Genomic DNA, 141,952 nt, shown 5'->3' on the forward strand with positions numbered 1-141,952 from the left:
AAAAAGTCACTAGTGCCTCAATCAAATCGTTCTGTGGTTTAACTTTCATAATATCTGTGAGGGCTCCTAGGTGCTTGGTGATCCATTTCTGACCATTTTTCCCCAAGTCATACCACCACATCTGAAGCTGAAGTGAAGCTTCGTCTACAACCTTCAAATGTGCGTTCTGAACAATGCTCATTTTGTACCTGTGGGTGGTTAAGGTAAGGGTTGACGCTAGTTCAAAAGACAAAACCAATGCACTCTTTTTGTAAAATAATATTTTGTAAATAACCTAATTTAAAAAATAAAAATAAAAAATAAAAAATAAAGTCAAAGAGAGGGTGGCTATTTTTGCAACTATGTCCCTTCATACTTCTAAGGAAAACTTTAGGACCAAATGGAAGGACATTATGGTAAAAGTGATGCCAATTGACAGACACGTCCGTTCTTGCTAGTACAGCCCTTCGACAATTTTAAAGATGTTCTAAGGCTATTCTGACAGAAACGGCTCGGGATTAACCGAAGTTGGGTCGGCTTATTTGGACAAAACAAAAGAAAACACTAGACACATTTCTTTCTTTTGGTTATTTTTCAAAAATGGGGCCGAACCCTATGAAGTTTGCCAACGTATCTCACATCCGGTGAGAATCAGACCCGCGTAGTTCGTAAATATTTCAGGAATGGGATGACACCTTATTTTTTTTTTGGGAAAATTTCAATCTTATTTTGTAATAATCATTTTGGGGTAAACTTTTGACAAGATTTTTGGATTTTCAAATACCGAATTTTTTATTTAAAAAAAAACAGGTAAATTTTCTCTCTTTTTTTCTTCCTTCTGGTTTTCTCTCAATTCTTATTTTTATTTTTTAGAAGCCAATCAACATGAACAAACCGAATCAAACATAATGTATATGTAGCACATAAGATGCATCAGGATAGTCTTGTAATTTTCAGGTACACCTGTCCTAGACGGACCCAACCCCTGTGTTGAGTCCCCAAAGTCAAATGCACATGATGCAAACAAACGTTCCTACTAGGGATCCAGCATGAGGATATGTTATTGTAGGCTTAAAATCCTGGGCGGAGTGTTTTAGACCTGGCTTACCCAAGCGACAGCTCGAGCTGAAGTGGGGGCAACGTACAGGGAGCACGAAAGTCTACCCGGCCTAGTTACTAATCCAGCCTCGTTCTATTTGGTATGACCTCTAACAGAAAAGTGGGCCACGCGCACGTGTGCCCCATAAATTTAAAAGACTCAAAATGGAGGCGTAAGAAGGCAGTTTATATAGTTCAAATAATATCAAAGCGGTAAATGATCGGCAATTAGCACATTAGGCCCACAAACACAGTAATATCAACAATCAAGAAAGCCAAGTATAGATCATATTAAAAGCTCGAATTCTGAACCCTGAACCAGAGGTTCTGGGTTCTTATCCCCAGCAGAGTCGCCAGAGCTGTCATACCTCTTTTTACCCTAAAATGATATATGTGTTATGGATTATTGTGGGTTAAAGAGTTTTTCCAATTAAAGTGACAAATTTGAGTAGGGATTATTTTATTTACAGAGTCGCCACTTGGAATTGATTTTTTGGGTGTTCCAAGTCACCATTTATTTGAATCCCTAGTCAAAGAAAGGTTTGACTCTATTATTATTGGTCTGCGAAAATAAAGTCCGGGTAAGGAATTCTGTTGACCGGGGAGAAGGTGTAAGGCATTCCCCTAGTCCCGTGGTTCTAGCACGGTCGCTTTATTGACTACATTTGGCTTATATTATTTTTGGATAACCTCTGCTTTATTAGTTCTCATATTTTACCTATGTCCGCTTTTATTGCTTGATTAGATTTATGAAAATTATCTTGAAATAAGTCACACGTACGTGTACTCATTTTTGTTTGGCGTCAAGAATCATGTCACGCATACGTGTACACAATCAATAACACATTTATTATTATTCGAAGTTGATTGGTCAAGTCATGTGAACACGCACTTGTATTATTTTCCTAAACTAATTTGAAATTATTGTAAGACCAAGAGTTTATGGATAGGAAATTATTTGAAAGTCGGGAAATATATTAGTTATTTAAAGTATTGAAAAGTCATCCACACTTAGAAATATTTACAACTTACTACTCTATCTTTGAAATTAGGAAATATTTATCCATTATGGAAGAATGAGCTAATTATTAGTCTAGTGACAAAATTATTGAGCCTGACAGATTTATACTCAATCCAACCCATGTCTAATTCTTTCTTTCCTATTAAATATGGTAACTTATTTCTGGTTCACTTACTTGAACTCTAACGCATGGCCCATTAATATGGCAAAATCTTCATTTTTAATTCTAAATAGCAAATCTCATTAAGATGAAATCCTATTCAAATAATCTGTTGACAAATCGCTTGAAATATGTAAAAAGAAGCTACAACATGATAATGTGTATAAATAAACCAACACAAAAAATTATCACATGAACCTCTATAAGAACATCACACAAAACAATGAAATAATTAACAAAGGGAGGATAAACAATGAACCTTTAAGCAAAAAATTTCCTTTAGAACTTGATTAATACAAAAAAAATTCTGAGTCAAGCAAATACACCAAACCAAGGAAAAATCGGCAGATGAGCAAAAAATCTAGCGACGAACCTTCTCAAATTCGAGCCCGGACCGAAACTCGACTGTACCTCGTGAGGCTGCTGGTTTTTGGCGTGAGAGAGGTGACTATCAATGAAGCTTCACAAGGTGTTTTTAGGCTTGAATTTGAGGCATTTTTGGGTCTTAAACAGGGTGATGAATTGCTTGAATTTTCGAAAAAAATAATGAAACGAGAAGAAATTCACTTGGCGTAGAAGAAGAATTTTTTTTTCCTCTCAATTCTCTCCTCTATTATTTTCTTCCTCCTCCTTTTTTCTCCTTACATTTCTCTTCTATTTATAGGAAAAAAATTCAGAATTTTTTCAGATTTATTTTTTTTTTTTTATTCTTTTATTTTTTAATTAAAAAAAAATCCCACTTCCCATTTTTCTTCTTTTTTAAAAAAAATAATTTTTCACTTTCCTTTAATTTTATTATTTAATTTTCCACTTTTTTTACTTTACTTTTTTTTTATTTTTCACTTATTTTACTTTTCTTTTTTTTAATTTCCACTTATTTTATTTTCTTTTTTTAAATTTCCACTTTCTTTTACTTTTTTTTAAAACAAAATTTCAGCTACCTTTACTTTTATTTTTTAATTTCATCTTTATTTTACTTTTCATTTTTTAAAATTTTCACATTCTTTTACTTTTATTGTTTTAATTTTCCACTTTCTTTTACTTTTTTTTAAAAAACAATTTCCACCTACTTTTACTTTTAATTTTTAATTCCATACTTTTAAATTTTCTATTATTTTATTCCCATCCGAAAATTAAAAAAAATATTTATTTTTTTCATTTTTTTTGTTAAATTTATTTTATTTTAAAATAAAGATAAAAAATAAAAATATTACTAATAGTAATAATTTGGCCTTTTAAATTATTTTTAATTCTTACCGTATATTTAAAAAAAATGTAACAAAACTAAAAATATATATACATTAAATTTCTAAAAGTATTTACATAGTAAAAGGTGGTAAAAATTCAAATATAGTCAAAAATTAGGTGCTCACAGGCGGGACCCCTGAACTCAAGAAAAACTAGAGATTGAAAATTTAAGGAAACTAACAATTGACCCTATTATCTAGGCAGGACCCCTGAACTTTAAGAAAAACTAAAGACTAAAAACTTAAGGAAACTAAAAACTGACCCTATTTTCCAGGAGGGCCCCCTAAACTTTAAGAAAAACTAAAGACTAATAATTTAAGAAAATTAAAAACTGACCCTATTCTCTAGGTGGGATCCCTGAACTTAAGGAAAACTAAAGATTAACAACTTAAGAAAATTAAAATTGACCCTATTCTCCAGGCGGGACCCCTGAACTTTAAGAAAAACTAAAGAGTAATAATTTAAGAAAACTAAAATTGACCCTATTCTCCAGGCAGGACCCCTGAACTCAAGGAAAGCTAAAGATTAACAACTTAAGAAAGCTAAAATTGACCCTATTCTCTAGGCGGGACCCCTGAACTTTAAGAAAAACTAAAGAGTAACAACTCAAAAAAAACTAAAATTGACCCTTTTTTTCTCTTCATCCAGACTTCTTCTTCTTTTTTTTAATTGTCCTAGGAGAAAATTCATCACACTAGGTTTTTTTTTATATTATCTTAGGAGAAAGATTCATCAGACTAAGATTTCTATCCTAGGAGAAAATTCATCAGACTAGATTTTCTTATCTTAGGAGAAAGATTTATCAGACTAAGACGTCTATCCTAGGAGAAAGTTCATCAGACTAGGTTTTCTAATTTATTATCTTAGGAGAAAGATTCATCAGACTAAGATTTCTATCCTAGGAGAAAATTCATCAGACTAGGTTTCCTTATCTTAGGAGAAAGATTCATCAGACTAAGACTTTGTATCCTAGGAGAAAATTCATCACACTAGGTTGTTTTATCTTAGGAGAAAGATTCATCAGACTAAGACGTTTATCCTAGGAGAAAATTTATCATACTATTTTTTTTTTTAATCTTAGGAGAAAGATTCATCAGACTAAGACTTCTATCCTAGGAGAAAGATTCATCAGACTAGGTTTTCTTATCTTAGGAGAAAAATTCATCAGACTAAGACTTCTATCCTAGGATAAAGATTCATCAGACTAGGTTCTTTTATCTTAGGAGAAAGATTCATCAGACTAAGACGTTTATTCTAGGAGAAAGATTCATCAGACTAGGTTTTCTTATCTTAGGAGAAAAATTTATCAGACTAAGATTCTTATTGGGAGGAAAATCCATCAGACTAGAATGTATTACCCTAGGAGGAAAAATGTGAAGAGCAATGGCAAGATTTTATGCACACTAGCAAGACAAATAAAGGCAAAGATTTGAGAAACTTCCCTTTGTCAGCTCTTTTTTTTCCTCTTCTTTTTCTCTTTTTTTTCTCTCTTTTGTTTTTGAACCACTATCCTTGCACTGCTTTGTTCCTGTTTCAAACAAAGAAAATTTTGTCAGTTTTGAAAGTGGTGATCGGTTTGTGGCCTTGATGTCTTTGGCTGCTTGGCTTTATGATCATCCAACTTTGGAAGATCGACTGTATTGGTAGTTGGTCGTACTGCTGGGAGATACTATTGTTGATTTTAAGGGACCTTTACTTTCTGTATCAATCCTGATTGTTTCGATCCCAATGTCATTGATGTTTTGTGGCTCAATCAGCCTTATCCCAACTGGAGATCTTTGCATAGGTGACCTTTTCGGATATCTTGAATGACTTCCTGCTTTTAAGCAATTTGTCTGTCAGAGAGAATCACAAGTTATCTTTGCTTGCGCCAAGTAGGCTGACAAGAGTTTTTTGGGGGGATCCTTTGCATGAATCCTCAAGGCATGTTGACAGTAACAACTAAGAGTGGTGGCCAAATTTACTTTGTGCAACTGAAAAGCTGGTAGCAGATTTTGAAATCTTTTCTTGCTTGTTTTGACAAGGGCGGACTCAGAGTGAAGGACACAATGATGCAAAGAACAATATTAACAAGAAATGCCCGTATCGGGAAGGATAGAAGGAAGAGTTTTTTTTTCAATAACTAGCCTTAATGATCATGACATGCATTTTGGACTCAACGACCTGATCTATCAAACTGATCTAATCTTTCCTTTTACCATTCCTATGACCTTTGAAGTCGGGCTTGTTCGTGTCAATCATTTGCATCAGATTCATGACTCACTTTCGACTAGTGGTGCCACGAGGGATTTTTACTAACAAGTCTCTCTCATTTATTTATCTCTACTTACTGTCGCCTTACAGTGCCCGTGAGGGTTTTCACTAGTAAGACTCTCTCATTTTTCTTTTTCTTTTTCTCTGTTGCTTTCTTGAGCAACTTGACAGTGTTTGTCGCGCGAGAACCGTTGCTCATTGTATGCGTCTCTTGGCATTCTTGAAGGAATATCGGGAGGTCTTTATTTGGAAGGATTTTGGATAGGGTTGGAAAGAAGGGACGTCATGAAGGCCCAAGTAGACTCAAAATAAGGGGGTTGTAGACTTACAACTCTTGGAATCGACTCTTTCAAAAGTGAAATAAAAATTTTGCCTCTAATTCAGATACTGGGGATTTTTGGATTTATTTTTACTCTTATTTGGTTAGACTGAACCGTGTAAGGCTGCCTACGTATCCTTTTTTTGAAGGAATCGGGTCAAACGTAGTTCAAACATCTGACCTAACTATTTTTTTTCGTCTTTTTTTTTTTGTCTTTCTTTTTTTTCTCTTTTTTTTCATTTTTTCTTTCTTTCTTTTTGTTTTCAAAACAAGTTGCCCCAACTTTTATTTTCTGGGGGCATGAACTTTGACTGTTCTTTTTTTTTTTTGAACTTTCTAAGAGTTGCCCCAGTTTGTACCCTTGGGGCATGGACTTTTCTATTCAGCATTTTTTAATTTTTTTTTTTTAACTTTTAACTCTAAACTTGATTCCAAAAGAGGGTGGTCAAAGAAATAACACATGCTCAAAAGGGGTAGCGAAGTATATAAAGTGTTTGGATAGCAGAAAAAGGGCCTCCTAGCCTCGAGAATGCCAATCACGGTATCCTTCCGTGATCACAACATTGATGAACATGTCTGTCTTCTTGGTGTATCATGGTCGAAAGACACTTTCTATCCATTAATGTCAAACTTTCCACCAAACTTCAATTGATTCTTCCTCAAACCCGAGCTTCACAATGATTTGAAGGTAAAGATCATTAACCTCCACGAGTATGACTATTCTAATTTCACATGAATTTTACTCGAGCTTAACTCCAAAGTATTTCGACTCTTTATTCGTCCTCAAAAGTGTCTTTTTCTCAGTTATCCAATTCAAAAATAAATCAGTTTTCTAGGATCTGGCCAAAAATTTCGCATGCATGTCATGTCACTAGAACTAGCACGAAAAGGATTAAGCACAGAATGACACAAAGGGACAGAATAACACAAACGGACAAACTGTATTTCATTAAATAAAGGACGGAAGGATTTGACAATAAGACAAACAAACTGAAATCTGGGTTACAACCCTGGATAACCCAGATAACAGAAAAGATGACAAAACAAGCTATCAAGACTCCTCCGTGTCTAAAAGAGGAGTGACTTTCCAGTTGTTAAGCGACATCTTAGCCACAAATTTGCACATCAGTACTACTACAACATTCAACCATTTTGATTGCTTTGGATTCAACACTCAAATTTTGACTTTTGATCAAACTGCTCCCTATATTGGCTATCGGATTTTAGGACTAACAGCATGGGAACTTTCACAGTAACTAATTTGCCAAAAGACTTGGACGAATTCTCATGTATCCCTATCATCAAACCATCCCGAGCAGCGCATGTCCTATTGCTTAAACCTGGTAAAGTCAACCAATATTTGCCTCCCTTTTACCACCAACTTGTCTGCTTGCCTTTCTGTGACCTTAGTTAGATTATAAATAGTGGTTCTTGTTCCTTCGGTCAAGAAGATGCTTTTATTTCTGAGGGATCCTGGACTCGCCATTGCAAACCAACAAACCGATCACTTTTAACCAGGTTTTATTTCAAAACAACAAATATGTTAGAATGAACACTTTTTTTTTTCCTTTCTTTCTTTTTTCTTTTTTTTTTTGCACTTATTTTTTTAAATCAATCGATCGAACCTGATGTGGGTTGTCTATGTATCATGTGGGAACATGAATCAGATCTTGCATAGTTCGGGAAGACCAAGAATAAAGAAAATAAACTAACTCTTTTTTCTTTTCTTTTTTCAATTTTGAATTTTTTTATAAAAAAAATCCGAAAGAAATACTTATAAAGAAAAAGGAAAATATTTTTGGATTTTAATTTGTTTATTTTTTTTTTAAGAATTTTTGAAAAGAAAGACTTCTAAAGAAGAAAGAAAATATTTTTTTTTGAATTTCGACTCTTTTTTTTCTGGAATTTCTAAAAAAGAACTTCTAAAGAAGAAAGAAATATTTTTGGATTTTTGGACTTTTATTTTGAATTTATGAAAGAAATACTTATAAAGAAAAAAAAAAGAAAATATTTTTGAATCTTGAATTTTTTTTCAATTTTCGAAAGAAGAATGAAAATATTTTTGGATTTTGAGAAGAAATTAAAAAGGAAATGTTTTTATATTTTTTTAAAAATTGGGGTCTAAAAAAACACTTTTAAAGAAGGAAGTAAAGGAATATATTTTTGGAGTTTTTGAAAATTGTGGGCCGGAACCGATGAGGTTTGCCTACGTATCTCACATCCGGTGAGAATCAGACCCCGCGTAGTTCTGCCTGTTTTGACGGAATAGAGGAAACATGACTTTCTGAAAATATTGGCTTATTTTCTTTCTTTTCTTTTTTTTTTTCAAAATTTCGGCAGAGTTTCGAAATTTTTCAAATACCTACCTCTCATTCTTTTTTTTTTTCTTTTTTTGATTTTTTTCCCCTAATCTAGAAGCCAGTCAACATGCCAGCCGAAACAAACAGATGCTCAAGTAGCATATAAGATGTATCAGGATAGTCTTTTAATTTAGGGTACACCTGTCCTAGAGGAACCCAACCCCTGTGTTGAGTCCCCAAAGTCAAATGCACATGATGCAAACAAACGTTCCTACTAGGGATCCGGCATGAGGCTATGTTATTCTAGGTTTAAACCTGGGGGTGTGTTCTAGACATGGCTTGCCCAAGCGGACAGCTCGAGCCGAGGTGGGGGCAATGTATCGGGAGCACGAAAGTCTACCCGGTCTAATTGCTGATCCAGCCTCGTTCTATTTCGTACGACCTCTACCAGAAAAGTGGGCCACGCGTACGTATGCACCATATTTTTAGAAGACTCAGAAGGGAGGCGTAAGAAGACATTTAAATACAGTTCAAATAATATCAAAGCGGTAAATGAGCGGCAATTAGCACATTAGGCTCATAAACACAATAATATCACAAACAATAAAGCCAAGTACAGATTACATTACAAGCTCGAATTCTGAACTCTGAACCAGAGATTCTGGGTTCAGTCCCCAGCAGAGTCGCCAGAGTTGTCATACCTCCTTTTTTCCGAGGGAATAGGGGAGTTTTTCCAATTAAAGTGGTATTATTCGAAATGAGATTATTTATTTAATTAGAGTCGCCACTTGGAATATTTGTTACGGTGTCTGGATTGTCTGGCCAAAGTCGCGCGAACGTGTACCTTGACCTTTAATTTGAAAAATCTTAATTATGTCACGCGGACGTGTACAGAATCACGATAATTGATTTATTAATAAGCGCCTAAAGAATACTAGCGATCTTCATGAATTATTTTCCTAAACTAGTTTGAGATTATTGTAAAGTCGTAATTTATGGAAAAAATATTATTGTGGGAAAAGATGTATAATTGTTGATAATTTTAACAACATGCTAACTTGTGTGTTTGGTCTACTACATGCCAGCGTTCGATACTTATTTATTAGAATGAAAGAAGCATGGTCCACCTCACTCATGTCAGGCCCAATAAATGGCCTAATTTCCTTCGGATTTCAACTAAACCCCACAGTCCATTAATAATCAAACTCAAACCACTCCAATTAGCTTTATCCAAACCCCACAGCCTATTAACGTTACAATCAGCTTAAAACCTCAAGACTCTAAAATCTCACAACCTTTTAATTTAACAAGCAAATACATGGCTCATTATTACTAATCCCCATATTATTCAGTTAAACTTTGCAATTTCCATTATTAACGAAAAAATGCAGTAAACGAACATGAGACAACATCAAGCGGAAATGATGAACCAAACATAAGATACTCAAAAATAATTTAACTAAAGGCAGATGAAATACACAAAGCAAAAAGGAAAATATCTACAAGAAACTAAACAGAGAAACAAATCAAGCATTTAATTAAAGAGATACCAATTAAAGCAAATTTAACATCATTGAAATACTAGATGTAGAAACAGTTCTTTGTATGTGCCTCAAACCCAACTTATTCAACAAAAAACTCTAAGCAAAGTTTTGTACAGAAACGATGACTGTTCAGCTAGCAAAGACCAAAACCGACAATAATTCCGGAGCCAAAAACGCGAACAGAACTTCGACTAACAGAAGCGCCGCGGCTCCGGGACCTCGAACGCGACCTCCAAATTTTAGCGGATCTCATGGCTGTTTTTCGCTGATTTTTGGGAGGTTTTCAGGGCTGTAAGTTGGTGGTTTGAGGCTGTAAATTTGATGCATTTTAATGGAGGAAAACAGAGGTCCTTGGATGGAGGAAGAAAGGATCTGTTAATGGCTAAAGCCAAGGGAAGGAAGATCAAATTTATGGGTTATAACTCATGAAGAATAAGAGAAGGCAGCAGCCCTAATTTTGTTCCTTTCTTTTTCAAATCTCTTTTTCCTCTCCTTTTTTTTTTTTCAGCTCTCCTCGTGTGTGTTTTATATAGCTGAATGGAAGTGCCAATGTGTGTGTGCCTTTTGTGTGTGTATTTGCCTTGGATGCCACTTCCAAAGAATAACAATATTGTGCATGTGGTGTGTAGTGTAAATTGCCAAGAAAGTGAGTGTGTGGCAGTTAGTTACTAGAGATAAAATGGAATCTTTTGGCATTTGGTAATTCTTCATTGGCTCTCTTTTTTTTCTTTTTTCTTTTTATAAAAAAAAATCTAAAATTAAAAATACTACACTAATATTAAAATTTAAAAAATATAAGAAATTATTAAGGAAAAAGTTATAAAATTGCTAGTCTTACCAAAATTAGAAGAAAAAAACATATTTTTTGTGAATTTCTTTTTTTTTTTGTAAATAAAACACAACTATTATCTAAAATGAGATTCTTTTTGTATGATTTTTAATTTTATCACATAAACCTACTAAAAAGTGAAATAAAGGCTAAAATATCAAGAATAAACTTAACAAATATTTAAACACTTAGGTGATAAAAAATTTAAAGAATGGTCAAAAATTAGGTGATCACATTGACTAAATATCTCTACAGCTTCTATAAAATTCTACTTCAATTCAATAACTTCTTGACATGTACGTGACTGTAAAAAAAGAGAAGGCTACAATTTCTTAAACATAAGGCACAAAGTTTAATACGGGTAGCACTTGCAACCATAGCCGACATTGCTCATATTCATGTATAAAGTATGTGTTGTTAAAGCACAGTAGGCTCACCGTTAATTAGTTTTGAGCATACATTTTTCTTCTTCAAAATTTGTGTAACTCGTTGCACGTTCGGTAAGGATCTTCAGTAAAGATTGTTATAGCCTTGTGAGCAGATTGTGTTGATCTGGAATAATGATTATTGATATACATGCAAATTGGCTCGATTTTATTTTATTTTTTTAATCGGATGTCCCTAAGGGACGCTCGAGGAGCACTGTTGTAAAACATTTCTTTTTCCTCATAGAATAGATTATCACTTTGATATTTAAGCGGGATAAAACGTATGAATATGATACATCTAATGTAAATGGTTGGACCCATGTTCCCCCGTGAACGGTGCCATGTCCACACTTTTGTTCTCCGCTTCTGCTTCCAGTTACAACATTCCATCATCTCCACATCGAATCACTATCCTCGTACACTACACGAAACGTAAGCCACTCCGAAACCATTTCATTGTCGTTTCACTGTCCGCCACTTCCTCAAATAAAGATGTCTGGCGAAAGACAGCAGCAACAACAACGCCGTTATCACTTAAAACGCCGCCGTTTTCCTCTCCCCACCACCGACCGTACCGCCGGAGACAGCAATCGTTGCACCTGGACCACAGCGTTGACATGGATGATTTGTTGTTATCCATTGGACAGACGACTAACGAGCACGAACTGTTTGCTTTAATGTCGCCTTACCAAAATCGAAATCTTTCAATGCGTTTCATGGTCACGCTCCTCTCACGTGAGTTTGACTGGCAGCGGTCGTTAGCTTTGCTTGATTGGATCAACGAAGTAGCTCTTTACACTCCGTCTGTGTTCGCGTACAATGTTGCATTGCGTAATGTACTACGGGCAAAGAAGTGGCGGCTTGCGTACGGGCTGTTTGATGAAATGCGTCAAAGAGCTTTGTCACCTGATAGGTACACTTATTCTACTCTCATTACCCATTTTGGCAAAGAGGGGTTGTTTGATGATGCTTTATCTTGGCTTCAGAAGATGGAACAGGATCATGTTTCGGGTGATCTTGTTCTGTACAGTAATTTGATTGAGTTGTCAAGAAAGCTGTGTGATTATTCCAAGGCAATTTCGATTTTTTCAAGACTGAAAACATCAGGGATTACTCCTGATCTTGTTGCTTACAATACCATGATTAATGTGTTTGGAAAAGCAAAGCTATTTCGCGAAGCTCGATTGTTGGTCAAAGAGATGATGTCAGCAGGTGTTATGCCTGACACAGTGAGTTACTCAACTCTCTTGACTATGTATGTTGAGAACCAAAAGTTTTTGGAGGCTCTATCCGTATTTTCGGAGATGAATGAGGTGAAATGCCCCCTTGATCTCACAACTTGTAATATTATGATTGATGTCTATGGACAACTTGATATGGCCAAGGAAGCAGATAGGTTGTTTTGGAGTATGAGGAAAATGGGAATTGAACCAAATGTGGTCAGCTACAATACTCTTCTTAGGGTTTATGGTGAGGCTGAGCTTTTCGGGGAAGCTATACATCTGTTTCGGCTGATGCAGAGGAAAAGTATTGAACAAAATGTTGTCACTTACAACACCATGATTAAAATTTATGGAAAGACACTGGAGCATGAGAAAGCTAACAATCTTATTCAAGAAATGCAGAACAGAGGAATTGAGCCCAATGCCATTACCTACTCGACCATAATATCAATATGGGGTAAAGTTGGAAAACTAGATCGAGCAGCTATGTTATTCCAGAAGCTGCGGAGTTCTGGAGTTGAAATTGATCAGGTTCTGTACCAGACTATGATTGTAGCATATGAGAGAGCTGGTTTGGTTGCACATGCTAAACGTTTGTTGCATGAGTTGAAGCGCCCTGACAATATTCCTAGAGAAACTGCAATAACGATTCTTGCTAGATCTGGACGAATAGAAGAAGCTACATGGGTGTTCAGACAAGCTTTTGATGCTGGAGAATTGAAAGATATTGCAGTTTTTGAGTGTATGATAGATTTGTATTCCAGAAATAGGAAGTACACTAATCTCATTGAGGTATTTGAGAAGATGAGAGGAGCAGGATATTTTCCAAATTCTAATGTGATTGCTCTAGTCCTTAATGCTTATGGGAAGTTGCGAGAGTTTGAAAAGGCAGACATGGTATATAAAGAGATGCAGGAAGAGGGATGTGTTTTCTCGGACGAAGTTCACTTTCAAATGCTAAGTCTTTATGGTGCTCGAAAGAATTTTGAGATGGTTGAGACACTGTATGAGAAGCTGGACTCTAATCCTAATGTTAACAAGAAAGAGTTGCATCTTGTTGTTGCTGGCATTTATGAAAAAGCAAACAGAGTGAATGATGCATCTCGAATTGTTAATCGCATGACTTACAGAGGAACTATGGGATCTTAACCCGACATGATGCAATTGTAACCGCTGTAGATATTTTTATATATTGATTTTTGCAATATGATTTACTGTGTTTGTAACGATATGCATTAAGATACTATTGTGACTGTTTAAGAGTGATCAGATCAGATAACAGTGCCATCACAAAATTTATTTTGTAATTCCCCGCAAATATATAAAGTAGTTAATGTCAGATCTAATGTAGCATAATATTATAGAGAAAGTATATCTTTCCCTAGAACAAAATTAAAAATCTCAAAGATATACTAGTACGATAAAACAAAGTATTAAAAAGATGTTTAAAGAATCATGTGGGGCCTCTTTTTCGTCTGTTTGAGCTAACCAGTTCCAAGTCCCTTAGGGGTGGACAGTTGGATCTTCTTTTATCCTAGAAAATTATATTTGAATTTTTCAAATTAGGATAAGAAAACAGATTCAATTGGCAGTAAATATAGGCAATGCTTATCTCCATGTACTATACTATATAATTAAGAAAAGAGACAGAAACACAAGCAAAATATTGAATGAGTCAATCTTAATTCATAGGTCTAAAATCTGAATCTTTCACACACAGTTTAACAATTGGAACAACCATAAACATTAATTAAAGGAAACAAAACAAAAAATTCTTTGGTGTCAACAAAAGATTACTTATCATCGACCAGAGTACTATTGAAAAGGGTTAGACTCTCAAAGTCTCGAGAGACTTCTTGCTGTTCTTGAATCCCAAATCTAAGTACATGATTGGAAGTTGGATATGCCAATGAATTATGTTTATCAAAATCAGGATATGTGATTCCTTGACTGGATTCACTATCACTAGAGGAGAATGGGGCCGTCTTGATCCCATTACCAACAGAATTAGTTTCACTAGACGAAAGTCCTAAATGTTGTTGCCTATAGATAGCAAGCTGAGTGTATACATACTCGCGTTCTTGTAAGGCAAGCTGTAACTGTTGGCGAAGATAAAGAATACACTCAACACAACCATAGACGGGGAACTTCTCCCTCATATCGGACTCGAAAATGATGGATTTCATGGCATCTGCCTTTTGATCGTCACCATCCAATTGCTCGAGTGTTTTCACTATGTTACGGACCCCGAAAAGACGATGTGCATTTTGAAATTTCTTGGGCTGATCTGCTGGGAAATAAGAAGCTAACACACATTGTTGAGAGCATTTTCTTCTTTGGTATTTGCATGCAGCGCAAGCTGGCCGGCTAGTCCCACCTTTTGTCATTCGATCTCCAAAATTAGTCGAGAGAGTGATTAACTCTTGACCCAGATATTCGGTATCATTTATCTATGTATATCGAGATTTTGAAATGGACTAAAGAAGTATAAACTTATTCCCTTGTTGTTGAAGTAGGGAGGATGAAAATGAAAGTGAAGGTGGCAGCTATAGGGAGCTATATGATGACGAGAAATTGCAAAAGTTAAACACACTTTGAATTAGTTGGGATTACGTTTAGCAAGACCAAGTAAATATTTTGAAATCCGCTTCTTAAGGAAGTTTGGTATTTGAACTTTAAACAGAAAATCTAGGTGTCACACATACGTACATTTAGCACGGAAAATGGTGTATCCTGCACCATATTAGACTGCCAATGGTGCGATAGCCCTAATGGATTAATTATATCTAATTGTTGAGTAATTCTTGAGTTAATCATTAAAATTGTATGCATGAAGTTTGCTGATTAGAATATAATTTGATAAATTAGAATTCTACGTGACTAGTCTTTGCAACTGATTATGAACTGATTTGCCGTGTGGAAGCAAAGAGCCTCAAAGTATTTGACTGTTTCAGAGAAACTGAAAGGAAAACGTATGTATTTGAAAGTTAGTTTATTGGATTGGATATATACCTTCTTCTAATCATGGAATTCAGTGACCACTTATCTTTCTAAATTTTACTGTGGTACTTTTCACCGTACGAATAGTAAGACTGTTATAGAAACTTAGCTTGAAAGGGGGCCAGATTCATTAATTTTAAGAATACATTGTTTCCTCGGATTATCCCGTAAAATTTGAATTACACTCTTCTAATTCTTTTGAAAAACGATTTTTAACCTTAGTAAATGAGTAGATTCATGTAATAGTAGGACTTCTATTATCTTTTCTCTTTTCGTCTATTGTTTTAATTGTTCCTCAGATGATAATCATTGGTTGCACTGCTCATTATTGACAAACTATGAAGCAAAATTACAAATAATCGACCATAATTTGACCTCTGATTTTGGTAAACATAATTTGGATTTCTAATACATAGTACTGACTGTGAATTTTGAATTAAAATGCAATCACAGGCATGATTCCTTATAATTCCGTAACGTTGATTTGGTCTACGAAAACTTTCAGCAAACGGCATGGTCTTTTGTTTTTTCTTCTTCTTTTTTTCAAATTTTATACCACAACAATCTAGCTAAAAAACCCCAATTGGAGTATTGTTTTTTTCTAAGTTGAAAAGTCAAATTTACGAGGGATACATGTACCGAGCCTAATGCATCCAAAAAAAAAAAAAAAATTTAATTTCTGAAGTCAACCCTTCCAAGTCGTCGATTTGAACTGGCTCAATAGTACGTATTTTCAATATTAGAGAGCAGAGCCCTTTAAATCTAACTGACCACAAGAATTAGATAAGCACCAAACGGACATTGCTTTTAAAATACAGGAAAGTAAGAGAAATTGACAATGGAGTTCTTCAACAGAGCTAAAGTTATTAGGCTCAAAGGCCATTTGGGCAAGTACCTCGTCGCCGATGATGACGAACAAACCGTCCGACAAAGCCGTAACGGTTCATCAAAAAAGGCACGTTGGACAGTTGAAATGGTGGCAGACAATCCTCACCTCATTCGTCTCAAGAGTTGCCACGAGCGTTACCTCTCGGCTTCTAACGACGCTTTCCTTCTTGGAATGACTGGTAAAAGAGTATTCCAAGTACCAAATAGTGTAACAGATGGTTCAATAGAATGGGAGCCAATAAAAGAAGGATATCAAGTAAAGTTAAGGACAAAGGGAGGGAAATTCTTGAGGGCAAATGGAGCAACACCTCCTTGGAGAAATTCTATAACTCATGATTTACCTCATAGAACTGCAACCCAAGATTGGGTATTATGGGATGTGGATGTAATTGATATATCAGTAACGGACTCTGAATCTTTACAGAGTTATCCTTCATCTCTATCGAGCTTCTCTTCTTTTGGCGATGATGATTTTACAGATTATTCAAACACTCGTCGCACTGTTTCGTCAATTAACAGTTGTACATCCATTGCATCTGATCGTTCTTCACATCCAAGTTCAACACAGGTAATGAATTAAGACTCTCTAGCATATATTACAAGTGTGACATTTTTGCATTTTTCGAATTGGTTGTTAAAATTTCTGACTTCGTCATTGTCTTTGACATTGTTGCTTTGACCTGTGAATGTAGAATGGGATGGAATTTTTTGAAAGAGCTAAAGCAGTAAGACTTCAAAGCCACTTGGGGAAATACTTAGTGGCGGACGAAGATGAACAAACTGTTCGACAGAGCCGAAATGGCTCGTCGAACAGGGCACGTTGGATAGTGGAATTAGTTGCAGGAAAAAGTCACGTAATTCGCCTAAAAAGTTGCCATGGTTTATACCTAGCAGCAACTGAGCAGGCATTTCTTCTAGGAATGACGGGTAAAAAAGTACTTCAAACTGTTGCAACAAATAATATGGATGGTTCTACTGAATGGGAGCCAATAAGAGAAGGATTTCAAGTAAAGCTTAGAACAAAGGAAGGAAAATATTTGAGGGCAAATGGAGCTACACCACCTTGGAGAAATTCTATAACACATGATGTTCCAAATAGGACAGCTACCCAAGATTGGGTTTTGTGGGGAGTAGAAGTTGTGGATATTACTATTTCAGATACTACTGATATTAATTCAGTGTCAAGTTGTTTATCGCCTGCATCAAGTTTTAATTCTGTTCTCGATGATTATACGACTTCTTCTGATATTGGATCCCCAAATGCAGTAACCTACCAATCCCAAAGGTCTGAGAACGCACACGTGAAACAGGTACGAAATAAGTGAAATTAGTAACCTAAAAAATATGTCAATAACATGCTACAATAGTCTAAACTACGCCAATAATGTAATTACTGTTTATGTTACTTCATAAGTTAAATCATGTTCTAAATAACAAAACGGCAAATATTGGTTTCTCCTCCATCAAAAACGTTAAAGCGTTTGCTCTAGTGAAACTTGATTTTTCATCTTATTTTTGGTTAGGAATGAGGAGAAACATCTTTAGCATCTCAAAGTTTGTTTCTTTTCGTTTGGTACGCGGACTAAATTATCTCGGGGGATTATCATCCCAGGACTAATTTATACCACTCATGAGAGATGAGATAAAATAATCATAAGTTTATTGGGATAAGGTGGAATAAGATGGGATATCCTGAATTAAGTTTGGGATAAAATTTATACTCGATCCCACCCTATCCTTCGTACCAAACGACCCCTTATTCTTCTTCTGCTAGAATGAGTGGTTGGTTGCCTTGTGCTGTGAGTTCTAGCACCCCACTAGGCCATGTACTGGTCAACAACCCAATTAGGTAAAGTCAATATGCAAGGCTGGAATATTTCATTTTGACCCTGTGTTGTTTAATTGTACTAATTTAAATATGTTTATGGAATCTTCAAATAGTCAAACGAAAAAAAAAAGATCATCAATAGTCAAAACCATTAAAAACAATCGAGGTCGTTGCGTCAAAAGTGATAGATCAATCGGGACTTTTAAAGTGACTAGAGTGGATTAAAAAAAAAATTAACTTTTCTACTATGAAATTAGAAACGTTACTAATCTTTTTCTTCAAGTTACTAATTTTGTCTCATTATGCTTTCAATTTACTTTCGAGTGACTTGTTATTGTGAATTTTTACAAAACAGTATAGTAGAAAGAAAAAGACAGCTTCACAAGAGCCAATGTACAGCGTAAACTCCTTTCAACCTGATTTCCATATCACATATGACATTCCTTTAATAACCGTTAATGCATACCTTTAGCTTCCTTTTTCAGCATCTCCTGTTTCTTCATCAATTATTCAGATCTTTCTTCCCTATCCATCCACATGGATCATTCTCTGTAAATACTCAAAGAGTCTGATCCAGGTGGATTTCTAGATTAAAAAAATCAGTTTTTTAAAACAGTGTTTGATCATTGCAATTGCATGATTTTTCCAGTCTTTGCAGAATTCTGGGATGGAATTCTTTCAGAAAGCCAAATCCATTAGGCTAAAGAGCCACCATGATAAATTCTTATTAGCTGATCCCGATCAAGAAACCGTGTACCAAGATCGCCATGGAACTTCCAGGAATGCAAAATGGACAATTGAATTCCCTGAAGAAATCGAAAATGTCATCCGATTAAAGAGTTGTTATGGCAAATATCTAACAGCCACAGATGATCAAGTCCTTCTAGGTGTCACAGGTAGAAAAGTTGTTCAGAGTTTGCCTAGAAAATTGGATTCTTCAGTTGAGTGGGAACCAATAAAAGATGGATTCCTCCTGAAGCTTAAAACGAGATATGGGAATTATTTACGCGCAAATAGTGGATTACCCCCTTGGCGAAATTCAATTACACATGATATACCTCATAGACATCAAGATTGGATCTTATGGGAAGTGGATATTATTGAAATACTGCCCGAATTACCAGAAAAATATTCAGAATCAGAATCATTGGATGATTATTCCAGCTCTTCTTTTCATCTTACAACCCCCAAGTATTCCAGGAGTGAGGTTAGTTTTAGTTTTGTCTCAAAAGTTAGTGCCTTTTTCTTGCAGAGTGTTATTAATATTATTGAACTTGCAGTCAAGAGATGCATTTGATACTTCCCCGGTAAAGGCTGAAGGTCGACTAATATATTACCATGTGGCGGATGAAAATGGAAATGCAAATGATGCAGTGGAAGGACCATCTTTTCACTTCAAAGGGCATGGAGTAGAGGAACTGACTCAAAAGTTGGAGGAAATAACAGGGCTGGAGAATATTACTGTCTGTTCGCGCAACAAGTTCAATGGGAATCTATATCCTCTTCGGTTAGCATTGCCTCCAAACAATGCGAATATGCATGTTGTGGTAGTGCCTGAATCATCCAAAAGTTAGCAGAATTCACCATCTCCTTGAGAAAGAAGCTGTATATTTCCCTTTTTCGTTTCTCATGTCTCAAGCTGGAAAGTTATCCCAATGTCCTAGATACATTTTTCTTCACTGCTATTTTCCTAGAGGCAGTTGCAATGTTACTTGGTTTTTTAATTCATGAGCGCAAGTCTATACAAGCCCTTTTATAAAAGGGTGAAAATTATTTACATCCCCCAAGTTTACTCTAAAAATCAAATACATCCTCCAATTTTGAACAATTGTCATTTTCATCCTTTCGTCCTACACAATGTCTTTTTTACCCTTGACATTTTCAACTCTCCATATATATTATACCTTTTTTATATTATTTAGATATTTTTTAATGCAGGTATTTATTCATAAGTTAAAAATACTATATCTTATTTATATAATTTAATCTAAGTTCACTAACATTATAAATAAAATAATTATATTATGAATTTATTACAAATTTATTGCTATTGCTAGTTTTTTAATATTATTATTATTATTTTAATATTATGTATATTAAAATGCATATAATGTATGTTGGTGTGTGCGTGTGATTTTAAGTTTCACTATTTATTATTATCTATGGTGAATATAAATTTTTGAGTTTTGATTGTTATTATTAGATTTTTTTAAAATTATAATTAAATTTCATGTAAAGTTTAAATTGATAATTTTTGCAAATTTAATTATAAAATTTACCTCTATTTTACGCCCATTATTTTTTTATTACCTGCATTGTATAATTTATAAAATTTTCACTCTCTTTTATTCTCAGTTTTGTAAATAAATTTTTGATTGCTATTAATAAAATTACTTATATGAGTAAATTATTTATTATAATTTTTTTATTTTTCTCATTTATTTCACTATTGAACATCATTAACTTATATGCTTGACTACTACTTCTCACTCTTTTTGGTTGCGAAAAAGTTTTTAAAATTTTTCTATAGGTAAGTCGATAATATAAATTAAAATAAAAAATATAATTATATTAAAGAATAAAAATAAGAGATAAAAATTGTAGAGGGTAGAATAGGTATTTTAAGAAGTCATCTGTGAGAACAAAGCAATTGTTGAAAAGGCAAAAGGAAGACTCTAGAAGTGTAGGTGCTAAATCTGAGTTGGAAAGATATATTGGTGAAGGACAAGAGCAGTTGTCTAATGATTCTAATGACTTTAAGATCTTAGATTGGTGGAAAATTAATGCGCCTCGATTTCCTATTCTATCCGAGCTAGCTCGTGATGTGTTAGCCATTCCAATTTCAAGTGTTGCATCAGAATGTGCATTTAGCACCGGTGGCCGCATTCTTGATTCATTTAGGAGTTCATTGACTCCTCGGTTGGTGCAAAGTCTTGTTTGTGTTCAAGATTGGTTTAGATGTGAGGATACTCCTATTAATGTTGAAGAAGATTTGGAGTTTCTTGAGCAAATTGAACTTGGTAAGATTTTGCGTTATATGAGTGTTTTATTAAAAATTAGTTTACTTTGTAAGTTTAATTGACACACTTTATCAAATTATATTTAGATATGGCAACGAGCGGAAGAGAAACTTGCATTGTTGAAAGAGATAATAGCATTGTTGATGCATAGTTTGAACAAGTGGTAAGTTTAAAGATTTGCTTGTTTTATGATATTATTTTGTTATTTATAATTAAAAATATTTTATTAACTTGTGAAATTTTCTAATTTTTTTTTGTAGGTTCAACTATGCCTCGTGGTCCTAAAGCTAGATCGCCTATTTGGGAACATTTTGAGCTAGTTAAAGTAAATGAAGAATCCCGTAAAGCAAAGTGCCTTCATTGTGGTCGAGTTTATAATTATCATCCAAAGTATTATGGCACTTATGGCTTAGTGAAGCATATTAAGAAGTGTCTTATGCCTCATCCAGTGATTCGTATTTAAGGCTTTAAGTATCATTTTCTAGACTTACTTTGTGGTTTGTGGCTTGTGACTAGTTTGCCACTGTTTTGTTGTTTGGTGATGGTATTTCTAGACTTATTTTGGACTTTGGTAGCTGCTAGATTTGCCACTGTGTTAAACTATTTTGGACTAGTTTGCCACTGCTGGACTGTGCGGTATTTTGCTACTTAGGTGTTCTGTTTGCACTGATGCCACTGAAGGCCTCCCTGCTCTCTGTGTGCTTGTTCTCTATAGTCTATTCTCGGTTTCATTTATAGTGTTGTTTCAAATTAGAGTGTTATTGTCAGCAAAACTTGTGTTAGACTGCCGTCTGCCACTGTCTTTCTCTGTTGCTGGGCTGGACGAACAACTAAATGACAATTTGCTGGGTTGTCTTTCTCAAAAGTCAAAATGACAATTTGCCGTTGGGCTGGACGAAAAACAAATAAATTCCAGCCTTGTTTATTGATGTTCCTACAAACCGTAAATACTTGTTGTTCCTATAACCGTTTAAAACAGAAAAAATAAACCGGAAATAACCGAATCGAACTTTGAAAAAACTGCACTGAACCGTAAATACTTTGGTTTGATTTGGTTATTACTATTACAAAACCGATAAATCGAACCGTACTTTCATAATAACCGAACCGACCGACGCCCACCCCTAAATATGAGCAGTAGAATGATAATTGTTGAAAGTTGAAGGATGAGTTTGATTTTTAAAACAAACTTGGGGGATGTAAATGATTTTCACCCTTTTATAAAAGGGTTTTCGGAGCGGAAGTACTAATATAAAACGGTAGATGCATTTCTCGTCGATGAATGTTACTCTTTTGGCCATAAATTTTTTAATTTTGATGGCTCTCCTTTATTTGGAGATCAAACTAACATTTCCTCACTTTTCCCTGCGATTGCAGTTCTTCTAATATCTTTTGCTTCCTTTTTTAACCTTGTTATCTATAAAATTCTCTAATAACTTGGAAAACTCTCAGAACATTTTAGACAATGCTAAATGTAGTAAACGTAGTCAATAAGCACACTAAACGTTAACCTTCAAAAGTCAAAATAGAATTCCATGTGAATTTCAAACCACTATAAAAGATTTACACTTTGCAAAAGGTGCTCCCAATTGCTCTTAACAGAAGTAAAGAAAATTAGCGTCTTTTAGTCAAGTCATGAACCTTGTCCTGCCTAACAATGCCCGCTTATGAGCTGTCTAAGCAATGTCCGCCTCCAAGTGAGAGCCAGCCTTGCCAATAACAGCTTTCAATTATGGAAGTGGTGCATGTCCATGGCAGAAAAGTGCACCAATACGCGCCAACTCAAAGCCATCCACGCCATTTACATTACTCTTGGTCTTCACCGCAACACTTACGCCGTAAGCAAGCTCCTCGATTTTTCTGCCCTTTCAAATTCCGCCGACCTTTCCTATGCCTCACGAATCTTCGCGCAGGTTCGAACTCCCAATACTTTCCTTTACAATATTCTCATTAGGGCTTACTCTCGCAGCTCACAACCCCAATTTTCCCTTCATTACTTCAATATTATGTTACAAACCAATAACGCTGCGGCTCCTGATAGTTTTACGTTTCCGTTTCTTCTCATCGCTTGCGCTAATGGTCCTTTGGAAGTAGAGGGAAAGCAAATGCACAGTTGGGTAGTTAAGAATTCTTTTTCCGTGTCAGATGCACATGTACAGACAGCATTAATTCGGTTCTACACCAACTGCAAAGCATTGGATTATGCACGCAAGATGTTCGATGAAATTACTGACATTGATGTTATTCAATGTAATGTTTTAATGAGTGGGCACCTTCAATGCGGACTAGCCAAGGAGGCATTGAGTATTTTCCAAGATATGCTGGGGCATGGAGTTAGTGCGGATGAGTATTGTGTGACCACAGCACTTGCGGCCTGTGCTCATTTAGGTGCTCTTGAGCAAGGGAAATGGATTCATGAGCATGTTATGAAGAGAGAATGGGTTGAATCTGATGTTTTTATCGGCTCTGCTCTTGTTGATATGTACGCTAAGTGTGGGTGTATTCACATTGCTTCTGAGGTATTCGACAGCATGCCTACGAGAAACAGGCATTCGTGGGCAACAATGATTCGTGGGTTCGCGGTCCATGGTCGTCCTGAGCTAGCAATAAGCTGTTTGGAGAGGATGCAAGTGGTCGATGGACTTAAGCCTGATGGTATTGTCATTCTTGCAGTTTTAGCAGCGTGTGCACATGCAGGGCTTCAGAAAGAAGGCCAGCTTTTGTTGGATAAGATGGAATCATTATATGATATTGCACCGGAACATGAACACTTCAGTTGTGTAGTGGACTTGTTATGCAGGGCTGGAAAATTGGATGACGCACTTAAGCTCATTAGAAGGATGCCAATGAAACCGCGGGCCTCAGTTTGGGGCGCGTTATTGAGTGGTTGCCGAAAGCACAACAATGTTAGTCTTGGAGAACTTGCCGTTAAAGAGATTTTGTTGGTAGAAGATGGCAATGAAGCTGAAGAAGATTCTGCTTATGTTCAGTTATCCAATATATATTTGGCAGCTCGACAATGTGATGATGCACGTCGAATCAGGAGGATGATTGGTGACAAAGGGTTCAGGAAGACCCCTGGGTACAGTGCAATTGAGATTGATGGGATGGTTAATGAGTTTGTAGCTGGAGATGTCTCCCATTCATGTTTAACTAACATACATGAGGTGCTTGACTTGATATATCTGGATCCTGATTTCAACAACCTAATATAGCATGAGCAAGCTTGCTTGTGTGTCACAACTCATATCACTGAGTATAAGACAGCATGTTGTTGTAAGGGGCATTCAACTATTATTTAGAGATCAACTGGTCTGCAACTATGTTTTCTAGATGGAAGCAGACTTTAAGGCCTGCAGCACCCTTTCAAGCTAAACTTGCCATGTTTTGTACCCTCAGCACCATGAGATCCTGCTACAGCCCCTGCTATTTGACCAGCCTCTTGTGTTTCTCAAATTCGAGCAAAGGCATGAATTTGACAGTGTACTGCTGTCCAGCAGTTGTTTTCCCATGCTATATTCTTGAGGGAAAAGTCCACGTACCAATGGAAAGTGTGGAACTTGGGGCAAGTATACAAGTGTGGATTGTGATAAACTTCTAATGAAATTCGTGCTGCACTAATCAGTCTACTATTTATCAACCCAAATTTGCATGGTACTAGCCTCATTAATTACTTATCTAGATGAAAAGGTGACACCAATTTAGGAAATGCTGCTTTTTTCTCAAAAAAATTATGCATTTACATGATAGGAAAGTACCATGGGCGTCCATAATTTTCAATTTTACATCTTAAGAAATTCATTAGTTTAATCGGGTCTTGCTCTACTTTTCTCATTCTGAGAAAACAAAGGACCTATTTAAGGTCACAGCTGGACCGCTGGAGGTGTCGACTAACATAGGCCAATTCATGTTTCGAAATTGTCTGATTACTTTTAAGCAGAAAAGAACTGTTTGCTTCTATAAGATTTTCTGTCTTTGGATTGAGCATATTTAATTGACTGGAATTGCCATCTAAAATTGACTCGCTCATAGATCTGATGTGATGGTCAACTCATACTTTTTTTTCAATTATTTTGCTTTTGACTATTAACTGGATATACGGAACTATTAACTGGGATATCATTAGCCTACGTAATTGGAAACATCACAATTGGACCGGAATGTTCCATCAATATCAAACCCCATTCCTACTTGGTTTCTCTCTATGGTATGTGCTGGAATATTATGAATTGCAGACAGCGTAAACCTTTGTGGTCCCGAATAATCACACCATGTTAGAAATCCCATTTTCCGTTGACCATTTATGACATTGAATCAATCAAATAGAATAAATTTTAGTAATAGAAAAAGACCATTGAATTTAACTTTTCCCTTGCAACCTATCGAAAGACTTGAAATGACTATACAATAAGTATTTTCCCATGAAACATTCTCTACTTATAGTTATGATAATTATTACACCTAATCGTGACTATCATGCGCATTGTTGTGTCGAATATGGAACGGTTTAACTGATATCCGCTTATATTTAAAGAAAATAACTTTCTAAACTAATTACGACTTGAATTGAAATAATTTTACAAAGGATTTCAGGTATTCTATTTTATTGGTCTAATAATGTGAAAAAGAATTATGTGAGTAAAACGAATATTCGGTATCATCATAACTTATAAGATGATCTTCCCTTATATATGGAGGACCCTATCAAAAAGTTCCATCATTTTCAAAGAATAAACCTGTAAAGTTTGCTAAGGCATTGAACCACTTATCCATACTCCTGATAACTTTTGGCATGAGGTGCTGTTTGTTTGGGGAGAGAAGTGATGGCCCTTCATTGCCTCTACGAGTCCCATTTTTTCCTTATTCATACGTCATTCCCATTTAAAAAATAAAGTAACTCTTCAAAATTTCTAAATGCACCTCAACCAAAAAAAATTAAAATTGAAATTAGTGAATAAAAATATCCCAAATATACAGAAAAGAAGAAGTGAAGATCCCTCCCAGCCAAAAAACATACCACGCCTAGATCACGTGCATAAAATTGCATATTAACAAAATGACAAATTATAAGCCTCGAGTTGATCGCCTACTCTTTTTTTTTTTTTTAATAAAATACGAACATGATAGACAAAAAGACATTGTACCTTTATAACTTACAGTGACAGAGGGATAAAGCAGCCACTAATCTTTATAGATTAGTATCTCCTAAACCTTTCCACGTCCCCTTTCCAGTGTCTTTAACTTTCTAATGTATATTCCAGAATCCAATACTACCCCACAATATTGACCCCTCCTATTGGATTTGTTATATCTAACGGTCCACATAATAAATACCATAGTAACTACTACATTAGTAGCAATAAATAATGTACTTCTTTTTCTTGGTGGCGGTTTGAAGCAGCCTTTTTCTCTCTGTTCTCGTGACTCCGTGTATTTGTACCTTAATGCCTTCGCAAGATTTTCAAGATTTTGCATGTACTTCGGATATTTCGGGTCTTCACTCATTATTTTTCTCCTTTTCCTTTATCCACACGAGATTCTTGAATCTGTGGGTATATCTTTACTTGTTTCGGACTCTTTTTCCTATTTTCATGAAAGAAAAAGGACTCTTTACGAAATAATGTAAATACATACACGTGTATTAAATCTGTTTGTTTCTTGAGCTTTGGCAGTGAAAAGAGAGAATGAGAAGTGGGGTTGAGAAAAGTTCAAATCTTGGAGCTTTTAGTCAGCCAGAGAGAAAGAAAGTGAAAGAGAAAGAGAAGAAAAAGAAGATGATGAAGAAAGTGGAAGAGGACAGTGTTGTTGAGAAGAAGATTACAGTTGGTGTTTGTGTAATGGAAAAGAAGGTGAAATGCGGCCCCGAGGTTCTGTTCTATTGTTTTGATTGGTTGCAATTGCAGAGCATGCACCAACAATACTAGTGCTGTACTTACTTTTTATTAGCTTACCAGCAATTATTAACCCCCCGCTGATTCTTTTCAATTGTTTGATCAAATTTAGGTCTTCTCAGCTCCAATGGGACAGATCCTTGAAAGACTTCAATCATTTGGTGAATTTGAGGTATTCAATCATTTGCTAAATTAGCCAACTAACTTTCATTTTTGTAATATTGGGTCTCCTGAAAAGTACTTTTCCTGGTAATAATTTTTAAGTATTCATCTTATCCAAGATTCAGCATTTTTCTTATGATATTGGCTCTCCTAAAAAGTACTTTTCTTGGAAATATATCACTCAAAGTATGGTGATACTCCATTGATCAAGTGGCGAACTGACTTTGCAGAGTGCATTTCTAGTTTGTTGTTAAAAGTGTATTATCTTTCTGACTAGGACTTTATACTTGCAGGTTATGTACTTTGGTGACAAAGTTATTCTGGAGGATCCAATTGAGAGGTACAATCCTGGAAACAACGTTGACATACCATTGCTACTTCGTATTCTATAATCTCTCTCTTTGTTGAACTGAGTTTTACATCTTTTCCCTGAGAAATTGTGTTTGTAATAAGGTATTTTTGATGGCTTACACATCTTGTTAGCCTTAAGTTTGACGTTTTGTCTTCCTTCCGCACTATATACTATGCGCCATGTTAATTTAGTGGATTATGTCATGGTTGCAGCTGGCCGATATGCGATTGCTTGATTGCCTTCTACTCCAGTGGATATCCTTTGGAGAAAGCAGAAGCATATGCTTCATTGAGAAAGTAAGTTTCATCCACCCTTTTCCGTATGTAGTTTCAGTGTTCAGGCATGCTCACTTTTGTGTTATTCTGCATCCTCTGAATATCTATTTTAAATGATCTATGACTGGCATCACCAGAGTAACTGCTAGCACGAGATATTGTAGGAGTCCTGGAAATTTTATTTTCTTTTGAAAAACTTAGGTAAAGTTGAGGATTTTCTTTATCACACTTGCAACATTGGTGTTGTGGCTTCTTCTCTGATTATTAATAGTCCAGCCCATGTCTATGGCCGTATAAAATCACAAGACTTGTCTGTCTGAACATAAAAAAACAAGGTTAAGGTTTTTTATGTCATAAATGATTGTCAAATCCTATCTTATTAATCTTTTGGTTTCTCAAGTGTGATAACATGTATTATGCTCTGGTGTAAAATCTGTTGTTTGTGATTGATTCTTTTGGCAAGCTATAAATGATTGGCGGGCAGATTTGAAGCATTCATTAGGAGTTTAGGGATAGTAGAAAATGCATGATAGAGTTTATCAAAAAGATAATGCAAGATTTAAAAAAAAAATCGTGAGACTTTTGCTTTTGGTTTGTGTCGTAATTGACTAATTTCTTTTGCAAAGACGTTTCTTAAGTTGCTACTTGATCATCAAACTTGAAATTTTGATATTTGTAATGATGACAACAACTGTAAGGTCATATTATTTTTGTCTAGACAAGGTCCCAAGACCAAGAAGATCTGATACTGTTGAGTTGTGAAGCTCCAAGGTTAAATATCTGTCTTGGAATGATGAGAATTTTCCATCTTAATAGAACCTTCTTTTTGAAAAGTAAAAAAATAACCTCTTGTTTTTCCCCTGTAAATGTTGGAAAGAAATATTTAACACACTTATATAAACTTTGGCATCACTGTGGACAACTTATGATCATCAATTATCTCCTCTGTCTTAGGCCTTTCCTTGTAAATGAATTGGAACCGCAATACCTTCTTCACGATCGGAGGAAAGTATACGAGGTATGTATTAGTTCTTGGTTATTTCTGCCGTTCAGGGGAAGCGGAAAAGTGCATGAGTTTTTTTTTTTTTTTTTTTTGATAAGGAGAATTCTGTGGCTAATTTCTTTTGTCTAGATCTATGATTGGATTGGCAATACTTTGAAACAAAATTTTCCTCACCTAAATATGTACAAAGATTCAAAAGAAATGTATTGTCTTCTATACACTATAAGAGTCAATGCGTATGCTGATATTGTTAGAAAAGGTTATACCATCATATCTGTCTGAATATTCTGCAAAAGTAGGAATCAGGCTTAATTCGACATATGTTTCCAAGTATTGCCAATCCCATTGTTCTCGCTTCAAGTTGTTGAGCTCTCCACTTTAGTCTACATGTGAAAAAGCTGCTTTTAAATAGTTAATTGCGTCGGCAACTCTACCCTGGTGGGGGCGCATTTTTTTTTATCTAACCTTCTATAAGTTATGCTACTCCTTGCATTTTCCCTTTTCCTTGAAAACGAAAATGATTTTGACATCTTCCTTTCTGTTTTAATCGTGAGATTTCAGCGTCTTGAGATGTATGGAATCCCTGTGCCAAGGTATGCTTGCGTTCACAGAGAAGTACCGCACCAACATTTGGATTATTTTGTTGAAGACGATGACTTTGTTGAGGTTCATGGGAATCGCTTTTGGAAACCTTTTGTGGAAAAGCCTGTTAATGGTCAGTCTCTCTTTCTATGCATGATCAGTTTTTTATATTTTTGCACTAGAACGAAAATGTATGTGTTTGGCAGCTTGCCAATTAGATGAAAAGATAGGACTCATATTCTCAGAGTACCTTGATAAATAACCACTTTGGTGGTATTATAATAGTTGGACAAACAATGATGCCTCTTGATTAAGATTTCATACTTATTAGGTTGTTGTTGGTAACATGCAGTTTTAAAGTTCTGTTTGGTTATTTCAAAGAGTTGTTATTTCCCTTGCATATGAATACTGCAATTAGTATTTAGTACTGTAGACTTTTTGAACCATGGAATTGTTGTCAATGCTGTCTGCTTGTGAATATGGTGAACTTGTGATATTGTAAAAATACCACTCAGGAAGGGAAAAATCAACCTCTTATTTGCTTTTATGTAGCTGATGACCACAGGATAATGATTTACTATCCTAGTTCAGCTGGCGGGGGAATGAAGGAATTGTTTCGAAAGGTAACATATTACTTAAAAAGAAAAATTGGAATTGCTTTCTTGATTAGATTTTGATTTGACCAGCGTCCTTTGCGTCTCTGCTTCTTATTTCTTTTAAGAGCCCTTGTATTTACCCCACCCCCCCACCCCCCAATTTTTTTTTAATTCCTTTTGATAAGCAAAATATTTTATTAAATAGTAAGAACTAAACACTAAGGTAGTACAGCACAGGGATATGTGGTAGGCGCGCACCATGTCTGGCATTTAATTGGAGAAAGGGTAGAGGGAGGGTCCTTTATCCACTGGCTATTGAAGCTGGAAACAACAGATTTGCCGGCTATCAAAAAAGACTATCCTCTTCGTATACATCAGAAAATTCAACCAGAATGCTAAATTCCTAAGACATTTATGTTTCAAAATTTGGATAGCAGTAGATTTGCCTACGAAGCAGACTGGAATGGCTTCCAAATCTTGATAAGTTTCTTTTTGACCTTAAAACCAGTTTGGCACAACAAGAGTTCTTTTGCAATCCTCGCCATTACTCGTTGCACCCCAAAAATGATTTCAAACAAAATCCACAGTGAATTGCCATTTGTCATTGCAGAAAAAGATGTTTAATGTCATTCATCTCTCTTTCCCACGTGTTAGAATATGTAATTTCGATTAATGTAATTTGACTTCTTTTCCTTCAGGTTGGTAACCGCTCAAGTGAGTTCCATCCAGAGGTTAGAAGGGTGAGACGTGAAGGATCCTACATATATGAGGAATTCATGCCCACAGGAGGAACAGACGTTAAGGTTTGTAACATTGTACTTCAGTATTGTTGCATGAATGATTTTGCTTTAATTGGCTATCGAATTTAATTTGTTTGTCTGGTCTATTATGAAAAGATATACTTGAAAAACACCTATCTGGCTCGAGGTCTTCCTCTTTTTCCGTTAATTCGGATCTACCAGTTGATTTATCGTATGGTATGGTAAAAGCATACTAATAACTTAGGGCATAAGTCACTTTATGGCTGGTGTATGGATTTGATTTGGTGAGAAGAAACTATAAATATGTTCAAACATTTGCATATACATCATAGGACTTTATGAACTAACTAAAAATTTCATTTTCATATATGAACATGTGCATATTGTGCATGATTATCTAAGCTATATGTCCTTCTCATTCACTTATCAAATAAAATTTTCTTCTGTTTCGCTTTATTACCGGGATCCTTCAAAAATATCGTGGGGTGTGTGTTGGATCCTTCAAAAGTTAATTCATTTTTGGAGCATCCGACATGGGTGTGGCGTCATTTTTGGAGGATCCGACAAACATAGCTTTTTCGAGCTCTTTCATTAAGGGAGCGGGGGGAAAGGAGGCTGAGAGAATTTATTTTTGCATGTACATGAGTGCAGTTCAACTCTCATCCCCTCAAAAATAAAAGAAGAGGTGTAAGTTACATACCTTAGATATATCTTATATATTTATCCTAAGCAACTCTCATAACAGGTCGTAGCTTCCTGAATTTACTACTTGGTTTAAGCCTGTCAAGTGTCTTTGTTAGGTAGGAGTAACCATGCACATGTTTTTGCATTGTGTCAAAAATTTTGTAGCTTATCCCATGATTTGAGTTTTCTTCTTATATTTACATAGGTGTATACAGTTGGTCCAGATTACGCACATGCAGAGGCAAGGAAATCTCCTGTTGTTGATGGTGTTGTAATGAGAAATACTGATGGGAAAGAAGTAAGTTATTTCTTCAACATAACTCTCTATTTTTTCCTATTCTCTAATTTGGAGGCCTGTTGCCAAATAACAAAGAAAAGAACAGGAAAGGAAAGTATCATCTACTTTACCCATTGGATTTTATCCATTCTCTTGCGCTATGTGAGAGACGCACTTATATCCCCCCTAAAGATCCTTTAAAATTAAGAACTTAACAAAGTGATGAGAGATGGTCACTTTAGTGGTAGAGTTCCTCTAGTCCAACTATAATGCTTGGGGTTTGAGTTAAAACCCCTGTTGCCTTGGGAGGAGATAAGTGTGGTTCGGGGTTTGGGCAAAAAAAAAGGAGTATCAAAGTAGTGAGCTTCTCTTCCTCTCATACGGAAATTTTGGGGGTCCAGTGTTATCCTATGAGCATTTAGATTAAACTGTGTGAAATAGTCAGTACAATCACTTTATGTGGCTATAGAAACTTATTTGCAATATATTGAAAGTTGCTTCATTTTGCAGGTTCGATATCCTGTTCTACTTACCCCTACAGAGAAGCAAATGGCCAGAGAAGTTTGCATAGCCTTTAGGCAAGCAGTAAGTCACCTAAGTCTATTACATGTCAACACATATTGGTGTACGATGTTGTTATACTTTAACAAGCATGGTGGAAACTGCTGCAGTTATTTTGAGTAGGTTGACCGTCCAGTGTCCTCTATCTCACAGTCAATTAAAAGTCGACTTTCTTGGCCTCTAATATCTCGTTGCCTGTGCATGATAGTCCAACTGCAGAAGATAGAATACACCGATGTCCTCGTAACCTATATTTATTAGATATGATTCTGTAATGTATGTTCAACTAGATTTATGGCTTTCTATTCCTTTCTCTGCCAAATAAACATGGTTTATCTTTTATATCGGGGTTTGGAGATACATGGAGATCCCAAGACTGAAGCATATACGCTGGCTAATGTTCCCCTTTTTCTCTTTGATGGTGTTGACTAAATTTATCTTCGTTTTCTCCATGTGCACTGAGAAAACAAACCAATGAAATTACCCTTCCTTTCATTTCAGGTTTGTGGCTTCGATCTATTGCGCAGTGACGGGCGTTCATATGTTTGTGATGTGAATGGCTGGAGCTTTGTAAAGAACTCTTACAAGTAAGTTTCTTCATCTTCCCCAAAAATCAATTAGATGAGACATATAGTCCAATCTAATCAGTGTTTTAAGCTTTCCTCTTATCAGTTTCATAATTAAGGTAGTCTTAAAGACAACAAAGGTCTGTAGGTGTGTCAATATGATGAATAAGGATGTTCAAAGGGTACCAAGTAGACCTAAACTCACGTTGAAGAAGTCATCTCAAAAGACCTACATATGTAAATCTAACGAAACACAATGGAAGCGAAAGACTCATATAAGATTATACATGGAAAAAGACAGGGGTTTCGGTTGACCAGTTCTAGAATGCATCCACCGATGAAAGTCATTATCCCAGTGAGTATTGCCTCTTCTACTTTTGTGCAAAGTGATGTAAGGACCCCTAGCATATGTAGTACCAGTAATGACCAGCACTGTAAGGAAGAATGAAAGTCAGCAGGAAAAAAAGGTAAAAAAGGAAATACTTGAACCTAAAATTTGTGAAAAAGTGAACATGTCAATACCAATAGGTTCACTTGTAGGTTTTTTCTTAAAACAATATTTTTTGGGATTAATAACCTTAATTGACTTAAGATGCATGCCTCTTTTTCCCTCCCTTCCCCTGCCCAATATCTGTTCCATCTAGGTAGAATGCTTTTACAAAGAAACTTAGAGAACAATTATCTTTTATCGGTGAACATCTTCTTTTTTTTTGAAAATGTAATGAAAATTTTATTAAAGAATAGCACCCAGAGAGTGCAATGGAAAAGTATTACAACCCCAACTGTATGCATGTTACTACACTAGCGACATTTGATTCATGTTGTATTATTCAAAAACTCGAATTTATCGAAAAAGTAAAAGAATTACTAGAACTTGTTGTTCAACTTTCTATCATTTTTTATTGTTAGGTTGTATCATGCTTGTTTGGGACCTTCATTTGTACTGCATGTATTTTGGGTTTATAGAATTTTTCTTGCCTTTTTAGTGTCACTGCTGTTGGTGTATCATCATAATATATCCTTACTGCATCATTAAATCTGTTGTGTAATCACAATAGTAGCAGCTATATGACTGGTAGTATCGTCAGTTTGTGCATCATTGGATTGGTCCTAAAGATAGTTCTTGCAACGATGCTTGAGTAAAGGTACTATGACGATGCTGCTTGTGTGTTGAGGAAGATGCTTCTAGACGCAAAAGCTCCACATCTTTCATCGACTATCCCACCAACTTTACCATGGAAAGTCAATGAACCTGTTCAGCCTTCTGAGGGGTTAACACGTCAAGGAAGTGGGCTCGGCACATTTGGACAATCAGAGGAGCTACGATGTGTAGTTGCAATTATTCGGCAGTAAGACATACTTCTTATGCATATTACCCTTGCAGTTTAGAATCTTTTTTCTCCTTTACTTAACCATTATCAACTGGAACAGTGGTGATAGAACTCCAAAGCAGAAAGTGAAGTTGAAGGTTACGGAGGAAAAACTCTTAAATTTGATGTTAAAGTACAATGGCGGTAAACCTAGATCTGAGGTGCTTCTTTGCTTTCATGATACAATTGCTTTTTTCTATCCTTCTCAACGTTTTAGATGATCAATATTGTTCTTTTGCTTTTAAATCTTGCGCAGACAAAGCTTAAAAGTGCTGTGCAATTGCAAGATCTTTTGGATGCCACCAGAGCGCTGGTACCACGTTCTAGGTAAGTGAGACTCTGATACTTAAAGAGTCATGTATAATCACATTGATTTCTTTATCTCATATTTGATTTTTGTAGCTTCATACCTCTCAAACAAAGATAATGTTCTTTATGCTCCGATAAATCTTTATGCTCTAATAACTTACATCATTTGATTTTGCGTTTTTTCAACCTATTTAGTTCGTGATTGCTGTGAGACTTGGGGGGGGGGGGGGACTTTATTTCTCCAAATAGTGCCTCTTAAGGAATTTTTCAGGATAGCTACTCTAACCAGCAGAGGGAGGGAGAGAGATAATCTTAACTCTAGTTTTAATCTTGTGCCTAATCAAACTAGAAATCTATGTTTTGGGCAGCGGGATAGATACATTACTGTTTGCATGGCCGTGAACATGGCGGGATGTGTGCTTTTCATCCTGTTACTTAAATGCATTATGCTGTATAGTTTCTACCATTTCCAACATCGTATATCTATGTACCACAGATGGATATCTGCGATCGCTTGTAATGTTTTCCTTATGTAGAACAGCTTTCCTAGTTGTTAATCAAGCCTATCATTGTCCATGTCGCTCTGACTCCCTTAGGCGAAAAGACCTCTACTTTTATTGATGGACCTGTTGATGGACCTCTACTTTTTAGTTGTTAATCCCTTGCTATCGCTCCTCTGAACTTTGCTACTTTACTATGGATTTCTAAAGTTGAATGAAACTCAATATTTCACTTGCACTTTAAAGACAGCTACATGTTCTTTATCTATAAAAAATAGTAGTTTTCAAATTATATGTTCTTATTGTGCTCAATCCGTTCCTTATACTGATCTTTAGTGCTTCATAATTTCTGGAAGTCAATTTTCTAAAACTACAGAGGTTAAGTTAGATATGTTTTTCTGTAGACTAGGTAGAGAGAAGGTGGTCACTCTTGTATATGTGGTACATGATGCATACAATATAATAACTGATCCAATTTATTCAATTTTGTCCTGACTCACTTCTAGTTTTCTTGTCTTATCGGTGATGTTGTAATGTGCTAATAAAGCTAAAAGAATGTCATTTGCTGATGGAATTTGTGTTGAAGCAAAAATGGTTTTCTTGCTCATTCTTGTTGTGTAGGCCTGGTCGGGAAAGTGATAGTGAAGCTGAAGACATTGAGCATGCTGAGAAACTTCGTCAAGTAAAAGCTGTTCTTGAGGAGGTCAATACTATTTGCTTGAACTATACATCTGGCAATATGCAATATCAATTGGTATAGGAGAAAATATTAGAAAATATACATGTTCGCATTGATTTTGTGACCATCTCTAAATAGGCTTTAAATGGAAGCTGGTGCAGTTAATACTTTTCTTCTTTCAATTTTCTCAGTTCTTATTGATTATTAAGATGTTAATCTGAATTGCAGGGGGGACATTTTTCTGGCATTTATAGAAAGGTTCAGTTAAAGCCGCTAAAGTGGGCTAAAGTTGCCAAGTCAAATGGTGAAGGTGAAGAAGAACGACCTGTTGAAGCTCTTATGGTTCTAAAATATGGAGGTGTTCTCACTCATGCTGGCAGAAAACAGGTTCTATTATGCCTAATTATGATTTATTATATCGTGATCTAGCTCGGCCTGTTGAAGTGAATATTTTCCTTGTGTCATGGATCAAAACCTTTCTTTCTTGCTTTGATGAAATTTCTTGGCAGGCTGAAGAGCTTGGAAGATACTTCCGGAATAACTTGTATCCAGGTTGGCTGGTGCCCTTATCTTTCATTTAACTTCCAAAAGTTTTCTCCAAAATCAGATCTTCCTTTTGCATCATCTATTGCCAAATGAGGTTTAAGAAAGTTTCAGATAAACTACTTTCAGATGAAGCATCTAGAATTTAACAGTATTAGAAAAGTTTATTTTGCATAATCTTTGAAAATGGTGTATCAAAGCTTTGCAGCTACCCGGTTCCTATTTGATCAAATTGGGTATTAGGGGGTGGGTGGTAGGCTCAGTGCTTCTGCCTCTTAATCTCCATCTGGTTTGAACCACAGGTGAAGGTACAGGCCTCCTTCGCCTCCATAGTACATACCGCCATGATCTAAAAATATACAGCTCCGATGAGGGCCGTGTGCAGGTTAGTTCCTTACTTTTGCTCAATAATTACTTAGTAATCTTAGTATCTGAGTTTTTATCCATTTGTTTTCAATTTTTTTTCCTGGTTGGTTTGTCAATTTTTCTCATACATGTCCTGGGCTATTTGTTTTGTCCTCTGATGTTGAGTTTGCATTATGCATGTTATGTCGGCAGATGTCTGCCGCTGCATTCGCCAAAGGTCTACTTGACTTGGAAGGACAATTGACACCAATCCTGGTTTGTGTGTTGTTATAAGGGTATGCTTCTTGAGTTGGATTCTTACAACTGAGACGATTGAAGTATGTGTTTTCTTCTTCACTTGAAGGTGTCGCTGGTTAGCAAGGATTCTTCTATGCTTGATGGACTTGACAATGCCAGTATCGAAATGGAAGACGCTAAGGTTTTCTTTTCCTTACACTGTGTTCAAATCTACAAGCACATAGTTATCTTGCCATTTTCGGACACCTAGCTCAATCAGATAGGTCTATCTGTGGATGGTCTTAGTATTCTTTAGAACTTAGTATTCTTTATAATGACTAGGCTCAGTGTCTCTATCCATTATACTGTTAACATTGAAGGACAAGGCATGTGCTGCAACTTTGTTGCTTTTTCATGTTGTTGTTTGGTTGTTATTTGAAGTGTATGAGAACCTTTGAAATTATATGGTCTAACACCATAAGGAAGTATTTTTTGGTGGATGCTGTTATGCAAAACAAAGAATACAGTAATTCCATTGCACGGGTATGTTTGGCAATTACTTGAAGCATTAAAAAGTTTAGATCACTGTAACAGTTGAGTTAAATCCTGTTTACAAAGGTAGGATCTTTCAACTTACAAAAATGCTTTTATCATTCTGCTGTTAAAATACCTCTTCCCTTGTTCTCTTTAGGCAAGGTTGAATGGCATAATTACTTCTGGAACAAGGACACTTCATAACAATGGATCATCAGAGAAACCTTGGATGGTTGATGGGGCAGGACTCCCTCCTAATGCATCTGAACTTCTGCCCAAATTGGTAAAGTATTAATGTGTATCTCCTGTTGAATCAATCTTCTGGTAAAAATCATTTTGAAGTTCATGATTCATCTTCTGATGCTAGTCGAATATTTATCTTTTTACCCCCTTATTCTACTTTCTTTTCCTTGTCAGTGGAATCCTTTGTTCTGAATCCTTGATGTCACTCAACTAATACTGCAAGCATTTAAATTTTGTTCTTTGGTGCTTTTCCTTCTCTTATGTTGCTTTGTGTATTTCTATATTTTTATTCTGATTTAATCTGTGTCTTGCAATCAGGTGAAATATACTAAGAAGGTGACAGAGCAAGTGAGGCTTCTCGCTAAGGATGAGGATGAAGAACTTGCAGAGACAAGCCCATATGATGTAATTCCACCTTATGATCAGGCTAAAGCGCTTGGTAAAACAAATATTGATGTTGATCGTATTGCTGCGGGTTTACCTTGTGGTAGCGAGGGATTTCTACTAATGTTTGCAAGATGGAGAAAACTAGAAAGGGATTTATATAATGAACGGAAAGAGTAAGTTTTGCTAACTTAATCAATTTTTTTTTTTTAGCTTGAACATATGCTTGCTGCGTCTTGGACCTTTGGTGCCCAGATGCTAATTTGTTGGGATTGTTCTCCTGCCAATCTTCACCAATCTGCTCATTGTGGATTAAAATGGTTTCCTTGTTGGTGTTTTCCCTAACACTCTATATTTAAATACAGCCGTTTTGATATCACACAAATTCCAGATGTTTATGACTCGTGCAAGTAAGTGAACTCTATAACATTCTTAGCATATTTGGTTAATGAAGAATATTTCCTCTCTTTTTTTTATCAACATGCCGCATTGACACTAAAAGAGCATGCTCAAGCTTCTGGTTTTTGTCTGTTATGTCCTTGACTTTATGTTCTTTTGAACTTTTTTCTTTTGTTTACAGGTATGATCTTTTGCACAATTCACATCTGAATCTAGGGGGGTTGGATGAACTCTTTATGGTTGCTCAGGTACAATGAGGATCAACTACAAACATGAGTAGCTTCTTAGAAAAAGAACCGATAACTCCAAAACCATTGCTCGCTTGCCCCCCTCCCACCCCACCGCACAAAAAAGGGGAAAAAATGACTCCAGAACAAGATAAAAGTCTGGTATCATATTACTAATCTTAATTTTCTCTGTAGCAACACTTGTATATGGCATTGCTGCTTTTCCGGGTCTTTAGGTTACGAGTCTGCTTTTCTGGGCTTTTCAAATTCTAAAAGAAAGTATGATTGTTTTTGAGTTTCAGCTACTTGCAGATGGTGTTATTCCAAATGAATACGGGATAAATCCAAAGCAGAAGTTAAAGATTGGATCAAAGGTAAACATCTTACATTCAGAGCAATGTCCATTTCTCGGTGTTTTCCTTTATCTGTAGTAGAAAGATTTCATGTGTTCTTTCTTTCTACCTATTGTTGGATAGACAGTAACATATAACATTTTGTACCACCTACTCACTGCTATTGGCACTCTTAGATTTCGCAACTTAATTTGAATGGGGTAGTCTATAGTTATTAAAGAAGTCTGGGCAAGTTGTGTTGTGCATAAGAGTTCCTGGTATATCTATTGGGTATCTTTAGGAGCTTGGCAGTTGGACCTCCACATCTTGTCAAATATTAATGTCCACTGAAGCTAGAATTGGTTCACCAGCTTTCACAGTTTCTTGTCTCTTATCACTGGTCTGCAGTAAGGAATTGAGACAACAACAATCCAGTATAATCTCACTAGTGGGGTCTGGGGAGGGTAGTGTGTACGCAGACCTTACCCCTACCCCTGGGGTAGAGAGGCTGTTTCCAATAGACCCTCGGCTCCTCCCTCCAAGAACTCCCCACCTTGCTCTTGGGGTGACTCGAACTCACAACTTCTTGGTTGGAAGTGGAGGGTGCTCACCAGTAGAGCAACACACTCTTGTCAAAATGCCGTTTGACATGCTGGTTTGAGTTTGACTTTGCTGAAAAATAAGATTGATATAGTTCTTCTCCATTGCTGTTGGTCAAGGTGTGCTTAAGGAAGGCAGTGAAAATCAATCATTTTACCTAGCTAGAGTTGTAGTTGCACTATAATGTTATGAGTCAATGAACAGTCAACAGGTTTGATTGACTGGTGGTAAAGTAAATTAAAGCCTGCTTCTAACAAATTAGAAGCTTATGCGTGTATTGGAGGAAGAGTAGTTTGTGTATTGCTTCTTGTCCACTACAATAACCATCACTTTGGCAACCATTACGTACAGAATTTGAGGTCGCACATTAACTTATCTTGGATCCACCGCTATTTTTAACCAGAATGCGATGAAAGAAGGGTTGTGTAATATGTTTGCATTTATATGACATCTTGTTATATAGTGCAGGCTTATATAGATATCAATGCATAATTTATGAGTTGTTCATTCAGATTGCTCGCCGCTTGTTGGGTAAAATTATGATTGATCTAAGGAATACCCGTGAAGAAGCTCTAAGTGTGGCTGAGTTGAAAGGTTGTCAAGACAATCATTTGGCAGTGAATAAGACAACAAAGGAAGATACAGAGCACCATACCAAGCCTCACACTCGGAATGAAGAGTCTAGAAGAACTAGCTTCAATAGTGAGAGATCCATGGATCAAGATGATGATGATGACAAAGAGACTAAGTACCGCTTAGATCCAAAGTATGTGGTCCCTTGTGTTCCCTTAATTAGATGTTCAACAAACTTGTATTTCCCACTGTTATTTTTGTTTTTATCTAGAAATGTCTCTGTAAATCAAGATAAGAATGCAGAAATACTTTTTTGTATTATATTTGATTATTTTGTGCTTTACCTTTTCAGGTATGCAAATGTCAGAACTCCTGAAAGACATGTGCGAACACGCCTGTACTTTACATCAGTAAGTGAAAACTTGTAATTGAATTGTGTTGTAATTCTACTGTATTTTCAAGCTGCTGTTCGTACTTTTGGCCCAAGGGAACTTTCTGGCTGACACGAGAGCAGCATCTTGAAGATCAAAATTAATAAATAAATAAATATGTAGCTTATAATTTTGGTTGAGATGGTTCACGTAACTTAATTATTGTAAAAACTAGTTAGCAAAGATCAAACTCTGAATCAAATTTTATTTATCAAACATGGATGGTTAATCCAAATCTTGGAGTTTATAAACAGTTTATGTGTGAATGAGAATAATCTATCACATCAAAGAATTTTCTCAGTTTTCTTCAGCTGACTCATTCTGTCATAGATAACTATTTAATATGCCTGTGATGTGGTATTTCTCTCTTTGAACTTATTAACTCTACTTATTTTATATGATTAGATTTTGTTTAGACACTGTAGTGTCATGAACCTTTTGTTTACTGTTATTTTCTCTATTTAGATTTTTCTCTTTTTCCCCCTCTTCTCTTCTCCAAATTCTAGTTTACCAATTGTTTGACTTGACAGGAGTCGCATATTCATTCTTTGATGAATGTTCTTCGTTATTGTAATCTGGATGAGTCTCTTCAAGAAGAGGCCAGCCTTGTCTGCGACAATGCTTTGGATCGCTTGTTCAATACCAAGGAGCTGGATTACATGAGTTATATTGTACTGAGGATGTTCGAGAACACAGAGGTTTGTACATTCGTTTATACTACTGAAGCACAAAAAAAAATGAAAAGGCAGGATAAGTTGTGAATCAGTATTTTGGTGTACCTTAAATATATGGAAGCTACTTTCTGTTTTTCTTTGGGTGTTTTGGAGAATTGGGTGGGAAAGAGAACTAGGCAGACTCAACACAGCCATAACTCTGCACCTTTCTCTTATGTTTTTGCAAGCAAAGAGGTTATCTTAAATGTGATAGTGTTCTAAAGAACAGAAATCATATAGTAATCCCCTCGTTTTTTTATTTGTAAGTAAAAAAGATGTGTTATTTTCGAATATTTTGAGCATCACTGAACTTCACCAGAAACTTTCCCAATAGAACCGACTCCTCAACGCCCCTGTCCCCCACCCCATATCCCTGGGGAAAAGTCAGGTATGATTCTGACATTTTTGGACTTTGCATATGAATCGATGACAGCAATGTTAGCGGAGTATCGTATATTCCAGAAGATTTTAGGTCTGAAGTTCCTACTTAAACTCTTTGGTTTGAAGACACAGTGTCTGGGATGAACACTTGATTAGCCTTGTAGCAACATGTGATGTAATAGTGTTTTTGTCTGATGCGGAACTCCTGATAGATGTCTGCCGGATTCATATTGTATCCATTTGGTGCAGGTGGCTTTGGAAGACCCTAAAAGGTTCCGCATAGAGATGGCCTTTAGCCGTGGTGCTGATCTATCGCCACTGGAGGTAGTATGTTTTTCTATTTCACGAAATGTAATTGAAAATTTGATCTTTACAATAAATCTCTGACTGCTATAACCACCAATAATGCCATCTCATTTTGGTGAATGCCTATGCTAAGCTGTGTTAGAAATGAGAAACTCCGGCTTTATTTTTGTTCCATGTTTTTGTAGAAAAATGATGAGATAGCTGCTTCATGGCATCAAGAGCACACATTGCCAATAATGGGTCCTGAAAGGCTTCAAGAAATTGGTTCATATCTTACATTGGAAAACATGGAAAATATGATTCGTCCTTTTGCCATGCCGGCTGAAGATTTCCCACCACCATCAACTCCTCAAGGATTCTCAGGCTACTTCTCGAAAAGTGCATCCGTTCTAGAGCGCCTGGTAAAAATTTGGCCATTCCACAAACATGGGAACACTAACGGGAAGTAGTGCAATTTCTTCCCTGTTGGATGGTTCTGCTCTCAAACTGAGGTTTGGAGATTATTTTCTCTAAGTGCTTTGTCACAATCAAATCAAGAATCAGTAACAGCTGAAGAATTCCAGAAGAGAAGCTATAATGTCGATTATCGTTCTTTTAGATGTGCTTTTTCCTTCTCTCTCTCTCTCTCTCTCTCTCTCTCTCTCTCTCTCTCTCTCTCTTCTCTTCTTCCATCATTCATTCTTGTAGATAGCAGAAAATTTTGCAGTGACCTTTAGCTCCGGCGGGAAGCTCACAGCCTACATTTATAACAGAGTGAGCCTAAAATGTAAATGTGCTCTGCTATGAATTCTTGTTTGCTAGTTAATCTTATAAGTCTTTTGTTTCTTGCTTAGTTATGACTATTCTCGTTCTACTGATATTCGTGTGATGATGCGTTGATAAGAAGCAGGAAGTTCCTGAATAATTGTTATCGTCCGACCAAATATGAGATCCTATTATTGAATCTTTCTCCCAAAAACTTTTCTCCAGTTAACCGCAGTGATGAATATAACTTGTCTAAAGTTGGTAATAAAGCATTATATTGGATTGAATATAAGAATCGTCATTTTGACTTTTCAATAACAAGTGACATCGTCAAATAGCCATGGACTGGTGGATGAGAGCGATACTATAAAGAGTTAAATGTGAATTTACTATATCTTGTGTCGGTTTGACCTTTACATGACCAATGACATGCCGAAAATCCGGCGGTGGGGGTGTGAGTGACAGTGAGGACGGAGAAAATTGCTTTGAATATGTCACTACACCCTTTACGTCAGTCTCATGTCACTTCTGCAAAATTGCCATTCGGAATTCATTGTTATAGACTCAAAAGATAAAAGAGAAAAACTAAAAGAAAACAGCGACACAATGGTGAAGAATGATAGTAGTTCACTCTTTTCTCATTTCGCATATTTAATGTCATTTACTGATTCTCTTTTCAGCTATATTTTGAATTTTGTTTATGCAATAACGAAGAAAAATGGTCGGGGTATAATATAATTGTATGTATAGCAATTTCCCGAAAATTACAGAACGACACATGAAAAGCGCCGAAAGAGATTCAAAGTGGGAAACGTACAAAAAGACTACCATACGATCATTGGCGAAAACTAGTAAAAAGGGCTAAAGGGGAAATAAGAAAGCCATTAATTTGCCTATTTATGACTGATTGAGCTTTTAAGTTTCATTTAGTCACTGATAATGCCAACGCCTCCAACTTCTGAAGCCTTTCACGAAGTTTTACATTTTCAGCCATGATAATTCCAAGATCTTGCCAACGTTGCTTTGATACCAGTTGTTACAGGGTCGATTTGTTTCGTATTGACACTGCACGGCCATGGGCGGATTTATATGGACCCAAGCGATATCACGGGATACCGCTTACTAGCCTGATGGTTATTAACTCTTGGAATTGAGTGAGAGGTTAGGTGTTCGAACTCCCATAGCGGCAACCAATTCTTTTTGACTCTTTCACTTAATTTAAAAACATGGACTGCTATTGTCAAAAGCATGGGATCCACTTAAAAACTATTTGACCCAATACCCATTGTACAAGAAATCATTAACCCTTTTGACATGGGATTAAAACCCTTTCCTTCAAAATAAAAAGAAATATTGAGTTGCCCACTTTTCAAACTCCAAAGAAGCGGTGGAAGTAAATTATTCCAGGTTAGTAATAAATCTCTCTCTCTCGAGATGATTACTTTTGCTAACTGATTTTGTTTTTCCTTTTTATTTGTTTATGAACAAAACTATGAATTTGTGATGTTAATTTTGAATTTATGATTAATTTTTGTTGGGTGTCTTTACTGATTTTGGAGGTTAATGAAATTTTGGGTTATTGCCTTATTGAAGACGAACAATTTTATAGTTATAATAAACTTATTTAGGGTTTATCTAAAGATTAAAGTAGGTACTTGAATTTTTTATTCAGATTAAATTACAATGAAGAGGAACTTTCCTACAACTTCCAAAGTTCCAAAATCAAGTTCAACATCTCAAGATTTATCTAACTTGGAAGAAAGAGCTAATGAGTTGGTACAACATCAACAAAGCGAAAGAGTTAATTTAAGCTCCTTAGAGGTTGATCCAGGGGAAAGATTAGCAATTCGAAAATATCACCCAAATGACCATGATGCAATAAGAAGAAAGTATCTTCAAAGAGGTCCTTTCCAACCTCGAGAGCACAAATTTCCTCAAAGAATTTTTTATGGTAAATTGCGTCTCTTTAATCCTCAATGGTTTGATGAGTATGATCGATTGGAATATAGCATAACAAAAGATGCAGCTTTTTGCGTATATTGTTATTTATTTCAAGATGAATGCATCAATCAAGGGGGAGGAGATGTATTTTCAAGTGTAGGATTTACAAGTTGGAACAAGAAGGATAGATTTGATACGCATATTGGTAGACCAAATAGTATTCATAATCAGTCAAGAAGGAAAGGTGATGATTTGATGAGACAAAAACAATCTATTTAAAGTGTACTTGCGAAACAATCTGATCAACAAAAGTTAGAATATAGGACTCGTTTAGAGGCTATGATTGATGTGATAAGATATCTTTTGCACCAAGGATTATCATTTCGAGGGCATCGTGAAGATGAATCATCTTTTAATAGAGGTAACTATATTGAACTTCTTAGATAGTATATTAAAAGATGTGATCGTGTTGCTGATGCATTTAAAAGAGCTCCAAAACATAATCAATTGACTTCTCCATATATTCAGAAGAATATTATTATTACATGTAAGATGGAAACAATTAAGTGTATCATTGAGGATTTAAATAGTGATCACTTTTCCATATTAGTTGATGAATCTCGTGATGTATCATGTAAGGAGCAAATGGCTATTGTTTTGCGGTATGTTGATAGAAGGGGAAGTGTGATGGAGTGATTTATTGGTATTGTTCATGTTCGGTGCTTTGTCTCTAAAGAAGGAAATTGTTGGTTTACTTGCTCAACACTCTTTAAGTCCATCTTCTATACGTGGACAATGTTATGATAGAGCAAGCAATATGCAGGGTGACTTAAATGGGCTTAAAAGCTTAATGCAAAAAGAAAGTAGAGGTGTTCATTCTATTCATTGTTTTGCTCATCAACTCCAACTAACTCTTGTTGTGGTTTCTAGAAGATGTGATGAAGTGCAAGAACTTTTATTAGTTGTTTATGATATATAAAATATGGTGGGATCTTCTTTCAAGCGTAGAGATGAACTTCGTGAATCCCAAGCGGAAGAAATTGAAGAAGCATTACGTAAAGGTGAGCTTGAAACTGTGAGGGGGTTAAATCAAGAATTAGGTCTTGGTAGGGCTGGTGATACTCGATGGGGATCTCACTACAAATCCTTTAACAATTTTATTCTTATGTTTGGCCCTATCACTGATGTACTTGATGCTATTGATGTTAATGCACGTTTTGAAGAAAAGTGTAAGGCGAACGGATATGTTAAAGCATGTTTAACATTTGAGATTGCCTTCATGTTGTATTTTATGCGTACTGTTTTAGCAATTACAAATGGGCTTAATGTTGCCTTTCAAAAGAATGAGCAAGATATTGCAAATGTTGTGATACTTGTTAGAGTGGCAAAGGATCGGTTGCAACTACTGAAAGAGGACGGTTGGGCTTCACTTATTGATGAAGTATCTAAGTTTTGTATCAAATATGATATATTGATACCTAACTTTGATGAGCCTTATATGATCCTTGGAAGATCACGTCGTAGAGTTGCAGAGTACTACTCTATTTTACATCACTATCGTGTTGTAGTGTTTTGTAAAACTATTGATTGACAATTTTATCGCTTTGATGAGGTGTGAATTGCTTCTTGGAGTTGCTTGCTTGAACCCGGTTAACTCTTTTTCAAGTTTTGACATTGAAAAGATATTAAGATTGGCTGAGCTATATCCTGATGATTTTGATAAATATTCTATAGTTGACCTTCGTTTTAAGCTTGAGAATTACATTGTTGATGTTCGGGATCATGACAAAAGGTTTTCTGATTTTACGGGACTTGGTAATCTTTCCAAGAAACTAGTAGAAACAAAGAAGCATGGGACTTATCCTCTTATGTTCTGGCTAGTGAAATTTGCTTTACTTTTGCCGGTTGCTACGGCTACGGTTGAAAGAGCTTTCTGTGTTGTTTGGTGCCTTATATAGAAAAAGATGTATTTAGTAATATTTCTAATGAGGCTATTATGGATACATTTCAAAACAAGAATTAGAATTTATTTACTCGTTTATTCACTCTTTAAATAGTGAAACCGCTTGCCAAAAATTCTGCTTATGCCACCGTGCACGGCAGTCACACAACAATGACCCAGCCCTCTTTCTTTTTCCCTCACGTTTTGGCCTCTAACACTTAGATTATGACAGCATAAAGAAATCAGACAAGGCACACAGCTTACAGGAATTTCATGCATTTATGTAAAGCTCATGTTCAGGATTAAACTATAAATAAGACCATTCCAAACACAAACTTAGAAACATTGTTTTCAATTTCTTTTTTGGGTGGGGAGGGAGAATGATAAAACACGCACACACACACGCACAGAAAATTGAGCATGAAAAACTGGAAAAGACTTCAAAGAGATCCACCATAGTCAAATCTCATCAGTATTACGTTACATCACAATACGGTAGAGACAAAGTAGAAATGATGCTTTTCTTTTTCTGTTAACTTATTGGATATGAAATGTAGCTCGATAATTACTAGGCAGCAAATTTAGGAGCTTCTCTGTGCTTGAGAATCTTCTTCTCGAGCTCATCTTTCTTAGCCCCAACCACTCTCTCTACTTCTTTTCCTTGCTTCAGCAGCAAAAATGTTGGCATAGCTTGCACTCCAAACTCTTTTGCTACATCCTATTTATTTTAAACACCAAAGAAACAAAATCAATCACTTCAATCATAGCTGGATCTAAAATTTTAAATCAATTTCTATTGTGCCATAATAATATGTATATTGTTAATTATATTTCAGATTTCACGTACTGAGAGCTCATCGACGTCAATTTTGACGAAGTCAACGTCGGTATACTTGGCAGACATGGCGTTAACAACCGGCTCCATCATCTTGCAGGGCCCACACCATGTAGCCGCAAAATCCACTACTATCTGGCAATTAGGTTAATCGATCGAAATCAGATCTCTCGAAATTAAACCCTAAAATTTTGCATAGCGAATAGATAACAGAGTGATACCAGTTTATTTAATTGCTTTGAGGAATTGAAGTGAAGTTGCCACCGATTGGAAGAATGAAAAGCAATCACACGCGACGGTTCTGACGACGATCCTGATTCTGCCTCTGCCGCTTCTGCCGCGCCTCCGCCGAGCAAACTTGAAAGATACGACCCCATCGGATTCTTCACTCACTCTCTCTCTCTCTCTCTCTCTCCTTACGCACAAAGTAATCAAAATAGGGAAGAAACTACTGAGCCAGTAACAATAGCGCTGCTTTTATATTACGCGCGGCTGCTATTGTCAATTGGATTTTTGCTTTAGCTTAGTTGTCACAATGCTATTGGTGTCTCTTAAAACTTAGGAGTCCTTGCTTTCTCCAAGTTGTAACGACTATTTAAAATCCGACTAAATTGAGGAAGTATCACATTTCCGGGAGATTTGACACTTTATGTTTATATAAAGTGGATCTATTATGACTCGCGTAAATATAATGCATTCAAAAATATTATTTTTGTTAAGTGGTCTAATAAAGTACAAATATAAATTCATTATCCATGATTAAGTGATAGAAGCATGTAGTCAAACACGTTCACACATTTATTAATTTGGTGTAGACACCCGATGAGATCTTGAATGATTTTAGTTTAGGTCTATTACATCTAAATCACCTAAAGTGTTTTATTATGTCATAAATAAAGTTTACAATCACCTTAAAGCTCTTTCCTTAACAAAAGAACTCTCTAATGATTTTTTCAAAATCGGAGAGGCATAAAGTGTTAGAAATTATCTTTGGTACGTTGTTGGAAATATATTGATTCCTTGAAAGTATAGTAATTACTGAAGACTATTAATACTAATTAAACTGTCAGGCCAAGAGAAAAGAAGAACAAGAACTTTAAAAAAAAAAACTTTTTAAATACATATATCAGGCCATTGTCAAAGGGGAAGTTAGTGGTAACTTGGATTCAAAACTATGCGTAAAAACGCTACACAAAGTTGTCTTTAAAGTGCAAAACAGCAAAATATCCTACGAAGGAACTATTCTCATATAATTATTTTGGGAAGCTTTGCCTGTGAAAAATCGACCAGATACTAGTACTAGTAAAACAAAGGAGAGACGTTATACTGGTAAACACGCAAATATGATCCTTATGATTTTATTCCTGCTGCATACAGTTAGCTCAAGCCTCTGAGCTCGCTTCTAAAAGCTTTTAATAAATAAACCAGTCCCACGAAGATCTTTTTCGATCTTTTAGCTTCGGCTGAACTTGCAGGACCAATAGCTTAACAACTTGATGTAGGATCTGCATTCTTCAGTAGCCCAAAATCTCTCCACGGTTGAGAATCGAGAGTACAGAAGAAACAAAGACATTATATGAAAAGACTAGACATTCTCTCCTTCGGAAATAAAGGAAAAGAGACATTGCACGAAAACATGATAAAACTATTATCACCACCCCATTTCTTCCTAGCCTTTCTCCCAGCTATACACATAATTCAGAAAATTCATAAGGCCAATTCCACTTGTCCCCTAAACTAAGGGGATTTGGCCATTTTACCAGTACGATGTCAAAGCCCATTTGGGAGATTCTTCATTGAAATGGAACAGGTGCTCCTTGCTTCTTATTCACAATAGCCATTGCTAAATATCTGGTGCCCATTCCAATAGGAGCCTGCTCCTCAGGACCCTCCCAGAATGGAGCCTCGCCTTCACCCACCAAACGCCAATAACCTGTTCTTAAAGAATCAGCTTGTTCATCTGTGCAGTTCTCCAGCAATGCCTCAACTCGAAAATTGATTCCAAGTGAACCAAGAAACTGAGACTGAGTCATTGGGCCATGCACAGACACATCATCTGCAAAGTTGATCATTTGAACAATTAAATTAAAATTGCACTTTTACCACTAAAACTTTAGCTTGAGAATATAGAATACAACTGTATGCCACTAGAGTTAAGAAGATTCTGGTGCAACCTACCTGAAGCTTCCTCTGCAGAGTGCCTGATGGCAGCAAAGTCAACATAAGCACTAAGATCAGCAGTTCCAGGATTATCCAGTATATTGACAAATTCATGTTTCCGGATAGCCTGTATGATAGATAGAGAATAAGCAATGTGATCAACAGACTCTAATGCTTAATCATGATAGAAAACAAAATTTCCTCTATTACCAAAATCACATACAAGTAAAAGTAACTGCTCATATTTCATGTCATAGAATAAGATTAGTTCCCTCTTCCCCTAATTGCATATTCATAGTTTTGACTTTAAACGGTTACTAACATAAGAGTTCAAAAGTTGTAGATGCATAATGTTTACCAGGATACTTGTATTCCATATACCATGTTATTACTACGGGATAGTTTAGATGGAGCGTCATAGACAGTAAGGATTTCATATAAATTGAGGCGTAGTTGTTGTTGTTGTGTAATGCATGATAACACAAAAAGGGAAGTGAAATTCAATTTGGATGGAAAACTAAATCTTAAGAAAAAATAGTCTGTTTTCCTCTTAAGCTGAAACATAACATTGAATTTGAAAGGTGGACAACTTAGGATCTTTGATACACTAGCATTTATTAGACAATATGCACCATAGAACTTTTTGCTATTGATCACCTAGTAATCTAACAAGAAAAAATATCGACCCTATGTCTGGCCCAATCCGAGATTGAGCATAGAGAAATAGAGATGGCACTTTCTCAACCAGTTTCTTGGTCCAACCACAGTTCCCACTTTCTATGCAAATGGAAGCAAAGGCAAAAGCAAATGGATTGAGCTAGCCAAAAAAAGGAAGCAGGAAAGAGTACTTTTAGTATTGCAACTGACCTGAAGGCTGTCTGAGACTATTCCATTTAGCCCATAATCAATAATGAGAGCCCCACCACCATCTGAGCCAATTCTTTTAGCAATTTCTAGAGTCAAATCCATTGCTTTGGGGCATAACTCAACTTGTTCAAGCTTGGCTATTTCTTCATTCTCAGCCCATTTGAAGCGCTTCAGAAGATATAGAGTTGTAGGGGTAGGCTGTGCAGATAAAACAAACTGAAACCTATCCAGCAAAGTACAACAAGAAGTTACAGACAGCCAATACTACAAGAAATTAATGTACGGATAGCCAAATGATAGACTAGGTTGGAACCTTACATTGAATTTTCAGAAACATCAACCATTTTCTCACACCAGCCTCGAGATGCTCTCTGCATGTATATAAAGAAATCAAGCTGATGCTCGCAACACCACAATACATGCTAAGCCAGATAGAAAATAGATCCTTAATTTATACTTCCATAGGCACAAAATTAAGATCCTAAAGAGCCACCTATCAAATTTTCCACACTGTAATTGTAAAACCATTTCCAGGATATAGGGAAATCAAGCCGATGCTCACTATACTAATAATACGTGCTAAGCTTGATAGACAAGATATTTCATTTAAATTTCCTTTTGTTTTCTTTTTTTTTTTTTTGGGGGGGGGGGGGGGGTAATTCGGATAGACACAAAACTAAGACTAAAGAATATTCCTAACATATTTTCAATTCCAGAATATTCTTAAGTTGTTTTGTAGTTTGAAACCATATCAAATTTTCCACTTTGTAAATGTAATTCCATCTCCAGGATATTCTCTGGTGGTTTCATAGTTTAGATAATAGATGAAAATAGATAATTTGCAGCAAAAAATCAACTGGGAACTGTTGAGTAAAAATGGATTAGCAAATCATATTAACCAATAAAATGGAGGTTATAAACGAACCTGAAATTGATGAACAGGTAACGCATCATAAAATTCATGGGCAATGATGATTGTAGGTACTGAGAAGTCAAGGGAAAGACAATGTAAGTAGAAACCTATATATAGATGATAATACAATTTTCCATGAAGCTTCAAGATCAAATAGAACAAAACAATAGTATGTCTATATGAGTTCACGAACTGGTTTACACTTTACAAAACAAGTAATCGATTAAGTTGCAGGTAATAATTTCTTACCTCCTGCCGGGACCTGCTCCAAGGTGGCATGCCATGATACACTGGTCCCAGTCAACCTGCTAATTATCTGTTCCTCCGCATCTCCATCTGCGTCATTCTTGTTTATACACTTCAAGTTCTGATATTGGAGCTTCCGTAGAGTAGGACTACATTCAACCATGTGTATCTGCAAAGAGTCTGTGAAGTTCCTAAATTTCGATGAACCCTGTGGTTCAGAAATCAACAAGTGCAGTTTAGGCATATCAAAATTAGATTAATACTCTATGAAACAACGTAAGAACTTTAGAATATGCAAGTTGGAGAGGTGGAGATCTATGGGACTGTACTCGTAGAAGATCAGCGATAAGAGTTCCTCGTCCTGGTCCCAGCTCAACAAGATTTAATTTTTTTGGCTGCCCCATTTGCTCCCAAAGACACATCGCCCAAACACCAACCATCTAAAGAAAAAGAAAAAATCAGAAAATCAAACAAAACTGTGGCGGTAAATTTGCCTATTCTTTTGTTTTTAGAAGTCAACCAATGATGAATGAAGAAAACCAAGAAGAACAACCCAGTGTAACTAAATTACCTCTCCAAACATCTGGCTAACTTCAGGAGAGGTAATAAAATCACCTTCTGTGCCAAACACATCGCGATTGATATAGAACCCTGCCTTCGGGTTAGTCAAAACTTCCTCCATATATTCAGCAACTGATATAGGCCCGCCTCTGAACTGAAAACTTAACCAGCTTGAGATACAGAACCTCACTATCACCAAAAAACCAAAATATACAGACATCGCCAAGTTTCTCAAATCACCATTGCATATCTGAATTTGCATTTAGATTAATGATCTTTTACAAATTGTAATATATTTTCAACAGTTTTTAACCAGCAAAAGAATGATTTCCACCAGAGATTACATGTTATTCGCGTACCAAACAGGGATTATGGCCAATATTCCGAGTCAGACTTGTTTAGGATTGAAGTGTAGCTATTAATTGATGCATTATACCAAACAGGGACTAAACCTGATTGAGACATCATAAAAGTCTAGAAAAAGGAAGAGAAATCATAAATCTTCGTTAAGCTAAACTACTCGCTAAAATTGATCCTGAATGGCATAACACCAGCTTGGTGTGTCATCAATGAAATGATTTTTTATTTATCAAAAAACAATAAAAAGCACAAAAGGCAAATGCATATCAAAAGACATGCTCAAGTCGGGAGGGGGTAATTTCAAACCTTGATGACGCTCTTAAGATGCTTAACAAGCTCGGAATCCGAAGACGGTTCATGTGAATGCTCTGCAAGTTTTACAAGGCAATTATCAAATTATCAAAAACTAAAACTCCAGTAGAGGAACAGTACAAAGAGTTGGAAATACTTTACGCATTGAAAGACAAATTACCAGGAGGATTATATAAGCCGGAGCGGTCGATGGAGATTGCTGCAGAGGGGACCGTGGGACTAGCTTCCGTGTCCTCCAAGTGTTCGACAGAAGTACTATTAGGAGATTGGGAGGTTAATGGAGGAGAAGAAGAAAATTGACGACACCATGAGAGTGAGGCAGAAGTACCAAACAGCGAACGACGCTGAGTTGAAGCCTGAGACAGTAATCTCCTTAACATTTCGATTTTGGACGAGCTCCACTGTTGCAAGCCGGACAGGCTCTGCCGCTTTGAATCTTGTACAAATCTCGAGTCTCTGAGGGGCCGTTTTAATAAACAAAAATAAAACGGGCAGGAACCTCCCGTAACACCAAGGGGATGTAGCTCAGATGGTAGAGCGCTCGCTTAGCATGCGAGAGGTACGGGGATCGATACCCCGCATCTCCATTTTTCTGATAACATTTTTTCCTTCTCTTTTCCTTAGTTTGATTGGAAAAAAAAAGGTTAGCACTCTTGTAAGGACCATTATTCCACTTGAATAAGGATTTTTAACTTCAATTAAATTCAAAATAGTTGACAAAATAAGGGCATATTGTAATCTTGATTTTGTCATCAATTCCTCAAAATGAGTAAATTCCTTGGATTGTCACCCGGGATCATTCTATTAAAGTCACTTTTCTTTCTTTTATGATAACAAAGTCACCTAAGTATTGCATTTTGACTAAGAAAATAAATACTATACATTTTGATATGCCATGTCATATTAAAACTCTATTTTTTCAATGATAAAATTTATTTAACCCATGACCCGTCTAACCCCTCCAAAGGTGTATCGTATGATTACTGAATAATTATATAGATATTATTATTTGCTCTTTTTTAATTTATTCAAATATTTTGAACTATTCTGCTTACCTCCTCCTCATGTCGCCTCCCGCCATATCTTTGTTATTTGTTTTAATAGTTCTTATTTTCATGGTTTTGGGGTTCTTATACTATTAAAATTATTAATTTTCTTAGTTTATAGTTCTATTCTATTCTATTCTATTATTATTAATATTATTTGTAAGGATTAGTTTTTATATATATATATATATATATATATATATATATATATTAAAGCAAGAATGTTCTACACTAAATGTTGAACGACCAAAATATCCCTAAAATATTGATCGACTTTTATACCCTTTAGTATTTAAATTATCTCTTTAACACTAATGTCCAAAAAAGTAAAAGTATTTGAATTCTTGTAGAGTCCAAGTCTTTTAAAAATCAAAACCATCGGTTGATATCTTGATACTCCAAATGATCCGTTGGTCATTCAAACAAGGAGTCTAACTGGCTCTCCAATTTGCTTTAGGATGCAAATCCTATTTGGTCCGATTTTCCGATTATGCAAACTTCATAGTTTTAGTAGGAGATGACCTAGAGATTTAAGATTAAGTTTAGTAGGTCATTGAATCCCGCACGATAAGAGCAGATGACTCTGTCTGAAAGATCATAATCTTTGGTCTTTGCCGAATTTGAACTCTCGTCATTACTAAGAGAAGCTTTGAAAGGATATCACATTATATTGATGTTTTGGTCGTGCAACTTTCTCCACGACAAAAGCACTCCTTCGAACTCTGACATCAAAGCGGTATACGGTCGAAATAGATTTCAGCCTTGACATGTCCGATCGAGTTTGAAGGGTGATGTATCGAAGTAAGATCCCGAAGGGGGACGAACTAACCTCGAACCCGGGGAGGCCGGTCCGTGTCGAAATCGATATCATAATCAAACTTGAATAAGAATCGAACCATGATGCAGGGTAGACCTACCGTGCTGATAATCCAGAGACCAACTAACATTGATCTGGAATCAATTCGAGGGCTCGAACCAAGATCACAAGTTCGAGCCGAAATCAAGCTCAAACCAAAATCGAGGATTCTAAGCAAGATCGAGCTCGCAGACAAAAGCCGTTGCAATCCCACTAGAGAGAATCTTGGCAGAAATTATGGAAAAACTGACTTATCATGGGGTCTCCCACTGAATGTTTATTTTATTATACTTGGAGCCGAATCCCTTCACTATAAAAGGACTTGGTTATCATTTGTGTAGGACAAGTTTTTCTGAGACTTACATTGTAATAAAAGTACTATATTGTTCTATAGTAAAGAATAGCTCTTTCAGTTTCTTAGATTGATTCTATTTGTCGAATCCTAAGGTTCATTGTTCTTGATAACCTTATCTAGATTGCATTCTATCCAATCTACATTTACATTTTTATTTATCCTTGCATTTTGTATCAAGTTACGCTACATATCCTCGGAACTGCATATAAATTCAACTCTATCTGTTTTTCGGGTAAACAGTTTGGCGCCCACCGTGGGGCCGAGGATAACAGTGGTCATTTGATACAAATCTGAAAAAAACACGCCATTGTGCTTTGCACTTATTTTCGAAAACATCTTGAATTTTGGGCCAGCTACGAATAACCACCGATCGAATGGCTTCACCGATCGATTACGAAGTCGACCTTCAAGATGAAACCAACAACTTGGCACCCGAGGCTCGAATCGAAGTACCCGAAATTCGAGCCGAAATACCATTGGATGTCAATTCACAAATAGCTTTGGAGGCGAACCAGCATTCCGAACCGGAAAGAAGCATTCAGGGCGGTACTCGATCCGTAGCCCGAGACACCCAAAACCCAAGGGAAATCGGGGCCAGCTTACGTAAGATCTTCGAGATGCTGCAAGCCCAACAAGTAGTGATAGCTCAGCTACAGAGCCAAACCCGCGCACAAAGCAGGCCGGTTTCCAATCCACTTTGAGAAGTCACTCCCAGAACAGAGCCTGCCATAGTGAAATCTAACGAGCAAGAATCGGGGACTACTCCCGGAATTACTAAATTGCTGGAGGAACTCACAAAACGAGTCGAAGCCAACGACAAGAGGGTAGAAACGTACAATGCCAGGGTCGACCAAATCCCGGGGGCTCCACCAATGATAAAGGGGTTTGATTCGAAAAAATTCATACAAAAGCCTTTTCCGTCGAGTGCGGCACCGAAGCCAATCCCCAAAACAATCCGTATGCCCGAAATTCCCAAATATAACAGTACGACCGATCCTAACGAACATGTCACCTCTTACACATTTGCCATAAAAGGCAACGATTTGGAAGATGATGAGATCGAATCCGTGCTGTTGAAAAAGTTCGGGGAGACCCTCTCGAAAGGAGCTATGATCTGGTACCACAATTTACCGCCGAATTCCATCGATTCTTTTTCCATGTTAGCAGATTCATTCGTAAAGGCATATGCTGGTGCCATAAAGGTTGCAACGAGGAAATCAGACCTCTTCAAAGTAAAGCAAAGGCAGGGTGAAATGCTGAGGGAATTCGTATCCCGATTTCAAATGGAACGCATGGAATTACCCCCGGTCACAGATGACTGGGCCGTACAAGCCTTCACCCAAGGGTTGAACGAGCTAAGTTCGACAACATCACATCGGCTGAAACAAAATTTGATCGAGTATCCAGCGGTAACTTGGGCGGATGTGCACAACCGATATCAATCGAAAATTAGGGTCGAGGATGATCAGTCGGGAGCCTCGTACGGACCCGTTCATCAGAACAGGATAGTTATTAATCAAAAGTTGATCGACAGAGAACAAAGGTCGAACAGAGACCGATATCGACCATACATCGCAGATCGGGTGAACAACGATTCAACACGCAACGCAGTTCGGAACAATCGAAGGATTGATCGAGGACAAAATTCTCAGGGGCTTATGAGTAAGAGCGGCTTCGATAAGTATGTTGATCCTATAGAAGCACCTCAATTATCAGAATATAACTTCAGCGTTGGTGCATCCGCTCTCGTGTCGGCCATCGGACGCATCAAAGACACTAAATGGCCTCGACCAATGCAGACCGATCATGCCCGAAGAAATCCCAATCAAACGTGTGAATATCATGGTACCCATGGCCACAGAACAGAAGATTGCAAGCACCTAAGAGAGGAAATAGCTCGCTTATTTAACAAAGGGCACCTTCGGGAGTTTCTGAGTGATAGGGCAAAGAGCCATTTTAAAAGTAGGGATTTCAGCAAGCAAAACGAGCAAGAATAACCGCAGCACGTCATCCACATGATCATCGGCGGCATCGATACCCCTCAGGGACTAATGCTTAAACGCACTAAAACATCGATAGTGAGGGAAAAGCGATCTCGGACTCAGGATTATGCACCCATGGGGACTCTGTCCTTTGATGATGAAGATGCAGAGGGGGTCATCCAACCTCACAACGATGCACTGGTAATATCCGTACTCGTGAATAAAACTAAAATTAAGCGTGTGTTAATCGATCCAGGTAGCTCGGCCAACATCATCTGATTGAAGGTAGTGGAGCAGCTCGGCCTACAGGATCATATCGTACCCGCAACTCTGGTGCTAAACGGGTTCAATATGGCATGTGAAACCACCAAAGGTGAGATAGTCCTACCAATAAACGTGGCCGGAACCATCCGGGAAATAAAGTTTCACGTGATCGATGGCGATATGAGATATAATGCCCTTTTCGGAAGGCCATGGATCCATAACTCAAGCTGTGCCTTCGACCCTACACCAGGCCCTCAAATTCCCGACATAGGGAGGTGTCAAAATGGTGTATGGAGAACAACCAGTCGCGAAAAAAATGTTCGTCGTCGACGAAGCTAAACCAGTGTCCTCACTTTCGCCGATAAAAGGATCGATCCCGGAAGGAGAACGGGACACCAAATAGCAATCACAGACATCGGCTTCAACCCAGCCAGACAACCAGAAAATCGAAGAGGATGGTGATCAAAGGGTCCCTCAATCTTTCGTGATTCCCGATGACTCCGAGGCCACAAAATTGACGATCGAGGAGCTAGAGCAAGTCATATTAATCGAGCACTGGCCCGAGCGAAAGGTATACTTGGGAACGGGGTTGAGCCCTGAACTCAGGAAGAAACTCGTTCAATTTCTTATCGATAACATCGATTGTTTTGCCTGGTCCCATTTAGATATAACAGGGATCCCGCCGGACATAACGACGCATCAGTTAAGTTTGGACCCCAGGTTCAGACCGGTGAAGCAAAAGAGAAGACCCCAGTCTGATAGAAAGCACGCATTCATAAAGGACGAGGTAACCAAGCTTCTCGAAGTAGGGTCTATTCGGGAGGTGAAATATCCCGAATAGTTAGCCAACATAGTTGTAGTCCCTAAAAAAGGGAACAAACTTAGAATGTGCGTGGACTATAAGGATTTGAACAAAGCATGCCCCAAAGATTCCTTTCCGCTGCCCAGTATCGATCGCATGATCGATGCTACGGCCGGCCACGAGATCCTCACTTTTCTCGATGCCTAAATCGGGTATAATCAAATCCAAATGAACCCGGAGGACCAGGAAAAGACTTCATTTGTCACCAAGTATGGAACGTATTATTATAATGTGATGCCCTTCGGGCTAAAAAACGCAGGGGCTACTTACCAACGCCTAGTAAATAAAATATTTGAAGAACAAATAGGAAAATCAATGGAAGTTTATATTGATGACATGATAGTTAAGTCCCTGCGCGCAGAGGACCATTTAACTCATTTGCAGGAAACGTTCGAGATTTTAAGAAAATACAACATGAAGCTAAACCCCAAGAAATGTGCTTTCGGAGTCGGTTCGGGCAAGTTCCTCGGCTTCATGGTGTCACATCGGGGAATAGAGATTAACCCCGATAAAATCAAGGCCATCAAAGACATCGTCGTTATGGACAGCGTGAAGGCCGTACAAAGGCTAACGGGTCGGATTGCCGCCTTAAACCGGTTCATCTCAAGATCATCTGATCGAAGTCATAAATTTTTCTCCCTACTCAAAAAGAAGAACGATTTTTCTTGGACCCCGGAGTGCCAACAAGCATTAGAAGAACTAAAGCGATATCTATCAAGCCCACCACTGCTTCATACTCAAAAAACAAATGAGAAACTTTGTTTGTACTTGGCAGTATCGGAAGTCGCCGTAAGCGGTGTCCTAGTTCGAGAAGAGCAAGGTACGCAATTCCCCGTTTATTATACGAGTCGAACCTTAGGAGAGGCGGAAACTAGATATCCGCTCCTAGAAAAATTAGCACTTGCACTGATAAGCGCCTCAAGAAAGTTAAGGCCGTACTTTCAATGTCATCCCATATGTGTATTGTCCACTTACCCGCTTCGTAATATTTTGCACAAACCCGAGTTATCAGGCCAACTGGCCAAAGGGGTCGTCGAACTCAGTGGGTACTATATCGAATATCAACCCCGCACGGCCATCAAATCTCAAATTTTAGCAGACTTCGTGGACGATTTCACACCAACCCTCGTACCCGAAGTCGAAAAAGAACTGTTGAAATCAGGTACATCATCAGGGGTATGGATCCTTTTTACGGACGGGGCTTCGAACGTAAAAGGGTCCGGGCTGGGCATAGTTTTGAAACCACCCACGGGTAGCACTATTAGGCAATCTATTAAAACTATCAAGTTGACTAACAACGAGGCCGAGTATGAAGCCATGATTGCAGGTCTCGAGCTAGCTAGAAACTTGGGAGCAGAAGTCATTGAAGCCAATTGCGACTCCTTGCTGGTGGTGAGTCAAGTAAACAAAACCTTCGAAGTTCGAGAAGGTAGAATGCAAAGGTATTTAGATAAACTGCTTATCACTTCGCGCCATTCCAAACGATGGACTTTACGACATGTACCACGGGAACAAAATAATGAGGCCGATGCGTTTGCGAATTTGGGGTCGTCGGTCTAGGTAGATGATACGAGTTCGGGGAATGTTGTTCAACTTTCGAGATCGGTAATCAAAGAAGGTCACGCCGAAATAAATTCTACTGGAATTGGAGAAACAAGTATATTGAATACTTGAAAAGCGAAAAACTCCCATCGGACCCTAAAGATTCCAGAATCCTACGGACCAAAGCTACTCGATTCACATTGGATTCAGACGGAACGTTGTACCGAAGAACGTTCGATGGACCGTTGGCGGTATGCTTGGGTTCGGGGGATGTCGATTACGTCCTACGGGAAATGCATGAGGGTACTTGCAGGAATCACTCTGATCCGATACATTAGTCCGAAAAATAATCAGAGCAGGGTATTATTGGATCGATATGGGCAAAGATGAGAATGAATTTGTTCGTAAATATGACAAATGTCAAAGGTTCGCACCGATGATCCACCAGCCCGGAGAGCAACTCCACTCAGTCCTATCCCCGTGGCCATTCATGAAATGGGGAATGGATATCGTCGGCCCTCTGCCATCGACCCCAAGTAAAGCCAAATTCATTTTGTTTATGACTGACTATTTTTCTAAATGGGTTGAAGCGCAGGCATTCGAGAAAATAAGAGAGAAAGAAGTTATAGACTTTATTTGGGATCATATCATATACCGATTCGGGATACCCGCCGAAATAGTATGTGACAATGGAAAACAATTCGTTGGCGGCAAAGTAACAAGATTCCTCGAAGACCACAAGATAAGAAGGATATTGTCGACGCCATACCACCCCAGTGGGAATGGGCAGGCCGAATCAACAAACAAAACTGTCATTCAAAACTTAAAGAAGAGGTTGAACGACGCTAAAGGGAGATGGAGAAAAATCCTGCCCGAAGTCCTTTGGGCATATCAGACAATGTCAAAATCCAATACGGGGGCGACCCCGTTCTCCTTAGTATATGGGTCTGAAGTATTGATACCAGTCAAAGTTGGTGAACCCGGTGCCAGATTTCGATTCGCGATGGAAGAATCAAATAACGAGGCTATGAATACAAGCCTCGAACTATCGGATGAAAGACGAGAAGCTGCTCTCGTCCGAATGGCCGCCCAAAAGCAGCGAATCGAAAGATATTATAATCGAAGAACCAAGATCCGTCATTTCAAGCCAGGGGACTTAGTGTTAAGAAAATTTACCATCAATACCCGAAATCCGAATAAGCTAGGACCGAATTGGGAAGGACCATATCAGGTACTCGAGAACATCGGAAAGGGGTCGTACAGGATCGGCGTTATAAACGGCAAACAGCTATCAAGTAGCTGGAATGTATCATATCTAAAACAGTACTACTGCTAAGGTACAACATTCCCATATTCATTTATATCTCAAAACTGACCTCTGCAGAAGTCCGAACAAGGGACGGACCTCTCGCTAGAAAGCACGCGTTGCACTCTTTTTCCCTTAGACCGGTTTTATCCCAAATGGGTTTTTCGGCAAGGTTTTTGATGAGGCAACTATTGATCGTGCAGCATTTACGACAATATCCAAGGTCCCGCAAGAAAGTTATTTCATAGCAACAGGGTCCCAATAGGTAAAACTGTAAGAGCCAAATGGTCGAAGCGAACCATGCTCATATAGATTGGCCCGAACCCAGGCATGTAATAACGTGCAAAGAAAGTTCTCTTCTTTATCAGCATCTTATATCCAATGAAAATTCCTCTATTTTGAGATTTACTGTGCAATCAGAATTAAGATTCACTCGACCAAGCCTACGGGCTATTTTTATTTCGAGTTCGAGCAAACACTCACTCGACCATTAAGCCTACGGGCTACATTACTTCGAGTTCGAATCATTCACTCGACCAAGCTTACGGGCTATTTTTATTTCAAGTTCGAGCAAACACTCACTCGACCATTAAGCCTACAGGCTACATTATTTCGAGTTCGAACCATTCACTCGACTAAGCCTACGGGCTACATTACTTCGAGTTCGAATCATTCATTCGATTAAGCCTACGGGCTACATTAATTCGAGTTCGAATCATTCATTCGACTAAGCCTATGAGCTACATTAATTCGAGTTCGAATCATTCACTCGACTAAGCCTACGGGCTACATTTTTGAGTTCGAGCAAATACTCGCTTGACCATTATGCCCACGGGCTATATTTCTTCAAGATCGAAGCATTGACAATAAGCCTACGGGCTACATTAATTCGAGTTCGAATCATTCATTCGACTAAGCCTACATGCTACATTAATTCGAGTTCGAATCATTCATTCGACTAAGCCTACGGGCTACATTAATTCGAGTTCGAATCATTCACTCGACTAAGCCTATGGGCTACATTTTTGAGTTCGAGCAAATACTCGCTCGACCATTACGCCCACTGGCTATATTTCTTCAAGATCGAATCATTGACAACTAATAAGCCTAAAGGGCTACATTGCCCAAGTTTGAGTAAACGCTCGCTCGGTTGCAGAGGCTACGAGGTCCAAAGTTGATTAAGTTGTTTAAAACATTGTGGAAACATTCATAAGGCGAATAAAGTCCTCGCAAGACGGGAAACAAAAACAGAAGCAAGTCGGCAAAAGGGGAGATATGTCTATACACAAATTTATCTGCATGGGTGATTACAACGTAAAAACTAAGAACTAAATTTCTCGTCCGGGAGCGGTCTCTTCTTCATCAGGTTCCCACCCATTTTCGGATCCGCTCTTGCTCCCATCGTCATCATCATCACCATCAGAAACCAGAGCTTCAGCATCAGCTTCGAGTTCTTTTGCCCTTTTTATCTCTTCAGCGAGATCGAAGCCACGAGCATGAATCTCCTCGAGAGTTTCCCTTCTAGATCGGCACTTAGCAAGTTCGGTGACCCAATGCGCTCGACTATCAGCGGACTCGGCTGCCTCTCTTGCCTGGACTTGGGCAGCTTCAGCATCGGCCCGATAGACGGCCACGAGCGCATCCGCATCGGCCTTTCCCTTTTCAGCATCGGATTCGGCCTTGGCGAGTACAGAGGCCAACCGAGCCTCAAGCTCCTCAATTCTTCTTACTTGAACCAGGCCTTTTTCCTTCATTTTCTGAAGTTGGGTTTCGGACGATAATAACTGGGCTCGAGCAGTCTCTTTTTCTGTAGCAAAGCGGTCCATACCTTCTTTCCACCGCAAGGACTCCATCCTTTTCACGTCGACCTCCTCACGAAGCTTCCCGATCATCTGGATTTTTTGCTGCAGTTGTGAGACCGAAATGTTAGCTATCGTTTTGGTATCAAGCCCATAGGCATTCAAAAGCATCATTACCTGCTCAGACAAATCATTCTGATCTCGATAAGCCATGGCCAGCTTAGCTTGGAGGTCTTTTATTTCCTCATCTCTCTGCCCTAAGGAAAGTCTAAGGGAGTCCCTCTCGTCAGTAGCGCGGTGTAGGTTGGTCGCGTATCGATGCAACTCATTCTGGGAACGAGAACATTGTTCTCGATGGACTGTCGCTGCCTACAAAGAAACAAGAAGCGAAGTTAATGAAAAACGAACATAAAGATAATACCGACAAAATAATTTTAAAAGCTCACCTGATTCAAAGCCTGTCGCAATCCGTGAAAAAGATCTGACTCATCACCGGCACCGGCAACGTCCTCAATACTGGTAAACAGGTCACGCAATGGTTCTTCTTCATCGTGAGGCCTGTCTAGATCGAGGGCTCCCAGAGATTGAGCTTCCCGAATCACCCCTGCGGAAAAAGCGGGAAAGGTAGGCGAATCCTCGATCGTTGCTGCACTAAATGACTCGTTTGGAGCGTTCCCCTCGGCTCGGAGGGGTGGAGGGGCTCTTCAATCGTATCCCCTACCGGTTGACTCCGATGAGAGGCATCTTCGACATCCGATAGTTCGGGGACTCTACCTGAATCTTTCTCCGGTATATCTTCAGTTCGAGGCGGAGCCTCATAGAGCATCATCGATCCAGTCGGTGATGAGGCATCGGTGGCTCTCTTCGTTTGGACTGCCAGCGCGAACTCATTGTTCTCTTCTTCTTCATCATCTTCATCCCTTAGACACAGAACGGATTCCACGGTCAAAGAAATGACATTCGTGTTCGGCTTATAAGTCGTCCTCTTCTTCGGTTTTGGATATTCGGGAACCGAGGCTCTCTTCCTTTTATTTTCCTTTACCTGCTTTGGGACAGAGGTCGAAACATCCTCCTCATTGGACAGGGGCCTCAAGACCGCGTCTTTACCCAAACCTGCATATGGGAAACCTTATAAAAACTATTTTGAGAAACACCTCGTTCGGATCATCAGAGTTCGAAAAATCAGCTTATCGTGATTTTTGGCCTCCCACCGACCCATTGACAAATCACGCCATGAGCGCTCGGCGTATGTGGAGGTCGAAATAAGAGCTCATACCTAGTTCTTGAGATCGGGAACCGCTCCGGGCATCCAGAAAACCGCAACATCACAAAAGGAGAAGTGTCGATAAGAGAATAAATGAAAGAACAAAATAGAAGCAACAACAAGATTACACTTACGTTTCATATTCCACTCCTCGGGAAAGGGCATCTTTTTAGTCGGAATCAGGTCCGAAGTCCTTACTCGAACGAACCTGCCCATCCAACCCCGGTCCATGTCCTCGTTAATACTCGAGAACAGAGCCTTGGTAGCCCGACGCTGGAGTTTTATTAACCCTCCTCGAAAAAGTCGGGGACGGTACAACCGGATAAGATGATCGAGGGTGAACGACATCCCCTCGATTTTGCTCACAAAATATCGGATCAGGATAACGATCCACCACAAAGAAGGATGGACCTGGCCTAGGGTTACCTGATATTGTCGACAAAAGTCAATAATGACGGAATCGAGGGGACCCAAAGTGAAAGGGTAAGTATATACAGTCAAAAACCCTTTCACGTAAGAAGTGATATCTTCGTCAGGGGTAGGTATTATTATTTCTTTTTCACCCCAATTGCAATCCTTCTTTAACAGATCGAGGTGCTTCTCAGTTATCGAATACATGTACCTCGATACCTGCTCACACCGGCCAGGGACCGATGAACCTTTATCAACCTTAAAATTCAAAGTAAGGACACACGCATCGGGAACACATTCCTCAGGCCATGGTTCTGCCGGTGTCTCATCGGCGTCACACTGTGAAGATGAAGCCTTATCTTTCTGAGGAATGGTTTGCGATGTTTTCGCCATTTTGAATTCAAAAGTAAGGAATAGAAGAAAGTGACAGAGATTTGGTAGAATTGAAGAGGGGTTTTTGCGGAAAGAAATCACAGCTTTACTGCTAAGTTGGAGAGTATGAAGAAGAACTTGGGAAATTTTGGAAGATAGAAGATGTAAAAATGGTAAAAGATAAAAGTAAGGGTTATTTATAGGTTCAAACGATGGCGGTTCAGTATCAGCAGTGGCCGACCACCGCCTGACATGCATTAAATGCCTTGAAAGACTAAACCGACGAGACAACTACCAGATGCGTCATGGTCGAACCCGATGGAAACGACAAGATATAATCCAATCGAGCTGTTGAAAATCATATCGTTTCTCGCCATATTCTTTCTGAGAAATGAGGGGACTATGTCACGGGCCCAAATCCTTACATTAGGTAGCGGCACCTGCTCGCCCGTGCGGCACCCGCAGTTCCCCTCGCTGCAGGCCGGTCTGTTTCCTATCCCAGAATTCTCAAGCATGATCTTGTGCCTGTTGGTGGGGCTAGCCCGTAGGCTCGCCCCAACTTGTGCCGCCCGTAAAATGTCTAGGCCCTTGGCCCTAGACATGTCGTGGAACTTCATCTTAGGATCACAATCCATGCGCGCCCTGGGGGATTGGCTTAGGACATGTCTTGTCCCTCGCCCAAGACTGAGCACTGCTCCCGCGTGCACAGCCCAATCCTCAAGCTTGACACTCGCCTAGTGCATCTGCAACTAGCTCGTGCCTCGCCCGAGTAAGGCAACATTTACCCCTTGGCCATTGTCATGCGCGTCTTTCGTGCCATGCCCATACATTGCCCTCGTGACACGCTTCCATCCCGAATTGTACAGTGTCGCCCCACAACTACACCTTTAGGCCAACGGACCCTTGCTTGCATGGTTGAACCCAAGCCATGCTCACAAGTCGACACATGATGCCCCTATGATAGGTGCATCAAGTATCCAATCGGCACGGAGGTCTCGTTCCAACATTCGGCAGCCCGCAGGGCTGGCCGTTCCACACATCGAGCCTCCAACACCACTTTGATGCCCAATGCTAGCCCGAAGGCGTTGCGCCCCATAGAGTTTCCCTAACTCGTATGGGTACCTTTGACACTCTTTTTGAGTCATCTAGGCAGGCGCTTGAGGTTACCCCCAAGGTAGCTCGTTCTATTCGGCTCTGTGGCAGCACGTATGGGGGAGGCAGGTCGGAGCTTTCATCACCTATACCCCCCTTATATATGCTTAAAATTAAAAAGCCCAAGTTGCCCGAGTAAACAGTTCTATGTCAGACCATCAGAAGGACCTTTTCTCACCAGTTCTTAGCCGAAATCACAACTCCAAAGTGCGAGTTGTGACATCCTCCCACACTCATAATGTCATCGTCCCCGATGACACATCATGGCTTAAGACATCCCGGAGTCTGCCCCCTCAGGTATGCCCATTTCAGCTCCCTTTGTCCTGTGGGTTGGACTTCCTCGAAGTCCTTTCTTAAAAGGAGTCGTGCCCCATGCACTTCTCCCCCAAGTATCTTCTAAGCGTGCCTCTGCACTTCACCTCCATTCGGTGTTCACTTGGAAAGTGCGGTCTGGTGTCTAACTTTGTGATTGACCCACACTAGTCAATCACACCATGACCCTCACGGTCTTCATATCCGTCTGAAGCTTTCCTTCACAGGTTAGCACATCAGTGTGCTCTTTTGACGTCGCTCCCATAGCCTTAAGATGCCCTTGGCATGGCTCCCGTAGCCTTTCGCTCTCGTAGCATTAAGACGCCCTCTTGGCATAGCTCACGTAGCATTCCACTCCCGTAGCTTTTAATTGCCCTCACTACTTTGAAGATGTGTTCGCTTCCAGACCCATGACTTTGCCCATATGCCTCTTTCATAGGCGGGATCCTCCCACACTTAATGTGGAGGATACATATTAGCTCTGTCGTCCCACTTGGCATTCGGCCAGCTCTTGGGATGACCTTTGGTGAGTACTACATTCCCAAAGTCATAGTATCGCCGTATTTCCGAACAAAGCTCTTTGTTTTCCAGTTGTCACTTCCTCAGCAAGTAGCCAATGCTCCCGGTAGTACTTCAATACTCGCCCTATAGACAGGCACCCTCTTGGCCCTGCTAGCACGGCTTCCCGGTTCGGTGTGCCTCGCACCTGGACACTCACGGTCCCCGATCATTCGACGTACCTCTTTCTAGATTAACACTTTCTAACTTGGAAATCCGCCCAGTTCCGAAGCTTCGCTATACCCTCGAATCCGTTTCCTCACCTTGGCAATGCCCTCAGTCAACCCAAAGGTCTTCTCCCGTAGGAAAGACACTCAACTTGATGCGTTGCACGCATCCTTGGCAAGATCTCTGCTATGATCATGCCCAAGTTTATAGTCCATGGCTCCCACTCTTCGCAATATGGTTGCACGACCTGGCAAACATGGCTTTCTCTTGGCCATCCGAGTCATCGGCATATCACCTCATTCAATAGCACCTTAGAGTCACGAAAGACAATGGAATCACCCATTTCTTTCGTCGACCATCAGTATCGGGTTCTCGATCTTTGGTGGCATATGAACATCAATCTCTGCTTTGACGTGATCTCTGCACTGACATCCAAAATGCGCTCGCCATATCTACCCTTTGCCTTGACGTTGTGCCATGGCATAGTATGGCCTTAATCAGCTCTGATACCAAGTGTCATGGGCCCAAATCCTTACATTGGGTAGCGGCACCTGCTCGCCCGTGCGGCGCCCGCAGTTCCCCTCGCTGCAGGCCAGCCTGTTTCCTATCCCAGGATTCCCAAGCACGATCCTGTGCCTGTTGGTGGGGCTAGCCCGTAGGCTCGCCCCAACTTGTACCGCCCGTAAGATGTCTAGGCCCTTGGCCCTAGACATGTCGTGGCGCTTCATCTTAGGATCACAATCCATGCGCGCCCTGGGGGATTGGTTTAGGACATGTCTTGTCCCTCGTCCAAGACTGAGCATCGCTCCCGCGTGCACAACCCAATCCTCAAGCTTGACACTCGCCTAGTGCATCCGCGACTAGCTCGTGCCTCGCCCGAGTAAGGCAACCTTTAGCCCTTGGCCATTGTCATGCGCGTCTTTCGTGCCATGCCCATACATTGCCCTCGCGACACGCTTCCATCCCGAATTGTACAGTGTCGCCCCACAACTGCACCTTTAGGCCAACGGACCCTTGCTTGCATGGTTGAACCCAAGCCATGCTCACAAGTCGACACATGATGCCCCTATGACAGGTGCATCAAGTATCCAATCGGCACGGAGGTCTCATTCCAACATTCGGCAGCCCGCGGGGCTGGCCGTTCCACACATCGAGCCTCCAGCACCACTTTGATGCCCAACGCTAGCCCGAAGGCGTTGCGCCGCCCATAGAGTTTCCCTAACTCGTATGGGTACCTCTGACACTCCTTTTGAGTCATCTAGGCAGGCCCTTGAGGTTTCCCCCAAGGTAGCTCGTTCTATACGGCTCGGTGGCAGCACGTATAGGGGAGGCAGGTCAGAGCTTTCATCACCTATACCCCCCTTATATATGCTTAAAATTAAAAAGCCCAAGTTGTCCGAGTAGACAGTTCTACGTCAGACCATCAGAAGGACCTTTTCTCACCAGTTCTTAGCCGAAATCACAACTCCAAAATGCGAGTTGTGACAGACTATCTGTATACGGTCGAAATAGATTTCAACATTGGCATGTCCGATCGAGTTCGAAGGGTGATGTATCGAAGTAAGATCCCGAAGAGGGGACGAACTAACCTCGAACCCGGGGAGGCCGGTCCGTGTCGAGATCGATATCATAATCAAACTCGAATAAGAATCGAACCATGATGCAGGGTAGACCTACCGTACTGATAATTCAGAGACCAACCAACATTGACCTGGAATCAATTCGAGGGCTCGAACTAGGATCGGGCTCGAACCAAGATCACAAGTTTGAGCCGAAATCAAGCTCAAACCAAAATCGAGCTCGTAGACAAAAGCCGTTGCAATCCCACTAGAGAGAAACTTGGCAGAAATTATGAAAAAGCTGAATTATCATGAGTCTCCCACTGAATGTTTATTTTATTATGCTTGGAGCCGAATCCCTCCACTATAAAAGGGCTTGGTTATCATTTCTGTAGGACAAGTTTTTCTAAGACTTACATTGTAATAAAAGTACTATATTCTTCTACAGTAAAAAATAGCTCTTTCAGTTTCTTAGATTGATTCTATTTGTCGAATCCTAAGGTTTATTGTTCTTGATAACCTTATCTAGATTGCATTCTCTCCAATCTACATTTATATTTTTATTTATCCTTGCATTTTGTATCAAGTTACGCCACATATCCTCGGAACTGCGTATAAATTCAACTCTATCCATTTTTTGGGTAAACAAAAGTAATAATTCAACTCTTAAAAATTCCTTTTGATTGTTTGAATGCTATTTGTAAATTGTATCTGTAGTATTTTGGCTTTTCCATAAAATATAATTATGTCATGAATATCATTGAGGCGGGAATATCATGACACTGCCGAAATCAAGGAAGCTTCATGTAACCACAAAATAATGAATTCTTGAAAGTTGAAACTTTATCATCTATACACGTGGTAATAACTGTATAACATTTTTGTGAATATTCTTGTGTATATTGGCTATATAATTTTAACTGTTGTTAGTATTTAAAGGAGTATCTTTCCTTCTTAAGTTAATAAATATTTTCATGTACTAAATACATATATGTATAGAAACTCTGACATAGAATTAAGCCCCCACGTGAGGGGGCGTGTTGAAGATGTAATTAAATAAATAAAAGTATGTTCTCACAAATAGCTTAAACTTTTAGGTGAGATGATCATACACATTAACAATATATAGTTAAAACAGTTAATATACAATATTCAAAGTCAAGCATTTTTTGTCCTACGTGTCTTCAATCAAACGAACTATGAGCAACACTCAGTATAGAAATAATAACGTTTATTATCATACATATCTTGCTCCAGAATATTTCTTTCATTAAGTAATATTGGATATAATTATCACAGTGCAGACAATTCTTTTAAATAATAACGTTTATTATCATACATATTTTTCTCGTGCAAGAGATGAATAACTCCATTTATTTAGTTCAATAGTGGGATTTTATACTATCATGAACGGCATATATAATTCCTACTATTGGTAGAATCTTTTTAGGATAGTATTTTACTATTTTTGGACTACTTCCCACATAATTCTCATTGAGAGAATTCCTTTAGGATGATATTCTAATTGTTATTGGACAACTCACCGCTAATATAATTCTCATTGATAGAATTCTTTTAAGATAGTTCTAATTGTTACATTGGACAACAACGAGTAAATAAAACAAAGACCAATGCAAAGAAAATTCTAATTGCTAGCTTTTGGACAACGAGGACTCATTGCCAACTGATTCTAATTCCAATTCTTTTTGGATAGTAACATGAGTATAACAAAAATCAATTCAAAGTTACTTTTATCAGATTGTATATTGTTTGGATATCTTAATCCCCTTTCCTTTTTATCATTGAACTATATTGTCAATGCAATGGGATAATACTAACTTTTTTTTTATATAATTTTTTTTTTATTCCCCTTCCCTTTGATTTTCTTTTGATCCCCTTTGTTGGAGCTTTTGCTCCTTTGCTGACACGACCCACGATCTTGGGGTTGTAGGTGGGGGATGCTGTCTATTTGAGCAACCCCTTCTTGCCGGATAATATTAACTTATTTAATGAATCCATTTCTAAAAAGAAGGAGCCAAACATGAACTTATTCTTTTACGATCATTATATTTGTGGAGCTGGAGTAGTAACTCCGTTATTTTCATGTATTGCTTAATTTATGTAACTAATCAAGCTTTGTATCTTTAGGAAAAAATATTGTAACTTGACTAATTAATTTCACTTCTCGCCATAACATATCTTCTTAAAAGGTTTCAATATTGGAATGTATTTGCCGCAATATGTTTTCACATAGAGACAACTGTATGTTGCTCTATTATTTCTTTAGCTCATAAGTAAATCACCCGTCAGAAAGGATTAACCAGAATAGAATGAACTAATAATTCGATTCCACACTATGTTGTGTGTAAAGGGGAGAGTTGCTCTACGAAGCTGTGCATTCAATATTCTTATAGAGGAATCATACTAGAAAGAGAATCGAAATGGCCTTCAAAGAAAGCCAGGGAGTGATGGGATACCAATATCGTAAACAAGAGTTATGAATATGACAATGTACATATTACTCTGGATCAGATCGTACGACCTCAGAATAAATAGTGCGTAAAAATATTTGGAGCCCGAATACACTTGATATTATTTTTATGACTTGAGAGGTTATAATTTATTTAATGGTCTATTTTTAAATTGACTATCAGTTAAAGAACCATTTATTCACTAATGGTTATTATGTTTATTTTTATTCGTGTATTCCATGCCTATTTAGAATTTCTGTATTTTTATTATTGGCCCGTAGTAAGTGTCGATGTCGACCACTCGTAACTACTTATTTGAGGTTAGACTAGATTCTTACTAGGTACATGTTATTTATGTACTCACGCTACACTTCTGCACTAATCGTGCAGGATCTGAGGCAGATGCATCTGAAAGTCATTCAGGCGCGTACCTCCGTTACCCTGAGATATAGTGGTGAGATGCTTTTTGAGTCCGTTCTGCAGTGCCCGCAACCTCTCTTTTGTATTTACTTTATGTCTATCGTATTTCAGACAGTAGCATAGGTGTTTTGTATATTTTACTAGTTGCTCATACACTTGTGACACCGGGTCTTGGGAACATGCTAGTAGATACTTTATGGTTTTGAGTATTTGTTTCACTGTATCTTGCTCTTTTATTGGTTCACGCTTTACTTTAACATAATTTTCCACTTCCCATTTACTTAATAAATAAGAATCAACTACTTTGAAGTTATTAAAAAGAATAAATACATGGTTAGTTCCCCGTTGACTTGCCTAGCGACAATGTTGGGCGCTACCACGGCCTATAAGGGAAATTGGGTCGTTACATTAAAATTCACCAATGAGTTTTTTCACAATGAGAATTAGTGTAAAATATTACAAGTAGTTTAAGCTACTAATATTTTTCTTACTTGTAATGCTTCCTAACATAAATACATTTAATATGCTTGTGTATCACATGATTCTAAATATTTTGCACTTCATATATATATCAAAAGAAAAAACATACTTAAATATTAATGAAAAAAGTAATTAAAGTAATTAACCTGAAAAGACAGGCACACATAGTATTATAGTTGAAGAATATACAACAGATAAATCTGGTCAAAAAGTGTTGCTTCCGACACCAATTGGATATTTTCACTAATTTAGATGAGTCGAGCAATCATTGATCATTCACATAAAATATGCACTTTATTCTTAGACGTATAATTATTTACTCAAAGATTTTTAGTAATATTGATGTTATTCTACCGAATAATATATTATTTGGCTCGGCATACACGTGCAACGCACATGTCAAGGAATATTTATAATAAATATGTTAGCACTTGTTAATCTACTTAATTTAATCAAGAAATAAAGTAGTATTTTGGTATAAATTGAATTAATCTTTGTTAAGTAAAATTTCATAAGTTTTTGAAGTTTAAAAAATTGACAAATTTAAAAAGTAAATAGATATATTGTTAACTTTTACTATTAGTTTTAATTTCTTAAAAACTTATCCTCAAAATAAAGAGGTTATGAACCAAATAAAGAGTAGAGGAAAAACCCGTTTGCTATGCCTAGTGTTGTTTTTAATGTCAAATAATATCGATAACTTAAGTATCTGTCTTAACCCGCTTGCACATATTTTGACTTACCTTGGATATAAAGTACTCACATAGATTTAAAAAAAGAAGTCACTATATAGATTATTAGAAATTGGGTTTTATGGATTAAATGAGTTTTATTATTAAAAACTAAGATTTTAATATGACATGGTATGTCAAAATATATAGTATTTATTTTTTGAGTCAAAATGCAGTAGTTGAGTAATTTTGTTATCCTAAAAAAATAAAATAACTTTGGTAGAATATTTTGATAAGTTGAGTGACGATTCCAAGAATTTACTCTCACAAAGCAGCAACCCGAGTGGGTACACGGGTTTTGAGCTCGGATCCGGTCGGGTAATCGGGCTTTACCAGAAACAGTTTCAGTAGCTGCATGATGCGTACTAAAACAGGTGCTTCAATGGCAAAATCATTTGATTCCCAGAAATGCCTTAAGAGAATCGGATTAGGTGTTTACCCGAAAAATCGGATAACGTTGAATTTATGTATGGTTCTAAGAGTAAGTAGATTTCCTTTGATCTGGAAATAACAATACACGTATTTATGGTGCAAAAAATAGAAAATGATGAACAAAGATATTTAGTGAGCTTTAGAAAGATAAACACAATGTATTCTTAATCCTAGCGAAAAGTCCTCTCTATTACAATCTATCTTGCCTTTTATAGCCAAGGATCACTACTTTATCTATAGCAACATGATGGAATAATATTACTAGTGGAGGACCCATGATGGTGTGTCTCCTCCTTAATTCCCGCCGAGATTCTCTCTTTTGGTGCGGTTGTAACAGCTTTTTGTCTGTGAACTCGATACTGACTCGAGCTCGGTATCGGATCGGAACCTCGGCCTTGGTTTCGAGCTAGGTGATCACTTTCGGGCATCGATGTTCGGGACATGTATCGGTCGATGTTACCTCGGTCGATTCGAACGCCCCGAGCTCGACGCCCCCATCTCGGAATTCGTTCGGGTTCTCCATGAAGACCCCCCTTGACTGAAATACCATCCTCGATCGATCTTCATGATCGAGGATCGGTTTTAACCGTATACAGATAGCCCCCTCGTTTCTTGAAAAGGAGATGACGAGAAACGATGTGATTTCCCTGAGGTTCGACCGAATCAATGATGACGTTTCTATCGACTTTGGTTGTGACGTGCGTGATAGCTGTCCCATCGATTTGGTTTCATCGAGGCATTTAATGTGTGTCAGTCGGTGATCGGCCACCGCTAGAGACGAATCGCCATGCCTTATAAATAGTTTTCCCATATAATGTTTTCCACTTTTGTGCTTCCTCTTTTCCCAAATTCCCTTTGATTATTTTCTCTTATTTCGTTGCTTTAGTGCCGCTTATACCAGAGTTTTGGTGTTGTCCCCTCTTTCACCTTTCTTTGCGGCTTTTTCTTCTCATATTGATGGCGAAAACTTCAAAGATCGTACCTCACAAGGAGAAAGCTTCTTCCTCACGGCCGTGTGATGATGAGGCGCCAACCGAGCCGTCCGTTCAAGATTATATTCCCGGCCCGTGTATTTTAAGAACTGATTTTAAGGTAGAGAACCCTTCGTCCGTTCCGGGTCGGTGTGAGCACGTATCGATGTATATGTGCTCTATAGCGGAGGTTCACCTCGAGGTCGTCAGAAAAGACTGCGGCTGGGGTTCTGAGGTTGTGTTACAAATCCCATCCTCCGATGAGAGCGTCACTACCTATGTGGAGGGATTTTTAAGTGTTTACACCTATTCCTTTACGTTGGGAGCTATCGATCCCGTGATTTTTGATTTCTCCAGGAGATATCAGGTCACCCTCGGCCAAATTCATCCTTCCTTATGGCGTATAGTCATCTTATTGTGTTTCTTCTCTATCAAAGCCGGAGGGTTGAATTTTTCTCTGAACCACCTTATATGACTGTATCGGCCTCAGATTTATCGTGGACTAATTAGGCTATATCGTCGGGCATCGAAGGCTTTGATGTCGAGCATCGATGAAGATAAGGATCGAGGTTGGATGGGTCGATATATTCGAGTGAGGACTCGTGATCTTATCCCGGAGGAAAAGATGTCGTTTCCTGAAAAATGGAATTTCGACCGTAAGTGATCCATGTTTGCTTTTCGTGTCCTTTTCCGTATTTGTTAATATTATTTTCTGATGTCCAGCTGCACCTTGGATGCCACAAGCTGTGCCTGATCTCGAGGATTGGGTTCGAAAGTTAGCCTTGACTTCATCCTATGCTGAGCGCGCTTGGCGTGATTTGGCTAAAGGTAGATGGGAGGCCAAGAATCATGGTGAGGTTTGGTTCCTGTTTCCCTCGAGGTATATTCTGCATTCATTTCGTTATCAATTTTTCCTTTGTATATAGGTGTAACTAGGGATGCCATTTTGCGGCCTTCGAGCGGTGATGAAGGAAACAAGCCCCCGGTCCTGGAACAGGGAAAAGAAAAGAAACGAAGGGCTTCCTCTCGGCCGGAGGACCCTAAGCCCAAAACTCGAAAGGTGAGGAGAAAAATCATTGCCCTTTCGATCGACTCGGTCCAACGACTGAGGGAGGAAGAAGAAGAAGAAGATAGCTCTTCGGCTTTGGTAGTCCGACCTATGGAGGCAGTCGAGTTTGCTAGAGCTGCTGAGCCGATGGCGGCCGTGCCCATCGGGGTTGGTTCCGAAGACCTAAGTCTCGATCAGAGTACTCCGAGTGATTTGCTCGGGGCAATGGCAATGGGTCATTCACCTTCCCTTCCGTCTTTTTTTGAGGAGGCGTTGAAGGAGGCCCGAGAGCTGAAGACTCCCGATATTTGTGTTGGCTCAGGTGCAGCGGATCCTTTTAAGGATTGTTTTACTGGTGTTGATGACAGTTCTGATATCGGTGATGCTTCTCTTTTGTTAGAGGAAGCTCAGCGTTTTATTACTCGGGTAATGATTCTTCCATACTTGGCTTCTTTGTTCTTTTCCATACTTGACTGTTCCGATATCGGTGATCCCTCTTTGCTTTATTGGTGCTGATGATAGTTTCTAACTATGCAGACCATCAGTAGGTTTCGAGTTGATCTTAGCCATTGTGAGGCCGAACTCCGGAAGGTCCTAGGTGAAAGAGATGACCTTCGGCTTCTTTGTAGCAAAAAGGAGGAGACTATAAAGGATCTTCAAGCGGATTTGGCTAAGGTTCGTGAAGAAAGGGTCGAGCTCGATCAGCTGGTGAGCCTCGTTCTGTTAAAGTATGGATTCGACTCGACTGTGGAAGTTAACCCTCCGTTGTCTCAGTTGCAGCAAAAGATCGAGAAGATCGGGCTACTTCGAGAGGAGGTCGATCAAATTCGGGCCGAATGCAACCAGTGGAAGGAGACAATTGACCGTCTGGCAGCGGAGAAAGAAACCATCTTAACAAAGTTATTATTAGCCGACGTTCAGCTTCGAAACGTCAAGCAAAAGGTGTCGGTTCAAGCTAAGAAAATCGATGAGCTTGAGATACGACTTGCTGAGGCTAAGGCGGAGGTTGAGTCGTCGAAAGTTTTGGCGGATAAGTCTATTGCTGTATATCGAGCTGATGCTGAGGCCGCTCAGGTGGAGGCCCGGGAAGCGGCGAAGATTGCCGATGCTCGAGCTCATTGGGTTGCCGAACTTGTTAAGTGTAGATCTCGGAAGGAGACCCTCGAGGAGATTCATGCTCGAGGTTTCGATCTTACCGAAAAGGTAAGAAAGGCAAAAGAGCTTGAAGCGGAAGCGGAAGCCTTGGCTTCTGATGATGATGATGATGATAACGATGATGGTAGCAAAAGCGGGTCCGAGGGTGGGGAAGACCCCGACCCAGAAGCTTAGAGTCTAATTCTCATTATCTGTAAATTAATTACGTAGGCAATTTTGTATATATATAACAAGGTCGATTTTGATCGGTCAGATTTGGAGTGACGTCTTGCTTGTTGAGTTGATGGTAATGTGGTGGTTAACGTAAACTCGTAGCTTTTTCAATGTTTCAAATTTGATTGGGTCATTGTTCGAACTCGGCAGCCCGTAGGCTTTAATATTTGAGTGTTTATTTCGAACTCGATATAGAAGTGGGCCGTGGGCTTAATATTCGAGTGTTTATTTTGAACTCGAGATAATGTGGTAGCCCGTAGGCTTAATATTCGAGTGATTATTTCGAACTCGAGATAATGTGGAAGCCCGTAGGCTTAATATTCGAGTGATTATTTCGAACTCGGTGTTGAAGTAACCCGTAGGCTCAACGGTCGACTGAGTATTTCGAACTTGATATAGAAGTAGCCCGTAGGCTTAATATTCGAGTGATTATTTCAAACTCGAGATAACGTGGAAGCCCGCAGGCTTAATATTCGAGTGATTATTTCGAACTCGGTGTTGAAGTAACTCGTAGGCTCAATGGTCGACTGAGTATTTCGAACTTGATATAGAAGTAGCCAGTAGGCTTAATATTCGAGTGTTTATTTCGAACTCGAGATAATGTGGTAGCCCGTAGGCTTAATATTTGAGTAATTGTTAATTCTGGTTGCATAATAAATCTCAAGTCATTGTACATGTTTTTGGGGCAATCTATTATGAGCATGGTTCATTTTGACCATTGTGGCTCTTACAATTTTTCCTCTATTGTTGTGAGAAGGCTTTGTTGCATCTGAACTCGATGTATTTGAGGCCCTGGTGCCCCCCAGTATTCGAGGCCGTTCGGGCTAAAGGTCGAAAGCCTCGGATACTGTTTTGAAAGCGCAGCACGATCGATGGTTGCCTCATTAAAAACCTTGCCGCAAAAAACCCATTTGGGAAAAAAAAACCGGTCTAAGGAAAAAAGAGTGCAACACGTGCTTTTGAGTAAAAGAATACTTCTGTTCTTTGTTCGAACTTCTGTACGGGACAGTTGATTAAATATGGGAGAGGTCGGACCTTAGCAGTAGTACCGTTTTAGATGTGATACATTCCAACTGCTTGATAGCTGTTTGCCGTTTATGATGCCGAGCATGTACGATCCTTTCCCAAAGCTTTCGAGCACCTGGTACGGTCCTTCCCAATTTGGTCCTAGTTTTCCTTCGTTTGGATTCCGAGTATTGATGGTGACTTTCCTTAACACCAAGTCCCCTGGCTTGAAGTGGCGAAGTTTAGTTCTTCGATTGTAATACCTTTCGATTCGTTGCTTTTGTGCGGCCAACCGGATGAGGGCAGCTTCTCGTCCTTCGTCCGATAATTCAAGGCTGGTGTTCATAGCCTCGTTATTTGATTCTTCCATCATGAATCAAAATCTGAGACTAGGCTCTCCGACTTTGACTGGTATCAATGCCTCGGAGCCATATACTAAGGAGAATGGGGTCGCCCCTGTACTGGATTTCGATGTTGTTCGGTATGCCCAAAGGACTTCGGGCAGGATTTCTCTCCATTTTCCTTTAGCGTCGTTCAATCTCTTCTTCAGGTTTTGAAGAATAGTTTTGTTTGTTGATTTGGCTTGTCCGTTTCCACTGGGGTGGTATGGGGTTGCTAGTATCCGTCTTATTTTGTGGTCTTCGAAGAATTTTGTGATTTTGTTGCCAATGAATTGCTTCCCATTATCACATACTATTTCGGATGGTATCCCGTATCGGCATATGATATGATCCCACAAAAAGTCGATAACCTCTTTTTCTCTTACTTTCTCGAACGCCTGTGCTTCAACCCATATAGAAAAATAGTCAGTCATAAACAAAATAAATCTGGCTTTACCTGGGGTCGATGGTAGGGGGCCGACGATGTCCATTCCCCATTTCATGAATGGCCATGGCGATAGGACCGAGTGAAGTTGTTCTCCGGGCTGATGGATCATTGGAGCAAACCTTTGACATTTATCGCATTTACGAACAAATTCTTTTGCATCTTTGCCCATATCGATCCAATAATACCCTGCTCTGATCACTTTTCGAACTAACATGTCGGCACCGGAGTGATTGCCACAAGTGCCCTCGTGTACTTCCCGGAGGATGTAATTGGTATCTCCAGGACCTATGCATACCGACATCGGTCCATCGAATGTTCTTCGATATAACGTTCCGTCCGCAGTCAAAATAAATCGAGCAGCTTTAGTTCGAAGGGTCCTGGACTCTTTGTGGTCTGAAGGGAGCTTTCCGTTTTTTAAGTATTCAATATACTTGTTTCTCCAATCCCAGGTTAAGCTGGTAGAATTTATTTCGGCGTGCCCTTCTTCGATTACAGATCTTGAAAGTTGAAAGACAGTTTTCGAGTTCAAATCATTTACCTCGACCAATGATCCCAAATTAGCAAGCGCATCGGCCTCGTTATTCTGTTCTCGTGGAACATGTCGTAGACTCCATTGTTTGAAATGGTTCAAAGTGATAAGCAGTTTGTCCAAATACCTTTGCATTCTGCCTTTTCGGACTTCGAAGGTTTTGTTTACTTGACTCACCACTAGCAAAGAGTCGCAATTGGCCTCAACGACCTCCGCTCCCAAATTTCTAGCTAGCTCGAGACCTGCAATTATGGCTTCATACTCGGCCTCGTTGTTAGTTAACCTGATAGTTTTAATAGCTTGCCTAATAATGTTACCCGTGGGAGATTTTAAAACTATGCCTAGCTCGGACCCCTTTACGTTCGAAGCTCCGTCCGTAAAGAGGATCCATGCCCTCATTGATAAATTTGATTTTAACAGTAGTTCTTTTTCGACTTCGGGTACGAGGGTCGGTGCGAAATCGGCCACGAAGTCTGCTAAAATTTGAGACTTGATGGTTGTTCGAGGTCGATATTCGATATCATACCCGCTGAGTTCGATGGCCCATTTGGCCAATCGGCCCGATAGTTCAGGCCTATGTAAAATATTACGAAGTGGGCAGGTGGTTAATACGCTTATGGGGTGGCATTGGAAGTACGGTCGTAACTTCCTAGAGGCGCTAACCAGTGAAAGCGCCAATTTTTCCAAGTGCGGATATCTAGTTTCCGCTTCCCCTAAGGTCCGACTTACGTAGTAAACAGGAAATTGCGTACCTTCCTCTTCTCGAACCAGGACACTGCTTATGGCGACTTCTGATACTGCCAAGTACAGGTAAAGTTTTTCGTCGGTTTTTGGAGTGTGCAGCAGTGGTGGGTTCGATAGATATCGTTTCAGTTCTTGTAACGCTAGTTGGCATTCCGGTGTCCAAGCGAAGTCGTTCTTCTTTTTGAGTAGAGAGAAAAATTTGTGGCTTCGATCTGATGATCTCGAAATGAATCGGCCTAAGGCTGTTATTCTTCCTGTTAACCTTTGTACAACTTTCACGCTGTTCACGATGGTGATGTCCTCAATGGCCTTGATTTTGTATGGGTTAATCTCGATTCCCCGATCTGACACCATGAAGCCGAGGAACTTACCCGAGCCGACTCCGAAAGCACATTTTTCGGGGTTGAGACTCATGTTGTATTTCCTCAGAATATCGAATGTTTCCTGCAAATGGGTCAGATGGTCCTCTGCGCGTAGGGACTTGACTAGCATGTCATCAATATATACTTCCATTGATTTACCTATTTGTTCTTCGAACATTCTATTTACTAGGCGTTGATAAGTAGCTCCTGCATTTTTTAGCCCGAAGGGCATTACGTTATAACAATATGTTCCATATCTGGTCACAAACGAAGTCTTTTCCTGATCTTCCGGGTTCATCTGGATTTGATTATACCCGGAATAGGCATCGAGAAAGATAAGGATCTCGTGGCCGGCCATGGCATCGATCAAGTGATCGATGTTGGGCAGTGGATAAAAATCTTTGGGGCATGCTTTGTTCAAGTCTTTGTAGTCTATACACATTCTAAGTTTGTTTCCCTTTTTAGGCACTACGACCACATTGGACAACCATTCGGGGTATTTTACCTCTCTAATGGATCCTATTTTGAGCAGTTTAGTTACCTCATCTTTTATGAATGCGTGCTTCACCTCCGATTGGGGTCTTCTTTTTTGCTTTACCGGTCTGAATCTAGGGGACACACTTAGTCGATGTGTTGTTATGTCTGGCGGGATTCCTGTTATATCTAAATGGGACCAAGCAAAGCAATCGATGTTATCGATAAGAAATTGAATGATTTTCTTCCTGAGTTCGGGGCTCAAACCCCTTCCCAGGTATACCTTTCGTTCGGGCCAGTGTTCGATCAAAATGATTTGCTCCAATTCCTCAATAGTTGATTTGGTGGCATCGGAGTCATCGGGGGTCACGAAGGATCGAGGGATCCACTGATCATTATCTTCTTCGATGCTCTGCTTATCTGGCTGGGTCGGGGCCGATGTCTTTGGTTGCTATTTGGCGTTCTGGTCTTCGACTGTGCCTCCTTTTGAACCCGATCCATTCACTGGCGAAGACGAAGATGTTGGTTTTGCTTCTTCGATGGAGAACATTTCCTTTGCGGCTGGTTGTTCTCCGTACACTATTTTGACACCTGTCGGTGTTGGGAATTTGGGGACCTGGTGCAGGGTCGAAGGTACAGCTCTCGTGTTGTGGATCCACGGCCTTCCAAAAAGGGCGTTATATCTCATATCGCCTTCGATCACGTGAAACTTTGTTTCCTGAATTGTTCCGGCGATGTTTATCGGTAGGTTTATCTCGCCTTTGGTGGTTTCGCATGCCATATTGAATCCGTTTAAAACCAAAGTTGCGGATAGGACCCGGTTTTGTAGGCCGAGCTGTTTTACGACCTTCGATCTGATGATATTGGCCGAGCTACCTGGATCAATTAACACACGCTTAATTTTATTCATGAGTACGGATATTACCAGTGCATCGTTATAGGGTTGGATGATTCCATCTGCATCTTCATCATTGAACGATAAAGTCCCTAAGGGAGTGTAATCTTGAAATCGAGATCGCTTTTCCCTCACAATCGACGTTTTAGCGCGCTTGAGCATAGGTCCCTGAGGGGCATCGACGCCGCCGATGATCATGTGAATGATGTGCTATGGTTCTTCTTCTTCGTTTTGCTTGCCGAAGTCCTTGTTTTTAAAATGGTTCTTTGCCCTATCACTCAAAAATTCCCTAAGGTGCCCTTTGTTAAACAAGCGGGCTACTTCCTCTCTTAATTGTCTGTATTCTTCCGTTTTGTGATCATGGGTGCCATAATACTCGCATATTTAATTGGGATTCCTTTGGGCCGGATCGGTCTGCATGGGTCGAGACCATCTGGTATCTTTGATGCGTCCGATAGCCGATACGATGGCGGATGCATCGATGTTGGAGTTATATTCCGATAATCGAGGAACTTCTATAGGATCGGCATGTTTATCAAAGCCTCTCTTGCTCATAAGTCCCCGAGAATTTTGCCCCCGATCATACCTGCGGTTATTCCTAACTGTCTCATGTGCCGAACCGTGGTTCACCCGATCTGTGACGTACGACCGGTATCGGTCTCTGTTTGACCTTTGTTCTCTGTTGGTTTCCTTCAGAATTTTAGTGGTTGCGCGGTTCTGACGCGTGGGTTCATACGGAAATCCCAATTGATCATCTTCGACCCTGATTTTCGATTGATACCGATTGTGTATATCCGCCCAAGTTATTGCAGGGTATTCGATCAAGCTTTGTTTCAGCCGACGTGATGCTGTCGAACTCAGTCCGTTCAACCCTTGGGTGAAAGCTTGTACGGCCCAGTCGTCTGTGACTGGTGGCAAATCCATGCGTTCCATTTGAAACCGGGATACGAATTCCCTCAGTATTTTGTCACCCCTTTGTTTTACTTTGAATAGATCCGATTTCCTCGTTGCGACCTTTATGGCACCAGCATGTGCTTTTACGAATAAATCTGCTAACATGGCAAAAGAATCGATAGAATTCGGTGGCAAGTTATGATGCCAGATCATTGCTCCTTTTGCGAGGGTCTCTCCGAACTTTTTCAATAATACGGACTCGGTCTCATCGTCTTCCAAATCGTTGCCTTTGATGGCACATGTATAGGAGGTGAGATGTTCGTTCGGATCGGTCGTACCGTTATATTTGGGAATTACGGGCATACGGAACTTTTTTGGGATCAGTTTCGGGACCGCGCTCGATGGAAAAGGCTTTTGTATGAATTTCTTCGAATCCAGCCCTTTCATCATGGGCGGAGCCCCGGGGATCTGATCGATCCTAGCATCATATGTTTCGAATTTTTCTGTCATTGGCTTCGACTCGTTTTGTGAGTTCCTCGAGCACTTTAGCAATTTCAAGAGCGGTTCCTGATTTTCGCTCGTTCGGTTTCACTGTGTCGGGCTCCGTTCTGGGGGTTACTTCTCGAAGAAGTGGATTGGAGTTTGGATTACTTCGCATATGAGTTTGGCTCTGCAACTGAGCTATCGCTACTTGTTGGGCTTGTAGCATTTCGAAAATCATACGCAAGCTGACCCCGATTTCCCCCGTGCTGTGGGTGTCTCGGGCTATGGGTCGAGCGCCACCCTGAACGCTTCTTTCCTGCTCGGAACGTTGATTCGCTTCTAGAGCTATTCGTGAATTGATATCTACTGGTACTTCGGCTCGAATTTCGGGTTCCTCGATTCGAGCCTCGTTGCCGTTGTTGGGTAGCCTTTCGGCCACGGGCACCAAGTTGTTGGTTTAATCCTGAAGGCCGGCTTCGAGGTCAATTGGCAGAGCCATTGCTGGTATGAAGTTATAAGCTGGAGTGTGCTGTATATTTGTATCAAATAATCACTTGTTATCCTTAGCCCCACGGTGGGCGCCAAACTGTTTACCCGAAAAATCGGATAACGTTGAATTTATGTATGGTTCTAAGGGTAAGTAGATTCCTTTGATCTGAAAATAATAATACATGTATTTATGGTGCAAAAAATAGAAAATGATGAACAAAGATATTTAGTGAGCTTTAGAAAGATAAACACAATGTATTCTTAATCCCAGCGAAAAGTCCTCTCTATTACAATCTATCTTGCCTTTTATAGCCAAGGATCACTACTTTATCTATAGCAACATGATGGAATAATATTACTAGTGGAGGACCCATGATGGTGTGTCTCCTCCTTAATTCCCGCCGAGATTCTCTCCTTTGGTGCGGTTGTAACAATTTTTTGTCTGTGAACTCGATACCGACTCGAGCTTGGTATCGGATCGGAACCTCAGCCTTGGTTTCGAGCTAGGTGATCACTTTCGGGCATCGATGTTCGGGACCTGTATCGGTCGATGTTACCTCGGTCGATTCGAAAGCCCCGAGCTCGACGCCCCCATCTCGGAATTCGTTCGGGTTCTCCATGAAGATCCCCCTTGACTGAAATGCCATCCTCGATCGATCTTCATGATCGAAGATCGGTTTTAACCGTATACATTAGGCAAAGAAGATTATCACTTTTGGAAGCAAGTGGGAAAGGCGTTGCTATGCACTTACACGGAGGGGCGGAGCTACAGTAGTGGGTGGGTTCGGGCGAACCCATTGACTTTTTTCGGAACGTTGTATTTGTATTGAAATATTTATTAAATCTATATAAATATATACTGATAAACCCATTAATAAAAGTGGTCTTTGTTCAACAATAAGGGTTGTGAGTTCGCTGTAAAAGATGGAACTTCCATTTTTCTGCAAACAGTGTTTTATTTTAAAATTTATAATTATGACTCTGCTTACACGTTGTTCGGGGTAGCATGGGTGTGGAATGAAACGTCGCCGCTTGGTTGGTGGACCTTAAAGCCAAAGCCCAAAGAAGAAAAAGAACTACCACAACTTTACGAACGCCGTAAATTTCCATATCCAGGGGACGAGAAGGCCATGGAAGAGTTCGTTGCCAAAGGTGGAATGATTGGTACTACAATTGGTCCTAAAGGAATCGTTGAATCTGATAAAGATTCGTTTAATTATCAGAAAGTATTGCAGGATAAGAAATTTGAGCAAGAAGCCTTCAAGCCGTGGATCAGGATGAGGAATGAAGTCATTTCTGAGCTACAAGAGAAAGGATATGATGCAGAGTGAGTGAATTTATTTAATTCTTGTATTTTCTTTTGCAAATTAGTAAGTAATATTGTATTTTGGACTTTGGAGTTGGACATATTTGCAGTGTGAGGAATTATGGAATAAGGTTTTAACTATTTTAGCTCAATCAAGTGTTATTATCGGATATGGTGGACCATTGCCATTTTGTAGTGTTAACAACTGTAATGTCATTTGTCATTTTAACAGAAAAAAGTGTTAACCACACAGTTTTACCAAACACATCAACTGCATATTTTCAGATTCAACACTTAAAAAGTGCTTTTAAGCCCAAGTGCTTTACTTTTATTTAGCTAACCTAAACGGGCTCTTAATCTGCAGAATGTGATTTTTTTTCCTTGTCAAAGTCTTAGTATTTACTTCATTTGTAGTACCTACATATCCTTTTTGGTTGACATCAATTTATATGATGCTATACTTGTGAACTCATTAGTTTTGTCGTTCAAATGTGTGCTGATTATCTTAAAGTTTCACGGCCTAGATCACCTCCTTGTTGCTCTCTTTGATTATCTGAGAACTCATTAGTTTTGTTGTTGAAATTGACGTGTTCTCAACAATATTGTTCACGGTCATTTATATTGTTCATGTAATCCTCTTTCTCTTGAAAATTTTGAACTTGGACACTCTGCATTGACCAGATAGTGCATGTACTGGATTTATTTATGCATTCTAGCTGATGTTTTATAATAAATGAGTTGGTAAGTGAACTCGACACACATTCATCCTTTATTATTTTTATACAAAAAACTATACTTCACTAAGATTTTTGCCTTTTTCTTTACTATAATCACTCGACAGTTGAATGATGTTACAAGAGAACAAATTGTCTCTCTTTTGAATTTGTGAATATCTGCTATCCCATGACCATGTCTGAGTTTCATATTTCCAAAAGGAAATAGTATGCCAAAGCAATTGGTATTGCGATCAGCATGCCAAAGATTACCCTACAATCAGAATGAAACCACATCAAAAATCATATCTGCTTAAAATGTTCTTAGTGAAGAAGTTAAAAGTTCGAGTTGATAGTTCTATCTGGTACCCTGTACTTAAGATAGTAGGATGTATGTTATATTCCTTGGCAAACACAAAAGGAACGATTCCTTGGGGAAGGGCTGCCTGCAATACAAAGTACAGTGTTAACTAATCTTCCATGAATCGACAACAGAAAAACAATATACTTTCACCTGCACTATCGCCAATTTTAGCAATTTTCCCCTTAGTCCAACAGCAATAGATGAGATTGCCATGAGTACAGGTCCAAGAACAAACTTTAGTGCCATTGCTAATATTGCTTTTCTGGTTCCGCATGCTATAATACTAGCTTGGGATGCCATGAAAACACCTGTTAAATTAGTGCAATATGAGTAGTTGAGCCATTTGCTTTCTCGTTGATACTCTAGTAATTCATGCGATGAGTACTTTTTATCCATTGTACCTATGCTAAACATTGCCATTCCTAGCCCTCCATCTGAAAGTATTGATATTGATCGTCCAACAATTGTTGGTAGATTGATTCCCCACCTGCACTTCATTTTGTGTAAACAAAGAAGTCCACTGATTTTTTATGAGGAGTTTCTGAAGATAGATTTGTTTTTCTAGAGATCATTAATAAGGCTTTACCTGAAGTGTATGCCGGACCAAATAATACCCGCAAGAGTTGCATGTGTATTAGGATTTATTATGAGTTTCCTTCCAACTGTTAGAAGAATTAGCATAATCTTTGTCTTCCTCGGGCATATGGCTTTTGCTTCCTCCTCCCTGTCCTCTTCTAGTTCTGATTCTTCAGGGACCTCGAGCTCAACTTTCAATGGCAGAATATATATTTCATAAGAAAAAGAGCAAGCATATTGATGTTTGCTTTAATAGTTGTCACATTGGATTTCTGGAAATTGTCATGCTGAAGATCATAGATAAACAAAGACACTAACAGCTTAAACTACCTGATCTCCTTTACATTTCTGTTGACTTTCATTATGTGTATGCATTATGACTCAAATACCATATCCTATTCAAATTAGACTTATAATTTTCTTGTTAGTTCCCTTTCCAAACTAGTTGGTGGATGCATGATATAGTAGTTTGGTTAGTTCTAAACTTCAGGAACCAATTATGACTACTGTCTACTTTTGTCATGGTTGTCTAACCAAACTTCCTGTTTGTTTCATTTAGGTGAGTTGAAAGTGCATCTGTCTCTTGCAAGTAGATGAATCACCTCTCAGTTCTTGAGTTTTTGCTACCAAACTACGTTAATAAGTTTAAGGATTAACCTATGCCTTCCTGTAATTGTGAAACTAGTTTAGAAAATGAGAAAGGAGCATTTCACAAATTGAGTGCATGCTACACGATATCACAAATTATTTTATCTAGAAATCATATGATACAGGCTAATCTGTGGGGCCCAGAATAGGATTCTCTTTTCACTTTAACACATTTGCAATCTACTGCTTTCTGGTTCTTAACAGTTAAAATTGGAGTGCTTTAAATAGGTTCTGTTACACGGATGCCATTCAAATAAATATCCAACATTTAGGAACCATGTTCTGTTATCTGTGTACATACCTGCTACTTCCGATGGTGATGGCACATAAGATTCTTTAGTTGCATTGAGCTCAAACAAGAATAGTAGGAGGTTGTACCAAATTAAACTCTGTAGTACAATTATCTGCACTAGTAGTTCTGCTGCTGCATCACCAAAAATGGCCTTTACTAGTGGAATCCCCAAGATTAAGGTGTTTGGAAGGGTTGAAACCGAAAGACCTGTTATGATCCAAGTCAGGTTTCCTCTGGGCTTCAGTTTGGCAAAAACTGCCAGTAGAAAGAGAGCAAGAATTTTTTGTATGAAATCTGCTAATAGAAGCTTCAGATTTACTTTGTAGAGGTTGCTTTCTGATATCACTTGGAAGGATAATAAAGGTATTGAAAATTTCGCCACAAACTTGTTGATGCCAGAGCATTGCTCTGGTGAAAAGAGTTTCCACCATCTTACAGAAATATAGGCTAAGATCATGACGACATATAAAGGGATAGTGGCTGCCACGACATGGTAGACATCACGTAGGGATATCATGGTACTTCTTGTTTGGTTTTCATATCTTGAAACCTTGGTAACAGGGCCTTTTATGCTGTTTAGTTTGCTTTATTGGCATATGCTGGGAAAGTGAAGACTACATCTTTCCGTTGAAGCTTTCTGACTAATCTTTTTGAGTTTTATCCCAGCATCAGTTGGTTATCATATTGTGAAAGTTTTTACTAAATTATGGCTTTGTAGATTCACATACACTGCAGAAAGTAATCTAATTTCCCTGTGCGTGCGTCTCCCCTCAGATAATGCACCTTTTTAGGTTGTAAATTTGATATTACTGATGTTTATCATGTTTACATGCTCAAAATGCAAGTGTATCTAATCTTGTTTGCCAAAAAGTTGATTCTGTTTTTCTTCATGTGGTTAAGCCCTTTTTGCTCATTTCTTCATGCGGCATAGGTGTTTGCCTAAACCTATCTCAATAGGCTGGAAATAGTAAACTCTACATGCTTTATTTTTTCTCCTGTTTTGTACCCCACTTGCACTTTATTTTCCTATAAGTTTTCATTTAGGAAGAGGTATTGTGCTGCACTTTACATGCAGTGATCTATACTGCACTAAAATGCCTTGATTGAACAGTTGAACTATTTGTCTTTACTTTGATGGCAGCAAAAATCAGGGAAAACTGTTAAGTGATCCTGCCTGATGCCTATATCTTAATTTATGCAGTTGCATAGACTAGACTTTAGCTGCCAGGTTATCTGAAAAAGTAAGCTAGGAGAATAAAGAAGTGAATTGCAAAAGAAGTAACTGACTTGATGAGTAAATAACGTTGTTGAAGTAAGAATTTTTGCTATATATGGTCAAAGTTTTGGAATAAGTATTACAGGGTTTTGCTTTTACAGGTATGAAATTTTCACAGGCTAAGTTCTGGTGCCTCTTTATTGAGTATTATTATTATTATTATTATTATTTTGGGTGTATTACATGACTGTTGGACTCTTGAAATATGAGGAATCCCAAAAGCTTTTCTGTCTTAACGGACAAATTATTTACTAATATCGAAGTCAAATGGATCTGAATAGAGAGGTGAAAGACTCACATAGTCGATTAACTAGTCTGGAATTTAAGGCGTAATTAATTGATTGATTAATCATTGATATTCTTCATGGAACTTTTCATGAGTCCCTTTCTTATTAACATAGGGAATCATTGATAATCATTGTTCTTTGTCGCAGCTCTAAAATGGCTGTGTATTGATTCACTTACGTTTGACTGTTTATATTGTAGTTTTTTTGCTTTTAACAAGTAAACTATTCTTAGAGGTAAGCTTAAGCTTAGCACATTCTTTCCTCTCCGGAAAATATGCAGATAGCTTTTTCTAAAAAATGCTCCTATTGAAATGGTTTTCCCTTGGTTAAAGAAACCTTCTAACCAATTGGCTTAAATCCTAGAAAATTACATACACGCCTTGTTTTTGGCGAGGGCAAGACTAATTAGAGTAAGAAACTGGAAGAAAAAATCTCGGCATTTAAAAAAGAAAAAATATTTGAGCTGAAGTTGAAATAATAGTGATACTGTTGTTAAAGGTTCATTTGAGGCTCTGAAACCGGGTTGCACGTAAATCAAAATTTTAAGTAAGTTTTACTCCGTATATGTTACTCATCTTTTTTATGGTAGGGCTAACAGGGATGGCAATGGGGCGGTGCAGGTTTAGACACATGCGGGGCGGTGTGAGTTTAAAAATATGCGGTTGCGGGGCGGGGCGGGTCAAAATAAAAACATTTAAAATTTATGCGGGTGCGAGTTTAAAAAGGGTATGTGGGTTTAAGTACAGCTATATTTACTGATATTTTTGCAAATGACACTTCAACTTTTTTACTCTTGCTTTCTATAGTTCCTTTTGTTGTTTGTCTTACGGCTGTTGTGTTTTTACGTGAAATTGCACCTTCATCCACAATAGCTGAAGAGAAAGAGGCAGTGAAATATTTTGGTGTTATTAATATTGTTGTTGTTTTTATAGCGGTTTATTTGTTAGCTTTTGACATTTCAGGGCCTCATGGTATTGTTTTTTGAGATTTTTACATTCCTATACACTATTTGAAACTTTATTACTCATCATATTCAAAAGTTTCAATTTAATTACATCCTATATACAAATTTACCAATTATATACATTTTAGGAATTAAATGAGTATCTCTTTATATTAGGAATCAATTATTTCTCATCCTTATTCTCTCTCCCTCCTGCTCTCTCTCTCTCTTTCTGTCTCTCTCTCTCTCTCTCTCTCTCTCTCTCTCTCTCTCTCTCTCTCTCTCTCTCTCTCTCTCTCTCTCTCTCTCTCTCTATATATATATATATATATATATATATATATATATATATATATATATATATATATATATATATATATATATATATCAATCCCTAATTTCAGTAATGTAGAGCAAAGGAAAAGAGAGCAGCAACTCCACCATTGATAGCCATTAAAAAATTTTAAAACTTTGAATTCGAATTTGGGTTTTCAAAAACCATTATTTGTTTGGGTTGGGTGTTATTGCAAACAATTGGGAATATTGTTTGGAGTTTATATCTCAATTTTGAGGGTGTTTTGGTGAAGATTAGACTTGATTTTGACTGAATTTCAGATTGAAACTCGAAGAAGAAGAAGAAAAAGACATAACGTATATTATACTTACGAAATTGTAGTAAAGTAGTAGTAAAATTGTAGAAAAATTATATTCTGTTGTTTATATATATATTTTTTTATTTAAATACAAAATATACAAAAGACATATTGTATAGAATTTGTATTTAAGTTGTATGATAGTGTAGTTGTATATAACTGGGTAGAAATAATGTATAAAAGTTGTAGATAAGTTGTATAATATATAATTAGTTGTATGAAATTTATCTTTACTATGTATAAATCAAATACAAAATATACAAAAGACATATTGTATAAAATTTGTATAAAAATTGTATTTAAGTTGTATGATATTGTAGTTGTATATAATTGGGTAGAAATAATGTATGAAACTTGTACATAAATTGTAGATAAATTGTATAATATATAACTATTATGTATATATTATACTTTTATACTTTTATTTTTTCTATTAACTTCAACCATATATTGTCCAAATGCCTAGTAATGTGTATTTCAGGTGTTGGATGGGCAGAAGGTGGTTCCATTGAGGGCCAAGGAGTTGGGTTTTCCATTCAAATACCGATATATCAAAGACGCTCTGAAAGCAATCATGTCATGACTCATGAGACCATCAATCATCAACCAATTTTTTATACATCTTGAAGTTGTCAACTTCATAGGGTCCAAAAGAGTATTGAGCTAATGCATTTCAATGGCACGAGAGAAAAAAAGACGAAACAAATAATTGTTCTCTTCCTTGTCTGGCGTAACACTTTTTCCTCATTTTTATCCAATTTGTAAACATCAAGCATGTTTGAAAAGTATGTGCACCTTCAATGGAGTATGTCTTTTCCTCCATTGAAGTCGTCAACCAATACTACTAAATTTATTAGACTTGGTATGTCAATTGCCTAAAAAATGGAGTATGTCTTTTCCTCAATTTTTGCTAGAACCAACTGGATGTCATTAGAAAAAAACTTCGTACAATTTTGCGAAAAATTAAAAAGCTGCTCCAGAAGCATTTCTAATTTTAAAATGACACAGTCCCGTTCACAACTTGCCCCTTCTCGCTCTAATTTTAAAATATGAAAATGGGCCAATCTTGTATTATAAGAAAGAGAGAGGAGAAAAAAAAAAGAAAAGTGTAACTAAATCTCTTGATTGAAGACACAAATAATAGATTTGGAGCCTTTTAAGATGGATTGTATATATTTTATAACTAAAATGTGTTTAGGTCCGGTAAATACCAAAATATGGACATTTTTCGTAATAATGTTTCAAATAGTGTATAAGAATGAAAAAATCCCTTGTTTTTTCGCAAATATTTGCTGTTATTCTTCTAATCCTATTAGCATCGCCTATTTTCATTCCTCTGTATATAATGGTCAAGAATTTTATCTGTTCGAAATTAGAAATTTAGTATTTCTAACGAAAATATCTATTAATTGATCTTCACAAAGATTTTTTGTATTTCTAACGAAAGCTTGAAAAGGGTAAATTAACACATATACTTTTAACAAATATAAAAAGTTAAAAAACAAAGAGGTATTATGAAATCAAAGATTTTTGTTAAGTAACTTTTATTGCATATGTGCAAGATTTAATTTTCTTAAGTATCTTATGTTCTTCTTTCCATAACTGAAGTCTTCCGTAATCTTTAGAATTAATAAAAAGTACGAGTACATATAATAAAAGTGTCAAAAAAAAACCAGCCAAAAGATTAACAAAAAAAAAATTGAAACTAACAAAATGAAAAAAAATCACTTATGCGGGGCGGGGCGGGGCGGGTGGACGTGGGTGTGGATGCGGGGCGGGTGAATGCGGGTGCAACTGTTATGCGGGGCGGGTGAATGCGGGTGCAAATGCTATGCAGGGCGGGGCGGGTTGAAATTTTGCGGGTTAAGAGAAAACCCGCCCCACACCCGCACCGCACCGCTTACCATCCCTAAGGGCTAACAGTATTTGTTTTGCTCAAGGCTAGGCGTATAATAGATTTCTGGATCTCGAGATTAGCTTGTTTTGGGCATTACAGATACACATTTGTAGTATTTTCTTCACTGTACGAGAATTATAATATGGGGGTTGTAATACAATGAGTAATAATCAGTCTTGGATCTTTGTTCATAATATACTAAAATCTGGAATAGCTATGTATCATTTAAAAGATTCGTGGTATATAAGATGGATAAAGTCTTTATAATCATGTAACATGGAGTTTATAATTAAAAAAATAGTGGTTAATTAATGTATAATCTTACTTCATTAAATTGATTTTACCATAGTAAGTTATATTGATTTGATGTAAATATTGTTTTAGGCTCAAAAGCAAATAAAACTACCGAAATATATAGAAATAATTTGTTCCATCTTGAAATTGAGTCAAATTTTCACGAAGAATCCTCGGGCATTTTTGGACCATTGGCAAGTAACAAAAATTAACCATCAAATTTTATAAGCGGTTTACCTTTGAAAGAAATGGCTATGCGCATCTTACGATATTGTCATTTTGTCCATTGTCTGATCAGAAGCATTTAGTATTTAAACAACATTTTTTCACCAACAAAGACTCATATTTTTAACGTTGTTGCTTTCGTAAGTTACAACAAAGAGGGTTTGACCCCTAAAAAGCCAAGGGTTTGACCCAATTAAGACCTTCTTCCATACATTTTAGAAAAACAACAACAGATTAATTCTTTAGAAAAACTTCAACTGCAATTCTTAGTTAACTAAATAATTTTTTCTTCAGCTAGTCTTCCTAAAAGAGGAAATATCCTTAAATGGGAGGACCTAAGCTGATAAATTTGTCTCTGTTTCTATTTTCCACTTTTTTGGCTATAATTCCAAGCTTAAATGGTCACATTGGTGACTTTGATGAAGTGTGGCGGAGGCGAGCCCAAGAAGCAGAAGAATGGGCCCTTAAGGCCTATGAGCCCGACCCGGTTAATGTCACCCTTGCTTTTGCCAAGCAAACTAAGGAGTACGTTAATTAATTTCGTGTCTCTTTCTAATTTTCTATTTTCTGCATGGCTATTTAATAATCTATTGTATATGTTTCATTTCTATATAATTTGGGGAACCAAACTATTTTTCCTTTCAAGACTACAACTTTTTGACACATTTAAATGTATTTAAATATAAAAAGTTACAATTTGTAGCCATTTTTATGTTGGATGAAGAAATTTAGAGATGATGGCTAGCAATTACTTATTTGATCAAGATCTTAATTATTACTAACATAAAACTTCAAAACAGATCAATGAAGGAATTAAAGGAAGTGAAGAAGCTGGCAACAAATGACACAAGGAGGGAGTTAAGAGGTTTTCACAAAAAATACGCTGGGCCTTGTTTAGTCACCAATCCCATTGATAGGTGCTGGAGATGCCAAGGTAATTGGGCCGACAATCGGAAAAGATTAGCAGATTGTGCATTGGGCTTTGGTAAAGGGACCACCGGCGGCAAAGCCGGCCGATTCTACGTCGTCACTGATTCTTCCGACGACAGTAGCAACCCTAAGCCGGGAACCCTACGTCACGCTGTCATTCAAAAGGAGCCATTGTGGATCATTTTTGCAAAAAGCATGAACATTAGATTACATCAGGAGCTGATAATGCAAAGCGATAAGACCATTGATGGTCGTGGGGTTAACGTTCATATTGCATATGGCGCAGGTATTTTTGAAATATACAATTTAAGTGGGCGTTTGGACATAAGAATTGTAAAATTCCAAAAAAAAAGTGAAAACAAATTTTCAAGTCAAAATGGTATTTGAAAATTAGAGTTGTATTTGGACATGAATATAATTTTGGATTGTTTTTGCAGTTTTATGAGTGATCTGAGTGAAAAATTTTGAAAAATAATTTTTTGGAGTTTTTCAAATTTTCGATTTTAAAATTCATTTTCAAGTGAAAATTAAAAATTTTATGGCCAAACATTAATTTCGGAAAAAGTGAAAAAAATTTCAAAAAAAAGCGAAAAAATTGTTATGTCCAAACCGGCTCTAAGTGTTTAAAGCCGCGATTTTAAGTGTTTGGATAATAAGCTCATAAACTGAACAGTTCAAACTAATTTATAACTACTTTTTGGTCTATCTACGTGTGATAAAAATCAAACGTGCTTAAAATTTACCAAAAGTCATAATAGTGACCTGACTTTTCAAACTTATAAGCTCTTTTCGATTGATTTTTATTCCTAATATCTTTTCTTTATAATTTTGAAATACCGTTCTTGAATAAAATCCTAACTCTCTCCCCCCATTATGCCTTTCATCATATTTATCCTTTTAATTTCATGTAAAGATATTTTTTTAAATAAATTAATAGCTAGAACGACATTTTCATTATTTTAACTGAAAAGTTGCTTAATAGAGAACACCTACCATGTATATCCAAACACGTAACTTTATGAAATCAATTTCAACACTTGCTGTTTATCAGTTATTTCCAATCAGCTAACACGAACAAAATTTTAATTTTATTATGTCTCAACAGGTATCACCTTACAGTACGTGAAGAACGTGATCATCCATGGTCTCCACATTCACGACATTGTCGTAGGCAATGGTGGCATGGTCATAAGCGCGGTGGACCATGTCGGAATAAGGACACAGAGCGATGGAGATGGTATTTCCATATTTGGTTCATCCAATATTTGGATTGATCATGTCTCAATGTGGCGTTGTAGTGATGGGCTTATTGATGCTGTGGAGGGATCAACTGCTATTACCATATCAAATGGACATTTCACCGATCATAATGAGGTGATGCTTTTTGGTGCAAGTGACAGTTCTTCAATTGATCAAAGGATGCAAATTACTGTGGCTTTCAATCATTTTGGTAAGAGATTGGTACAGAGAATGCCAAGGTGCAGATGGGGTTTTATTCATGTTGTTAACAATGACTACACTCATTGGAATATGTATGCTATTGGTGGTAGCCAACATCCCACTATTATTAGTCAGGGCAATCGTTTCATTGCTCCTCCTGAAATGTTCAAGAAGGAGGTAAATCAACGCTCCATTCTTTATTTTTTTGGACACGCATGCTTTAACTTCTATGTACTGTCAATATAAAAGAATTTTTACATTGAATCACTTAAAGATGTATTTTGTTCAGAAAAAGTGAAATTAGTAACCTCAAAGAATTTTACGCTATCAGGCCATATAAAAGATTAACTATAGATAGTAGTCCATAAAAATAGGAATAGTAACCTGACGAATAAGATATATGTTACCTTACTATATAAAATGACTTATTATGTCGGTGCATATAAATTAAATTCCTGAAAAATACAGTAAGTTACCTACTACAACAGGTTAAAACGCACTTATAGTGTAGAAATCTTTTACATTGTCGGTATATATAAATTAAATCCATTTGGAATTGAGGTGTAATAGTTTTGGTTTCTGTACAACTGCTCATCTTTGCATTTGTATTTTCTCATGTGCACAGATAACAAAGAGGGACTATGCCCCAGAATCAGTGTGGAAACAGTGGACATGGAGATCACAAGGTGATCTATTCATGAATGGAGCATTCTTTGTTGAATCTGGAGATCCAGATTGGACCAAGAAACACCAGAACCTTTTTGATGGGATATCATCAGCCCCAGGGGAACAAGTCACTTGGATTACAAGGTTTGCAGGGGCACTCAATTGCAAGCAAGGACATGCTTGTTAACAAGAACTTTTGTCCTATATATATATTACCATTCCACCATACCAAAGTCATTAACATCACATATATGTCCTTGAAAATTATACGTTGTATGCATGTGTCACAGTTCTTTGTAATTTTGAGCTGTCAAGTATGAATATTCATACTAATTAACCTCTATTAGTTGATGTACTGGCTATGCAACTCTGTGTCAATCTTTTGGTTGGCCAATTTAAATGCATTTTCTATATCAGTACGCAATTTGTTAAAAAAACTAAAAAGAAAAGGGGTCGCAAACTATTCAACGAGTTTCAAAACAAAGGAGAGATCCCGACTTGTAGGTATAAAGAAAACCACATTACTGTATTTTCATAACCTAGTTCTAAAATAAACATGGGCTGTGTTACGATCAAATTTGTGTAGCAGTAAATAACATTTTTCTTTTATATTTCTTCTGTTTGGGAGGGATACTAGTCGTTTATCCTTAACTAACAATTTCTTCAAACATAAAGTAACCGTGAAAAACTAAAATTTGCTTGTTGGTTCGTAAATAATCAACCTGCCATGTTACAAAATTGTAAGAACATATATTTCTTACTAATTGCTGCAGTACATGTTTTACTACGACTAGCTTGTTTAGGTAATTCGACGAAAAACAGTATCTAGAAATGGTAAAGAATTTTTTGCTCCTTACTTCTTAGTTGTTCCAACTCAAATCCTGGCACGCGGAGCATCTACTTACTAAAACATTTCCGGCTTGTAAGAGTTGGAATTCTTTTGGCCTATCCCTTTGGCTTTCTTCCGAGACGTCTCTATCCTCACAAGGTAGGGGTAAGATCTGCGTACACACTACCCTCCCCAGACCTCACGGTGTGAGATATACTGAATATGTTGTTGTTGCTTTGGCTTTCTTCCGAAATACAAATATTTTCTCCTCGTTTGTCCTACTTCTTGCCACGGACCATGGCCAAGCGGCAATGAAGTGAATATTAGTATATAATATACCAAAACAATGCTAACATTTCGTTTGAAAATTTGGATGGAAGATGATATGATTTCTAAAGTGAGATTTTTAACTTGCTATGCATGATATCCACTATCAGCTAGAACGTTTTTCAATAGATGATTGGCACTCACTGGAGTGACGCTCATGTAAAGAGCACACCAAACAATAAAACCACCTCTTTATATTCTTAAACATATGTGAAGGATAATTTATGCAGTCGGCTCCTAGATTATACCTGCTAATACAATGGAATATCTAGAAATACTCAGCAGATCGCGGACAATTAAGATTCGTAGGCTGTCATAAATAAAAGTGTCTCACGACACCTATTTCTCGTCTGCCCCAAAACTTGAGCTTCACATACACTGTAAAGATCAAGTCCTTCCCACTACGAGCCCTGATTGCTGATTAGGCACGTCGACCTTCAAAGCTCCCACTCCCAATCTAAAATAATTTTGCACTTAGGAACTCTCAGATTCGTTCCCTGAATCCATGGCGGTCGACTGAGGGTTCTTGTAACCACTGATCTGTTCGCTGTACCGCTTCTTATCTGCCCTAGCCATTGCCTCATAGGGTTCTTTCTCCTCAGCTGCAAAATCATTAATCCAACACGTGAGCCAACGTTGTCTTAACCGCCTTAAGCATAAAATAATTGAAGAAAATAAAAACACAAGCAAACTGCAACAAACGCGACCAACATTGTGTCAACCGCCCTTAACTGTAAAATAATTGAAGCAAATAAGACAAACACAACGCCACAAAATAACCAACCTGACAGCTTGTTCCATCTTTCACCAAGAACCTTCCCAGTCTCAGTGAAGGTGATTCCAGGAAAACTTTTCTTCACTCTACAAAAACAAACAAAAGGGGTCGGGCGACCTGGACTGCTAAGTTCAGCCAACAGTTTCATTTGAAGGGGTAGCCTAAAGCCGTACTTGATCACTTATTTGGAAGGCATAACTTGGTGCCTATGGTATTCATGGTGATGCCGAGATGGGGAACTATGCAGCTGATCGGGTGGGTCTTGGCTTCACCGATAATCATGTGACATGTTCTACTGGATAACATATATTCTTCCGGAGGGAGGTAGAAAGAGAGCTAGAACCATTACAAAAATGAAGGAGACGGGAGCGGCAAAGGATACAGTGACAAGCTGGATATAGATTGAGAAAGAAGTCCATAGTTTTGTAGTTGTGGATCAAATGCATCCCAAAACCATGATCATTTATTTTACCTTGTTGGAGTTGTTTAGACACACAAGGGATGAGGGGTATGTACCAGATATCAGGTTCATACTATATTACATATAGATTGTGAGAAGGAATTTTCACTAGATTTGCAAGATGCATGTGTACATTTGGCGGCACGCGGTAGTCAGTTCTGAACCTACGTAATATATTGAACGTTGCAACATTTTCTTTTTGGGATGAAGTATCTTGAATGTTGTAACTTGCAACCATGGGGATGTTTTGTTTTATGTTAAGAAATGAGGAATAGGGAAAATACTTGTTTTTGGTTGACATGTCCAATATATTTTGCGTAGAAAGCTAGATTCGATACGCATCACCAGGTACTTGCTTTTATACATCTGAAGAGGAAAAAAGACATTGTCTCCTTGAAACATGAACATTATCTTTTTCAAGAACTCTCATCACGAAATGCTGGGAATAGACCACATAATTCAGGGAAAAGTCATTTATTTACTAAGACTACTAAACTCTTATCATCAAATTTCAAGCAGTATGAGAAACGCAGAGAGATGAGAAATCCTGTAAGAAAGCACCTACCTCTCTTTCACTCTGTGAGAAGAACATGAAAGCACCAATTGCCCTCTTCGGAGCATTTAGATCCTTCTTCTTTTTCTGCCCTCTTCGGAGCATTTGGATCCTTCTTCTTTTTCTGCTTCTTCTTTTTTGATTCATCATCATCTGCCTTTTTTTCCTGCTTGCAGATGGCTTTGACACAGTAGCCTCCTTTTTGGGCTTCTTTGCAGGTTTCTGAAGTCACCATACATGAATGTCAGCTCATATTTTGCCAATTTGCAAGTTAGAACTTGAAAATATATAAATGTGAAAGGACAATTATACCTCTTTTTCACCACCACTATCACTGGCATCAGATTCATCCCCTCCAGAATCATCAGTAGGAGACCCTCCATCATCCTTGTCAAGGACAAAATCTTCGTCCTGAGAAGTTTATGAATGTCAGACAGGCTTTCAAGTATTTTCCACAACACAAAGGGTAGGAAAAAGACACAATCCAACAGACACCCTGAAAATGATTTAGAAAAAGATAATCAGGGAGTTTAAGAAGATGAAATTAACTGAAATTACAAATAGGCATGATTACCTCTTCATCACTATCATCTCCACCGGCTTCATTCTTAATACGCTCAAGATGTGGATCAACAGCATCATCTTCATCAGGCAAAACAGGAACACCTTCTGTAGCCCGAGCTTCATTAAGGTTCATTATTTTCAGACCCTTTGAACTGCATCAATAATTGTGTCAGAGAGACAAAGTAGACTTGTTATCCCCAAATTAAGAAAGAAGGCTTGAAACTCAAGCTAACCTGATGAAATCAAAAAGATTGTGGTACTCAGTTCTCTGGATATTCCGGAAAAGATGTTCTTGTTCAGTCTGATGAGAAGATCAAAGTAATGCATGTTGGTTGTGCCCGCAGTGTGCCTCTCAAACTCCACATAATTAATCTAATTGCATAACGAATTAAGTCAAATATTCAAGAATGAAAATGTATAACTCACAAGTTTATCAGCTTTACAGCAACTTGAGTATACCTCCTCACGCAGTATAAGAGTTGGTGGTTTAGGTAAAAAGAAGAAACTCTTTTCAAGAGGATAGAGAAGTCCATCTTCAGCTTTCAATGAAGACTTCACCGCATACCCATCTTGACTGCTACGGAACTTCCCTGGTTTAGTGACTTTAGCACCAGACAAGCCGCGTAAAATTTGAGTAAAGATGTTCATGGATAAGGCCCTGGTTCATAAGAGAAATTAAATGCTAATAAGTAAACAACACCTATTGAGATTAACACAGTAATGAAGAAATCAAGCTGAGACAGAAGCTCCAATGGAGGTTCTCGAATATTCTGAGAGAGTAGAGAGAGAAAAGGTAAAGAGTGATTTGTAAAATGAAACTCTACTACTTTTCATTAGCGTAGAATGTGTATATATATGTACAGGTATGACACCTGTACGAAATGTTGTACAAAAATACAACTAAACTAACTACTACAACTAATAGGTGCTGACTCAGCACAATACAAAGTTGGAACCATACAATAATTAAGTTTTAATACTCTTAATACCCCCCTCAAGTTGGATGGGAAGATCTCACAGCCAACTTGCCAAGGACAGCAGTGTGTTTAACGCCTGTGAGAGCTTTGGTAAGAATATCAGCCAACTGATCAGTAGTAGCTACATGATGGAGAGAAATCAGACCTTCCTGGAGTTTGGTCCGGACAAAATGACAATCTACTTCAATATGTTTGGTGCGCTCATGGAACACAGGGTTGTGAGCAATATGGATGGCAGATTGGCTGTTACAGAAGACAGTAATACGGGATAGTAAGCTCTTCAAATAACTTGTTTAGCCACACTAGTTCCCCAACAACTTTCCTAAGAGACCTGTATTCAGATTCAGCTGAGGACAAGGAAATGGTCTCTTGTTTCTTGGACTTCCAGCTAATAGGACTATCTCCCACTAGAACAAGACAATCAGTAACAGATCTCCTGGAATCAAGGCATGCTGCCCAGTCAGAGTCACAATATGCAAAAATGGAACAATCAGTACTATTGGAGAAGAATATCCCTAGTGTGGGATCCTTCATGAGATATCGAAGAAGATGGAAAGTTGCAGTCAAGTGTGTGTCTCTAGGTGCTTGCATGAATTGACTGAGGAGCTGCACACTGTATGCTATATCAAGTTTGGTGTTGGTTAAGAAATTCAGCTTGCCCACTAGTTTTCTGTAATATGTGGGATCTGGTAGAAGAGTGCCTTCATTGGCTTTTAATTTCAGGGCAAGATCAAGGGGAGAAGATAAGATGATGTAGGCAAAGCAGTCATACTCCTTTAACAAATCTAAGGCAAACTTCCTTTAAGAGATGATAACCCCATCAGGCTTGTAAAGTACTTCTAAGCCTAAGAAGTAGTGAAGTCTCCCTAGGTCTTTGATTCTGAACTGTTTATCAAGAAAGGCCTTCAAGTTGGTTATCTCAATTGAATCAGTACCAGTGATCATAACATCATCAACATACACAGCTACAAAAATAGTAAAAGATGAGGTCTTTTTGGAGAACAATGAATAGTCATTCTCAGAATGTTTGTACCCCATTGATGACAGGACTTCAGTTAGCTTGGCATACCACTGCCTGATGGCTTGTTTCAATCCATACAAGGACTTATTTAACTTGCAAACCATCTTATGTGAGCTAGACTGATCAATCAGAAGACCTGGTGGCACCTCCATATATACTTCTTCATACAAGTCACCATGAAGGAACACATTGTTTACATCAAGTTGGAATATATTCAGCCTTTCTTCACAGCAACAGTAATCAAGGCTCTAACTGTTGTCAAGGGAAAATGTTTCTGCATAATCAATCCCTACTTGTTGAGTATAACCTTTTACCACTAGTCTAGCCTTAAATCTTTCAATGTTGCCATCTGCCTTATGCTTAACTTTGTAAACCCACTTACAGCCTATTGCTTGTTTTCCAGCTGGTAAGGGAACTAAATCCCAAGTATGATTGGCATGAAGAGCCTCAAACTCTTGTGTCATAGCTGCCTACCATGCAGGATTAAGTGTTGCTTCTCCATATGAGGATGGCTCACTATCATGGCAAATATTTGTCACTAAGTGCTGACTTTCAGAACACAGAGCATCAGGGCTAATGTGATTATGATTGGAGAAGAGGGCATTTAAGGAAGGCGAGCATTAAGAGGTAGTTGGTTGAGTTCTATTAGGAAGGGTGCATATATAGTCTTTGAGGTAGGTAGGAGTTTTGTGTGTTCTATTGGACTTCCTGATTATAGTTGTTTCTGATTTAGTAGATGTGGGTGAATTATGGCTAGCAACCTCATATGAAGATGCAGGTACAGAGCCATAAGGGGATGAGGTATTAGGTTGTGTTGAAGTGTCATTAACAGGAGAGAATTCAGGGTGTTGGTGCACACTTGGAGATGTGATGTCTGCAGCACCTTGGACATCAGGAAGTGGACTTTCACTTTCAATGCAAGTAGGAAATGTGACTGATTTGAAGACACTGTATGGGGAAACACTCTTAGAAGTTAGAGCAAAAGGAAAGATATTTTCATGAAACATGACATCTGTAGAGATGTGTATCGTCCTAGTGGCTAGGCTTAATACTTTGTAACCCTTTGTCCCAAAAGGATATCCTATAAAGACATGAGGAGCTATTCTGGGTTCAAACTTATCCCTTTGTACCTTAGGTACAGTAGGATAGCAAAGACAACCAAAGCTCCTTAAGTGAGAATAATTTGGTTTCTTATGATACAAAAGCTCAAAAGGACATTTGTTGTTTAGGTAGGTAGTGAGTAACCTATTAATTAGGTAGGTGGCTGCCAAAATGCATTCTCTCCAATATCTAGTTGGTAATTTGGATTGAAACATAAGTGCCCTAGCAGTTTCTAGGAGATATTTGTGTTCTCTCCACTATCCCATTTTGTTGTGGTATGTAGGGACAAGTTTTCTGATGAATGATGCCTTTGGATTGATAGAATGTAGTAGCTTCATGACAGGTAAACTCCAGTCCATTGTCAGATCTGATGGTTTTAACAGAAGTGTTAAATTGATTTTCAATCATGGTTATAAAGGCTTTGAGGGCTTGTAGAGCATTGCTCTTACTGAAATGTGTCCAAGTGGATCTACTGAAGTCATCCACTAGTATAAGAAAGTACTTGTAGTTATCATGAGTAGTGACATGGTAGGGACCCCATATGTCAATATGGGGCAGTTCAAAAATTTGGGTAGAGGTACTGGTTCTTTGTGAAAATGGAAGTCTGGTTTGTCTAGCCATAGGGAAAATTAAACAAATGAAGGGTTGTTTGGGTGAGAAATGTACAGGTATGGAGGATATTCCTCTCATTTTGACAAAGGGAACATGACCAAGCCTATTATGCCACAAAAGATTCACATCATACTTATCAAACACAGCTGAGAACTCATTCTTATTAGGCAAAATACGTAAGTACCCACCTGAACTATACCCCAAATCTCTTTTACACGCTTTCTGAGGACCAATATAACCTTACACACGCAACATTTCAAAATTGTGTCTAATACACATTACTTTTGCTACGTGGCATGCGCATACTTAACACAAAAACTGAGCGCGTAAAACTTGTAATATTTTGTCTAAATCCGCATTTTAGTGCCGTGTGTCAAAGTAATAACATTGTCCTTATTTTTTCTTTCTATCAAATGAAAATACATGTCCAATTTCTTCCCCAAACTACCAGGACCCCTCCCCACAACCCACCATTTCCTCATCTGTCTTCCCCAAATTCCCCTCTGTTTCATCTCTTCCCCGTGTACCTTTAAAGAATTCATCAAAACCTATGATAAAGAATTTAAATAAGGTGCTCTTTTTGAGAATTGACGGAAATTAAACCTTCTTTTCGTCTCTTGCCCTTCCAGACTTGCTCTTACTTTTCTCTCTGCCATTAAAACTCACCAAAACGTCCAATCTTTACATGAATAAAAAAGAATATTTTTTTCGAATTTCATGAGAATGAGTAAAATTACAAGAGAAGATTGGAGATTTTATTCACAATGGAGTTCTTTAGTTAATGGAAACTAAAAACTACTTTGATTTACTTTGTTTGGGAGTGGTATGAGATCTGAAAATGGAGAAAAGAGAAGTTGCAATTTCAATTTTCATCTCTTCCACTCTCGGATCTGAAAATGTTTTTGCACACTTGCACTCATGATGATGATGGCCTTCTTGGCTTGTTTGTTGCCGTTGATTTTGCTCCTCTTCTGAGCTCCATGTATTATTCTTGATAGATGGTATAGATGATATTACTCTCTTATAAGCTCCATGGCTGAGGACGAAGTTGACGGGAAAGGGGGGTTTGGGAAAGATGACATATGTTCTTTCTTTTCTGTTTTTTTAATTTAATCGATTAAAATTTATTTTAAATATATTAGTATTTATTTATATATGAGTTATGACACGTGTCACATTTTGATTGGCACGTGGATGCAATCTCCAAACAAAAAGTTGGTCAAGAAAAAAATAGTGTGTATTAGACACAATTTTGAAAGGTTGCGTGTGTAAGGTGATATTGGTCCTCAGAAAGTGTGTAACAGGGATTTGGTATATAGTTCAGGTGGGTACTTATGTATTTCGCCTACTTAATATTGTGAGTGGGTGTATTTACATTTGGTGAATGATGATATGAATGAGTGAAACTTCTGAAGCCTTCATTATTTACACTAGTAGAAGAAAAACAGTTGCAACAAGAAACTGATTCATCAGTATTTGAGAAAGTACTTTTACCCTTTTGATACCTGGAATATAGGTAGTATAGTCCCTCCCTACTACTACTACCAATCACCTGAGGCCTCTTCACTGAAGGGGCATGTAACAGACACAGTGCATCAGTAAAGAGTACAATACATCTAAGATGCACTGCAAGAGAATGGACAGAAATTAGATTGTATTTGAAAGAAGGAACATAAAGGACTTTGTGTAGGATGATTTCAAGACTGATTATCATATCTCCAAATTCAAGCACTTTCACCCTATATCCATTTGGTAAGCTGATCAATAAAGGATATGGTAGTGTGGTGATATTGCTAAGTGTTGTTTTATTGAAGGTCATATGGTTAGATGCTCCTGAGTATCCAAAGGTCAGACTTTTATTCAAAACATTTGCATGATGGTTTGTCAAAATCAACAGAAGAGGTGCAGACCACAATACCTGCGAAGTTGACAGCAGTATTAGTGATGTTGGCATTGCTCGAGGATCATCATGTGTTGGCTGTCTGAAAGTGCTGCAGCAGATTCATTATCTGCCCATATTGCTCCCTAGTTAGGTTGACACTTTGATTCTCATCATGTGGAACTGAATTATCTTCCTTCTCATGAAGTAAATCAGCTGGAACTCTATGTACATTTGCCACAACTCCTTTTCCTCTATTGAACTTGTCACCTTGAGTCTGACTTGGGTTGTTACTCTGATTGAACTGTTGAGCACTGGTGCGATTGAAGCTTTGATTGTTGTATGAGTTGCCTTGGGGATACCCATGTAACTTGTAACATTTCTCCTTTGTGTGACCAAGTCTCCTTCAATAGTCACAGAATGGGCGACCCCTGTTGTTTGCAGTGTACTGTGTTTTGAAGTTCCTAGCTCCGAATGGATTTTTATGTTGTGTAGATGTGGCATTCACATGTAGTGAAGCAGACTCGAGGTTTAATTGATTATTCGGCCTGAGTTCCCTTTGTTTCTCTTCCTATATTATGAGGGAGAAGGCTTGCGCCAAAGATGGCAGAGGTTTCATCATCAAAATACTTCCTCGCACTATTGTATAGACCTTGTTTAAGCCCATCAAGAATTGAATGAGTCGTCGATCCTGTTCTGCTTTATGCATCGTTTCATTTGACCCACACGTACAAACACAACTGCACCGAGACTTAGCACTCAGGGTGTTTAATTCTTCCCACAATCTCTTCATTCGTGTGTAGTAGGCAGTGATGTCTAATGAGCCGTGAACAAGGTCGTTGATCTCCTTTTGGATTTGATATAGCTTCGCCCCATTTGTTTGATCATATCGATCTTCCAGCTCCCTCCATAGCTCGACTGAGTCATTTACATACTCGACACTATCATAAATCTCTTTCGCGAGGTAATTAAGAATCCAGGAGGTCACCATATCGTCGCATCTCTTCCATTGATGAAACTGAGGTGAATTAGGGCTAGGTTTCCTACATTCCCCATTTATGAACCCTAATTTATTTTTGACTGATAGGGCTCGTAATACACTCCTTCTCCAAGACCTATACCCAATTCCATCAAATGGAACCGGCACTAGCATTACTCCATGACTATCCGAAGGGTGAATGTACAAAGGACTGCTCGCATCGATGACTGGCTGGTCATTTCTGCTCATACGGGGCGTTGTTTCTTCGCTTTGATCGATAGCCATTTGAAAAGCTCTAATCGAAGAAACTGACTAATATATCAACCGCGTTTGTGAGTAGATAGATCGATTTCACTGAAAATTCTTCAATCCGCATGAAAAATTTCAGATCGAAGTGACGAATCTGAAACCCTAGCATATGACAGAGGAAAAGAGATTTTGAGATACTGAAAAAGGAATTCCGGTAGACTTTGGGCAGATGTGTTCAACCGTGCTCTGATACTATATCGAGATTAACACAGTAATGAAGAAATCAAGCTGAGACAGAAGCTCCAATGGAGGTTCTCGAATATTCTGAGAGAGAAGAGAGAGAAAAGGTAAAGAGTGATTTGTAAAATGAAACTCTACTACTTTTCATTAGTGTAGAATGTGTATATGTACACGTATGACAGTTGTACAAAATGTTGTACAAAAATACTACTAAACTAACTACTACAACTAATAGTGCTGACTCAGCACTGTACAAAGTGGGAACCATACAATAATTAAGTCTTAATAATCTTAATAACACTAAACACATTCCATAACTTTAAGCAACAAAAAGCAAATATAATGAACTTGCATTTCTATTTTCATAGTCGATGTGAATCCAAATGACGGTAGACGCAATAAACTAATTACCTTGTAACCCGGAAGCAGCCTATCTTTGTATTTCGTATTTAATAGATCTTCACTCAAAGCCAGCGAAAGGTCTATCACATTGTCTGTCTCAAACCTAGATCTGACAAAAAAATCAACAGGTTGATACCAAAAATAGAATGTACGTCATTATCCACCATACATCAATCAATACCTGCAATACAATGTGCAGATACAAAGTTTGCCCCTTCCTAATCGGAGGATCAAGAGTGATAACTACTAAAGTGTGTGGTTGGTTATACTGCAAAAGCAGAGAAAAGTTTGATAAGACGATTTCAAGACTGCATGAAGAAATATAAAAGAGTAGGCATAACTAGAACATTGATGAAGATGCTAAAAAGGGGCTGAACATAGAAATAACCTTTGGCAACAAAAAAATACGGACTACGCTGCTGTATTGAATTTTAAAGTCATTGGCTTGCCCTTGCAAATGCAAGAATGAGAGATGAAGCTCAACATTGTAACGGCCCCTGCAGCATATGGGCACATGTCATTCACTCTGAAGCAAAAAATAGAGAGTGATACTAAATGACATGAAAAGCGCTTAACCAACCTTGGAGTAAGTATGGCAATGCCGTCAAATGTGACAACAGCTTCCTCACCTCCGGCACCAACATCAGCCATCGACATAATTTTGTCACGAAAAACCTAATAGGCACAATCATATTACTCAATCTTTACCAAGAGAAGCTACCATGTCATGGAAGGGATTAAGGATCCCCTCCAGTGAATTCAAGGAATTGAATTGATACGCCTTTGCTTACTTGAGCAGGAGGTCGGTTTTCATCACCAACAAATTGAGTGTTTGAATTAGGGATGTGAAAGCTGATTTCCATCAGCGAGTCTTTCTGCAATCAATAGAAGTGTGGCTTACTAAGAATAGAGTGGCTTCAAAGCATGAATCAAGAAGAGTGTCATTCAAGTAGATTAGGCATGACAACCAAATTAGGAACACATAAATATAAAATGTAAGAAAATGAAATCTTGAGAAATCCTTGACGAAAGTGAGTAACCTCATTAGCCCCAGTTGTATCATCTACATGGAACTCCAACATTGCATCATTTTTTCCTTGAAGCTGTGTTTGCGAAACATCTGCTAATGATATCTCAAATGCTTTTTTAGAACCAACAAGAAAAGCAAGCATATTCCCTGCAAAAAGTGAAGCAGAGTCAAATATGTAGACAGAAGAAATACTAGGATAACATCTCTCTTCAGTATTAACTCTTGATCCCATATATGATCTGTTGCAGAACTATAAAAAGCAATATGGGCGGTCTGAACTTTCCATTTAGGCCACTTTCATTCAACCAATGAAGTTGAAGGCATAACAAATCGGTTTTGTATAGTTGAGGTTAATATCAATTACAACTCATTTACACAAGAAGAGAAAATATTTATTTCAAGCAAAAGAAAATCAGGGAAGCTAATAAACTTATGAAGGGAAAACATCTGCCAACCATTTAGATCAACTTCTCCCTAATTTTTTCCACTAACTGATAGCTGTTTTTCCTCCAGAGATATTCCATAAGTATTCTGGAAATAGGTGGTCAAACTCGCAAGTCGCAACATCCTGCAAAGCAGTAAATACACAAACACAAAACCAAGGGGCATCAAAAACTAATAACACAAGATACTGTGCACTATCCCAGAGGTTTTCCAGCTACCACATACATTGCAAAGGTTCAGAGGTAAAAACTTGTACAAATACGTTAGACACGGTCAGATTCTACAAATAACTTGAGAAAGGAATATCGCTTAAACACCATGCAAAAACACTGAGGACTTTCTTCCCCTTATTTCTCTTTTCCTCAAAGCATGTAATTACGGTAACGGAACTGCGACACTAAGCACTTCCAGTAGCCAGTTCCAAACTAGATATATGCGTTTAGTGTCCAAGTTACCCCTAATTCAATTATGTTACCAGTCAACGTGTAATATTGATAACCATTACATAGCCAGATGTGTCAATTCCCTGAGTTTCCCAAAACTAAATTATTGTTAAGTTGCTAATTACCATGTACTTACGGCTTGCACTTAATCAAACCAATGGTGAATAACTTAGTACTAAAATTTCAAAACTTATTATGGCTAATCGTCTATGTCTCTCTGCATTGATTGAGCTGTTTCTATTCTATTACATCAGCAATGAAATAGTTCAAGAAGCTGATAAACTAAACCTTACTAAAAGAACAATAATAAAACACTTGCCTGGTCACGGAAGCTCGTAAACTTGTAGTAAAGACCATCCTTAATCCGTACACTCAGTTGATTAGTTCGAGGAACCTTCATCCAAGTAAGGCCCATTATGTCTTCCTTGTCCACCTCCACTGCTTTACCACCACCTTGTTTCTTCCATAGTATACCTCCAGACTGAACCTTGAGCTGCCCTGGATTCGGCATTTCTCAGAAAAGAAAAAAAATAAGTTTTACTATCAATAAATGTGTAAAGCAGCTACCCAATTCTTTTTACCATAAGTAACAAAACATTCCCCTTTACTTTTTGCGTGCATCCCATAAATTCTTTACTTTTAATCCTTTCCTTTTGTCCAAATGGATCCAAATCAGATGGAAATATCCCACAAATATAAAAAATTTGAATTTAAAAGCAAGAAAAAACACTAAACAGGGAGAACAGAAAATTAGGGTTTACAACATTATAACAAGTTCATCAATAAATAGAGCTAGGGTTCCAAGTATCCATCTAAAGACAACAACAATGATGAAATTATATCAAAACTGAAAAATAGAGTTAAAAATGAGATTTTTACAACAATTTCATCATTAATAGTGGCTCCTAAAGAAGTAAAAATCATATTGAACAACATCTGGAAACTTGGAATTAAGCAACGAGAATAAAAAGAAGTGAGCATAGTCAAAGAATAAGAACAACTTATAGTGCCTCCACGGCCGCCGAGAGAGATGTTGTTGAACTGATGACCGTCAGTCATTGCTACGTACACGAAAATGGGAAAATACACTGCAGCAAGCGAGAAAGCGTTGAGAAAAAGTTTATATAGATGCACGAGCATCAACCTCCTCCCGCGCGAAAATGCATTAGGCGATTTGGTAATTTGGGGTCTGACCCGACCCGAACTGACTCTTTGCAACTTAGCAGTCCTTTACGCTAATAGCCATTCATTTCATTCATTAGCCTTATTTGAGACATCGAGTAGGCCTTGCGGCAAAAATGTCTAATTTCCTTCTATTTGAATCGTCTTTGGATAGAATGTACTATTATACGTTAAATTGCATTTTAATCACACAAACTGTTACTCCATAAGAGACTCATTTTTACCTTGTTAGTGACGTATTTATTTAACATGATAATTTAATTCATGACTGCATTTACTTCTTCAAAAATGATATTTAAATTAATTAATTAACCTCTTATAATAACAATATGGTAGTTAATTCTCTATTGGTAGTAGTACTATTCCGTACATTAATAAAATTAATTAATTAACCTCTTATAATAACAATATGGTAGTTAATTCTCTATTGGTAGTAGTACTATTCCGTACATTAATAATCTCAATATTAAATGGAAATAATTTCGTCGACATGATAGAAAGTAAAATTTCTGGCATTGAATTACCCTTTATATTTATTATAGAAACTTTAATAGTGATTATGCTAATACGTTGAATTTTTTCCAAACAATAGAGGTAATTTAAGTGTATTTAAAACCGTGCATATTAATTTTTCAAAGAAAACTTTTTAAAAATCTGCTTCCATCTCACTATTAATTTTTGTTATACATAGGGAAGTGATTATAAGGTGAGAAATCAAACTAAGTATTCAACCAACTAAGATATTATTGTAATGACCCGTCCAGTCGTTTTGAGTATTATAACATCGTTCCCCCATTTACTACTCAATTTATGCTTTACATTTATTTTATGACTTACCGAGTTAGTTAGTTCGGGTCCGGAATGATTTCGGAGTGAAATGAGACACTTAGTCTCTTAATTGAAAACTTAAGTTGGAAAAGTTGACCAAATATTGACTTATGTGTAAACGACCTCAAAATTCAATTCAGATGATTCCAATAGCTCTGTATTATGATTTTGGACTTAGGAGCGTGTCCAAAAAATTATTTGGAGGTCCGTAGTGGAATTAGACTTGAAATAGCGAAAGTCGAATTTTTGGGAAGTTTGACCGGGGGTTGACTTTTTGATATCGGGGTCGAAATACGATTCTGAAATATTTAATAGGTCTGTTATGTCATTTATGACTTGTGTGCAAAATTTGAGGTCAATCAGACTTGATTTGATAGGTTCTGGCGTCGTTTGTGAAAACTTGAAATTTCAAAGTTTATTAGGCTTGAATTGGGGTATGATTCGTGATTTTAGCGTTGTTTGAGGTAATTTGAGGGTTCGACTAAGTTCGTATAATGTTATGGGACTTGACGGTATATTTGGTTGAGGTCCCGGGGGGCCTCGGGTGAGTTTCGGATGGTTAACGGATCAATTTTGGACTTGGCATTCCAGCTTAAGAATGTTGGTTTTCTGTCACTGATTTCCTTCTACGCGATCGCATGAGAATGTCCGCGATCGTGTAGGCTTGTTTGAGGCAGTGATGATTTTGTTCTTCGCGGTCACGTGAAGAGGGACACGATCGCGTAGCTGTGCGAGTTTGTTATTTGCGAACGCGTGAAGAAGGTCATGTTCGCGTAGAGTAAGTGAAGCAGAAGTAGAGGTCACGCGTTTTGTGCTTTGCGATCACGTGGACGAGTCCGCGATCGCGTAGGCCTGTGAGAGTGAGCTTCGCAATCGCATGAAAAAGTCCGTGATCGCGTAGGGTTAAATCTGGGCAGTGAAAATTTTTGCTTTGCGATCGTGTGTGGTTGTCCACGATCGCGTAGAGCAAATGACTAGGCACATTTTTCATTTTTACAGATTTGGAGCTCGGATAAAGGCGATTTTTGGGATATTTTCAGAGAAAATAAAGGGGTAAGTGCTCTTAATTCAATATTAATTTAAATTACCCAAATCCATGATTATTTTTAGCATTTAATGGGTGAATTAAGTTGGAAAATTTAGAAAATCCTATTGGTTTAATTTGAAGATTCGAGGGTCGAGTTGAGGTTGTATTTTGGTAAAATTGGTATGGTTAGACTCGTGGTTGAATGGGCTTTCGGATTTTATAACTTTTGTTGGGTTCTGAGACATGAGCCCCACGGGAGATTTTTGAGCTAAATTTCAGATTTTGTTAAAAAATTAGTATTTTCTTATGGAATTAATTCCAATAAATTTTATTGACTAAATCGAATTATTTGTGGCTAAATTCGAGGCGTTTGGAGGCCAATTCACGAGGAAAAGACATTGCAGAATAAAGAATTACACGCCTTGAGATAAGTAACACTTTTAAACTTGGTCCCGAGGGTATTAACCCCCGGATTATGTGTTATGTGATTGGTTTTGAGGTGACGCACATGCTACGTGACGGGCGTGTGGGAGTGCACCGTAGGAATTGTGACTTGGTCAAATTCCATGAGACTGTGTAGTTGAATTATCTGTTGATATCCGTACATTCTCTACGTGTTAGGGAAAATTGAGCTGAGACTCGTATTAAAAATCATGCTTAGACATATGTTGTTATTATTGGTACCCACTGGGGTCATTTCTGTGGTTGAATTATATGTTCAAACTGTAATTTCATACTCAGTCATGTTTATTCATTTCATATCATATCTCAGTCTCTGTTGCTATTTATTAAAATATCATATTATCAATTTTGGGCTGATTATCATGATTTCTCAGAGCCAGAGAGACTAGAGAGGTTGATGACTGAGTGAGGCCGATGACCTAATTGTGAGAATATTTATGGATCGGTTTGCACGCCGTAACATATTTTTTTATTAATTTATGCTATGATTAGCTTGATATAGCGCTCGGGCTGAAGGAGCCCCTCTGGAGTCTGTACACACCCCCAGTGAGCGCAGGTACCTACTGAGTGCGAGTGCCGAGTGATGAGTGACTGTGAGGAATGAGTGATTGTGAGGAATGAGTGACTGTGAGGAAAAAGTGACTGTGAGGTTGGAGTGAATGGGAGGATTGAGTGATTGTTACTCTAAGAGGATACATTGATTTCATTATTTGCTGCATTTCAGCTATCATATATCATTATTTTTGGAAATTTCAGAAAAACATTATTTTCTGTTTCGGTTAAACTTGATATGAAATTTCAGTGAAATCTTAAATGTTGAACTTGAGAGCATGCCTACTCTTTTATATTGAAAAGTACTATATTTGAACTTAGCTGAGAAGCTCATCACTACTTTCAGTTCTTTATTTATTATTGTTACTTACTGATTTGGTTATACTCATACTACGCCCTGCACTTCGTGTGCAGATCCAGGTGATTCCGGATACAGTGGGTGTTGATTCTTTCACACAATCGATTTTTCGGAGATTCAGATGTAGCTGCCATATTTCGCAGACCTTGTCTCTCCTTTTTTATCCTTTTGTTTATTTTATTTGGTCTTAGATTATTATAGATCACATTTTCCAGACTTGTAATGTATAGATACTCATGTACTCAGTGACACCAGATTTTGGGAGTGTGTGTATCGGTATTTGCGAGACTTGTGGATTGTGTTTAAATATTATATTTTTAAACTTAAAATAAATTATTATTTATTGAGGTTGTCAGCTTGCCTAGTATCGAGATAGGCGCCATCACGATAGGTTAGGATTTTGGGTCGTGACAAGTTGGTATCAGAGCCTAGGTTACATAGGTCTCACGAGTCATGAGCAGGTTTATTAGAGTCTTGTGGATCGGTACGGAGACGTCTGTACTTATCTTCGAGAGGCTGCCTAATCCTTAGGAAAATTTCACTTTCATGTATTCTGTCGTGCGAATTATTGATTCCGGAAACTAAACTTAAGTTATTCTATTCTCTTAGAAATGGTGAGGACACGTACTACCGAATCGGACGGTCAGCCATCAGTGCCACCAGCTAGGGCCGCGAGAGGTCGGGGCTGTGGTAGAGGCCGCGACCAAGGTAGAGGTCGAGGTGTAGTTCGTACAGCAGTTGGAGCAGCACCTGTAGCATCACCAGTTGCTCCAACTCAGGAGTAGATTCCAGATATGGCTGAGCCGACAGGACCAGCTTAGGCACCAGTTGTGCCCATTGAGATTCCAGGCCTTTAGGAGACTTTGGCTCAGATATTGACAGTTTGCATTGGCCTTGCTCTGGTGGTTTCGGCTCAGGCCGCACCTGCCACTTCTCAAGCCGGGGGGAGGTACTCATACCCCTATTGCCCATACTCCAAATCAGGTAGTACAGAGACTTCAGATACCGGAGGCACTACCAGCCCAGCCGGCTGCAGTTGTTCAGGCCCCGGTAGTCCCCGTTATGGCAGATGATGAGCAGATGAGACTTGAGAGATTTGAGAGGCTTCGACCTCCATCATTTAGCGGTGCTGAGTCAGAGGATGCTCAGGGTTTTCTGGATAAGTGTCAGCGGATACTTCAGACAGCGGGTATTTTGGAGACCAGTGGGGTCTCGTTCACTACTTTTTAGTTTTTTGGAGCTGCCTTCAGACGGTGGGAGACATATGAGAGGCACAGGCCGGTCGGTGATGTACCACTTACATGGCAGGAATTCTCCGTTCTCTTTTTGGAGAAGTTTGTGCCGCAGTCTCATGGAGAGGAGCTGCGCAAACAGTTTGAGCAGTTACGTCAGGATGGTATGTCTGTGACGCAGTACGAGATGAGATTTTCTAAGTTGGCTCGTCATGCAGTTTGGTTGGTTCCCACTGATAGGGAGAGGATTACGAGGTTCATTGATGGCCTCACATATCATCTACAGTTAGTTATGACTCGGGAGAGAGTTTATGGTGCTACTACATTGCTCGGCAAATAAAGATGGTCCGTAGCCAAGATCATGGAGAGAGTGAGGCTAAGAGGCCTCGTGGTCCAAGTGATTTTAGCAGTGTTCCTTCCGAGGGTCAATTTTACTGTTGTACGGGTCGTCCTTACAGACACGCTCAGACGGGTCGTCCGGTTCACCGTATTGCATCATCCAGCCAGGGTTCATATAGTTCTCATCAGGGTCGGTCATCTCTCAGTGCTCTGCCAGCCCAGAGTTCGTCTCGTGCTCCTTCAGTTCAGGGTTTATTTGCATCGGGTGCTTCTAGCAGTTATTCTAGTTCTCGGAGCCCGATTCAGTCAGCACCCCACCAGTACCGGGGAGCTACTTTGAGTGCGGGGAATTTGGGCATATGTGGAGACAATATCCTCGTCGCTAGGGAGGTCTAGTGTAGTAGAGAAGTCAGACTATGACTTCAGCACCCGTTACTTCACCACCCGCCCAGCCAGCTCGGGGTGGGGGTCAGTGAGCTAGGGGTCGCCCAAGAGGGGGAGGCCGATCAGGTGGTGGTCAGGCCCGATTCTATGATTTTCCTGCCAGACCATATGTTATTGCTTCAGATGCAGTGATCACAGGTATTGTTTTAGTGTGCCACAGGGAGGCTTCTATATTATTTGACCCTGGTTCCACTTATTCATATGTATCATCGTATTTTGCTCATTATTTAGATATGCTCCGTGAGTCCTTAGTTTCACTTGTTCGTGTATCTACGCCGGTGGGCGATATTATTATTGTGGACCGTGTGTATCAGTCGTGTGTGGTAACTATTGGGAAAATGGATACTAGAGTTTATCTTTTATTACTCGGTATGGTTGATTTCGATGTAATTCTGGGTATGGATTGGTTGTCTCCATGTCATACTATTCTGTATTGTCACGCAAAAACCGTGACATTGACGATGCCGGGGTTGCCAAAGGTTGAATGGAGAGGTTCTCTAGATTTTGTTCCTAGCAGGGTAATTTCTTATTTGAAGGCCCAACGTATGGTGGGGAAGGGGTATTTGGCATATTTGGTCTTTGTGAGAAATATTGATGGAGATACCCCTACTATTGATTCAGTACCGGTAGTGCGAGACTTTCCGGATGTATTTCCTGCAGACCTGCCGGGTATGCCACCCGACAGAGATATTGATTTCGGGATTGACTTGGTGCCGGGCTCACTCAGCCTATTTCTATTCCTCTGTATTGTATGGCACCAGCTGAGTTAAAAGAATTGAAAGAGCAACTTCAGGAACTCCTTGATAAGGGGTTTATTAGGCCTAGTGTATCATATTGGGGTGCACCAGTTTTGTTTGTGAAAAAAGAAAGATGGTACTATGCGGATGTGCATTGATTACATACAACTGAACAAAGTTACAATCAAGAACAAATATCCTTTGTCGCGTATTGATGATTTATTTGACCAACTTCAGGGAGCGAGGGTATTCTCTAAAATTGACTTGAGATCGGGGTATCACCGGTTAAAAATTCGGGATTCATATATTCTAAAGACGGCATTCAGGACTCGTTAAGGCCATTATGATTTTTTTGTGATGTCTTTTGGGTTAACCAATGCCCCACCAGTATTTATGCACTTGATGAATAGTGTATTCCAGTCGTATCTTGACTCATTTGTCGTGGTATTTATTGATGATATCCTGGTGTACTCACGTAGCCAGGAGGAGCATACACAACACTTGGATATTGTATTACAGAGGCTGAGAGAGGAGAAACTTTATGCCAAATTCTCTAAGTGTGAGTTCTGGCATAGCTCGGTGGCATTATTGGGACACATAGTGTCCAGTGAAGGGATTAAAGTGGATCCGAAGAAAATAGAGACAGTTCAGAGTTGGCACAGGCCATCTTCAGTTACTGAGATTCGGAGTTTTCTCGGCTTGGCCGGTTATTATCGTCGCTTCGTGGAAGGTTTCTCGTCTATTGCATTGCCTATGACTAAATTAATCCAGAAAGGTGCTCCGTTCAGGTAGTCGGATGAATGTGAAGAGAGCTTTCAGAAGCTAAAGACAGCTTTGACTACAGCTCAAGTATTGGTGTTGCCTACAAGTTTAGGGCTTTATACTGTGTATCGTGACGCGTCGCGTATTAATCTCGGCGTAGTGCTTATGCAAGACGGTAGGGTGATTGCCTATGCATCCAGACAGTTAAAGGTACATGAGAAGAATTATCCGGTCCACGACCTTGAGTTAGCAGCTATTGTTCATGCCTTGAAAATTTGGCGGCATTACTTGTACGGTGTCCATTGTGAGGTTTATACCGATCACCGGAGTCTACAACATCTGTTTAAACAGAAGGATCTTAATTTGCAGCAGCGAAGGTGGTTAGAGTTGCTTAAGGATTATGATATCACCATTCTCTATCATCCCGGAAAGGCCAATATGGTGGCCGATGCCTTGAGTCGTAAGGCGGAGAGTTTGGGCAGCTTAGCATACTTACCGGTAACAGAGAGGCCTTTAGCCTTGGATGTTCGGGCCTTGGCACTTTGTTAGATTGGATATTTCCGAGCCGAATCGAGTTTTGGCTTGTATGGTTTCTCGATTTTCTTTATATGATCGCATCAGAGAGCGCCAGTATGATGATCCCCATCTTCTTGTCTTTAAGGACACGGTTCATCATGGTGATGCCAAGGAGGTCACTATTGGGGATGACGGTGTATTACGGATGCAGGGCAGGCTATGTGTGCATAATATAGATGGTTTGCGTGAGTTGATTCTCCAGGAAGCTCACAGTTTGCGGTACTCCATTCATCCAGGTGCCGCGAAGATATATCAGGATTTGAGGCAGCACTATTGGTGGAGGCGAATGAAAAAGGATATAGTTGGGTTTGTAGATCGGTGTTTAAATTGTCAACAGGTAAAGTACGAGCATCAGAGACCGGGAGGATTACTTCATAGACTTGAAATTCCGGAGTGGAAATAGGAGCGTATCACCATGGACTTCGTAGTTGGGCTTCCACGAACTTTGAGAAAGTTTGATGTTATTTGTGTGATTGTGGATCGATTAACCAAATCTGCGCATTTTATTCCAGTTGTTACTAATTATTCTTCAGAGCAGTTGGCTGAGATTTATATCTGCGAGATTGTTCGCCTACACGGTATGCCAGTGTCCATCATATCAGATCGGGGCACGCAGTTTACATCACAGTTTTGGAGAGCAGTGTAGTGAGAACTGGGCACACAAGTTTAGTTGAGTACAACATTTCACCCTCAGACGCACGGACAGTCCGAGCACACTATTCAGATATTGGAGGATATGCTACGTGCCTGTGTCATTGATTTTGGAGGTTCTTAGGATCAATTTCTTCCACTGGCAGAGTTTACTTACAATAACAACTACCAATCGAGCATTCAGATGGCTCCATATGAAGCTTTATATTGGAGACGGTGTTGGTCTCCGGTGGGTTGGTTTGAGCCGGGTGAGGCTAGGCTATTGGGTACTAATTTGGTTCAGGATGCTTTGGAGAAGGTTAAATTGATTCAGGAGTGGCTTCACACGGCGCAGTCTAGACAGAAGAGTTATGTCGATAGGAAGGTCCATGATGTTGCTTACATGGTTGGGGAAAAAGTTCTGCTCAAGATTTCACCCATGAAGGGTGTGTTGAGGTTCGGGAAGAAGGGCAAGTTGAGCCCTCGGTATATTGAGCCTTTTGAGATACTTACGAAAATTGGAGAGGTGGCTTATGAACTTGCCTTGTCGCCTAGTCTATCAGGTGTTCATCCAGTATTCCATGTATCCATGCTCCGAAAGTATGTCGGGGATCCGTCTCATATTCTGGATTTCAGTACAGTGCAGCCGGACGGTAATTTGACTTATGATATGGAACCGGTGGCTATTTTAGACCGGCATGTTCGAAAGTTGAGGTCAAAGAACATAACATCAGTGAAGGTACAATGGAAAGGCCAGCCAGTCGGAGAAGCTACTTGGGAGATTTGAGCAGGAGATGCGGAGCAAATATCCACACCTATTTGAGACTCCATGTATGATTCTAAACCCGTTCGAGGACGGACGTTTGTTTAATAGGGGGAGAATGTAACGATTCGGCCGATCATTTTGAGTATTATAACCCCGTTCCCTCATTTACTACTCAATTTATACTTTACAGTTATTTTATGACTTACCGAGTTAGTTGGTTCGGGTCCAGAAGGATTTAGGAGTGAATTGAGACACTTAGTCTCTTAATTGAAAACTTAAGTTGGAAAAGTTAATCGGTTATTGACTTATGTGTAAACAACCTCAGAATTTAATTCTGAAGATTTCAATAGCTCCGTATGGTAATTTTGGACTTAGGAGCTTGTCCGAAAAATTATTTGGAGGTCCGTAGTAGAATTAGGCTTGAAATGACGAAAGTCAAATTTTTGGGAAGTTTGACCCTGGGGGGGAGGGGGGGAGGTAACTTTTTGATATCGGGGTCGAAATATGATTCTGAAAATTTTAATATGTCCGTTATATCATTTATGACTTGTGTGCAAAATTTGAGGTCAATCAGACTTGATTTGATAGGTTTCGGCATCGTTGTGAAAACTTAAAATTTCAAAGTTCATTAGGCTTAAATTAGGGTATGATTCGTGGTTTTAGCGTTGTTTGAGGTAATTTGAGTGTTCGACTAAGTTCGTATGATGTTATAGAATTTGACGGTATGTTTGGTTGAGGTCCCGGGGGGCCTCAAGTGAGTTTCGTATGGTTAACAGATCAATTTAGGACTTGGCATTCCAGCTGAAGAATGCTAGTTTTCTGTCACTGGTTTCCTTCTATGCGATCACATGAGAATGTCCGCGATCACGCAGGCTTGTTTGAGGCAGTGTTGATTTTGTTCTTCGCGATCGCATGAAGAGAGACGCGATCGCGTAGTTGTGCGAGTTTGTTATTCGCGAACGCGTGAAGAAGGTCGCGTTCGCGTAGAGTAAGTGGAGCAGAAGTAGAGGTCACGCGTTTTGTGCTTCGCGATAGTATGGACGAGTCCACGATCGCGTAGGCCTGTGAGAGTGAGCTTCGTTATCGCGTGAAAAAGTTCGCGATCGCTTAGGGTTAAATCTGGGCAGTGAAAATTTGTGCTTTGCGATCGCGTGTGGTTGTCCACGATCGCGTAGAGAAAATGACTGAGCAGAGAGTTTAAGTTCTGAAAATGGGACTTTTCCATTTTTTACCGATTTGGAGCTCGAATAAAGGCGATTTTTGGGAGATTGTTAGAGAAAATAAAGGGATAAGTGTTCTTAACTCAATATTATTTAAATTACCCGAATCCATGGTTATTTTTAGCATTTAATGGGTGAATTAAGTTGGAAATTTTAGAAAACCCTCTTGGTTTAATTTAAAGATCTGAGGGTCGAGTTGAGGTCAGATGTTGGTAAAATTGGTATGGTTAGACTCGTAGTTAAATGGGCTTTTGAATTTTATAACTTTTGTCGGGTTCTGAGACGTGGGCCCCACATGCGATTTTTGAGCTAAATTTCGAATTTTGTTGGAAAATTAGTATTTTCTTATGGAATTAATTCCAATAAATTTTATTGACTGAATCGAATTATTTATGGCTAGATTCGAGGCGTTTGGAGGCCAATTCACGAGGAAAAGACATTGTAGAATAAAGAATTACACCGTTTGAGGTAAGTAACTATTTTAAATTTAGTCCCGAGGGTATAAAACTCCGGATTATATGTTATGTAATTGGTTTTGAGGTGACGCACATGCTAGGTGACTGGCGTGTGGGCGGGCGCTGTAGGAATTGTGACTTGGTCAGATTCCATGGGACTGTGTAGTTGAATTATCTGTTGATATCCGTACATTCTCTACGTGTTAGGGAAAATTGAGTTGAGACTCATATTAAAAAATCATGATTAGACATATGTTGTTATTATTGGTACCCACTGGGGTCATTTCTGTGGTTGAATTATATGTTCAAACTGTATTTTCACACTCAGTCATGTTTATTCATTTCATATCATATCTCAGTCTCTGTTGTTATTTATTAAAATGACATATTATCAATTTTGGGTTGATTATCATGATTTATGAGAGCCCGGGAGACTGGAGAGGTTGATGACTGAGTGAGGCCGAGGGCCTAATTGTGAGGATATTTATGGATCGGTTTGCACGCCGCAACATATTTTTTTTTATTGATTTATGCCATGATTGGCTTGATATAGCGCTTGGGATGAAAGAGCCCTTCCGGAGTCTGTACAAACACCCAGTGATCGCAAGTACCTATTGAGTGCGAGTGACGAGTGACTGTGAGGAATGAGCGACTGTGAGGAAAGAGTGACTGTGAGGTTGGAGTGAACGGGAAGACTGAGTGACTGTTACTCTAAGATGATGCATTTATTTCATTATTTGCTGCATTTCAGCTGTCATATATCACTATTTATGAAAATTTCGGAAAAACTTTATTTTCTTTTTCGGTTAAACTTGATATGAAATTTCAGTGAAATCTTAAATGTTGAACTTGAGAGCATGCATACTCTTTTATATTGGAAAGTACTGTATTTGGATTTAGCTGAGAAGCTCGCCACTACTTTTAATTCTTTATTTATTATTGTTACTTAATAAGTTGGTTGTACTCCTACTACACCCTGCACTTCATGTGCAGATCCAGGTGATCCCGGATACAGTGGGTGTTGATTCTTTCACACAGTCGATTTTCCGGAGATTCAGAGGTAGACGCTATGTTTCGCAGACCTTGTCTCTCCTTCCCTATCCTTTTGTTTATTGTATTTGGTCTTAGATTATTATAGACAACATTTTCTAGACTTGTAATGTATAGATGCTCATGTACTCAGTGACACCAGATTTTGGGAGTGTGTGTATCGGTATTTGCGAGACTTATGAATTGTGTTTAAATATTATATTTTTAAACTTAAAATAAATTGTGGTTTATTGAGGTTGTCGGCTTGCCTAGTATCGAGATAGGCGCCATCACGATATGTTAGAATTTTGGATCGTGACAATTATAATTTTCCACTATATAAAAAGTTGTTTATCTTTGTTACTACCTTTTTTTGAATAATGAGAAACATTTTGAAAGATTGTCGTTAAACCAAAATAAATAGCTCTTCATGTTCAATCCTAATGATAAGGAGATTATTTTTACCCTTCACGCTAAGTAAATTTCTCTTAACCCCTTAACAAGTAAGGCTTGAGAAACAATTTCCCCTGCAAATTTTGAACGGGAACAATAACTCCCTTGAACAATATTTCCGGTGAGCTAAAGAATTTCATGACAAGAAAAGAAAAAATCTTTTTGTAGTAAAATTGAGAAGCTCTCTGAGTAAGGGCGGAGCTAGCCCTTCAGATACGGGTTCGGCTGAACCCAATAACTTTTGTCAAAATCATGTATTTGTCTTAAAAAATTATTGAATTATGATAAATTATTAATTTAGAACCCAATAACTTAAAAGAATCAGAATACTGAACCAATAAATATTCAGTCCTATGAATATGTATCTTTTTTCTGTGAATTTGCTCCAACAATGGGTTTGGGTTGTTCTTTATATCGTTCCCATTCATGTTCAGTCCTATGAATATGTATTTTTTCCAGAAATAACTTGTTTGTAAAGCTGATTCCTTTGAAAGTTTCTCCATTAGGAACTGCATAAAAGAAATAAAAAGAATGATCGCGGGCCAATTATTTCTTCGAATTAATAGCCTATTTGGCCAAACTTCTAAAATCAACTTATATTTGGTCAAGCTTCTAAAATCAACTTATTTTGAGAAGTATTTTTCTGAAAAATACTTTTCAAAAAAGTGTTTTCGGTGATAAGCAGATTGTGTTTGGCTAATTAATTTGAAAAGCACTTTTGAGCAGTAATTACTGTTTGGTCAAACTTTTAAAAACTGTTCATAAGTGTATTTTTCTCAAAATTGCTTCTTCGAAAAGTGCTTTTGGAGAGAAGCTAATTTTTTCTGTTTCTCAAAAACTGCTTCTGCTTCTCCTCAAAAATACTTTTTTTCCTTCTAAAAGATTGGCCAAACACCTCAATTTTTGAAAAAAAATACTTTTGGCCCAAAAAAGCTTGGCCAGACAGGCTAAAAGTTTCAATTAGAACTTCACCATATATCAATTTATTATATATAATAGCTACTAGGGTAATAACCTAGTAGTATATTTGCTAAAAAAAATAAAATCAATTAGAACTTCACCATATATCAAAAGTTAATTTCTTTTTTGGTCAGTCAGAAAAGATATAATTACATTCTACCTTAGAGAGTAAAAATATTGTCAATAATCGTTGAATTTCAGTAAAATATCATGACAGCACAATTTTTGTGGAAAGCAAAATGCTAAAAATATCATTTCCGTATCTGACAACACAAATTTTGTAGCAAAATTCAGAACAGTAGGAAGCACAAGTACCACAAGAGCAATGATACAGCTGCACCAACAAATCAGGCATCTACAATAGCAGTTTAAAAAGATAAACTCAAAATCCTCAAAGTTTATAGTTAAAGAAAGCTCGTAGAACTGATCTATAACAACTCCAAAATATAGATTATATTGATGGTAATAACTAAGGATTACAATTCAAGGAAATAGAACAACATTAATGGAAATGCAAATGAATAAGCTAAGTAAGATAGGAGATAACCAGTGAAGGGGATGAGAAGCTAGACTAAGAATTGGGGAAGAGAGGACAAAGACCCTTTACTTAACAATAATCGGCTATCTATTTGGTCTAAGGTACTGTTATTTATTAATTCCCCATACCTCATATGTTCCTAACCTGGGTCCCACAAATAAGTTTCTAAGTTTCCATCCATGCCCTCCCAAATGTTAACTACGTTCATAATAATACCCCCGGCCTCAATAAGAACCTTGTCCTCAAGGTTCAAGATAGGAAATTCTAATGAAAGGACATGAGCATTTGTGTTGGCTTGCACCATGGAAAAGGATTCACATATGTAATCTTTCGTAACCATCAGTGTAATGTCAGATATTAGGTCAAATGCAGTGACACTATCATGATCCACAACTATCCAATCATGAGAAATTGGAACATCCAATAGAGACAAAGTGATCCAGCAGCCATCATCACTTAGGCACTTCACTTTAGTTGTACGTGAAAGCATAGGGAACTCATCACAATGCCATATTGAAGCTTGACCATCATCAAAATATCCGGACAGAAGAGCTTGCTGGGCACTGCCAATTGCATTACATTGCAGCTGTGTGGCTTTATAATCATCATTGTCCCGAAAGAGAGAGCATTTTGTTTCTTGGTGAACTCCACTTGGATCAAAAGCTTGCTGCCAGATAGTAATGTCCAGGTCAATGAAATAAAAGCAAACTGCCTCTATTCCCTCATAGCTTTCTGCTTTAGCATATAAAACCAAGCGATTACTCGACCGATGCAACTTTAAAGCTTCACCAGTATTGAATGCATACCCAGGAATGGTAGAGGTGCTTCCCCTGCCAAAGCCAATAAAACTAACTCCTTGTGTCTGAGAAAAACTAATGGATCGACATCCTTGTGACGAATCGAGTTTCTGCAATGGCGCATGAGGCTCACACTTGAGAAAATGCCCCTCATGAACATGAATCCAATGATATGAGACAGAAACAGTAGGGTGATGCTTAAATCTAGTTGACAATGCAGCAAGAAAGTCACACATTAGAGCACTAACAGTTGCCAATCCATTCGCGATCCTCCCACGATCATGCTGGATAATTATCACGTTCAAATTATCTTCAGTTGTTGGAAAGATATGACCAATAACAACATTGTTCAATTTGTCAATCCGTGAATCCATTGCACGCCGCTTCGAACTTGGTCACAGTTTAACAGAGTGCACGACTTTGTTTAGGATACCCAACAAGAAGTCGGAGAAAGGAGGTTTCAGGAGACGTGGAGGCCAAGGTTGAATGTTGCTAGAACCTTTCTCCATATTATGTCTCTCTCTCCCGTAGCTAAAATTATTGGGATAAAAAAGAGGGGATATATTCTTATGTATCAACTGGATTCCAGCCAAAATGAAGATGTCACTGTAAAAATTTGGTTGATTAACCACAGTACACCAGTACTCCTCCTCATGTGGAAATTTCTTCCGAAAGCTCTTAGTCAGAATAAATGTAAATCCCAAACTTGACAATGTGTTAGTGAATAGATTCTGTGATTGGAGTAGGGTCATTCAAGCTTGAGCGAATTATAGTGATAGTACTAAAGAAGTCCATGCCGAGAATAACACATACAGCTTGTATGGTGCGCACAAATTCAAGGACCTTGTGTTGCTTCGTATTCTTATGGATCTTGTCCTCAAGATTTGAGGCAAGAACATTATAAGTAGTGCATTCCCCACCAATTGTCTCGTTATAGTCACTAAAGTATTCATCTACACAATCATGTACAACTGTTCCGCCATAAGCTCCATCGAACACTTGGATCTGCAGCAAGGAAGCAACATGTGGATGCTCCTGGCTCACAATAAAGTGGTATACATTGACAAGCTCTTTTAGTTGCGTCATAGGCAAATCAAACTCCAAGCTACCATCAGGTTCAAAATGAAAGTGTATAGTAGAGAACAAGAATTCTATTGTTATCCTTTGCAAGCAGTTCTTCAGCTTTTAACAGACAAGGATGACCACAAGAAAGTCACAACAATCCATATAACAAAATGAAGTGAAGTCGCGTCGTTCAAGCATGTAGAGCAAATGCAGTCACTATGGTTGTTTGCTACTATGAAGACGGCTAACGTGGGAAATCTGGGATAATCAACATAAGGACCAGGATCAAAGATAATATACAGCGAAGCAGGCCTTGCTTTATGAACTAGACCAAACAGAGCAAACAAGACTCTAGTAGCTTTATCGAGCAGAATATGTGGTGATTGCTTGGAATAACATTCAGCTAATACCTGGAGCCCTCTCACTATTTTCTGCTCCCAAGCACGCTCTCTGGATTTAGACAACAAGAATCCTGGAAGATTGCATTCTTGCCCAGTATCAACCCAATTGCATCTGTGTGAGCCAAAGTCAAGGTAAAGTGACACCTGATTTTGATTAACCCCACCAGTATCTTCAAGAAAATTAAGCAAACATGGAAGTGTGTCAAACCATAGTGTACCATCAAATGAAAATTCTATTACAGTAAATCTCACACTCACATTCGACAGCACAATTCCCTGGCTAGTAAAAACCAGAAGATCTAATGTATCCCATTGACGAGATTTGTCAAACATCTGAGCTTCAGTAGTATCTCGGGGAATTTTCTTCCTCCCTAGAATTAGTTCCGGTCGTATCATCAAACACCTCACTATGTAACTTGGTTTGGAAGCTGGCATTTGCGCAGAAGCTATCGTCGTACACCTTGGATACTGTAGTAACAGAGTCCTCTCCCTCATGGACAATAGCATTAAGATCGTGAATGTTGGAGCTCACTGCGTCGTGTAAAATTTCGTCGAACACCTGATCATCAATTGTGGCAGAAGGTTCATGTACCAATTCCACTACCTCTACTGATTTTGCATTCCCAATTTGAGGTGCTTCTATATCTTCAGGATTTTCAGTCTCACTATTAATGCCAGTAATCAATGTCAAGGAATCTACAGTTTCATACTGCACTGGCAATTTATAGAACATATGGTCCGCCTTCGAGTTTCCATTTTCATAGGTCGAGTCAAATGTGGATGACTTCGAAAGAAGGCTTAGAGCAGGAAAGGGAGACACCATAGCTGATTGTGACACTATAGGGACAGTATTGAGTTTGACTCTCAATGAAAGCACCAATGTAACAACTCCAAAATATAGATTATATTGATGGTAGTAACTAAGGATTACAACTCAAGGAAGTAGAACAACATTAATGGAAATGCAAATGAATAAGCTAAGTAAGATAGGAGATAACCACTGAAGGGGATGAGAAGCTAGACTAAGAATTGGGGAAGAGAGGACTAAGACCCTTTACTTAACAATAGCTATTTGGTCTAAGGTACTGCTATTTATTAATTCCCCATACCTCATATGTTTCTAACCTGGGTCCCACAAATAAGTTTCTAAGTTTCCATCCATGCCCTCCCAAATGTTAACTACGTTCATAACATGATCATCGGGAAGCAAAATAGGAATATCAAAGCAGGACAAATGGAGGAAATGTTGATAGTCATTACATTCAATTCGTATGTCTCAAATTTTCCTGGTTTTCACTATTTTCTCATTGGTATTCATATAAGGGGTACTCAAAAGAAGAGAAGGTGAGCCTACACACATTATATACCAGATGAGGAGCTGAGAAAATAGAAGGCAAATTATCATTTCTATGAAAAAGAGAGAATCTAAGAATTATCATAGAGATTTTTGATAGAGAAATAGTATGCTATGAAATTGATAGTCTATGATAAATCATTTTCCATAATTTAGACATAGTTCACAACAGATCAAAACACTGATCATCAACTCCATATATTTCTCTCTTATTCAAATTCAAATTAGTGATCTTTTGTATTCCTAACCCATTGTTGGAGCTAATTCACATGAAAAAAATTAAAACTCTTCCTTGTCGGAAAATCAATTATACATGGGAGTAAGCATGATCCAATTGGCAAGCATGATCCTGACACTCCTAAGAAATCCACACAATAATCAAGATGTTCTGTGCTAATTTAAACTGCAGTACCTTTTCTTAACAAAACAAATTCTAATTTCAGAGCTTACAGCCAGCATACTACTCATAGATACAGGTGTTGTATCAGCTCAGATCTTACAAACTCCAGCGCTTGAAAAAATATCAAAATTGTTTTCGCTTGTTGGAAAAGAACTTATCTCTTTTTACCCAAACATACAAAAGGAAAATTATAACTCCAGCAGTCATAGAAACTGATGCCCAGGGAAATGGTGGGTCCTTGAAACAGTCTAGCGACGCTTCCAGCTCTTGAGAAGCATGGTAAACAAGAGAATGAATGGCATAAATATCATGATCCGACGACCTCATGTAATACAGAGCCATTTCGAAGTCAAAATGTGATAGCGCTGAAACTGCCTTGTCTAGCTTGTACTTGAACAAGTTCCACCGCTGCATGAACTCAGTAAGCTGATTATGCTTCAGAAGCTTTCTCTCCCCGCCATGTGCAGCAATGGATCCAAGAACCTCAAGAGCACTAGTAATACTATAGTTCAACGATGTCAGCAACACATTTCTCCTCGCAGCATCCTTCTGGACAAACGACAAGGAAGAAACCTCCGAAAATGGGCCAAATGGTGTCTGCCCAATGCTCCACGTATAGTCAACTAGAGTACTGTTATGTCTCGGGCTCCATACCATATGTGTCGGGGAAACACCCCACATGCTCTGTAAGATGGAACCTACAAGGGGTCTCTCCAACTCGCGAGACTGTGTAAACACATGACGCCCGTTACAACTATAATCACTCACAGTCTGCGTACTCTTCGTCCTGACTGCAATAACCATATCCTTAAAGGCCACGGACTGATGATAACGATCAAGCAACAGAATCGTATTAACGTCCAAATCAAAAACATAAACCGGAAGAATCCTTCCCGCAAAGTCCTCCTCAGGAAGCTTAGCAACCTTCCTAAACTCCTCAGCCGATTCAGACAATGTCTGGTGTAAACGCTTCGAGTCCAGGTACTCACTGACAATCAGAGTATAATTATCAAACAAGTACCTAGAAGTATACGAAGTAGCAGCCCTCAAAATGGCAAAAGAACAAATAGGACACTCTGCTAAATTCACCTCATACTTCTTAAATCTCAAAGATTGATCACCAAACAACAACCCATTTTCATTTACTTCATCCATGAAATTCCTCTCTATCAACTTCCAATCTAACCCAAAACTATCCTTATTATCCGAATTACTATGTATATGTATAAACTCAACAATTAACGAATTCTCAAACGGGACAGGAATTCGCAAAGAGGGCACAAGAAGAACCTGATAAGCACTCCAAACCAAAGACGCCAAATCCGAAAGCAGTGCCTTTTGGGACTTGGGGCGGCCGTGCAACGAAGCAAACGGATGAAACTCGCCACGTGGCAGCACGCCATCGCCGGACAACGCAGGCCCATAATCAACCGGGCCAGCCCCCAAATCAATCCACAAATACCGATCTTTTCCGGTCCATACAGTGCCCAAACACTTAGTGAAAGCCGGGGACGGATCTCCAGGAGTGTAGCTGTAAGCATAGGGTTTTGACTGGGAGCCCAAATTGAGAATATAAATGTAAATCCCATTAATTGGTTTCTCTTTTTCATAGTCCTGTTTAATTATTTCATCGATGATCTCGTGCGGGACGGCGGCGAGCACGGATCTGAAAGATGAAGGGACGGTAGAGAGGTGAGTTTTGAGGGTTTCAGATAAACGTGAAGAAAGGGAATTAGAAGAATGTGACACGTCAAGGTGAAGGGAATGGGAAATAGAGAGATGATGAGATGGTTGATAAGAGAAAGGGGTGATGACGTGGAACTGATCGGAAGAAATTGCTGAGCTGAGAAATGAAGAGAGCTGAGATTTGGAAGAGGACGAGAAGTTGGAGCCGACGAGCTTGACGGTGATGGGGACGGAGAGTTGGAACGAGAGGAGGGAAGAAGGGGTGGTTGGGTTGTTTAAGGAGGGGTGGGAGAGGTGTTTTTTGATGGAAGAAGGAAGGGAGAGGAATGAATCGTTTGTGGCAGTCGGGTCAACCCGGGATTGTTGAGCGAGGAAGGAGTCTAGTCCCACGATTGGGGCGGAGATGGTGGTTGTGATGAAGAAGAGTTGAAGGAGGAGAAGGACGGCGGCGATGGCAGTGGTCGGAGGCATGTTATCGGAGTTGTAGGATCCCGGTGGGGATAGGGTTTGAGGTTTGAGCAAAATGCGATGTGAGTTGACTAACGGAATTGGGAGTGAAGGACTGAGTGCAACTGCGAAGCTGGTCAATAACTCAATTCTTTTTCCTTTGTTTTTTTGGGGACGGAAAAAACATAATCCCGTGCTGGAAGTCAAAATTGTTACTCCCTCCGTTACAATTTAATTGAAGATGTTTGACTAAATACGGAGTTTAAAGAAAAAATGGGCATGAAGTTTAAGAAAAAATAAATATTTTTGGAATTTGTGGTTCTAAAAAATTCAAAAAGGGGCGCAGAGTATTTGTATGGTTATAAAAGCTTCTTATTAAGGGTAGAATTGTAAGTTTAAGCAAAATTGTTTCTAAATTTAGAAATGGGTCATTCTTTTTGAAACGAACCAAAAAGGAAATAAGTTCACATAAACTGAAACGAAGGTAGTATAAAATAAAGACTGTAGAGTAAAGAAATCGAAAACAAGTACAACGAGAGATTGATATATTATTCAACTTCAAATTGTTGTACATAATGAACTGAAAAATTCTCTATTTATAGAAAAAAGGAAGCAGGTGCGAGGCTTTTTAGGAAGCAGCTACGAGACTTTTCTTGAGTTGCTTGTAAGCTGTCTGCATGAGTTGCTTGCAACCTGCCTGTTTAATTAAGAAGTTGCTGCAAATCATTTCATTGAGTTGCTTGCAACCTGCTTGCATCAGCTGCTTCTAGATAAACTTCAATAGAGTACCAAACGGATAATCTTCTTCAAGAAGATTATCTATAGCGGAGTAATAAATGAATATCCATAATATAATTATTTTCATAACACTCCCCCTTGGATTTTCATTAAAAGATATCGTGCCTCGTTAAAACCTTACTAGGAAAAACTCAGTGGAAAAAATCCTAGTGAAGGAAAAAGAGTACACATATTTAGTAATACGCATTTCTATTTGCCTCATTAAAAACCTTACAAGGAAAACCCCATGGGAAAACCCTTAGTAAGGAAAAAGAGTACAATGCGTATTTCACTCCCATGATGAAAACCTTGTTACAAATACTTGAGTCTCTGTATTCCAATTTTGTATACCATCTTCTCAAAAGTTGAAGTTGGCAAAGTGAACAAATCTGCTGGATTGCACTTGAACGATTTTTATTGCACATCGAAGTCACTATTTTCTGAAGATCAGGTGTGTAGTGCTTCGTTCTATCTCCTTTTATAAATCATCCCTTTAATTGGGATATGCATGTAGTATTGTCTTAGTATAATATTGTGGGTTCTTTATCACATTCCAACCCACATTTTTCTCAAATAAAATGAATCACATATCTCAACCATACGCATTCCCTACTTGATTCATTAATAACTATTATCTCAGCGTGATTTGAAGAAGTAGCAGCAATAAATTGCTTTGTGAAGCACCATGATATGACAGTACCTCCACGTGTAAACACGTACCCGATTTGAGATCGAACTTTATGGGGATCGGATAAATAACCTGCATCTGCATAACCAATATGATATGTACCGCCTTTGTTAGCATTAGCAAGATACATAAGTACACCAATTGTACTGAGACATATTATTTCAGGACCAAGGAGTTCCTCATCCCCTTCTAGGGGTCAGAACTGATCCTTATTCACTTCAAGTGATCGAACACCCATTTGGTGTACTTAAATAGCTGCGCTTTGTCCATGTAAAAGCGTTTTAAGACATTTTATGTATAGATAGATTGATGGATAAAGATCCCGTTTGCTAAATATTCAATTTACAGACTAAGAAAAAGTTTTTCCCTTTGGAGCTCTTCTAGAGTTCCTATGAGATTTATGCCATTAACATAAACAATAAATATAACAAACTATGCTGTTGTTTTCTTTGTAAAAATGCATGGACAAATGCCATCATTTACATAACCTTAATTCAGCAAATATGCACTGAGGCGATTATATCACATGCACCCAAATTGATTTAAACCATACAAAGATCTTTGTAATCTAATTGAGTACATTTCACGATACTTTGAACTATATGCGTCGAGCTTTTTAAATGCTTCATGGATCTTTATATAAATTTGATCAAATGAGTCATATAGGTTATGACTTGCATTTAGATGACATGACATCTTCAGGTATCTGGACTACATGTCTGATCCTCTGATCCTCACAATTTGTTTTTATATTGTATCAAATATATCATCGACGATCATTTTGTATCGGTTCGCAAGTGACATAACTTGTTGAGATCTTATCACTTTCTTTATTTTCAGGTACATGAACTTCTTCTGGAGTTTCATGAAATGTTATGTCGTAGGCTTTTCTATGGCTCATTTCCTCCTCATTATGATCATTTTGATCATTTGCTCCTATCCTTTTCAAGGATTGTTACCTTTGGAACCGATATGTTTACTACGCTTCATGCGTGCAATAAACTTTATCCTTCAGGGACTTTAATTTTAATAGGAGCATTAGCAACTGAAATATGATATTTAATTTTAGATCAACAAATGCTTCTGGCATTTGACTTTAATTATCTTCTAAGCGAGGATCATATTAATGATAATTCAATTCATATAGCATATCTTTCAGCTGTTTATTCCATCCCCCAAATGTTAGAAAAACTAACACATATCTCCAATCTTCTTTGGGAAACATATCTTTGTGCATTGTGGTAGAGAAATTAATCATATACCATACATCAAAGGTTATTAGATAGTAAAAATATTTGGTTTCTGATCCTAAACCAATTGTGAGGAGAGGATTTATCATACTTTGTTAGTCTGATGCATACAAGTGTTGATGTATGCAATTTAGAAAATCTTAGACAAACACATGAGGCTTTGTTCTCATAAGCAACAGTTTAGCCATTAATAGAAGGTATTCAATACTAAACTAGCTTGGATATAAACCAACATCATCAAGATGAACTATCTTGATTTCATAATCTGAAAATTATGCTCTTAATTGAGAAAAGCAATTTCAAATGCCAAACTGCAGGTTGACAATAAACACACATGTAACCATCTCATATATGCATGTATAAGTGGTTTACATGATAGGTAAATGAGCCCATATTCACCTTTTATATATTCCAGAATTCGTGGGTTTTAGTCCCAACTTTAGCTGGTATAATCAATTTATTATGAGAACAAGCAACACAAGAGAATTCTTGAAGAATCTTCTAGTTCATCATTATTTGATTATCTAAATTCTCAACTAGCTCATTTAAAAATGGTAAATGAAAACTTCAAGTTTATCATGAAATATGCTATCTCTAAGTAAACTTCTGGTTTACTATGACATAAACTTTTGCATTAGTAAACTTCAAATTTACTGTAGCTACTTTTGTATCAATATATTTCTGGTTTACAGTAGCTACTTTTGCCTCAGTAAAACTTCTGGTTTATTGTGACTGCTTTTGCATTAGTAAACTTCTGGTTTACTGTAATACATGATGTAGTACAAATTGAAGAATAAGACGGGTAACTTCTCACATATATATTATTTTACCCCCTATGATTATGAAAACATGAAGATTTTCAATATTCCAATCATTTGTAGTATCAATATGATAGCCATCTGTATCAGTAAACTTCGGGTTTACTACAACATATGTTTTGACCATAATCATATAATATGAATGACATATTTGTATATAAGCTCTTCGAGAGCCTTCATTTATTATCCACAATCTAATATTATTCGGACACTACTGGTGTCACGTGTCTTCTAGACAAACAGTTAATTCTCCATGAGTTTTTGATACATTTTGTACTATCAAATATTGCTCATACACTTATGGTATCACGAGGGAAAATCATAACCAAATAAAAAATATAAAGACAATTCTAATTTTATAAATGTCATAAATCAAGAATTTCAATATTTTTATTATCAACTTTGTGAAAAATATTTCATTCGGGGAGAAACGCCATTAACATCTGAATATTATATATCAAATCGGCAACCACATAGTCATTACATCTTTCAGGGAAATATACATGAGTTGTTATTTCCTTCGGGGAACTGAATAACTAACCATAATATATTAATATGGTTGTAGTAGAAAGCATTCTACAAGGATACTTTTGCCTTAGAATGATACTTAATAAAATTATTCAAGATGTTTTATGTACAATAGGTACGTGTGACAATGATCTTTATGCCACAAAAATAATGTTTATATCCTCTATTACTCTACCTCTTCAGGGGGTGAGTTGTGGTATTTCTTTATTCTCTCAGGGGAATAAAAATGTACTTCAAAAATAACTTTGAATAGCTCATTCTTTTGTTTAAGCACAGAAAAACACAGTTTCATAATATTTTTCTACTTCGGGAGAAAAATTCAATTATTTTACTATTTCAGGAGCAAATTTAAAATACAAAATATTGAATATATATTCTCTCAATCATATTACCTCTTATGGAGGTGAATTGTAATATATTTACATTAAAAGAGCGTTCAGATTTACAAGCTTTATTAATATTATCACATTTACTTTAGGGAGTGGATTATATTTATCAAAAATTCTCATTCTTCAGGAAATCAAACATAATTATCTGAACGCGCATTAATCACATCAAATTGTGATGCTTCAACCTCTTTTAAAATATTTACTATGTCAGGGGCAAATCGAGGCGTACATGTAATATAGAAAATATTTCTCTAACTTATCTTTAATTGTAACAATCGAAAGCCTAAATAATCAATTCTGGCGGTCATAGGTATATACCACTTCCGGTGGTTAACAAAATTTAGTTACAATGAGATATACGAAACATAACCACTTCTGATGGTTGTATATTTCTTGCAAACTCTGCTGGAGTTTAAGTGAATCTAATAATGTTATCCACTTTGTAATCATTTATTAAGATAGTAATTATGATGAAAACAAAAACCAAAATAGGTACCGTATACGTAGCACATAACCAAGCAATTGATGATAAAGATATTAAACCAAATATAAGCAAAAGGCTCAAATTACTTTACACAAATTTGACTTCTCCAGACGTAAGTGATATCTACATTACTACTGTTAAGAAGAAAAACTCACCACCTCAAGAAATATAATCTGCCTTATGATGCTCAGAATGAACAAGATCTAACCACAGACATAAGAGTGTCGCCTTACATCGGAGATGAACATTGAAATAGAAATTAAATTCAAAGTAAGTGCTCAAAATGATAGAGTCTCGTGCTGATAACGTGTTATAAAATAAAGACTGTAAAGTAATGAAATCGAAGACAAGTACAAAGAGAGATTGATATATTATTCAACTTCAAATTGTTGTACATAATGAACTAAAAAATTCTCTATTTATAGAAGAAAGGAAGCAGTCACGAGGCTTTTTAGGAAGCAGCTGCGAGATTTTTCTTGAGTTGCTTGTAAGTTGTCTGCATGAGTTGCTTGCAACCTGCTTGTTTAATTAAGAAGTTGCCGCAAATCATTTCATTGAGTTGCTTGCAACTTGCTTGCATCAACTGCTTCTAGATAAACTTCAATAGAGTACCAAACGGATAATCTTCTTTAGGAAAATTATCTATAGCAAAGTAATAAATGGACATCCATAATATAATTATTTTCATAACAAAAATTAATTACTACTTGCAGTCTTGCACGCCGTTCCATTTTGTATTATTTGGCTGGAAACAAAAGTTAAAGATATCATCTTTGTGATAATAATAAAAAAATATTATATATAACAATTTTATGAAATTGATTTTGTAAATTCTGAAAATTTTGGAAATTAATACATATTGTATACATCTAATTTTTAACCTTCGTTATTTCTCAAATATTCTTTTGGTTGAGATTGCTTTACTTTTCAAAAATTTGATAGGTCAAGTTTTAATATAAATACATTACATTGTTTTGAAAGAAAACAAATGTTTATATTTCAGTTATCTAATTTTTGGAATTTGATTTTAGTGTACATAGATGTAAATATAATTCGGTATGTGATTTTCCTGTCCTAATACTTTGTAGTAATATAAACTCCAACTTGTTAGTTTGTTAAGTTTTAATTTTCCTTTATTTTAGAAGTGAATCAAAAATTCAAAATAAGATAATACAAAAAGAAATTCGACGTTTTACGGGATTGAATTACATTTCCGTCACATATCGGCTTCCTCTTCAAAATAGCTCCTCTTCCATTTTACAATTCTAGAACTTTCTCACACAGTTCGTCATTCATTTGTGATTTTAGGGTTTGAACAGAGAGACTCCAAAAATGGGGGACACTTCACCGGCGACTCAAAATAGCTCGACAAGCATAACTGACCTTGACATGGACGCATTGGTTCACTGTGCAACTTACTTGAATATTCAAGACCTGTCAAACATAGCTATATCTTGTAAATACCTTCAAAGAGCTGCCTATTCTGACTCTATTTGGCAATCCCTTTTCAGGTTATACTTTCTTCTAATTAAACCCTTGTTTATTATTTGATAGCGGCTGGATAAAGATACAATCTTTATAATATTGGTAGCAATTATGCATCCCTATTTGAGAATCTGCGGTGTAAATGTAAATGAGCCTAGCAGCACTATTGTCCATCTAATTGAAGAGAAATCAGCACTATTTAACTCTTTCGAGGAGGGTAGTTATTAATGTTTAACTCAAAAACTGAATTGAAAATTAAAGCTACTGCTAAACTTTGGTGATGTAGAGCAACTTTTAACTACGTGGGGTATCTCTAAATCATATATCTTCTTACATATTTGCCAAATTTATTTTCTGAGTACTGATAAAAAAGAGAGATCTTCTTAGATATTGGGAGTTGTGGTTTCTGAATAATTAACACTAAAGTAGTTTGCATTGGAAGCTAAAGAATATCTAGAAATAGACCTTTTTCTTTTAAGGAAGCTAATTTTGAAAAGGACTCTCGAAAATATTTTAAAAGTAGCTATGACTGGAAATTGTGACTGTTTGGTCTGTTATCAACAGATTATCTTCTCTGCTTCTAGTATTTCATTGCTTGCCAGTTTCTTAGAGATTAGTACTAAGCTCATGTTCTTCAGACAGCAGTGGTCTCCAATAGTACCTTCTAGCTTTCCTCATACATCAACTGCCAGGGAAGCATACCTTGCCAGGCGTAGTGATGTGCTGCAATTCAAGTTCATTGACCCTATTGTTGTAGAGTTTGCTACCGAGGCAAAACCTCATGAAAATCTGCATCTTGACAAAGACAATATCATATTTTCTCAGGTAGTATGTCTACCATTTGTTCAAATTCCTGTCACAATACAATTAGCTATTCCTGTCATAGAACTCAAAAGCTCTTACAAAGTGCATCTCAGTGTTATCAAAGGCGCGCTTAAGCCCTAAAGCCAGGCTTAAAACATGTTGAGCGCTTCGCCTCGCTTAGCGGGCGCTTCAGTGTTTTCATCAAGGCTCTAAGACATACTTTTCCTTGCTAATGAGCGTAATTCTGAAGAGACGACACTAAGCAATTGATATTTTACTATATCGTAAATTTTCTTCAATTTCTTTGTCCTTATATTTGGTACTCATACTTATTGATATTAGTCTTGGACGACAGATACATATTTGTAGTTTTTCTCTATTTGCGCCTTTCTTCATTAATGCCCACGCTTTATTTGCGCTTTGCGCTTAAAGCACTAATAGATCTTAGAGTTTTTTTGCGTTTTTCACCTTTGATAACACTGGTGCATCTTGGTGGTTGTGTGTGCACGTAGAGGATTACAATTAGCTATTGCTTGAATACATTATCTTAGAAATTTGCCATCAATTGCAATGTGGACCTTAGACCGGTGGTTGTAATCCTTATTTTCTGGAATCGAGTTGATAGAATATTCAATCATATTTATTACTATTTTATGACATGATTTTTGTTAATAACTTGTATGCAGGGCTCTTCAGTCCATATAGTGAACATTGACAATTTTTTGGATGGAAATGATCCATATGTCACACTCAGTGATCACACCGCCAGAATTACTTCTATGAGGTTAGAGTTGCTTTATATTTTCTTTTTCTGCTGTCCAAGTGAGATTTGAGAGTTAGCACTGTGAAATTAAGAAGCAAAGTAGATGGATTGTTGAACTCATCTCTGCTTCAAGATAGGAAATATTCTTGGGAAGCTATAGAGTGAACATCTTTGGAGAATGTTATGGACTTCATACTTCATCCAAGATAGACTTGAAGGATGTAAATGAACAGTTCTGGATTAGCTGATTCAGTACTTGTTTACTTCCCTTACAAATATGTTATGTCTTAGTTTGACATTTCTTTTTAATATGTGTAGCAGTAGCCATAATCCTACTAACTGCAGATTAATTCCATTTGAAGAGACATGCCTGTATGGTATCAAGACACAGAAAAATGACAATCTTTTGGTAACCTCAAGCTTTGACCATTCAATTCGGCTATGGTGGAAGGTAGTCTAAATAACTCAAGATGACTTTTAGTTCCTTTGATGTTTGCGTGAATACTTGTGTTTGTCCTGTCTCCTGTGTCTCGTGAGTTATTGAACCTAATGAGCTTATGAAACTCGTAATCAAATATTTTCCTGTCTGTGACGTTCTAATCTGCAAATTCTTTTAGTTAAATCTCTTGAAACTTATTATTATTAATTTTAAGTTTTGTTCTCACTATATCATGGAGTTGTCGTACTTACTGTTTTATTCAATATTCTTTGCTGAATATCTTTTCCCTATTGCAAAAGAAAGAAATAGATTATTCATCTGATGCATTTTTTTTTTGATAAGGTAAATTGTATTAATCAAAAGGGAGAGAAAACTCCCGCATACAAGAAGTATACAAAAAAGTAGAGAATTTACATCAGAACATGATTCTTTACAAATGACGCCCAATCTTCTACATAAGTAGGGGCTATATGTGTGCACCAAAAAGCGATCAAAGATAAAAGACTATTCTTAAGATGTGAAAACGAAGACTCAATCCCCTAAAAAACTCTCCTATTTCTCTCTCCCCAGACTAACCACATGAGAGCTAACGAGACGAACTTCCACGCCTTTTGCTTGCTTCTTCTACGGAAACCGGCCCAGCTATATAGCATTTCCTTTACAGTGTTTGGCATCACCCATTGAACACCAAAAAGATTTAGGATTGCCCCCCACAAACCCCAGGACACAGGGCAATGCAACATAAGATGATCAACTTCTTCCCTGAGCTTTTATACATGTAGCACCAACTAACATGTGTAATTCCTCTCTTTCGCAGATTTTCAGATGTCAAGATCACTCCCCTCGCTGCTAGCCATGCAAAGAAGCACACCTTCGTGGGCGCCTTAGGAATCCAGATCGATGAGTATGGAAAAGTAGCTTCCTCTCTCACCAACATACTCTGGTAAAAGGACTTTACGGTGAACAAGCCATCGCCACACAACCCCCATCTCCAAGAATCGTAAGATGGATGGGGTATGTCTTTCCCGTATAGCAGTGCAAACAAATTTTGGAGCTCCGCAATCTCCCAATCTTGCATGTTCCTTCTAAAAGAGAGGTCCCATCTTCATGCTCCTAGCGAATTTGTTGGACCATCAATTGGGGGAAAGAGACCCTCAAAGTAGCCTCTCCATACCACCTGTGATTCCAAAAGCTGATTCTCCTTCCATCTCCCACCATGTAAGTGATGTTGCCATAGAAAGCTTCCCAGTTCTTCATGATGTTCCTCCACATGCCACACCCGAACGGTGCTGTGATTGCCTTGGTCCTCCAACCCCCTCCCGTGGAATCGTACTTTTCTGCTATGACCTCACTCCATAGAGCATGCTCTTCTACCCCGAATCTCCACAACCACTTCCCTATCAAAGCTCTGTTGAATACCCTGAGATCTTTTACTCCAAGTCCACCCCACTTCCTTGGGGAAGTGACTGTCTGCCAATTCACTAGATGAAACTTTCTAGTACCATCTGCCGCATCCCAAAGAAAATTCCTTTGAAGCCGCTCTAGTTTTTCTGTGATGCTCACAGGTGCTTGCAACAGGGATAAGTAATAGGTAGGGATACTCGACAAAGTGCTTTTGATAAGCACTTCCTTACCGCCTTTTGACAAGTACCGTTTTTGCCAGCCTGCTAATCGTTTTTCAACCCTTTCAATAACTGGATTCCAAACCGTAGTATCCTTTTGCAAAGTGCCCAATGGTAGACCCAGGTAAGTAGTGGGAAGAGAGCCCAACTTGCATCCGAGAACATGAGACAAAGCATCAATGTTGGCAACCTCACCCACCGGGAAAATCTCACTTACCGAGGTTGATTTTGAGTCCTGATACTATCTGAAACCACTGTAGTACCTGCTTCAGGCAGGTCAACTGATCCATATCGGCATCACAGTAAACCAGGGTGTCATCCGCAAAAAACAAATGAGAGACCCTTCGGGCACTGAGCACCCCGATTGGAGCTGAGAATCCTCTCAAGAAGCCTCTACTCGCCGCACGATCCATCATTTTACTCAGAGCATCCATCACTAAAATGAATAGTATGGGGATAGGGGGTCACCTTGCCTGAGCCCCCTGGAGCTGACAAAGAAACCACACGGGCTACCATTAACCAGGACAGAGAATCTGACTGAGGAAATGCATAATTTGATCCATCCCCTCCATCTTTCCCCAAACCCCATCCGCTTCATAATGAAGTCCAGGAACTCCCAATTGACATGGTCGAAAGTCTTCTCAAGGTCCAACTTGCACAGTAAGCCGGGTTCTCTATTTTTCCTTCTGGAGTCTACAAGTTCATTTGCCACCAGAGCAGCATCCAGGATCTGCCTACCTTCCACAAACGCATTTTGGGGGGACGAAACAGACACGTCAAGAACTTTTTTGAGTCTGTTGGAGAGCACTTTAGAAATAATCTTGTAAATGCTCCCCACTAGACTGATAGGCCTGTAGTTTCTGATACAAGATGCGCCTTCTTTCTTAGGCACAATGGTAATAAAAGAAGCATTGATGCTTCTCTCGAAAGCACCATTCACGCGGAAGTATTCGATGGTTTCCATCAACTCCCCCTTAATGGTGTCTCAACAGAGCTGGAAGAAGGCCAGGGAGAAACCATCAGGCCCGAGGGCCTTATCACCAGCACAACTCGACACAACATCGTGCTCCTCCTCCTCCTCGAAAGCTCTTTCTAGCCGCTCACTGTCTCCCTCCCCTATGTGGTTGAACTCTATTCCCCCAAAGTAGGCCTCCAGCTAACTTTCTCTTTATATAAGTTCTCATAAAACCCCACTATCGCCCCTTTTACCTCCTCTTCTCCCTCAATCCTCACCCCATCTACAACTAAGGACTCTATGAAGTTTCTCCTTCGATTTGCAACCGCAACCCTGTGGAAAAACTTGGTATTCGAATCCCCCTCCTTTAACCAGAGCGCCCTTGATTTTTGTCGCCAACTAGTCTCCTGAGCTATTGTTAACTCGACTATTTCACTCTTAACCTCCCCCAATCTCACTTTCTCAGATTCATCTAGCTCCCTCGCCCCTTCCCCTCTCTCTAATTCCCCCAATTCATGCATAAGCTCCCTCATTTTGACCTCCACCCTCTCGAAGACCTCCTTATTCCACCTAACAATATCTCCCTTGAGCAATTTGAGTTTCTTCGACAGACAGAATGAGGGTGACCCTGATACCCCGTAGCTGGTCCACCATTCTTTCACTTTGTCACAAAATCCTGGCACTTTCAACCACATTTTCTCGAATCGGAAGGGAGCACGCACCCCCCTCCCTCTGCATCCATCTAGCAAGATAGGCAAATGATCCGAAGTCAGCCTAGGTAAAGGGATCTGCAACACATTCAGCACCAGCTCATCCCAGGAGGCCGATATCAGAAATCTATCGAGTCTAGACCTTGAGTTGGAATCCTCCGCCCTGGCCCAAGTAAACCTTTCCCCTGACAGAGGAAGATCAATGAGAAAGTGATCATTGATGAAGTTAGAAAACTCCTCCATGGCCCTCGAAATCAAATTGCACCCTAATCTCTCCTCTGGGAATCTAATAGTGTTAAAGTCTCCCCCCGGAACCCATGGAATGTCCCATTCCCCCATAATATTGGCCAGTTCCTCCCAGAAAGACACCTTGGACCCTTCCCCTACCGGCCCGTACACTCCCGCAAAACCCCACTCCACCCCACTCACTCTATCTTTGACGAGAGCTGCTAAGGAAAAAACTCCCTTCCTAATCTCCTTTACCTCCAAGCTTCTATCATCCCACATAAGTAGAATGCCCCCGTCACTTCCCGCTGCTGGGACCCATTCATATTTCACCCAACTACCTTCCCAAACACTTATCACGATCGCATCCGACAAAACTTCCATTTTGGTCTCCTGAAAACAAACTAGGTTGGCACCCCACTCCTTAACTCCCACTTTGATGATGGCCCTTTTGTTTGGGTAATTCATCCCCCTGACATTCCATGAAAGGATCTTAACTTCCATAAGCAACAATAGCCCCTATTTCCCCACCCCCCCTAGCCGAGGTTCCTTTCTCCCCGTCACACACTCGACCCCTTCTCTGATACACCACTACATCCCCTATGTTATTTTGCTTAACACCTTTACCTAACTCCCTCCCTGCGCCTTCGTAA

The 141,952-nt window shown here is 38.3% G+C and overlaps 14 protein-coding genes, 1 long non-coding RNA gene, 1 other non-coding gene and 1 pseudogene across 26 annotated transcripts in view; 11 read left to right on the plus strand and 6 right to left on the minus strand.

Moving 5' to 3' along the window:
- Positions 1 to 11,387: 11,387 nt before the first annotated feature.
- LOC107816244 (uncharacterized) lies at positions 11,388 to 13,709 on the plus strand. Its single transcript, XM_016641942.2, has one exon. It carries the CDS (start codon positions 11,521 to 11,523, stop codon positions 13,549 to 13,551), a length of 2,031 nt encoding a protein of 676 aa, XP_016497428.1. The 5' UTR covers positions 11,388 to 11,520; the 3' UTR covers positions 13,552 to 13,709.
- A 486-nt stretch (positions 13,710 to 14,195) lies between these two features.
- Positions 14,196 to 14,789, minus strand: LOC107816240 (LOB domain-containing protein 27-like). The gene has a single exon (XM_016641939.1). It carries the CDS (start codon positions 14,787 to 14,789, stop codon positions 14,196 to 14,198), a length of 594 nt encoding a protein of 197 aa, XP_016497425.1.
- Positions 14,790 to 16,163: 1,374 nt separating this feature from the next.
- LOC107816245 (uncharacterized) lies at positions 16,164 to 19,946 on the plus strand. 2 transcript variants are annotated; one of them, XM_016641944.2, is made up of 4 exons: positions 16,164 to 16,858; positions 16,983 to 17,600; positions 18,768 to 19,325; positions 19,399 to 19,946. In XM_016641944.2, exons 1-4 carry the CDS (start codon positions 16,241 to 16,243, stop codon positions 19,690 to 19,692), a joined length of 2,088 nt encoding a protein of 695 aa, XP_016497430.1. In that variant the 5' UTR covers positions 16,164 to 16,240; the 3' UTR covers positions 19,693 to 19,946. The 2 variants fall into 2 exon arrangements, with proteins under 2 accessions (XP_016497430.1, XP_075090783.1); XM_075234682.1 differs by having other exon boundaries at positions 18,777 to 19,325.
- Positions 19,947 to 20,561: 615 nt separating this feature from the next.
- On the plus strand, positions 20,562 to 21,903 carry LOC142171589 (uncharacterized). Its single transcript, XR_012701340.1, has 3 exons — positions 20,562 to 21,138; positions 21,225 to 21,301; positions 21,399 to 21,903. It is a non-coding gene; the product is annotated as an uncharacterized LOC142171589 (long non-coding RNA).
- A 662-nt stretch (positions 21,904 to 22,565) lies between these two features.
- LOC107816246 (putative pentatricopeptide repeat-containing protein At3g28640) lies at positions 22,566 to 24,911 on the plus strand. The gene has a single exon (XM_016641945.2). It carries the CDS (start codon positions 22,806 to 22,808, stop codon positions 24,351 to 24,353), a length of 1,548 nt encoding a protein of 515 aa, XP_016497431.1. The 5' UTR covers positions 22,566 to 22,805; the 3' UTR covers positions 24,354 to 24,911.
- Positions 24,912 to 26,473: 1,562 nt separating this feature from the next.
- Positions 26,474 to 42,784, plus strand: LOC107816247 (inositol hexakisphosphate and diphosphoinositol-pentakisphosphate kinase VIP2-like). 5 transcript variants are annotated; one of them, XM_016641950.2, is made up of 31 exons: positions 26,474 to 26,686; positions 26,811 to 26,987; positions 27,142 to 27,201; positions 27,485 to 27,531; positions 27,756 to 27,839; positions 28,773 to 28,836; positions 29,383 to 29,536; positions 29,956 to 30,026; positions 30,698 to 30,802; positions 31,650 to 31,742; positions 32,232 to 32,306; positions 32,784 to 32,869; positions 33,994 to 34,197; positions 34,280 to 34,379; positions 34,475 to 34,545; positions 35,649 to 35,730; positions 35,935 to 36,093; positions 36,216 to 36,258; positions 36,552 to 36,634; positions 36,808 to 36,870; positions 36,959 to 37,033; positions 37,523 to 37,648; positions 37,927 to 38,168; positions 38,358 to 38,402; positions 38,573 to 38,639; positions 38,921 to 38,992; positions 40,063 to 40,316; positions 40,476 to 40,533; positions 41,085 to 41,252; positions 41,898 to 41,972; positions 42,140 to 42,784. In XM_016641950.2, the coding sequence occupies exons 2-31, from the start codon at positions 26,823 to 26,825 to the stop codon at positions 42,401 to 42,403; spliced, it is 3,255 nt and encodes a 1,084-aa protein (XP_016497436.2). In that variant the 5' UTR covers positions 26,474 to 26,686; positions 26,811 to 26,822; the 3' UTR covers positions 42,404 to 42,784. The 5 variants fall into 5 exon arrangements, with proteins under 5 accessions (XP_016497436.2, XP_016497433.2, XP_075090785.1 ...); XM_016641947.2 differs by having other exon boundaries at positions 26,497 to 26,686; positions 26,811 to 27,005; XM_075234684.1 differs by having other exon boundaries at positions 26,522 to 26,690.
- Positions 42,785 to 44,381: 1,597 nt separating this feature from the next.
- LOC142171985 (uncharacterized) lies at positions 44,382 to 44,918 on the plus strand. The gene has a single exon (XM_075235729.1). It carries the CDS (start codon positions 44,382 to 44,384, stop codon positions 44,916 to 44,918), a length of 537 nt encoding a protein of 178 aa, XP_075091830.1.
- Positions 44,919 to 45,621: 703 nt separating this feature from the next.
- On the plus strand, positions 45,622 to 46,230 carry LOC107816243 (uncharacterized). The gene has a single exon (XM_075235730.1). The coding sequence runs from the start codon at positions 45,622 to 45,624 to the stop codon at positions 46,228 to 46,230; it is 609 nt and encodes a 202-aa protein (XP_075091831.1).
- Positions 46,231 to 46,246: 16 nt separating this feature from the next.
- Positions 46,247 to 46,597, plus strand: LOC107816242 (uncharacterized). The gene has a single exon (XM_016641940.1). The coding sequence runs from the start codon at positions 46,247 to 46,249 to the stop codon at positions 46,595 to 46,597; it is 351 nt and encodes a 116-aa protein (XP_016497426.1).
- A 413-nt stretch (positions 46,598 to 47,010) lies between these two features.
- LOC107816248 (thioredoxin H2) lies at positions 47,011 to 47,873 on the minus strand. Its single transcript, XM_016641951.2, has 3 exons — positions 47,638 to 47,873; positions 47,429 to 47,551; positions 47,011 to 47,299 (listed from the first exon to the last, which is right to left on the minus strand). The coding sequence occupies exons 1-3, from the start codon at positions 47,791 to 47,793 to the stop codon at positions 47,150 to 47,152; spliced, it is 429 nt and encodes a 142-aa protein (XP_016497437.1). The 5' UTR covers positions 47,794 to 47,873; the 3' UTR covers positions 47,011 to 47,149.
- Positions 47,874 to 48,740: 867 nt separating this feature from the next.
- LOC107816249 (uncharacterized) lies at positions 48,741 to 53,319 on the minus strand. Its single transcript, XM_016641953.2, has 10 exons — positions 52,996 to 53,319; positions 52,830 to 52,891; positions 52,174 to 52,317; positions 51,932 to 52,042; positions 51,606 to 51,810; positions 51,369 to 51,427; positions 50,762 to 50,814; positions 50,444 to 50,666; positions 49,595 to 49,703; positions 48,741 to 49,472 (listed from the first exon to the last, which is right to left on the minus strand). The coding sequence occupies exons 1-10, from the start codon at positions 53,213 to 53,215 to the stop codon at positions 49,210 to 49,212; spliced, it is 1,449 nt and encodes a 482-aa protein (XP_016497439.1). The 5' UTR covers positions 53,216 to 53,319; the 3' UTR covers positions 48,741 to 49,209.
- Positions 53,320 to 53,349: 30 nt separating this feature from the next.
- TRNAA-AGC (transfer RNA alanine (anticodon AGC)) lies at positions 53,350 to 53,422 on the plus strand. The gene has a single exon. It is a non-coding gene; the product is annotated as a tRNA-Ala (tRNA).
- Positions 53,423 to 84,470: 31,048 nt separating this feature from the next.
- On the minus strand, positions 84,471 to 89,801 carry LOC107817086 (auxin efflux carrier component 8-like). Of its 4 annotated transcripts, XM_016642863.2 has the most exons (6): positions 87,176 to 89,798; positions 86,237 to 86,417; positions 86,052 to 86,137; positions 85,801 to 85,958; positions 85,656 to 85,732; positions 84,471 to 85,560 (listed from the first exon to the last, which is right to left on the minus strand). In XM_016642863.2, the coding sequence occupies exons 1-6, from the start codon at positions 87,681 to 87,683 to the stop codon at positions 85,494 to 85,496; spliced, it is 1,077 nt and encodes a 358-aa protein (XP_016498349.1). In that variant the 5' UTR covers positions 87,684 to 89,798; the 3' UTR covers positions 84,471 to 85,493. The 4 variants fall into 4 exon arrangements, with proteins under 4 accessions (XP_016498349.1, XP_075090787.1, XP_016498348.1 ...); XM_075234686.1 differs by having other exon boundaries at positions 85,801 to 86,137; positions 87,176 to 89,800; XM_016642862.2 differs by having other exon boundaries at positions 84,471 to 85,732; positions 87,176 to 89,799.
- A 3,075-nt stretch (positions 89,802 to 92,876) lies between these two features.
- LOC107817088 (putative pectate lyase P59) lies at positions 92,877 to 96,181 on the plus strand. Its single transcript, XM_016642866.2, has 4 exons — positions 92,877 to 93,266; positions 93,542 to 93,957; positions 94,777 to 95,288; positions 95,737 to 96,181. Exons 1-4 carry the CDS (start codon positions 93,067 to 93,069, stop codon positions 95,962 to 95,964), a joined length of 1,356 nt encoding a protein of 451 aa, XP_016498352.1. The 5' UTR covers positions 92,877 to 93,066; the 3' UTR covers positions 95,965 to 96,181.
- Positions 96,182 to 97,042: 861 nt separating this feature from the next.
- On the minus strand, positions 97,043 to 109,767 carry LOC107817089 (FACT complex subunit SSRP1-like; annotated as a pseudogene).
- A 17,329-nt stretch (positions 109,768 to 127,096) lies between these two features.
- Positions 127,097 to 129,534, minus strand: LOC107774393 (uncharacterized). Its single transcript, XM_016593908.2, has one exon. The coding sequence runs from the start codon at positions 129,384 to 129,386 to the stop codon at positions 127,353 to 127,355; it is 2,034 nt and encodes a 677-aa protein (XP_016449394.2). The 5' UTR covers positions 129,387 to 129,534; the 3' UTR covers positions 127,097 to 127,352.
- Positions 129,535 to 135,497: 5,963 nt separating this feature from the next.
- The window catches only part of LOC107774392 (uncharacterized), a 13,542-nt gene continuing 7,087 nt past the window's right edge, over positions 135,498 to 141,952 (plus strand). For 2 of the 3 annotated variants that reach the window (XR_001645485.2, XM_016593906.2), the window contains exons 1-4: positions 135,498 to 135,807; positions 136,420 to 136,606; positions 137,272 to 137,369; positions 137,670 to 137,799. Coding sequence is in view for 2 of the 3 variants with exons in the window: in XM_016593906.2 (XP_016449392.1) it covers positions 135,629 to 135,807; positions 136,420 to 136,606; positions 137,272 to 137,369; positions 137,670 to 137,799 (594 nt within the window). In the remaining variant the exon portion in view is untranslated. The remainder of the gene's footprint in view (positions 135,808 to 136,419; positions 136,607 to 137,271; positions 137,370 to 137,669; positions 137,800 to 141,952) is intronic. The other variant, XM_016593907.2, reaches the window with a different exon arrangement.

The sequence above is a fragment of the Nicotiana tabacum genome, chromosome 17 (genome assembly GCF_000715075.1).
Source record: "Nicotiana tabacum cultivar K326 chromosome 17, ASM71507v2, whole genome shotgun sequence".
In the NCBI taxonomy this organism is placed as follows: Eukaryota; Viridiplantae; Streptophyta; class Magnoliopsida; order Solanales; family Solanaceae; genus Nicotiana; species Nicotiana tabacum.

Coding starts and splice junctions, on each gene's coding strand:
- LOC107816242 (XM_016641940.1), top strand. CDS start 46,247: ATGAGGTGTGAATTGCTTCTTGGAGTTGCTTGCTTGAACCCGGTTAAC.
- LOC107816240 (XM_016641939.1), bottom strand. CDS start 14,789: ATGACAAAAGGTGGGACTAGCCGGCCAGCTTGCGCTGCATGCAAATAC.
- LOC107816245 (XM_016641944.2), top strand. CDS start 16,241: ATGGAGTTCTTCAACAGAGCTAAAGTTATTAGGCTCAAAGGCCATTTG. Junction 16,859..16,982: donor CACATCCAAGTTCAACACAG/GTAATGAATTAA, acceptor CTGTGAATGTAG/AATGGGATGGAATTTTTTGA. Junction 19,326..19,398: donor CCAAGTATTCCAGGAGTGAG/GTTAGTTTTAGT, acceptor TTGAACTTGCAG/TCAAGAGATGCATTTGATAC.
- LOC107816248 (XM_016641951.2), bottom strand. CDS start 47,793: ATGGGGTCGTATCTTTCAAGTTTGCTCGGCGGAGGCGCGGCAGAAGCG. Junction 47,552..47,637: donor CAAAGCAATTAAATAAACTG/GTATCACTCTGT, acceptor CCTAATTGCCAG/ATAGTAGTGGATTTTGCGGC. Junction 47,300..47,428: donor TTGACGTCGATGAGCTCTCA/GTACGTGAAATC, acceptor TAAAATAAATAG/GATGTAGCAAAAGAGTTTGG.
- LOC142171985 (XM_075235729.1), top strand. CDS start 44,382: ATGAAGAGGAACTTTCCTACAACTTCCAAAGTTCCAAAATCAAGTTCA.
- LOC107774393 (XM_016593908.2), bottom strand. CDS start 129,386: ATGCCTCCGACCACTGCCATCGCCGCCGTCCTTCTCCTCCTTCAACTC.
- LOC107816247 (XM_016641947.2), top strand. CDS start 26,823: ATGAGAAGTGGGGTTGAGAAAAGTTCAAATCTTGGAGCTTTTAGTCAG. Junction 31,743..32,231: donor GAAATACTGATGGGAAAGAA/GTAAGTTATTTC, acceptor TTCATTTTGCAG/GTTCGATATCCTGTTCTACT. Junction 37,649..37,926: donor CTGAACTTCTGCCCAAATTG/GTAAAGTATTAA, acceptor TCTTGCAATCAG/GTGAAATATACTAAGAAGGT.
- LOC107816246 (XM_016641945.2), top strand. CDS start 22,806: ATGAGCTGTCTAAGCAATGTCCGCCTCCAAGTGAGAGCCAGCCTTGCC.
- LOC107816243 (XM_075235730.1), top strand. CDS start 45,622: ATGGTGGGATCTTCTTTCAAGCGTAGAGATGAACTTCGTGAATCCCAA.
- LOC107817088 (XM_016642866.2), top strand. CDS start 93,067: ATGGGAGGACCTAAGCTGATAAATTTGTCTCTGTTTCTATTTTCCACT. Junction 93,267..93,541: donor TTTGCCAAGCAAACTAAGGA/GTACGTTAATTA, acceptor ACTTCAAAACAG/ATCAATGAAGGAATTAAAGG. Junction 93,958..94,776: donor TCATATTGCATATGGCGCAG/GTATTTTTGAAA, acceptor ATGTCTCAACAG/GTATCACCTTACAGTACGTG.
- LOC107816244 (XM_016641942.2), top strand. CDS start 11,521: ATGTCCACACTTTTGTTCTCCGCTTCTGCTTCCAGTTACAACATTCCA.
- LOC107816249 (XM_016641953.2), bottom strand. CDS start 53,215: ATGTTAAGGAGATTACTGTCTCAGGCTTCAACTCAGCGTCGTTCGCTG. Junction 51,428..51,605: donor GGAGCAGGTCCCGGCAGGAG/GTAAGAAATTAT, acceptor TTGACTTCTCAG/TACCTACAATCATCATTGCC. Junction 50,815..51,368: donor TACCTGTTCATCAATTTCAG/GTTCGTTTATAA, acceptor ATATACATGCAG/AGAGCATCTCGAGGCTGGTG.
- LOC107817086 (XM_075234685.1), bottom strand. CDS start 87,683: ATGATATCCCTACGTGATGTCTACCATGTCGTGGCAGCCACTATCCCT. Junction 86,418..87,175: donor ATCACCATCGGAAGTAGCAG/GTATGTACACAG, acceptor TGCCATTGAAAG/TTGAGCTCGAGGTCCCTGAA. Junction 85,733..85,800: donor TAAAATTGGCGATAGTGCAG/GTGAAAGTATAT, acceptor TTTGTATTGCAG/GCAGCCCTTCCCCAAGGAAT.